General features: G+C 35.6%; 8 protein-coding genes and 1 long non-coding RNA gene across 14 annotated transcripts in view; 6 read left to right on the forward strand and 3 right to left on the reverse strand.

Moving 5' to 3' along the window:
- The window catches only part of LOC120359193, a 6,959-nt gene extending 1,448 nt beyond the window's left edge, over nt 1-5,511 (reverse strand). The window contains exons 1-6 of the mRNA XM_039455918.1: nt 5,381-5,511; nt 5,149-5,232; nt 4,468-4,563; nt 4,258-4,380; nt 3,986-4,126; nt 1-2,979 (exon numbers count right to left, since the gene is read on the reverse strand). The exon at nt 1-2,979 is cut by the window's left edge and continues 1,448 nt beyond it. Of these exons, the coding sequence (XP_039311852.1) occupies nt 760-2,979; nt 3,986-4,126; nt 4,258-4,380; nt 4,468-4,563; nt 5,149-5,232; nt 5,381-5,467 (2,751 nt within the window). The 5' untranslated portion in view covers nt 5,468-5,511 and the 3' untranslated portion in view covers nt 1-759. The remainder of the gene's footprint in view (nt 2,980-3,985; nt 4,127-4,257; nt 4,381-4,467; nt 4,564-5,148; nt 5,233-5,380) is intronic.
- On the forward strand, nt 5,343-6,867 carry LOC120359195. Its single transcript, XR_005576030.1, has 2 exons — nt 5,343-6,339; nt 6,776-6,867. It is a non-coding gene; the product is annotated as an uncharacterized LOC120359195 (long non-coding RNA).
- Nucleotides 6,868-7,499: 632 nt separating this feature from the next.
- Nucleotides 7,500-8,893, forward strand: LOC120359194. The gene is made up of 5 exons (XM_039455919.1): nt 7,500-7,611; nt 7,693-7,831; nt 8,090-8,250; nt 8,361-8,673; nt 8,763-8,893. Exons 1-5 carry the CDS (start codon nt 7,570-7,572, stop codon nt 8,855-8,857), a joined length of 750 nt encoding a protein of 249 aa, XP_039311853.1. The 5' UTR covers nt 7,500-7,569; the 3' UTR covers nt 8,858-8,893.
- Nucleotides 8,894-12,493: 3,600 nt separating this feature from the next.
- Nucleotides 12,494-13,806, reverse strand: LOC120359251. The gene is made up of 2 exons (XM_039456071.1): nt 13,541-13,806; nt 12,494-13,488 (listed from the first exon to the last, which is right to left on the reverse strand). Exons 1-2 carry the CDS (start codon nt 13,799-13,801, stop codon nt 13,357-13,359), a joined length of 393 nt encoding a protein of 130 aa, XP_039312005.1. The 5' UTR covers nt 13,802-13,806; the 3' UTR covers nt 12,494-13,356.
- Nucleotides 13,807-32,120: 18,314 nt separating this feature from the next.
- On the reverse strand, nt 32,121-78,034 carry LOC113004403. Of its 5 annotated transcripts, none has more exons than XM_039456309.1 (5): nt 77,909-78,032; nt 53,781-53,969; nt 33,321-33,528; nt 33,020-33,175; nt 32,121-32,466 (listed from the first exon to the last, which is right to left on the reverse strand). In XM_039456309.1, the coding sequence occupies exons 2-5, from the start codon at nt 53,933-53,935 to the stop codon at nt 32,380-32,382; spliced, it is 606 nt and encodes a 201-aa protein (XP_039312243.1). In that variant the 5' UTR covers nt 53,936-53,969; nt 77,909-78,032; the 3' UTR covers nt 32,121-32,379. The 5 variants fall into 5 exon arrangements, with proteins under 5 accessions (XP_039312243.1, XP_039312242.1, XP_039312241.1 ...); XM_039456308.1 differs by lacking the exon at nt 77,909-78,032 and adding an exon at nt 55,821-56,635; XM_039456307.1 differs by lacking the exons at nt 32,121-32,466; nt 33,020-33,175; nt 33,321-33,528 and adding an exon at nt 55,821-57,047 and having other exon boundaries at nt 53,837-53,969; nt 77,909-78,034.
- LOC113006107 (ABC transporter G family member 23) lies at nt 72,921-81,364 on the forward strand. Its single transcript, XM_039456027.1, has 11 exons — nt 72,921-73,140; nt 74,145-74,389; nt 77,896-78,073; nt 78,147-78,240; nt 78,397-78,594; nt 78,683-78,901; nt 79,440-79,676; nt 80,017-80,158; nt 80,352-80,526; nt 80,698-80,786; nt 80,878-81,364. Exons 1-11 carry the CDS (start codon nt 73,040-73,042, stop codon nt 81,132-81,134), a joined length of 1,935 nt encoding a protein of 644 aa, XP_039311961.1. The 5' UTR covers nt 72,921-73,039; the 3' UTR covers nt 81,135-81,364.
- LOC105204257 (piggyBac transposable element-derived protein 4-like) lies at nt 74,419-77,426 on the forward strand. Its single transcript, XM_011173315.3, has 2 exons — nt 74,419-75,108; nt 75,209-77,426. The coding sequence occupies exon 2, from the start codon at nt 75,220-75,222 to the stop codon at nt 76,948-76,950; it is 1,731 nt and encodes a 576-aa protein (XP_011171617.3). The 5' UTR covers nt 74,419-75,108; nt 75,209-75,219; the 3' UTR covers nt 76,951-77,426.
- Nucleotides 81,365-87,408: 6,044 nt separating the features above from the next.
- Nucleotides 87,409-93,461, forward strand: LOC120359298. Of its 2 annotated transcripts, none has more exons than XM_039456304.1 (2): nt 87,409-89,468; nt 93,162-93,461. In XM_039456304.1, the coding sequence occupies exons 1-2, from the start codon at nt 87,935-87,937 to the stop codon at nt 93,170-93,172; spliced, it is 1,545 nt and encodes a 514-aa protein (XP_039312238.1). In that variant the 5' UTR covers nt 87,409-87,934; the 3' UTR covers nt 93,173-93,461. The 2 variants fall into 2 exon arrangements, with proteins under 2 accessions (XP_039312238.1, XP_039312239.1); XM_039456305.1 differs by having other exon boundaries at nt 87,409-89,313.
- Nucleotides 93,260-94,788, forward strand: LOC120359221 (geranylgeranyl pyrophosphate synthase-like). Its single transcript, XM_039456028.1, has 6 exons — nt 93,260-93,300; nt 93,560-93,701; nt 93,945-94,053; nt 94,145-94,272; nt 94,353-94,458; nt 94,586-94,788. The coding sequence occupies exons 1-6, from the start codon at nt 93,260-93,262 to the stop codon at nt 94,786-94,788; spliced, it is 729 nt and encodes a 242-aa protein (XP_039311962.1).
- Nucleotides 94,789-144,179: the final 49,391 nt, after the last annotated feature.

Genomic DNA, 144,179 nt, shown 5'->3' on the forward strand with positions numbered 1-144,179 from the left:
GCTATTGGTGAATACTGAATATTAGAAACTGGTATTGATCAATACTTAAATATTAGAGATAGACAAGTATTGATGAATACTGCAGATAAATATTGATAGTTACTATTGTTGAATATTGGAAACTGCAGTTATTGATCAATTATTTAAAACTTAAGATTTCAAAGCATTTTTTTATTTTGCACTGAATTAAATTTAAAATGCGGTCCAAATTTAAATCAGTATAAAATAGGACATAATGTAACGTATTGAACGTTTTTATTTTGTCTAGAATTGTATATAAATGTATATTTTCCAAATTTTTCAAATAGGTCGCTTTCTGTTAAAAAAAATATTTAACAGTTTAATTTTTTATTAATAATAATTGATGTTTTTCATAAGAAAAATTGTTTATTAAAGTGTATAATTTTAGCTTTAAAATGACATTTTCTTCATCACTACGATAAGTCGAACCGGACATATCGTATTTTGTAATTAAATACAAATATTCGTTAAAATTAACTCGTATTTCGGTAAATAAATTTTTTTGAACAAACAAAAACACGTCCTCACTTTTTTGCATATATTCGAATTAATAAAATTTTTAATTAATTTAAAAAACGATTGATTTTTTCTTATCTGATTTCAAAAGGAATTAGTCAAATACTTATAAAATGGAATATTTTTTGTATTATAAATAGCACAAAGTATTTTTAATTTTAAAAGTACTATACAATAATAATTACAAAATACCGTGTAATAATACAATACTACATAAATAATTCAGTCAATTTCCATTAGGTTGACAAGCGGCATTACAATATAATGATCGTCACGCATATTATAATTCATTTTAATACATTTCCGTTTAATTGATGTAGGCAAAATACAAATTATTTCATCGCTTTTTCGTACAATACTACTATACAATGTAGAAGTATTATTAACTTGTGAATCTTTTGCCAGTTCTAAATTTAATGGTAATAATTTTAGTCCAAAAATTACATAAATGTCCTCGTTACAATTAATTTTTTGAACCATACAAATGTTTTGTATCATAATATAAGCTCCATTTGTCAATTGAATAACACTGTTTTCTCTTTTCGTAAAACGTTCGTAGTCAACTGAATGATATAAAATATTTTTAAAAATAAAACGCTTATACAATTGAATATTATCGGCGGACACTAATTCTTCCTGCAATAATTGTATAATACATGCCTGCTGTACAATATTTAATGATATATTGGAAGATGGTTGTAATAATCGTAAATGTGGTCCATATTCAACGCAAGAATTTATTTTATGAGGTCCAAACATTTTATTAAAGAGCAATTTCCCACGAACCGTACAATTTTCATCCTTAAAAATCTTATTGCTTATTCTATCTACAGTCTTTAATCTAAAATATGTTTTGCATATTTGCCTTGGTACAGCTTGAGTATTGTGATATAATTTTTTTAGTCTTCCATTATAATGTTCAAAAGGATATGCTGAATGAGCCCACAATGAACCGAAAGCAGATACTGACATTGGAATATGCAATAGCAAATGGACATTAAATTTCATGAACTCTTGTCCATACAAAGTTTCTGTTTGGAAAACAAATTTCTTTAACGATCTTTCGCCTACATAGAATTCATTTTCCGTAATTTTGTCCTTCAGGAAAATATGCATGCTGAAAACTAACAGGGACCAGTGTTTTATGTATGTACGATGCATTAAATTGAACAAGCACGCAGATGAATAATATAAAAGAAAGTTTCTCCATTCGGAAGCCTTCCACAATTGTCTTTCAGTTATCGATCGTGGAACTCTAGTTATTTCACAAGGTGGTTTTATATTGCATAGATTTTTATCGAATTCTATCATTTTATTTCCAATATACCATTCTTTGTCTTTGTTAGCCGGATCGAACCAAATATTGCATACAAACGTTTTCGTTACGCCTAAAAGCACAGTATGCATGTAATCAGGCACAAATGAATTTATAATATTAAAAACCGGTAGCTTCATTAATATAGAGGGTCCTTTCACTCCGCGTACACATGCATTCGTTTCAATTGCCTCTTCGCAATCAGCTTCATGCTGCAACGTAGTACGAGGTACACCTATGTCACCACAGTAGACTCGAGTGTACCCTCTTCCAAATGGTATTCTATCTCCTTTCTTTAAACAAAAAGAGCATCCACTTTCTCCATTAAATTGTTTCAAGTTTTGTAATAGTGGTCTTGCTACCGAATCTACGGATGCAATAAGGGTATGTACTTTTATGTTTATTGTTTCTGGATGTTCCGGTGTGATGCATTTCATACCCTCATTATGAAGAATGATTAATTCGTCTACGAAAGGTTTCATAAAAAGGTCTATAACTGGCTTATCAGTTCCGTACCACAAACCACACAACATTACATTTTGTCTTCTGAGGCGATACGGCAATTCATTTATTACAACCTGAATAGGCCACATCGACATTTTTGAAGAATTAAAAAGCGCTACTCCGTCAGTATTTAACTGCAACGTTATATCGTGTTCACCTATTACTTCTCTATTAACTAATTTACGATACACTCGTCCATTAACAACGTCGCTTTCATTGAATCTATTTTTCGAAAGTTTGTAATAAAGATTACTATTCATTATTCCTCTTAACTGATCAGCTAATGGGATATGTAAAAAAAAATTTCCTGCTTTTTTTAAATCATCTTTCTTAAAATCATTATTGCAATCTTCGCATCGATCGATAAGTCTTCCATCAGCAAATTGTAAGCTATTTTTACATTGAGGACAGTAAAAGTGGAATATAGTCTTCACTGCAGGTGAAAATTTTTTTAAGAACAAGTATTTTGAAATATATTGCGTACGTGGTAAATGACAGTTAATAAGTTTAAGTAAATCGTCGAGTGCATAGTCTGATAGTCCATGTCTAACTGCGAAGCCCATAATAAGTAGTTCACTTTCTTCTTGCGTCAGATTGCAGTCGTTGTACAAAGGAACTCTCTCCTAAAAAAATTTTAAATATATGTTAAATATTATATATTACAAATAGAATTATATATTCGTGATCAATTTTACAAAGTATAGATAAATTTTAGCTCGATGCAGACATAGCTCGATACCATATATACCTATCTGTTGCAGAAAAATAAACGTACGATGTCAGAATATTACATACACATAGATTCAGTCATCAATATTAAATTAGAACAATTGCATTCTAACGCGAAAAGAAAATAAATTACTTATTATGGGTTTCACAGTTAGGCATGGACTGTCAGTATGCACTAGACGATCCATTTGAACTCATTAACTGTCATTTTACCACGTACGCAATATATTTCAAAATAATTAATTGTTAAAATAAATTAATTGGAACGAGAAAATTTATGTAATTTTTGGACTAAAATTATTACCATTACATTTAGAATTTGCAAAAGACTCACAAGTTAATACTTCTACATTGTATAGCAGTATTGTACAAAAAAGCGATGTAATAGTTTGTTTTTTGTCTACATCAATTAAACGGAAATGTATTAAAATGAATTATAATAAACGTGGAAAATATGGATGCACAACTTTTTTTCAACATTATTATGAAACACATTAAAATACGAAAACGGCTGTACCTTATCCTTATCCCGAAAATTGTGAAGAATTTGTTGCGAAAAATATTACCTCAACAAATATTCTTTATAATCTATCTTATTCTTTTGGGAATAAGGGGGAATAATATTGTAGAAATGCTTGTAAGTATCAAATTATTAAGTTGATTAACAATTTAATATTGGTGATATTACAGTTCTCAGTTCTTTTTAAGAAACTGTGATTTAAGTCTGGCAAGTAAACAACGCGCAATTTGAGAGATCTTGTAAATGTTTATAAATTCACATAGAATAATTATTATTAAAAACTAAGATCTGCTTACAACTGGTACAACCGTTTTCGTATTTTAATGTGTTGATATACTTTTAGGTCATATTACGATATAGTTTGTATTATCATGAAACACCTGTGGACCAACAGGATGGGAATTCAGAATTTCTTCATTATCTTCATTGTCTACTATTCTATTCTCATTTTCAATATGTTCATTGTTACTCCAATCGCTGTTGTCATCTTCATCATTTTCACTTGTATTTTCTTGAGCATCCTATAGCATATGTAAGTTTATATTTTATAACTTTATTTCAAAGAGAGAGAGAGAGAGAGAGAGAGAGAGAGAGAGAAAAAGAGAGCCTCAAATTAATATTATAGGTAAAAGTGTATAATGATTTATTATACCTGTGGAATTATTACGTAATCTACTTGATCATCCTGATTGACATTGTCGACAATGTCATTATCATTCTCATCATCTACTCTAGCATTACAAATTGCATGATCCTGTATGTTTTCTTCTATATTCTGTACACAGATGTCCATAATGAAAAAAATTATTTATTTATGTAATGGTACCAAAAGTTTGACAACAGGCATATGTGTGTCCCTTACTTGATAAATTTGACTCCTTCTGTATTGCGTTCTCTGTGGAACTGGAATGTTGCTGTCCTCAACATATAATTTATATTTTCCTCGACCAATTATGATCTGCAGAAAGGATGGTAAAAAATAATAATATCTATATTACATTTCAGATATCTTTGTTTGTCTTTTTCGGTTATGTAAATCTTGAAATATTAATACTTAAATTTTTCTTTTGTCACGTCTGAGCCTTCGTAAATTCTTAAATACACAAAGTAAAAGAAAATGAAATACAATTTGCATAACAATAACAATTACATTACAATTAACAGTTATAAAACGTATATTAATAAATACATAACAAAAACAAAGGTATACGAGCATAAAATAGATACATAAAAACACGCAAGTTTTGATCAATTCATATAATAAAAATTATACTTTAACAAATTAGTTACCGTTGCTCATCTAATTTCTATTATCCGTTATGATAATCACCCAATAAATGTTATGGTTAGCTGCGATAAAATTACCGTTAATGCATTACTATTGAGAAATATATATGAAATTGGTTAGGATTTCTTTTCTTCACATAATGCGATGATTTGAGAAATATGAAATAAGAAACTGTTCGCGTTGTCCCTCTCATGTGTACTTTTCTAATCGTCTTGTACTTTTCTAACAAGTATTATATATAAGTATTCTGATTACTTGATTTTCGTCGTTTGTTGGTTCATTATCGCCTGCACCAATGCCTACATCAACATGACGATGTTCTTCGTTTTCGTCTATATTCTAGATCATAATATAAATCAACTTTAATTTTATGACAATAATATATATAATATATATATATATATATATATATATAATATATAAATGATGCAATCATGCATATATTAATTGTTAAACATCGTTGTACAGTACAGTATAGTATACATACCTCATTTAAACGACGCGGACGTCGCGTTGTTCTTGGAATTAAAATATTTTCATCTTCCAAAAATCGTTTATATGGTCCTCTTTTCATATTTTTAACGTACGCAAAATTAACTTTGAAACAACAATTACACACGGACGACGAGACATAAGGCCTGTTCTTTTTAGCTGAACTGGCTGCACTAATTCAGAGTTTATCTTTCTTCTTTTAACGTGGAGGGAAGAAGATAAACTGTGAACTAGTGCAGTCAGTTCAGCTAAAAAGAACAGGCTTACAATTACAATTTTACAAATGTGAGCGGGAGACAAAGCAATGCAGCTGAGAAAGAAAAATCAAAATATCGCTCGTACACCAGCAAATACAGATGCAAGGATATAATTCGGACCAATGAGCGTTTAGCATTGGACCGCCAATTTGAAAATCGGACCAATCCCAACTAGTGATAGAATTTCGCGCCCGAAAACATATGCAGCACGCATGTAGCACCGGCCACGCCGCACACAACACGCTCGCATGGCGCGCACTGAACCTAACCAAGCGTGTGTCATATATAGATAGAGCATTTCAACGTGCGTACGTGCATGTGTGTGTAGCGTGCTACGTGATTTCGGACTTGTATTCACATCTCGATCCGCGCCTTGCAAGAGATTTCGTGTTAGTTTTACGTTTCTTCGTTCTAGTGAACGACAAACAACGATACAGTAATGACGAATTTGCACATGATAGATGACACACAATGTTTAATTTATGAGTTCACAAACGAGAGTCACAAAATTGCAGTAGGGTTCCGCGAATGGTTGTGTAAGAAAGTGACTGATAGTGAATTGCGAGAAATTATCAATGAAGAAAAACAAGTTACATTGCAATGGCCTGATGTGGATGTCGGACCAGCGGCTACTATAAAAAAAAAATAGATTCATGTTCATGGATGCAAACCACGGCAAAAATTTTAGCTCATGGTGGTAAGTACGTCAAGACGTTTCTTAATTTCGAAACAATATCATGCAGATACAATTTACATTAGAATTTGAAAAATTTTTACTCTGTGCCTTTCGAAAATCCGCATATCACCTGCGTATATTATACAAGTTGCACAGAGTCTAAAGTCATCCTGATATTATAAATTAACTTAAATTAACTTAAATTTTTTTAATTACTCAGGAACCTGCATATCAGGTTACTACATTAAACGAATAAATTATGGGTAATTATTATTATTGAATATTTTGAACATTTCCCTTATTTTTTAATGTATTCATTAAATCGGTTAAATGTAGCATCTTGTAGTGTTTATTGCTAAAATTAATTAACAATTTTATAATTAAAAAAAAGGTTAATGACGCATACCCGATGCCCCAGTATACTTACATTTATTATATAAATTCGATCATATTCCAGAATGGACAGACATGTGCACTCGTCGATCTAATTTGGAAAAATATGGGTTTATGAAGTCTTCTAAAAGTGAGCGAAAAGAAATAAAAAGAAAATGCGTAAGTGACGAAAGCGATGATGAAGATGTAAGTATGTATTGTATATTATACTTCTGGAAATAGGTTGATTGAAAACGTAATTCAATTTAATTTATAATATTATATCCTTGCAGTAAACGTTTTCATGTCTTGAAATCAGTTGTACATTATTAAGGAGATACTATATTTTCGTCATATATACAGAGTGACAAATTATGAGATGTACTTTTAAGTTTCCATATATGAATGGTCAAGTGAATATTTCTTACAAATTTTGAGTTAGTCTAGCACCCTATAAATCATAACTTTTTGATTCGTGTTCTTACTTTCTTTGCGAAAAGTGCTATAATTTGGAGTTGAGTTGTTCATTTGTAATATTTCACTGATATAATATTACCCATAAATAGCATGTTTGTGCAGCAATGTGAAAGCGTGATTCCTTTCAAATGGATAATGAATAATCTCTACCATTCTTCGGCATATATACGGTCTATATAAAGAAAACAAGTTATTAATAATTAGTTAATTATTAAATATTAATAAATTATTAAAAGAGTAGTTGATTTTTTCAAAAATTAACTGTATGTGCTGAATGATGAAGATTAAATATTATTCATTAAAAGCATTTTTTTATTGTAGAAAATTAGATCAAAGAAGAAAGTCTCCAAATCTAAAAAACATACTCAATCCGTTGAGGTAAAAAATAAAAATAAACTGTGGATGCAGTTGAAAAATGACAAGCAGTTCGAAAGAAAGATTACAGTATGCTGTTTAATTTACAAATATAAGTTCTTATAAAAAAATCAGTAAATCAATATTAACTTTCTTGTGGTTTTTATTTAGATTTCGGATGATGAGAACGATGACAATTCGTCAGAAATGACAGCAAAGCTACAAGCTAAAGTCGTCACACTTGAGAAAGAGATCGAAAGACTAAAAAATGACAATAAACGTTTGAGAACTTTAAAAACAATAAACGAAGGTACTATTTTTCACAAATTTGCGTGGTTTACTACAGATATTACTTTATTGTTTCATTTTTTCTAGACCAATTGAAATAATATTTTGAATGTTTTCATTTATAGTTATATGTACTTCTGTTTATGTTTTCAATTGTAATCATTCGTAATTTACAATACATTTCAATTCAATGGAATAAGTCAATGTAACAAATTGAATTCTTTGGCATTATGATCATAAAATTGACATAAGATAACGCAATACTATGTTTCTTTTTCAGATCTGTCAGTAATAGATAGCCAAATAAAAAATATAATGTCAAATCTGACACAAATTTTAAAAAAAACGGCGCACACAAATGAAGATTTCAACGAACAAATTATTCAAAATGAGAGTCAAGAACTTGAGACACCAGCAATTGGTAATAACGTTTCTTCAATTGTAAGTATTACAGCATAAGTTTTATCGAATTTATATAAATGAATATATATATATATATATATATATATATAAATGTTTATGTACTACCAGTTTATCGTTTATTATTACAGGAAGAAGACGTAGTTGAGCGTAAGAAAGAAAACGTGGTAAAGCATGAGAAAGAAAACGTGGTTAAACATGAGGAAGAGAACGTTATGCGTGAGGAACCAATACATTTCCATATAAAGAAAGAAATTCTGGATAAATGCAATCATTCGAGTATTGCTAAATTGACTGGAGATCTCACTTCAGCAATATTTTCTCGAAAAGAACTTGCTACCTCATCGTTAACGGGCAAAGTAGCCAATATTCATAAAAATAAAAATACGTCTGCAGCCAAGGAAAAAGAAAAACTCAGCCCTCGGAGAGTAGATGCCATTATGTGTAAGAAAACAGTACATACTTGAAACTGAAACTAAAATATAAGATAAAGTTATATATATTATATAATTCGTTGTATTTTATTATTTCAGCTTATGTGCAATCGACTTTCACAAGAAGTGAAGACACTGTTAAAGAAATACAAAGAGCCATTCGTCGCAAATGCAATAATACTCGTATGCAGTAATACTCGTATCAGAATATACAAAAATAGTACAAATTATGGCCATTTTGTATTATCCTTATTCTATTTTTAACATTTATTTTTTTAAACATTATATTAAAATATTAAGTTTGTTTAAGCCTTGATTACAAAATTTGAATATTTGACATAAATTATTTTTGTGCAACTAAATAACATTTATGATCAATTTAATGTTTAGTTAATAATTGTATCAGACTAAATATTTTAGTTTTTTTAAACAAATTTTCTTAGTGCAATAAATAAGGAAAATGAGTTTTGTGTACATTTTTTGCATTTTTTATTATCCCCGTCAATACTGACACTGAGTATTCACCAATACTAATACTGTGTATTCACTAATACTAATACTGTGTATTCACCAATACTAACACTGAATATTCACCAATACTACTACTGAGTATTCGCCAATACTGAGTATTGACCAAAAAAGTATTAGCCAATTTAGTATTGCCAATACTGAGTATTGAGATCTCAATACTTATTTTCCGTGAGGGTAGACTTTTTTAGAGTTGATTATTTTGTAGGGTAGATTCGGAACATCAACTGCATGATCTCATACCTTTCTCATAAATTTATTCATTTTTAGAATACAGATTTCACATGTCAAAGCTTGAACATTTTATACAGAACACTTATTAGAAAATGTTAATTTTTTAAATTCCCTCTTTATTTTTTTTAAACGTGCACTATCAATTTTTTGCTCTGGACGCAGAACCTGTCGTCTATTTATGACATCCATTTTTCAAAAGAAATATATTCATTACACAAAATTAAAGAGTAAATGACAAAAGTATCATAAATTAAGTATCAGGCTATACACCATTTATACATTTACAGATATGTACCGTAGAAATCTTACCATTCGAAAGTTCGCGGATCGTATACAGTTACGCTATATACTTGGTACGAGAGATTATTGCATCTCATTACAATAAAAATCATTACGAATTGATTGATTCATAATGATTCATGCTCTTAGATTTCGTAGAATCTAAGAGCACGATTGATACATCAGCACATATGACAAGTGCACGCACACTTTGCGAGGATCCCACCGTGCGCATTACTTAGTAAATTCATACGAATGGCAAATTGAAAACCGAATATGGTGCATAGTCTGATACTGACTACAGTTTTCGCTAAAGATAACATAAAGTAAAATAAGAAAAGTATAAAGAAAGAAACTCATTTATACATAGTTTTTATTTCTATCGATTTTGATGAGTAAATATTTTTATTTTATGAATAAATATTTTCAATACAGATACATTATTATTATTATTACACATGTGTATAACCGACTATTCAAGCATTCTTGAGAAAATGATAAAATACTTTCAGCAGCTATAGTATCAATACGGAAAAGGAATTGTAAACGGACCTCTCTGAGGATGTTTATGATTCTTGACTGTTATGCTGAAGATTTCAGGTTCGATTCCTCGGGACAAGATTTTTTTTTGTAAAGTGTAGTATTAAAAAAAATCAATAAATTCAAAAATGCTTCTCTACAATTATATTAACTTCAATTTCGACACAAAAAATATGTCACAATTTTAATACTTTTTTTTGACGTTCCTCATTGTAAATTTTTATGGCGACTATATCTTTTGTATTCTTGAGAAAATTTAATTGAATTGATAATAAAAGAGCGTTTATAAACTTACTAATATTTTTTAAAAATTGTTATATATATAAGTTGTAAAAATAATTTTTATATCATACTAATTTGACACAATTGTGTCAAAATGACATTAAAATGAATCGTAATTGATTGAAAAGTGACTTTTAATGATCATTATGTAGTCACTTTGATGTCATTTTGATGTCGTGATGACTCCTTGTTCTGCTTGAGTAGTTAATGTTTTTCCACGCATGCAAACTAGTAATTCTTCTTCGTAATGTTACTATAGGTGCTAGAAATATTTTATTATTTTCTCGAGAATGCCTAAATAGCCGGTTCTATGGTTTTGCTGTATGTAGTAAATTTACGAATGAATACTACATAATCATGAAATTTTTGATTAGAGATCGCCGAGTCCCCGCAATATTGAAAAATTTTTGTCCCATAGCCAACAAAAACGAGAATATTTTTTAGTAGAAAAACCCTAATAGGATGTAACAAAGCGCCTAGAACGGCGCTCCGTGCACGCTAACTATCGTCGACCAATACACGTGTACTCGATCGACATCCGTAACGGCGAGGACACCGCGGTTGTCATAAGTCTATGTCACATCATGCTTTCTCTCTCGACCCAGCGTCAAGTAAGAAAGATGCGTGAGGAGTTCTACTGTCTTTTTCTTTCTCAAGCAGTCTATTCTTCTCGACCTATCCTCTTCTGTCTCGAGCGTTCTTGATTTCTCTCATTACAAGCCGGCAACACTGCACAAGCCGGCAACACTGCACAGCTTAGCGAAACGATTTCAGATTTTCTTGTCGCGGATCAGAGTTGCAACGCGCGCGCGCGCGCGCACGCACGCGACGTATTATTCTATATACATTTTTTACTTTTATATATATATATATATATATATATATATATATATAACATATATTACATATATTACATATATTAGTAGGAAAATCTCGATAGGACAACATTTATTATATTATATGACAATAAAATCTTGCATAACAATTTTAATCAGCAATTATGTAGGTACATTTAGAAAAATAGATGTAAAAGTATTGACGTTTTGTAAAGCATTGATAACTGCTGATGTAATTTCAAAATAGTATTTTGACAAAACTATGACAATATATATCAATTTTATATCATGATATATTTACAAAATTAGGAAAAAATTGATAAAAAATATAGCTACGTTATGGATGAAGCACTTATAAATATAATCCATATACATGTTTACAAAAATGCTTAATTCTTTCAAAATTACCATTGTAAGAATAATGCAGTATGAAATATATTACAATTTAGTATTGAAAAAATAAAGAAATTAAAAAATGCTTTATTTGTATTAATTAAATGGAAATTGGACATAGAACATATGTAAAAATTGTAACACTTCTTTTGACGTTCAAACACCCATTGTAAATTTTCATGGCAAATACATCTTTCGTGTTTTTTAAATTTTAATTCGATTGGTAATAGAAGAGCATTTTTAAATTTTCTAATATTTTTTCATAATGACTTACTTAGTGTTAAATAATTAAAAATAGTTTAAAAAATACATGTAACAATTTTAAAAATTCCCACTAACTTTTATATAATTCTACGTACATTATAAATAATTATATGTACGTATGTATAAAGAATAATTTTTTTACAATTTTTACAATATCTGTGATTTCATTTGTCACATTCTTCACTAATTTATATATATATGAATAATTGTAAAAAACATTATTTTTGATACATCCGTAAAAACAACTATTTATAATGTATGTAGAATTATATAAAAGTTAGTAGGATTTTTTAAAATTGTTATGTAACGTATATTTTTTAAACTATTTTTAAATATTTAACACTAAGTACGTAATTAAAAAAAAAATATTAGGAAATTAAAAAATTCTTTTCTATTATCAATCAAATTAAAATTTTTCAAAAACACGAAAAATGTATTTGCCATGAAAATTAACAATGAGTGTTTGAACGTCAGAATAAGTGTTACAATTTTTACATATGTTTTGTGTTCAATTTCAATTTAATTAATAACAGAACAGCATTTTTTAATTTCTTTATCTTTTTCAATACTAGATTTACAAAAAAAAAAAATTGTCCTAAGGGATCAAACTTGGAAACTTTCGGCGTATAAGCCACGCATTTTACTATAGAGCTACATGCCCAACTTGACACGTCTTTTTTCGTAACGGTACTATAGGTGCTAAAAGTATTTTACTATTTTCTCAAGAATGTCTGAATTGTACTACAATTTGTATGAAAATTACAATCCTACTGCCGCAACGCGCGAGCGTGTACTGCCACTCTAGTAGTATGGCATCTGATGGCATCTTTGCGGTGTGCTTCATGCCGTTTGTCGCTGGTAGAGTTCTTTTTACACGTACGTCTGAGTATTCGTGAGTAACCCGCAGTGAAATAAACGTTCAGACAATATAGTTGTTATCGTTGCATGGTACGGATTAAGATAATTTACTCCGCGCGTACTTCTGAGCATCATCTCTTTCTCCTCCCCCCCCTCTCTCTCTCTCTCTCTCTCTGTCTGTCTGTCTCTGTCTCTTTCCTGTCTTTCTTGTTTCTTTCACGTCTCCATCGTGACGCGTTGTCACTCGTGGTCACTCGCATTCACCGTATCGTTCCCGCGCAATAGTTTGAGGTTATAATGTAGAGGCAGTAGTCAGTTCGTACCACAATAGTGGGCGACCACGACAACGGTAGCGGTAGCGTCGTCGTCGTCGTCAGTGATAATAAGAATAGTGGACGACTACGACAACGGTAACGGCAACGTCGTCCTCGTCGCCGTCGTCGTCGTCGTTAGTGCTGGTGATAATAGCTAGTGAACGACTATGACAACAGTAGCGGCAGCGGCAATGGCGACGTCGTCACCGTCGTCATTGTCAGTGATAGTGATAATAGTGGACGACCACGGCAGCGGCGACAGCGACGTCGCCAGTGATAGTGATAATAATGGACGACCACGGCAGCGGCGACGGCGACGTCGCCAGTGATAGTGATAATAATGGACGACCACGGCAGCGGCGACGGCGATGTCGTCATCGTCGTCGTCGTTGTCGTCGTCAGTGATAGTGAGAATAGTGAACGACCACGACAACGGTTGCGGCAGCGTCGCCGCCGTCGCCGTCGCCGTCGTCGTCGTCATCGTCATCGTCACCGCCGTCGCCGTCGCCGTTGCCGTCGTCGTCGTCGTCGTCATCGTCATCGTCGCCGTCGTCGTCGTCATCGCTGCCGCCATTGCCGTTGCCGTCGTTGTCGTCATCGCTGCCGCCATTGCCGTTGCCGTTGTCGTCGTCGTCGTCGTTGTCGTCGTCGTCGTCATCGTTGTTGTTGTCGTCGTCGGTCGCTCCTTGTCGGTCGTCGTCGTTAGTGCTGGTGATAATAGTGAACGACGACGACAACGGTAGCGGCAGCAGCGACGGCGACATCATCGTCGTCGTCGTCGTCGTCGTCGTCGTCGTCGTCATTGATAGTGATAATAGTGATCGACTACGACAACGGTAACGGCAACGTCGTCCTCGTCGTCGTCGCCGTTGTCGTCGTCGTTAGTGCTGGTGATAATAGCTAGTGAATGACTACGACAACGGTAGCGGCAGCGGAGGACAACGGGAAGCCGCCGTATCGTCTGCGAAGACGAACTACGTTATGTAAGAAACCTATAATGAGATATCAAAAGGTTTCTTGCTCCATAGACCGGTAAACCGTTCTAATTATAATTACATTTGTAATTACTGCCAGAGGCGTTTTGTGAGCTGGCTTGTTATAACAAAATGCCACAGCTGTAAATCGTGCTGTGGATAGTTATAAACAATTTTTGATTATTGCCAGAGGCGTTTTGTGAGCTGGCTTGTTATAACAAAATGCCACAGCTGTAAATCGTGCTGTGGATAGTTATAAACAATTTTTGATTATTGCCAGAGGCGTTTTGTGAGCTGGCTTGTTATAACAAAATGCCACAGCTGTAAATCGTGCTGTGGATAGTTATAAACAATTTTTGATTATTGCCAGAGGCGTTTTGTGAGCTGGCTTGTTATAACAAAATGCCACAGCTGTAAATCGTGCTGTGAATAGTTATAACCAAATATCGGAGGCGTTTGAACTATCTAATTATGACACAATACTATAAGTGTTTATCATACGCATATAATTTTTATAAAACGCTGTACTTCATTGTACTACTTCTCTTCTCTTTTTGTTATGTAACAAAAAGAAATAGAGTATCTGTCTAATAGAGCTCATGTGAAAATAGAAGAGAAACAACGCTTATATGATAAATGTCGATAAAAATGTTGGTATTATCGATATTTATCATTTTTAGTTCTGCAGAGATCCACAGATGTCGCATTTAGTTCCACAGAAGGCCGCAGATGTCGCAGGACCATTAGAGTCTAGACCGACCTCGATTGAGTTCGCCGGTCACTTTAGCATCCCCTTAAGTAATGTCTATACCATGATTAGCGCCACGATGTGGCATCGCCCCCGTCAAAGCATGGTCAGCACGGCAAAAGTACACGCCGTGAAATGTTCCTCCCGCTCCCCACCTGATCCTCCTCCCGCTCCCCATCATCTCGGTCAGTACGACAAAGATGCACGCCGTGAAATCCCCTTGCTCCCACACCCTCTCAAATCGTGGCGGCATCGCCCCCCTCCAAGACGCGGTTAACACAGCAAAAGTACACCCCGTGAAATGTTTCCCTCGTTCCCCCCGCGTGAAATCATTTCGGTCAGTACGGCAAAGAGGCGCCGTGAAATCCTCCTTGCCATCGCAGCCACCTCAGATCGGGGCGGCATTACCCCCTCCCTCCAAAACATGGTTAGCACGGCAAAAGTACACGCCGTGAAATTTCTCCCGCTTCCCCCAACGTGACATCGTTTCGGTCAGTACGGCAAAGACGCGTCATGAAATCCCCCCTGCCCCCGCACCGCCTTCAGATCCCTGAGTTAGAATTCACCTTGCTATACTACTCTTACTATCGCCAGTAGCTCTTTTTCCGTACACTGAAAAAAATGTTGATCATATTATCAATGAATGACGTTCATTGACTTGAAATTTATTGATACAATGAACTTTTAACTAATATTATGAATATTACATAGAATGTTTTTCATTAGCCAATATGTGGATTTATTAATATAATAATTCACTGTTTGTTAATATACTGTATCTAAGTGTTTCATAATTTCATGTAACATTTAATTGAACCAATAAAAAAGTACAGTCCTCTAATGAACATGTTAATAGAACCAATAAATTCATTCATTTGATGTGTTCTATAAAATTTTATAGAAGTCATTAAATACATTCAACGTATTAATACATTGTTTCATTAGTTAATAAAGTTTATACATTAGCTCAATAATCGAATTAATTATTTAATGTATTAAAGAAAATTGTTTTAATAACAAAATTTATTAATACAATAAATAAAAAGTATGAATAATAGTATACGTATTATTAAAAAATTTTTTCATTATATAATAAAACTGGACATTGGCTGAATGAAATGTACGTTGACACAATGTAGCCACTTCATTTATACCGATTTTCATATTTTTCGCTTTGCGTGATTGTGGTCGATTTTCATAAGTTGTTCGCGTTCACATGATCACAAGTTATATTATAATCTGTAGGATGCAGTTGTGCTTTGCTGCATACTATTAATTTTTTTAAGTTTTGTGTGAAAAATTGTGAAATTCAACTTCAAAGGCGTTGTGGTAAGTAACATCCATGAGTAACCATGCTACATTTGAGTAACTGTTTAATGAATTAAAATAAACATGTTAATACAGGTCAGGAGTGTGGGAAAGTTTTTGAAACGAATTGAGCTAGAAGTTTCTCTGAGTCAAGGCTGTTTTATATCAAAATACAAATTTAAAGTTGAAAAGACATAATATTATTAATGGTAATTTTAAATACATTTTTTTTTTATATTAAAATGTTATGCTATATTTGTAAAACAGACTTTGAGTCTATACATTTACTGATTTCTCATTTTAAACGCACTCATAATTTGAAAACAAATTCAATATTTAGATGTTGTAAACCCAATTGTTTTCAAATTTATAAGAATTTAAGTAGCTTCAAAAAGCACATGATGCGTAAACATGTTAATGATAACGATACTAAATTTGAAATTCAAAATTGTAATTTCGATATATAAAATAACACGAACTTTAATGCAAGTATTGAGCATCTTTAGTTTCTAATGATCCTGTTTATACATCATACGAAGATATTAATGAAACGCAAACATCAGAAATTAGTGAAATAGGGAACAATGCAATTCCTGAATTTCAAATGGAAGAGTCACTTAAAAATATGGTTAAATCTGTTACGGAATTTGTACTTACTCTTCACAATAATAATAACTTTTCCAGGAAAGATGTTTTTAAAATTCAAAAATATGCGAATAAATGTTTAATTGATCCGTTATTAGATATTATAAAATTATTTGTTAATAATAAACTGCAATCAAATAGTTTGGTACATAACGATTTTAGTAGTCTGATATCAAATTGTAGAAATCCCTTTAAATTTTTAAATACTGAATATTTGTTGTATAAGTAGTTAAAAAGTGAGAATTATATAGAAAATGTACAAGAATTTACAATTGATAACACAATTAGTGCAATTCATCGGAACGGTAGTTTTGTATATGATGTGTTACGTCCAGAATTCTCGAAATAAGTCTCTCGGGTCGGTTGGCAGGTAGAGACTTAGGGAAATAATTCGAGCGACGTAGGAAGGACGGAACAGGCCTAATCTCTCGCACACATGTCTCCGGGCGAGTGCGACGAGTCGAATGCGTCAGGTGAGTCAGAATGTAGGTCAGGTGTCGAGATGACGACCTATGACTCTCATTCAGACTCTTGCATTCGTGTAGTCCTTATTTTGCGTAAACGAATTGAATCGCTTTTACGCGGGATCGGACTAAGTGCAATTTTATCGGAGCGGGAATTAGAGGTGATTGAAATAAAGAGAAATGATTGAAATTAAGAATTACAATTTATTTTAACATAATAAAAGAAATAACCAATTACAATGATAGGTGATGACTAAAATAATAATTATTAATTTACAAATAATATTTTTGTTAGTAGAAAACATGTATAATAAAAAGAAGAAAAATCTTATGATCTTAATAAAAAAATGTAAATATAACTTACATTTTAATTGGTTACATTTGTGCTTAACGAGATATAAATGTGCATGTGTGGGTGTACATTGTGATCAGGTGATTCTTAGCTATACAGGTAGGCTTTGAAGCGAGTCGAAGATTTCTTCCAATTCATTGACTACTCTTCGATTCGTTTCGAAATTTTCGTTTACTATATTCTCTATTTGTTCGGGAGTAAATAATGAGTAGGAATGCGGGTTTTCTTGAGGAGACTCTAACGCGGGGGAGTATGGGTCTTCGAACAGGTGAATCGAGATTACGATGAAAAAAATCGGGGGAAGGTGTAGGAGGAAAGTCGGTGGCAGAAAAGGTTGAATCCCGAGGAGATGCTAAGGGCTCTGCAAAGGGATCGAAGGTAGAAGAAGGTGGCCCTGGTGATTGTTTAGAATCTGTTTCTACAGTAGATCCAGGGGAATAAGAGGGGGAGGGATAACGACAGGGGGAAAGAGACAATGATTCGGGGGACAGATTTGAGACTGGTGGAGATGAATCGGTCGGTTCGTCGGAAGTTCTTAAATTAATTAGAGCGCTAGGCAAAACAGAATTTTCTGCTCGCAGATGGTTCAATTTTCCGTAGAGCGATAACGATGCGCCAAGCTTCCGGAGCTTCTTATTTCGACGACTCCGACAGTTCTTAATAGCTTTTTGCGTTTTCCGCTCAGGGACACGATTACGCACTAGAATGAATTTAAAAATTAAGGCTACGTTCTCTCTTTCTGGTAAAAGGAAATAAAATCTAGATCGTATCTACTCAAAAGAAAGGAAAAGAAAGAGTTTTAATTATGAAAAGAAGAGAATTCTTTGTTCCTGAAGGAAGTGAAGAGAGTTGCGGATTCAATCGAAAGAAAATTCGATTGTATCCTGCGGAAGGAAAAGAGAGTTGCGGATTCAATCGAAAGAGCATTCGATTGTATCCTGCAGGAAGTAAAAGAATTGCGGATTCAATCGAAAGAGAATTTGATTGTATCCTGCGGAAAGTAAAGAATTGCGGATTCAATCGAAAAAGAATTCGACTGTATCCTGCAGGAAGTAAAAGAATTGCGGATTCAATCGAAAGAGAATTTGATTGTATCCTGCGGGAAGAAAAAGAATTGCGGATTCAATCGAAAGAGAATTCGATTGTATCCTGCAGGAAGGAAAGAGAGTTGCGGATTCAATCGAAAGAGAATTCGATTGTATCCTGCAGGAAGTAAAAGAATTGCGGATTCAATCGAAAGAGAATTCGATTGTATCCTGCGGAAAGTAAAGAATTGCGGATTCAATCGAAAAAGAATTCGATTGTATCCTGCGGAAAGTAAAGAATTGCGGATTCAATCGAAAAAGAATTCGATTGTACCCTGCAGGAAGTAAAAGAATTGCGGATTCAATCGAAGGAGAATTCGATTGTATCCTGCGGAAAGTAAAGAATTGCGGATTCAATCGAAAAAGAATTCGATTGTATCCTGCAGGAAGTAAAAGAATTGCGGATTCAATCGAAGGAGAATTCGATTGTATCCTGCAGGAAGTAAAAGAATTGCGGATTCAATCGAAAGAGAATTCGATTGTATCCTGCGGAAAGTAAAGAGAGTGAGAGTAATAGAGGGAGGAAAGGAAGGGTGGTGCAATAATACTGAGTATATGAGTGTTTTGAAAAATATAATAAATATCTTATTAGAGAGAGAAGGTAGTCTTATGAAGAGTAAAAATAAAAATGTAGTAATAATGGACGGCTGAGACTTACTGTTGAGTGAAGTTTTGAAGGTGCGAACGATTTGGTGGTTGGCGAAGCGGATTCAGCTTACAACGGCGGACGGTTGGTCGACGGTTGGCACTCAGAGTGTTCGGATCTCACAATGCCGCGTCAAATTTAAGTACGATAAATACGAATCCGAACGTCACAAACTCGGACATATAATGTCACGGAATGTGCGCCGGATCGAACTAGAGTGAATCGCGAACGAAAAATGAGCGATTGATCAGAATGAAAAAGGTGCGGTATGTGCTCGTAAGTGACTGTAAATGACTGTAAGAAAGTAAGTGCTCGCGAGCTCCGAAGCTCCTTCCTTTTATACCTGATTCTGCCTATGGTTCCTATGGGATTTTAATCCGCAGGTGTACCGTCTCTTATTATTGCCCACGCCCTACCTATTAATTGCGCGACAAGTGTTTCGAGTCGGTGGGGTCAATCATCCGCGTTTCAACGCTTGCTTCCGCCCAAAATCGGCACGTGTCAAGGGTAGACCAACCGTATTGACTCGACCGGACAATTTTAGCGTATCCGCGCGGTTAAGATAGGCCATCTTTTCGCAATTTTTCGGTTGCTTGGTTGCGTCGATTTCGAAAGAAAAGAATTGTTACTCCGCAGGACGTAACAGATGAAAAACATATAAGGGTACTCTTATGCCCTTGAGATTTCAATTCAGAAAAATATTTGAAAAGGAAGGACTTTTAAAGCGTACATTAAATAATATTGACTTTTTACAAAAATGTCCAATATTCACAAATTTTGTGCAAGGCAAGTTATGAAAACAAAAAACTAAAATATATTATAACAAAACAATGGTGCCATATTTCTTGTACTTAGATGATCTTAAAATTAATAATCCTCTTGGATCTCACCCTGCCTGCACCAAACGTAACAAGCACGTCGCTGTGACGTGCTAACTCGTCGCATGTTACGTCTCAGCGACGTCTCAACTGGTGTTCGAAACGTAATTGAGACGTCGCTGAGACGTAACTAACATCCCCATTTCTGGTGACAGCGACGTTGTAATGACGTGTATTTTGTGACTTATGCACTAATTGTGACCTGAAAATTATCGACCAATTTTGAAAAATTGAGATTGGTTTTTACTGCATTATGTACGTAAAATACTTGCTAGATAAAATGTATAATAGTTTTACACTGAGAGAAGAGAATGATTGCAATTACCATAATTCAACTGTAATTTATAGTGGTCTTTGGTGCGATCTATAAATTATAGTAATTCTGAATTATAATATTCTACATTTTATGTATAGTTACATCTATTATGTTTATGTGATTCCAAATATTGGAAGTTTAAAAAGGTTAGTTTTAATCACATAGTAAATTAAAACATCTTCCACTTGATTTCATTTTCAAGGGAATTCATCAGAAAAATTATTCTACTCTAATAGAACATCGGTGAAAAATCTTATAATGCTCCGCCTTTTATACCATTTACGTGTTTTTTTTCTTACGAAAAAACGCCATAACAACCATCTAGTGACGGTTTCGTGTACTACTATACGCAGAGGAAAAAGTATTTGTGACTATAATTGCATGGTTAAGGAAATTATTATGAGAGATGCATCGGATAGTGATTTTTACCGGATAGCCGGATACCGCGATAGTATTTCCCAACATTACTCTACGTAACGTTTTCACAATTACGTATTAAATTTAATTACATTAAATGAAAAACATCATTTTTTAAAAGTGAAATGTTATTTATCTTTAAAATATAAGTCATAATACAAAAGAAAATTCAACAAACAGCTAATTAATTAAAACATTCAAATTATTTAGTTACGTCGCAGCGACGTGCACAAGACGTATCATATTTTCTGCGACTTTGTGATCAAAACAGCACGTCTCTGTTACGTCCGGTGCAGGCAGGGTCACTCCAAGGTTAATTCAATTTGTAATGTTTATTATTCTTTTCCGTGTTTTTCGGTGGAAGAATCTAAATTAGAAAACGTATTCTTTGCTGCGATTATAAAATCTACCGATGTAAAAAATAATAAAAATGAAAAATGTTTTCAATCTCTTATAAATGAATTAAAATATCTAGAAATAAATGGTATAGATATTAAAATCGATGAAAATTATAATTTACGCGTTTATTTTACCTGGTTTGGTACTTGGCGACAACTTGGGACTAAATTCATTTCTAAACTTTAATAAATCGTTTTCAAGTAACTTCTTCTGTTGACTTTGTAAAGTAGAAAAAGTGAATTGTCAAAAACTAATCGCGGAAAATAAGGCATTGATGCAAATAATTACAAATTACGATAATGACTTAAAGTTAAATAATTCACAAAGCACTGGAATTGTAAACAATTCTTTATTAAATGGTATTCCATCATTTCATGTAGTTGAAAATTATTATGTGGCCGTTATGCATGATATTTTTGAGGGAGTCTGCCATTACAATTTATGCTATGTAATTACTTATTTCACGATAAAAATGAAATATTTTGATCTAAAAATTTTAAATTTAAGAAAACAAAATTTTGAATATGGACCAAAAGAAATTGAAAATATTTCAGGAGAAATCAAATCATCTCATTTAGAAAAAAAAACATTTAAAAATGTCAGCTACAAAAATGATGATATTCATTACGCATTTTCTTCTAATGGTTGGAGATTTAGTTCCATCTGATGATGAAGTCTGGCATTTTTTAATTAATTTTATTGAAATTATTGATATTATACTTTACTTTGAAATTGACGAAGCAAACATTATTTTATTAGAAAACAAAATTAAAAAACATCATAATGATTATATTACATTATTTAATGATACGCTGAAGCCCAAATTTCATAATTTAATTCATTATCCAACAATTATTCGTCAATGTAGACCTTTAAGAAAATTCTGGTGTTTTAAATATGAAGCAAAGCATCGTCAATTTAAAATTTACTCTCATTGTATCATTTCTCGAAAAAACATTTGTCTTACATAAAGTAAAAAGTATCAATTACAATTTGCATATCAATTAATGAAAACTGAAAATCTGGCAAGTAAAACTTTTAAATGCAATGACAATTTAAGTATAAAATATCAAGTAATTATCGTTCTATTATTATGAAAAAAATGCAAAATGTTAATGAAACAAACTTCAAATTGTATTCTCGCATTGAGTATAAAAGTGTTGAATACAACATTAAAAACAACTATATAGCAACTTTTGGAACTGAAGTTGAAATATACTTAATATTAGATATTATTTTATTTAAAAACAATGAGGTATTATTTTTTTGTCAAAAGTTACAAAGGTTGCAATATAGGCAACATTTTTTAGCATACAAAATTGATGAAACAATTTTAAGACATTTTTTTATAATATCTCCGAATAATATAATCGGACTTCCACTTACTTTAATAAAAACTGCTAAAGGCAAATCAATGATACGGATAAAGAAATATTATAAATGTGTTACTTAAATTATTTTATCTATTTCTATACAGAACTAAAAGTTGTAAAATTTTATTCAATAATAAGTTGATAATATGTATATTATATAATTTCTGTAGAATTTCTATTTCGCATCAATCATTATTCAGTATTTCATCAGTATTTTCCGTTGACATCTTTTTAAATAAAATTTATTCTCAATATACTACTATAAATATCGGATTATACATGGTGATAGTGCAAAACAGAATGGCATAGCAATGTTAATAAAACATTCAAGTAAAACTATATTTCAGTTAAATATTATAAAATCTTTACGTATCAATATATGAAAGGTTGCCCTAAGATATGTTAATATAATATCAGGTTAAAATAATATACATAAGAAATACACGACAAAGCATGAACATTTATTAGATTTTTATTATGAATAAATTGATATTTTTCCCGTGCTGGCGCTCGGTTGCCATGCACACAGCAAAGTGCCACTTTTACATACGTGTAACACTTCGCTGTGTGCATAGCAACCGAGCGCCAACGCAGGACATCATCTGTGGTTCAAAGTATTTTCATTGCTGGCTAAGTCTAACCGAGTCATTCATTTTTAGTGTAAATTCCTAGATTATAATTCTACATGTTTTTGAGCTCTAAAAATCTAAACAAATATATAACATTATCTAGATTTTCAATGTTTACGAAACTACACTGATAAAAATCGATGAGATTTTACAAAGGAAATTTACTTATTTTTTGGTAAATTCCCAGCAAACACCACATTACATGTAACATAAATGTTAGTTGTAATTTCCCACTCAACAATGTAACTGTTATATAACACACTCGTTATATAACAGTTACATTGTTGAGTGGGAAATTACAACTAACATTTACGTTACATGTAATGTTGTGTTTAGTGGGTTTGTTGACTTTTTGTAGTTTTTTACTTAAAATGTGTATATTTCTCTAATTTCAATAAAAAATACTAAAATATTATGAAACATTAATTACATTTAGTATAATTACAGATTTTTTAATAAATTTACTTCTTGTATTGCTAAGTTACCCATAATATTACATGTACGTCTTTAAAGTTCACTTCTGTATAGTTAATTTACAGTCTGACGTGGGATTTTACTGTCGATATTGTGATATCACGGTATTTTAGTAAAACCTATTTTTGCATGCGGTATCTAAGTGACGACGTCGCGCGTCGTGAAGTGTTTTAGTGCAGAGCGAGAAAGACGTGTGTATGATGTTACCATGTATCTATATTTCATTTAATCTAATGAATTTCGAACCATCCGTTATTCGCGCCACATCTCTTATATCGCGTTGTGCCTCGCGTGCAGCATTGCTACCTCTCGGGTCCAGCGACCCTTTCCGCGATTTTCGTTTTTCATCATCGTCTTGTTGCCAAGCGCGAGGGTGCCTTTTTTCTCATTTCTTGTGTGTCGTCACGGTGCCGGGTGCGTGTTGGTGCGTGTCAGTCAGTGCGTGTCTCTGGACGAAAATTTCGTCACGTCTTGTGCACGAAATAAAGTTATTGTAAAAGGTGAATAACACTGACAATGAGTTTTCTTCCGGCAAGTGCATCGGATCGCTAACGTAGCGGAGGGATACATATCCCTCGGCCACGGTCGTCGAGCGAAATAGCGACGACATTTGTCTAACAAAAGATTATACTTACAGATATCATTGCATAAATATGCGTGTATTTATCGCACTCTACTTGATACCATAGCTGGGCGAAACGTATTAACCCTTTCATCGCGAAAAGAACGTCGCGTAAAAAATAGGACTTGAGCGGGAGAAAAGCCCGGGGGAGAAGCAGAGAGAGAAAGAGTGGCTCAACCATATCGACGCCCTATAAGACCTACGACTCGAATTTTTTCCTCTACGAGTCGACAAATTTAGAAGCCAGTTTAAGAAGAAAAAAAGCGAATAAAAAGGTTAGTGTCATGTAACGCTGGTGGTTTTCGGATGGTTCGGAAGAAACGGGGGGAGAGGCGGTTATGGATAAGGTCGACGGATTGCCGGGTTCGGAGAAATAATCGCACTCGGATTGGTAGAAAAGAAATATAAAAGATTTATTGAAGCTAATGTTGTACATAAGTAGTAAACTGAAAAATGAAAGAAAATAAAATAATACCAAAAGGAAACAAGATGCCTCGGAACGAGTGAACGTAAATAAACAAAAACGGTAGCAATCGCAAGGAACAACTATGAACACTTATCGGTACCGTCTTAAGGTACCTTTTCATACGACGCTGAAACGCTCGACGCTCGTTTTGTTCGTGTTCACTCTATGTAATTTTATCTATGGTTGACGCTAAAATGTTCGTTTCTAACCAACTTTCCAGCGTCGGTAGTAGTTGACGGGGTTATTCATTATTGGAGATCCCTCGATTGATATAAATTTATTTGTGCAATTTTTTAGTTGAAAATTTTTGTTTGCCCTGGTTTCATCATGCAAAGCGAAGAAAGGGAGGTAAATTATTAAACATGAAGTAATACTTTGAATATCTGTATAATACAATATGAGAATACATGTAAAATTTTTTGAGATTGTACATGATTGAATTAATAAATATTAATAATTTTAGAATTTTCTCGTGAAATGTGGGTATTGTAAAGAAACATGTTTAAATAATGAAGCTGCCCAACATTTATGTATCCGAATATTCGATGAATTTTTTGTTGATCCAAATACGTATGAGTTTTGGGCATATGATGGTAAGGTTAGGTTATTTCTTGACGCTAGAAAATGAACGTTTCAGCGTCACATGAAAAGGCACCTTTAACGATGCGCACGTCCAACGAGCGAACGTAAGAAATGAACGAACTTAATCTACGCGTAACAGAGTATCGGTTTATCATCGTTATATTACATTGAAATAAGAGGTACCTGAGATTCGGCTAAATCGCTTCGGTTAGCGATGTCTTCGCGGAGTTTAAGCGGACTTGATGTCCGGTGAGTATCGGGAGCCGCGGAACACGCGGACATCGGTGTAGACGCGGCCGTAAGCGCGGCGGGCGCGGATTGGTCGAAATCACTGCGATGTACAGGCGTTTTCCGCGGTTTACTCGATCTGCCTCGTGCAAGTGAGGCAGTGATTTATCGTCAAGACGCGGATGACCTGGCAATGTCTCGGTTTACTAGTCGGTGTCGAGGAGAGCTTCCCGGATGTAATTTTCTCGAGGATGCAGCGGATTGGTTAGATATGCCTGGCCTAAGGATTCGACGAGGATACTCGTCGTGATTAGTTGCGGCAAAGATGTTCACCGAGGAGAGGCTCTTGGTTTCGCCAAGGATTCTCGGCTGCAGGAAACGACGAGGATTCTCGTCGAGAATGTAGCAGAAGAGGCAAGTATGCTCGTCCTGAAGGAAAAGTCGGGAGCGTCGAGGATGCTCGACTAGACAGGTGCGGTGGACCGAGAAGATCTGATCTCGGCGTTCCCACTGCCGGCTTATATATCCAAGCGCGCGGCTGGACGAACCAATCTGCGCGCTCGGTCGGCTGGCTCGGAGTGAAAACGTTGCAGAACGCCACGGACGGCGCGCGTGCTATTGCGTGATCGTGCGTCGGGGGGTTAGACGGTGCGCGCACGTGGTTCTTGCTACCGCGGTGCTCGGGTGTACGGAGCGGAGTGGCAGTGCGCGCAAAGTGGAGGGGCGTTTTGTTACAGTGTCAATAAAAATAAGGTTAGTATAAATAATAATATATTGTGAATTATACTGTCTAAAAATGTTTATATGTAAAACTTGTCATCTTAACTTCCAAAATATTAAACGATATAATATCCACCAGTACTTTCACCGAAATAAAAAAAAATGTTTCTTTTTAATGTTTGACTGGTGTTTGTAGAATAACTTTTAAAACTTATCGTGCATTTAGACAACACATTTTCCAAAACCATAATAGTAATAAGAGGTTAAAAAGCCAAGTATCTGAAGTACCCCATACAGCAGAGAAAATTCCAGCAACATTGCAGCAATGTTGCAATGTTGCAGATTGCAATGCAATATTACGGAGACATTGCAGAAACATAAATTAACAATATGCCTGCAACATCGCATTGCATATGCCAGTAATATTCCGGAAACATTGCAATATCATAATTTTTTAATAAAGTAGTGGCAATAAAGAGCCAAAGCAAAATATTCGCGTATAATAATATATTAATTTAATTCATCCATAATTATTCATCCGCATTTAGCAAACTAAGGTTGGGCGACATTACTAAATTTTCTGCTGAATCTCTACATTCCTTAACAGTACAACCGTCCATCGACTGTATATCGACAACCGTATATCGACTGCCCACATAGAAATTGACCTCCAGTGGATGTCCATCGCCCTTCCATAGTTCCATGGGACGTCTATCTCCATGGTGGAAGTCAGATGGACGTCCATTAGAAGTCCATGAAACCTCCACAGCTCCATGGAATTTTACTTCCATGGAAGTCAAATAGATCTCCATTAGACATCCATCCAACCTCCATAGCTCCACGGGATTTTATTTTCATCATAGTAGTCAGATGGACATCCATTAGGAGTCCATGAAACCTCCATAGCTCCATGAGATTTTACTTCCATCCTGGAAGTTAGATAGACGTCCATTAGAAGTCCATGAAACCTCCATAGCTCCATGGGATTTTACTTCCATCATGGAAGTCAGATAGATCTCCATTAGACATCCATCCAACCTCCATAGCTCCATGGGATTTTATTTCCATTATAGAAGTCAGATGGACGTCCATTAGAAGTCCATTAAACCTCCATAGCTTCATAAGATTTTACTTCCATCATGGAAGTCAGATGGACGTCCATTAGAAGTCCATAAAATTTCTATAGCTTCATGAGATTTTACTTTTATCATAGAAGTCAGATAGATTCCGTAAAGCGTATAATGCGCATGACGTTATCCTTGTTGATCACCAGAAGTTAAACAAGGATAAAATGTTATATTATGTACATCATGCGCTCTTTTTACGGAATTTGATCATTGTCTCTTTATCAAAACAATTATGCAACTAATTTGTTTATAACAATTATAACAACTATGACAATTAAAAAAGTGTCATATATAAGTTTTTTTAGTAATTTTTCTCGGTGAATCGATTGGCGCAATCAGTTCTCCTCTACAGTCAGTTTTGACAATTTGTTTATAACAATTAATTGCAAAATTAACTTTGGCAACAGGCTTTTTACGTCATTAATTTTTTTTCATGCTTCGATACTATTTCTAATTGTTGTTTTTTGACTGATTTGGCCATAGGCAGAAACAGGTTTTAATTATTTATATAATTTATATTAAAAATATGTAAGGCTAAATAAACAAAAGGTTAATAAGAGTGTTTGAGCGATACCCAAGACGCCAGTTTATTCTTGTTCAAATCAGCTTTACTTCAAATATAACTTTTTATTAACAATCTCACAAGTGTACGTTTAGCTCAGTGTTAAGATACTAGGTTATCGTTCCGAAGATCTTAGGTTCGAATCCCGCCGGCGCCGATGCGTTTCAAAAATTTATAAAATAATACGTAATTGTAATTAGTGAATTAAAATGTTATATGTGAAACAGTGAATAGAGATTGGGCTATAAAAATAATAAAATTTGTTTAAAAAAAATTTTTTTTACCGTCCATTAGACGTCCACTGAAGGTCCGAACCTCCACGGTACACATCCATTAATAATCTAAGTAACGTCTGCTGAGACTCCATAAAGCCTCTACTAATAATCCACGTGACGTCGGTTTGTCATCCACTAAGGCTCTATGAACCCTTTATTAATGATCCACGTAACGTCTAAGGGACATCCGTTGTTAACGTCTAATGGACGTCCAATGGACGTGCACAATGCGGAACTGTGGATGCCTAGTGGCCGTCCATTGGATGTCCATGGGACGTCCACTAGAAGGTCCGAACTTCCACGGCACACGTCCATTAGACGTCCATTGGAGGTTTTAGTTCTATGTGGGTGTAAGTCGACTCATTCAAGTCAAACTTTCAAAGTTGACTGCAAATCGACTTTGCATAGACGTCTACAGACATCCTTCAAATGTTGACTCTAAGACATCTAGAAAAAGGCATGCGGTCCCGTGGTGCTGTTTGCATCATAGTATTATTAAGAAACATAAATATTTATAATGTCATGTCCTTCGGTCTTGTTCTTGCGTTTCGCTGGAGTCGATCGATATGAAGTGATTGACGGAAGAAGAAGATCGTCTCTAGGATAAAAATGTAAATATTTTGACATCTGAGTCCGATTCGGGCGCTTAAATGGTATTGACGTTCGTGCGAGCGATTCCGTTTCCTGTGCGAAATACCGTATACCATATTCTGTTTAACTGTGTTCTTAGTTTTACATTAAAGCTCTTTCTTAAAAATCCGTGTTATTATTACGCGAGTGTCAAGTGAGACGGACATAACAATATCAATAGACGAAATAGGTCCATATATGAAGAAACCTCGATCTACAACCCAATGAACAAACAATATTTTTTAATTGTTTTTTTAATAAAAATTTTTTTATATTTAATTTAATTATTGTATTAAATTAATATATATTTTCTAATTGCATCTTATTTAAACAAATAACAGAAAAGTTATTCCAGATGCTATTCTGCATTTGCAAAATTAGTAAAAAAAACTATAATTTTATATTTGTTTATATAAATATTGTGCTTTAATTATACATATTTCATTTTTTTGATAACGTATATTGACCTGATCTGCAAGTTATATACATATATCAGTATAAAAGTGTTCACAGGTCATCATGAAGGATCAGTTCGCAGCGATCACGGAGATCAAGCAACGTTCACCGGAGTCGCGACTTGGATGGGTGACCGCTTGGAAATTTCCGAAAAAATATTTCCAAAATTTTTTTTTTGCAAAAAATGTTTTTTTAAAATGTTACACAAATATTGTTTTGTTCATTGGAATTATGTGGTGTAATAATATTTATGTAAATATTTTGGAAAAATGGGATGTTTTAATGCAATATTTCAAAAAGCGGACATCTTAATGTTGCTGCAATCTTCCAGCAATGTTGCAGCAATGTTTCGCAATCAAAATGCAATATTACAATGTTTCAATGAAATCATTCTGCAATGTTCCTGCAATCTCTCTGTGCTGTATGGGACCTACAAACTGTGGAATTTGTGCTCTTATTTGTAACAACTCAAAAGCTATAATTAAACACTACAATAACCATATAATTTCTGGAACACCAGTTATATGTCCTTTTTCTAAAATATGTAAATCAATTTTATTGTTTGAAAAAAAGAATACATTAGCTCAGCACTTAACTCAATTTCACAAAAGTCAAAAAGATTTTATATCAAAAGATGATGATGTTTCTATAATTAATAATGAAGTCAAAGAATATTTACAAGAAATACCTTATCACCAGGAAACTAATAAAAATGAAATTTACAATGAAGATTTAAATTCTTTAGGTATGAAGTTGTTAGGTTCTTTATATTTATCGTTAGAAACACAGTATCAATTACCTAACCAATCTTTGCAAATTTTAATTGGCAATATAAATGATTTCCACAAAATAAACGTGCAATATTTGTCAAAACAATTAACTTTAAATAATTTAAATATTGATAAATCACTTAGAAAATGACTTATTTAAAATAGCACATAATTCATAAAATAGGTGCTTTAGATCAAAATTTGCGAGAAACAAATATTATATAAATAATTTCAACTACGTTAAACCCAAGTGTATTATTTTAAGTAACAATAGCAAATATTATTACATTCCAATAAAAAAACTTTAATTAATCTTTCTAAAAATTCCAATTCTTTCAATCAATATTTTGATTTCAAAGAGATTTCTTTAGAGAATATATTTTCTAATATAACAGATGGAAATTTATTTAAAAATAAATATTAGGATTTTTTTAAACAAAATCCTAATGCTTTACAATTTATAATATATTAAGTTGCATACGAAATTTGTAACCCTTTAGGTTTGTCCAGGATAAAACATAAAATTGTTGGGGTTTATTTTACATTGGCAAATATCCCCGCTTGGCAACGTGTTAAAATAAATCAAATTAATTTAGTTGCTTTAATGTATGAAAAAGATCTGAAGAGACTTGGAACGTCAGAGCTTTTTGATATTCTTGTACAAGATTTAAAAGATATTGAACAAACAAGTATAGAAATCAATTATAAAACTTTCTTAAAACCTTGAAACTGTATTATAACTAAATTCCGTACATTCTTTTATGCCCCTTTTAGACTGTCGCTCAGCTCGCGAATATTTAAGCAGCCGGAACCACGTCCTGCAGAGTCTACTTATTGTAAATATATTTCGGGTGTTTTAAATATATGTTTCCGTAAATATAGGTACGTACACGTGAGTGTGTATCGTATTTATAAATTTATTTCGACATTTGACAGGCTTGTATCACGATTTTATAAAAATTAGAATAAAATTTAAAATTATATTTACCTAATAAAGTGCTTTAAAATACTACTTCAAGTAACATTTTAATTTGTTTGATGTGTATTCAATGTTCATATTAATCAATATACCCTTACACTAGCAATGTTGAAACAACTTTGGAAAGTTTCTTCAATGTCGCAGAAAATATGGACAGTCACTGTGATTAAATAGAATAAATTTTATCTCTTTTATGATATATATATATATATATATGTATATATATATATACCATATCTAAGATAAATAGAATATATTTTATTTCTCTCATGATGTATATATCATATAATAAATTCGCGGTTTACAATAAAAAATAAAAATTACAAATTTAAAATTATTTCTTTTGATAATCTTGAACACATGTAATCTAACAAAGAAAGGAACAGAAGTGTCCGCCTCCAATTTTGACGAGTCTTTAATATGTTGTAGTACAAATCAAAATAAGGGATACGTATTTTTTTATGTGGCCTAGTGCACTTTTAAGGACGAAACACCTTTTTCAAAAAAATTGGTTGTTTTCTTTCGAAGCGTATATCGTTGAAACTACCCAGATAACAAAATGCGCGCACAATGACTGCACTGTGCGCGCACACATGCGAGTACTCGCACGCGCGTGACCGTCATAACGCACGCAGATGTGTCCTCATTTGCGACTCATATCGCTCGCACGCATGATTGTCTCACGCGTGCGAGCGATATGAGTCTCAATTCCAGAAGGTACGTGTTCGCACACTGATGTCACAGTGCGTGCACGCGTGCGGGTTACAGCAAAATGAAAATATAAAAAACAGGTTTATAGAAAAATTGAAGTGCAACTAAGAACAAATTATTTATTTTATTTTACATTAAAATGTTCTACAAAAAAAGTTATATACTATAAAAGAAACTTATATACTATAACTTATATACTATAAACAAAGTTATAGCTGTAATTTGTCATTATCAGTCATTTCATATTCGCTCTGGGAGTCTGATGAATCTTCACCCACTTCGTCCTCTTGGTTGAGCTGCTCTTGATGAGGAGACGGCTGGTTTTTTTTTTAATTTTTTTGATACCTCTGTTTTATGACCCGGAAAACTTCCTGTACTTCAACTTTACAAGAAGCCTTGTCCTGTGGGCCATGAAACAAAGTGCATTTTTGTGCTTCCACTGAAAGGAGTAAATGTATGGCAATATTATATGATAACATTTTGACAGAATCTTGAATGACCTCCACAATATTAGATGGAGGTCATCTTGAACATTTTTACATATAAACAACGCTTATTTAACATTATGAAATAATGTTAAATAAGCGTGATTTATATATTAAAATTTTCAAGATGATCTTCATGTAACATTGCGGAAGTAAATTATATCATTATTCTATCATTTACATACATTTTGAGTGTATTTTTTTATAAGGGTTGTATACAAGATCATAAAAGTTATACGTTATATAAAATTATCTTAAATTATATCATTATTTAACATATATTATTAAATATACAACCTTTATAAAAAAGTAATACAATCCTTATAAAAAAATACATTCAAATAGGCGTTGGCGTCTGAAATGACATTCAGACTCAGTGTTGCTCTTATATAAAGAAACTTCCAATTTGAGGATTAACACTCAACTTGTGTATCATTTCGGACCTTCATTAATAAAGTATATATTCTTGTAAAAGAATTCTACATAAAAAAAAGTATATATACTTACGATATATAATATTGTTTTTGTGTTTCCAAATTTCTCTGATTTGCTACTACCGGGCCACGTAAATTTTGAGACCAAACTGTCGGTCATGATTTCTTTTATTGAATTATACAGAAATTCTCGAAATTTAGATCCTCCTAATCTTCGCAAGTGATTGTACTGAAATAAAATAAAGTAAGATAAGTAGAAAATAATTCTGGTACATATTATGTTATCAAATATCCTAGTATGAGATACTTGTTGATAACATAATATTTCAACTCTAGGATAGTCACATGGATAATAGACGTGGAAATAAACTCACTAGTTTCCTTCGAACATCTTTTTTGGCATCGCTTTCTAGCTCTTTGAATTCTTCAATAGTATTCAGTGGAAAACCCTCCAAGCCCTCATAAAATGTATTTCTTAAATTAACGTCAACGTTATAAGCGTCACTATCCATAATCTTTTGGATCATTTCTTTTATAATAACCTGGCCCTCAATTAAAGATTTAACGTCGTCTTGTAGCGCCCTGCAAATGATAAAGTCATGCAAATATGTATTTTTAATAAAATTAAAAAGAATAATATAATTTTAAAAATCAAATCTGTAAAAACATAAATATGAGAAACAAATATGTAATTATCTCAGGACTTTAGAAATTTAACACAATTAGTAATTGGAAATTGGGCTAATGAGAGTCAGCGCGGGTAAAAGTGCGCAATCACAAGTATTATAGTATTGTACAAATAATTATTTATTCATTTAAAATTACAAAAAACAAACGTTTCGATTCACTTTGAAGTCATCCTCAACGTATTAAATAAAGAAATCTTAAAAGTTATCTATCCGCCATCAGTCATTTTATTTAATACGCTGAGGATGACTCCAAAGTGAGTCAAAACGTTCATTTTTTGTAATCTTAAATGAATAGATTGTTACGTCCTGCGGAGTAACGATTCTTTCCTTCGCAACCAGCGGATATTCTAATTAACGGGCGAGCGACGGTGATCTCACCCCAATCCCAAGAATTCGGTGACTCTCACGGCAATAACCGGATGTCGCGAATTAAGTAGTTATAAATTCATCAATTGAGGAGATCTGAGGTGACACCGTTGCTCGGTACCGGAAACACTCAAGATAGTAAAATCAGGGATCTGGAAGACGCACGTGTGCATCCCTTTGAGTTCTGATGCCCGACACCCGCATAGCAACAAATCAAAGAATTTTTTGACATTTAATGCTTCTGAGAGTTCAATTGTCAAACCTGCCGCTTTCTCGGATAACAATTACCGAGGAATATAAAAAAGTCGTAAAAGTAAATATTGCACGTGGGTGTATTAATGAATAAAGTGGTGTACACGGCCCTCGAAGGGACAAAGGGAATCATAGATGAAAAATAGTATAAATAGGTGCGTCTTCCAGCGGAGCGCGCAGTACCCAGTTCGTAGTTCGTAGTACACAGTTCACAGTCCGAATCGCAGTTCCGTGGTATCTTGCATGCCCGAGTTCTGCGACTCTCGGATCCGCGGCCTCTAAGCTCGTGCGGAGCACAAATCTCGATCGGGAAGGTGCTATAGCGAAAACCGGCATATCCGGGATCTGGCGGCCGTTCCCCATCGCACTCGCAATTTTGGCTGACTGGAAAGTGCTATAGTGAGAGCGGCCATATTTGGGATCTGCCAACCATTCTCCATCGCACCTGCTATCCTTTTGGCTGAATTGTTCGTCTCCCGATGAGTCCGGTCCCAGTTTGGAGGTCTGCGGCCCGAGAGTACCACATTTGACAACTCTAATAGTTTAACCAACAAGTAGTAAGTTTCAATTATAAGTTTATCTTTCCTGACGGGCTTTTCTCTCTTACGGGTGATTTATACATATTCACATTACAATTTCCCCTCCAAATCGAATCAAACTCTGTTGGTTCGATTAAATTTTGATTTCCATTCTGGATTAAATCGAGTCTTAGCTCGTTTGATTCAAAGGAAATTATACTCTTATTCTTCTGGATTGAATCAAACTCTGTTTGATTCGATTCAATTTTGATTTCCATTCTGGATTAAATCGAGTCTCGGCTCGTTTGATTCAAAGGAAATTATACCCTTATTCTTCTGGATTGAATCAAACCCTGTTTGATTCGATTCAATTTTGATTTCCATTCTGGATTAAATCGAGTCCCGGATCGTTTGATTCAAAGGAAATTATACCCTTATTCTTCTGGATTGAATCAAACCCTGTTTGATTCGATTCAATTTTGATTTCCATTCTGGATTAAATCGAGTCCCGGCTCGTTTGATTCAAAGGAAATTATACCCTTCATCTTCTGGATTGAATCAAACCCTGTTTGATTTGATTCAATTTTGATTTCCATTCTGGATTAAATCGAGTTTCGGTTCGATTTGATTCAAAGAAATTTAGACTTTCTGGATTCGAATCGCTATCCTCCGATTCGATTCAGACTCACATTATTTTCTAATTCAACTACCTTCCCCTCTTCTCTCTCCAGCTAAAAACCCTTTTTATTTATTTTTTTTCTTTTTCTATTGTTTTTATTTTTTTATTTCCTTTTTTTTTCTTCTCTTCTTTCTCTTTCGTATATTAGAGAGAAAAGCGGGTCAAACATTTTGTTCTAGTGAATAACCATATTCCACCCAAAATACACAAAAATAAGTCTCGCGCCGGAGCCCGCCACCGTCGCAATCGCAGAAACCGGAGAGCAAGAAAGCTTGCTGCGTCGCTCAATCTCCCTTCTGAAGCAACACCGTTTATCGCTAACTTATTGAAATTAGGAACATTACACAACAAACAATTCAACATCTCAATAACTTCCGGTAACACGCCCACCAATTCTTTCTCTGAACCAGTCGCTCTCGACGAAGAGGAACCGTCGACCCCCTCTGAACACATAAATTTACTCGCTGAACCCTCTTACTCTCCAGTCGCTCTCGACGAAGAGGAACCGTCAACCCCCTCCGAACAAGCAAACTCCCCCGCCTCTATTTCGAGTCAACTCACGTATAGGATCTTCCCCGATTCTTCTATCTCCCTGTCTCCACCTCCAAACCCCGAGGTTCCGGACATCGGGGAGGACGGATTTCTGCGAAGATCTCCGAGCCCCGGGTTCCTCGATCTCGAAGAGGAGGAAGAACCTCCCTTAGAGGCTCCGATCTTCGGATCCCACGATCTCGAGGATGGGCCTCCTCCCCCTTCTCCTGTCCCCAGCGTGGAATATCTAGACGACCTTCCACCACTTCCACCTCGTTCGTTTTTCGCTCCTGGCCCCCTCCAGTCTTTAAACGCCATCCTGTCTGTCCTCCCTTTGTGTTCCAATCCCCTCCCTCCTGGCGCATTTTCAGTCGGGCCCGACCAGTTCGACTTGGAAACCGTTCGCGCCTACCTTCCCCACCTCTCTCCTGACGGAGCTATTCCCGTTTTTTTTCCCCACACGTACCCAAGTTATTATCTAGTCCCGAAATTAATGTTCCTTAATCATTTTCGCCCCAATTTCGCTACGGTAAGCGAAATTACCGAGTAATATTTCCAGAGAAATATGGACACGATTACACATACACACGTCCGAATACTCTGTTCGTTACACTAATATAGGATATTATAAATGTAAACACACACACATATATATATATATATATATATATATATGTGTATATATAAATGTGTATTGTTGACCTCGGGCTTTCTATCGCGAGTCTGCGGATTTTTTGTATTATCAAATTATGTTCCTTAACAGCTCTAATCTGTAATAAATTACTTTTACATAGAGTTAATCCTTTTTTTTTATATACATAATTATCTTTCACATTTTCTTTCAATAAATCAATGACCGATTATAAGGAGTTTAATTAATTTCTCCACCTCACTCATCATCCCTTGCTCTATTAAGCCAAGCACTAGGTCCGATCCCGAGGTAAAGCAATTAAATTTGCTGCCTCAAAACAGGACCGGGGGACGCAAGACACCCTGAGTGTTTGTCATTGGGCCCCCCCGCTGTGGACCCATTGACCCATATATTCTGGGTTGTCGACGCGGCCCTGCCTATGCCTCGTGGGCACATTCTCAAGCTGTTACGTCTCTCCTTTCTCCCTCCATGTTTTACCTATCCTACTTCAACTCTGGACGTAACATATGAGAATTTTTGGGGGCTCGTCCGGGATGACAAGTGCAATCTTAAAGAGCAGGGATGAATACGAGGTTCGGATCGAATAAAGAAGAAGTTGAAAGTACTTACAAAGGTGCTATCGAGAATCAGGGTATTCCTGGACGTTCAAAGAACACGATAATACACACATCAACCCCTGTCCTACCCCCTCGAATCATTCCTAAATCAATTAATTTTACTTATTACGATTCAGAAGCTTCATTAAAAGATAACGACAGGACTCTTGTACCTGGTTCCGGTGATTCCGACGATTCTGGCGATTCCGACGGTTCCGGCGATTCCGGAGACAATACCGTGAAAGAGCGCGACGCCGAACTTACCCTTAAGCGTAAACTAAAGCGTAAAAAAATGACACATCCTCTAACTTTAAATACTTTAAAATACGCTGTAGAAGCCGTCCCGTTTTTCGATGGGCAAAACATCCCGCTATCATATTTTATTGAAGGATGCGAAGAAGCAAAATCTATGTTACCCGGCGAGGCCGAATCTCAATTCGCGCGTATTATAAGAACGCGAATTGTAGGCGAAGCTCGTCGGACGATTCAAGACCAAAATTTTGATAGCATTGCTCAATTAACCGCGTTTTTGAAACAAGTTTACGGCCCATATGAAACTTTATACCAGTTGTAAGGAGAATTAGGTTGCATATATCAAAAAAAATGAAGAAGATGTAGTTACTTACGCGAATAGAGTGAAATTATTGGGCAAACAGATATTGGAAGCGTATAAGTCTTGGGGAAATGCTCCCCCCGATCAAAATATTAAAGCGTCATTAGAGAGGGATATGAGCAAATGCTTTATTAGAGGATTAAAACCCGAAATTGAACAAAGAATCGCGAGAAATTTAAGTGTTCACGAGACAGTATCCGACGCGTTACGAATAGAAAGAGAATTGCGTTCTATAACCGAACTACGACAGGGTAAAAATAACACCCCAGGGCAACTATCAATTATCAATCAATCACGTGAGACCTGTCAAATCTGCTACAAAGAAGAACATTCTGCTTCTAAGTGTAGGAAGTTGACTCAAACTGTTCAGAACCTTGATAAAATTAATTTAGGAACAGAAATTTTAATCTGCCAAATTTGCAAAAAACGCGGACATTCTGCTGACAAATGTCGATTCCGCGATCCTCAGAATCGACAATCCGTCAAATTAATACAACAAACTAATATTATTTGCCAGCTGTGTTCCAAACCCGGTCATAATGCTAAATCCTGTCGAACTAATAGGACTAGTAGTCAAAATAAGCCCTCGGTAATTTGTCAATGGTGCGATAGACTAGGGCATATGGCTAATAACTGTTGGAAAAAGCAGAATGAACAACGTAACACGGAAAATAAGCCTAGGCCCACCTGTCAAAATTGCAATAATTTTGGGCATACCGCGAGAGATTGTCGATCTAATTCAAGGGCAAATGTGGCGCCTAAAGATACAGTAACGTGCCGTTATTGCAAAGAGCAGGGGCATCTTCTTGAGAATTGCGAACTGCGAATTGCAAGTAATAATCGAAGGAAAGCTAACGGTTCGGGAAATGCGAGCGGGCCCTCGACGTCGGGTGTGCAGCAGGGGTCCGGAAGGATCTCACACCCTCCGGGAGCCCAAGAGACCAAGTGAGTAACCATGCATTTACCGCCCGTCAAGTAACTATAAATCTCGACAAGCATAGTCGTGTACCTACCATTCAGGTAAAACTTTGTGAGTCAATTCCGCAAACTACCTTTTTATTAGACACAGGCAGTGGACCCAATATAATTAAAGAACGCTTTGTACCCGAAAATAAAATTATCAATTATAACAATATTTTGAAATTAAGCGGAATAAATGAGTATCCTGTTTATACTATCGGAGAAATTATTCTGCCCCTTTTTGGGAAGGAGATAACATTCCACATTGTGTCAAGTAGTTTTCCGATATCACAGTCCGGTATTTTAGGCAACGATTTCTTTAAACAAACCTTTTCAAAAATAGACTATGCTAAAGGCTATTTAAATGTATCAGGCACTAATGTTCCTTTCTTTTCTCCAGAAATTATTACCGCAGCTCCCCGGTCTGAGTCACTGTTTTATGTAAGAATAGGAAACCCTGAAGTAAAAATCGGGTATATCCCTAAACAAAAAATCGCTCACGGAATTTATTCGAGAGAGACCATAGCAGAAAATATCGACGGCAAAGCATACCTTAGCATTATAAGTACTTTGGACGAAGAGGTAGACGTTCAGGTACCTACATTGCATCTTAAACCCTTGAATGATATATTCGACGATTATAAGTTAGAAGATGAGAACAAACCAGAAAAAACTGTCGACTTAAAGGATGAAATTAATAAAGGAGAAGCAGAAGAGAAAACTAATGACGGAAGAAGAAATAATACGCATTACGGAGATATAAAATTGATTGATGATAAAAGTGAAATCTCAAAAATAAAAACGAGAGAGCATGGTAAAAATAAAAATAAAGAAATAAAAAATAAAGATAATCAATCTAAAAACGAGACAAAAATTAAAAGGAAAAATGAACATAAGATTCAAAGGGAGAACAAAACATTAAGTGAGAATTCTAATTCTCGAAATTATGGAGAGGGAAGTTTCCAAACCTCTTCCAAAATACCTTTCGATCCAAAAATTCATGAGGAGGGAAGTTACCAAACCTCCCTTGAATTGTCCAAGGATCTTAAATTTATTAGAGGGGAAAATTTCCAAACCCCTCCCCCAATGTTCCCCACTCCTGCCGATCGTGAAAAGGGAAGTTACCAAACCTCGAGCGATGCGGTTTCTATTCCAGAGAGCCAGAAGAAAAGAGCTCTTTTATTCTCCCTGAAAAAATAAATGTTCTAAAAAGGGAAATGCTTATAGGAAGTGATGACCTCTCTCGTTCTATCATCAAGAAACCAGCAAAAGAATTAAATAGTTTATGCTGTTCTGAAGAAACCGAATCATCCTCGGAAAATATGGCTTCATTTCAACAAATAATTGGAAAATCCGAGGATAAACAAATTTCAACAAGCACAGAGAAGCAAAAGATGCAATAGGAAATATCTCACGAATGCTTAAAAATCTCCAAAACAAATGAACAAACCAGACTCGCAGAAATTATAGAATTATTGCGATTAGAGCACTTAAATACGCAAGAAAGAAATAGCGTAACGAATCTTATATCTTATAGTCAAGATAGATTTCACATTCCCGGAGAAAATTTAACGGCAACTCATGTGTTGCAACATCAGATACCGACAACAGATGATCGACCCATTAATACTAGGCAGTATCGGTTCCCACAAATCCATAAAGAAGAAATAAACAGATAGGTCCAAGAATTATTAGAAGGAGGCATAGTAAAATTATCTCAGTCACCTTACAACACACCCATATGGATAGTACCCAAGAAGGAAGACTCAAAGGGAAATAAGCGTTGGAGAATGGTTTTAGATTTCCGAACTTTGAATGAAAAAACCTTTGGCGACGCTTACACATTACCCAACATTGTTGATATCATTGACCAGTTAGGTGGAGCACAATACTTTTCAGTGTGCGATTTAGCCTCCGGATTTCACCAGATAAAATGGATCCGGTTGATAGTCACAAAACTGCATTTACGACACCTTTTGGTCACTACGAATTTGAACGAATGCCCTTCGGTTTAAAAAACGCTCCAGCCACCTTTCAACGCCTCATGGATTTAGTATTATCTGGATTACAAAGAATTGTTTGTTTATATGGACGACATTGTTATTTACGCTACCTCATTAGAGGAACACGAAAGAAAATACAATCTGTTGATGGATCGACTCCGAAAGGCTAACTTAAAATTGCAACCCGATAAATGCGAATTTTTAAAAACACAGGTAACTTATCTAGGGCGTATAATAAGCCGAGATGGGATTAGGCCCGATCCCAAGAAATTAGAAGCCGTCCGACGATTTCCCAGACCCAAGACACCGAAAAATATCAAACAATTTCTAGGATTGGCAGGGTATTATAGGCGATTCATACCAAATTTTTCAAAATTGGCCAAGCCTTTAACAAATCTCTTAAAGAACGATGTCCGCTTCGAATGGACATCGGATCAAGAAAACTCTTTCGAAACATTAAAAGAGAATTTATGCAAAGAACCGGTGCTTCAATATCCCGACTTCTCCAAACCATTTATTTTAACTACCGACGCATCCGGTATAGCAGTAGGAGGTATCTTATCTCAAGGTGAAGTGAATAAAGACCGACCGATAGCGTACGCTTCGAGAACCCTAACAGATAACGAAATTAAATATGACACTTACGAAAAGGAAGCTTTAGCTATTGTATATTGTGTAAAACATTTCCGACCTTATTTATACGGACGAAAATTTACATTAGTAACCGATCATAAACCTCTGCTTTGGTTTAAAAATGCTCAAGATGCAAATATGAGGATACTTCGCTGGAGATTAAAGTTATCGGAATACGAATACGACGTTGTATATAAAGCAGGAAAAACCAACGTAAACGCGGATGCCTTGTCTCGAAACCCCGTAAATATGGAAGAAGTCGACTGCAATGTTATCACTCGGAGAAAAATTTTTAACCCCGATGATCCAGAAGATGCGAAAATCATTTCTAAAATATTAGAAGAGTCCGAAGATGAAGAAGGAGAAGAAGATGACGATTTCAAACTTTACCTTTCGGACAATGAGGAAATTGAAGACCTAATACCCGACGAGAATTTACCTGAAGAAAACTCCGATCTGACACCTTCCATGTGCAAGGAACAAAATGAATCGCAGCAATTACAAACCACAGAGGAGGTATTAATACATGAACCACCTCGCTCTACTGGAATGCAAACTCGAAACGGGACCAAAAATAAAAATATCCAACAAAAAATATCACTTCAAGATTCGCATGAACATATAGATGAAATAGAGCAAATAGAAGAAAGAAACGATCCACCGGACAAAGGTAACAACGACGGGAATGACGAAGAGGAGAGCCAAGAAGAAGGAAGAGAGGAGGAAGCAAGGAGAAAGAAACATAAATCAAAACCCATTATTATTGAACATCGAATAATTAAGGCTAACATAATCGATTCTCGCGAATTATTATTTTTACGAAAAGATAATATTGCATATTTTGTCAACATTGATGAAAGCCCACTAGATTCGGGCTCGCAAAAATTATTTGAGCGAAATGAAATGCCAAATTTAGGAGCTCTAATCCTGGGTGAAGCTAAGGCAGTAAAATATAAGAAACATTATCATATAGCTTTGCCTATTAGCGAGAGACAGCGTGAAGGACCAACTATGACTTTAATTCAAATCACAACAGTCATCAGAGACCTACGCAATATTATTGAAAATTTAAAACTGGAAACAGTAAGCATCGCAAAATCAGACTTTGTGAACAACGTCCCATGGAGTAGCATTAAGCCTTTACTACAATCAACCTTTATAAACTCAACTTCAAAATTAATAATATATAATGGGTTAATTAAATATCCCCCCAAAGATATTCGGCCAATTATAATCGGAGAGATACATTGCTCACCCACAGGCGGACACCGTGGAGTTACGAAAACGTATAATAGAATAAAACACCATTATTATTGGGAAAATTTGAAGTCCGATATCCAACAATACATACAACAATGCTTACAATGTCAATTAAAAAAGTTGGTACGAGTCAAAACTAAACAACCCATGATAATTACTGACACGCCTGGTTCCTCTTTCGATAAAGTAGCTATGGATATTGTAGGACCTTTGCCAAAAACTAAAAGAGGAAGTGAATACATTTTAACATTGCAAGATCAATTAACTAAGTTTTGCATGGGAATACCCCTTCCAGATCAAACATCTGAAACAATCGCAGAAGCCTTTGTTGATAGATTTATTTGTGTGTTGGGAGCACCTAAGGCGATACTAACAGATCAAGGAAGAAATTTTATTAGCGAACTAATGAAAAAGATCGCAAAACTGTTCAGAATTCGTAAGTTTCGGACAACTGCCTTTCACCCGCAATCCAACGGATCTCTAGAAAGATCACATCACGCGTTAGGTGAATATTTGAAGCAGTATGCCAATAATCAAAAAGAATGGGATCGATGGATCGGATTGGCAATGTTCAATTATAATACTGGTGTCCATGAAGCCACCAAGCATACACCATATGAGTTAGTCTTTGGTAAAATAGCAAGAATTCCCTCAGGCGAATTATTCGGGCCTGAGGATAAACTAACAAGCTATGACGATTACTTAATAAACTTAGCCACTCAGCTCCATGCTATCCAAACTAATGCCCGAGAAAATGTAGTTGAGGCAAAAATTAAATCCAAAAAACATTATGATAAAAAAATCAATCCGCAAACATTTAGGCCTGGGGATCAAGTGTTCTTATTAAAAGGGCCTAAACCCGGTAAATTTGGGGATCATTACACTGGGCCACATGAAGTCTTAGAAATACTGAACAAAAATAATGTAAAAATTAAAATAAAGGAAAATAGCCGAATTGTGCATCCAAACCGATTGAGAATTTCCTATATAAAACCTGCCTCTAACAATTTAAATAAATAGTAACAACAATAATCCAAATTTCAGATGGATTCCCGGCTTATTGCTATAATGTTGATAATAGCATGGACGCGCAAAACGAATGGAATAATAGGCTACGATTGTGGATCACCAATGGCTAATATAACTACAATGTCTCTACTCAATACCGAAGAATGCGATATACCCCCTCAACGCGTGAATCAAACCAAAACCTACATACAACTCATACAGATTAATGAATTTAAAACCGTAAGAGTCAGGCAATGCAAGGTCGAGATCGATAGAATAGTGAAAACATGCGGAATGTTTTCCCATACCAGCGATGTACTTAATGGCAAATATTCGTACATAGAGGAAACATCTCGTGAATCCTGTATGCGAATGCAATAGATCGGAGTCTATCGACATGGAAACACTGTTATATCCGAATTAAAGGCTAATCAATCAATCTCCCGGCCGTTGATTTTAGCAGGACACATAGATGAAGGAGGGTGCCACGGAGGTAGTTATTCCGATACTTTCGGGAGTTGGCCTAACGTGATCGTGCTCGCCACTGTTAAAATCACACTTCAAGATTACGAAGCAACAGTCCAACTAAACTCTAATCGCTTAATGCTCCGTTCAGGAGTGACTTGCGATTTCAAGGCTACTCATTGTATAGATTTAGAAGGAGGAAACACATTCTGGGACCCGCTTCCTGCGGATCAATGTGCACTCTCTAATTACGCATCCCTCTATGACGGATTCGCAGACGTGTTAATAGATGATACCGGGAAGGAATCCCAGGTAGTCTACACAGTAAAATCTCACGAAACAATTTTCGCATTGACAATGAGGGGAAAGTACACACATTGTGGGTATACACTCATAAGAACCGAACATCCGAAACTATTGATTTACGAAACAACCTTCGGAAATTCGATATTTGGTAAACAATACCGCCCACAAAACCTCGATATTTTTACCTATATAAACTCTAAATTTTTGTACGTAGAAAAACATGTGCGCACCCAAGTAAACCAGTTATATCGAGATGTTCTCCAGCAACAATGTATTCTCGAACAGAAAGTATTAAAGAATGCATTGGCTCTCGCCACTCTCGCCCCAGACGCTTTCGCTTATCACATAATGCAAGGGCCAGGATATATGGCCCTGCTAGCTGGAGAAGTGATACACATAGTGAAATGCGTACCCGTTGAAGTAAAGATCGCTCGTATTGAGAAATGTTACGATCAACTGCCGGTATTACGAAATAATGAAAGCCTGTTTTTAACTCCGCAAACTCACATTTTGTTACGCCAAGGAACAGAAGTTACGTGCAACTCACTTGCACTTGCCATGTACCTTCTCGAAGATTCATGGTATAAGTTTACACCTAGACCAGTCGAATCACTTCCTCCAATAATTATGAAACCCATGACCAAATCGACATGGAAGTATATTAGTCCCGGCTCACTCGCCACGAGCGGAATATATACAGATAATGACCTCGAAACACTTCGAGATCACATAATGTTTCCTGCGGAACGACCCGCGTTACTCAATACGGTGGCTCGAGGAATGATGGGCCAATCAAGCTCTATAAATGGGGGATCTATTTCTAACCTCTTGGACGAAGTCTCCATACAAAAAATAGCCGCGACAGCATGGGAAAATTTTTGGAATCGATTCTTAATTTTTGGAAATGTCAGCGCCGGCATAATTGGAATCTATATTTCGGCAAGAGTCGTTAAACTAATAATAGATACCTTTGTACACGGGTACGCCTTACATACCGTGTACGGATGGTCAGTATATTTAGTGGGAGCAATATGGGATTCTATCACCCAACTCCTGCTACATTTAGGAAAGGAAAAATGCAAATTAAAAAAATCATCGCCCTCAGCTCCTGCTGAGTCCGAACTACAAGAAGTAAAACTTTCTGAACTACAAGACGATCCTACGCAAGAAAGACATACCTATCCCTTGCTTCCCCCGCGGGAAGCCACTACCTACCCCCTTGAATTAAAAAACTAAACCAATCCTTTACTTCCCAGTTCCCATTCTATTGTTATAGATGACTATGGATATTGGCCACACGAACATAAGACTTCTGACAAGGAGCCCATTAAGAGTGAAAATAATAAAAGCAGACGCGCCCACTCTAATCTGGGTACATCTGCAAAACTCTGCTGACGACTTCGAAGAGCTACTAGAGGAACTCCAACGCAGAATGGCACGGCGAAGCCGATTTTTGCACTACCCACCCGAAGATATTAAACCGGACGAAATTGTTGCTGTCCATGATAGGCACAGATGGCAGCGCGGAATTATCCTTGACACCCACGAAGATGGGACAGCCACTATTCTTCTCAGGGATTGGGCTCGCGTCGTCGAACGGCTCTTCTGCGACATTTGCCAGCTTGAGGACAGATTTCGCGACTTTGAATGGCGGGCAATTCCTTGAGCAATAGCTCACGTAGGGCCCTGTCCAATAAAAAGGATATGGCCCCGACGAGCCAGAGAGCTCTTAAAGTTCCTAGTTGAACAAAGAGAAGGTTGGATCAGCATCATGGGCGATGTGGAAGAAGAAGCAGCGCTTGTAAAACTAGAAACAAGAAACGACTGTGGGAGCGAAATGCTCGACGTCAAAGACATTCTTTTAAAATTAGGGCATGCTCGGGACACCGAGAATATTTTGGAAAACGTATACCCCTCGATCTAAAGCATAGATGTAGTAATAATAAAGTTGGTTAGGTAGAAAACCAATAATCTAATAATAATCAAGCAACTATCTTATAAAATACTCACCAATATTTACTCACATAATAAAAATATATACACGTATATACATATCTCGCAATTAATATGTGCATTCTTAAGGCTAAAAAGTCTGCAACCATTCTCTTATATGCAAATCGAACGCACTAACCCAAGACTGCTGACTGAGAACCCACAAGCGGTCGAAGTGGTAAAAGTAGACTCACCCACTCGATTCTGAATACATCTGAAGGACATGCGGAAGGATTTTAAGAAAATGCAAAGGGATTTAAATAAAAAGGCGAGCCGAAAGGCACAATTGTTACAACCTATAATTGATTACGCAATAAGCGGAGAACCAGTAGTTACACGAGAAGGACAAAAATGGAAAAGAGGAATCATTACAGATGGAATCGAAGAAAATGATAAAGTAACTGTAGCCCTGTTAGATTGGGGACGCATCGTCCGAAGACGACCCACAGAAATCTACACGTTAGAAAATAGATTCAAACCCTACCATGACAAGGAGTACCTTGCGGACTGGCTTACCTAAAATCAACCTCGGGAGGACCATGGTCACCAAGAGCAAAAAGGGCAATCAAAGCAATAATCGAAAAGCAAGAAGGATGGATCAATATATTAGGAACCCTAAGGGATGAAGTAGCCCTTGTTGAATTACGATTAAGGAGTGAAAACAAAGGTGAAATCAAAATAAAAGAAATAATGATATTGCTAGGACATGGTGAACATTGCGACGATATTCGATCCGTCCCAGCGGTCGAAGTACCAATGAGTCGCGAGGATCCATGGATCACCACGTGGAGCCAGACCGTAAGCCACGATTCACGAAATAATCAATACCTGAGAGAGGAACTTCGATGCATCACCCTGTTAGAAGGACGACCAATCTATATGAGCCTCGACAACCTACAACTGTTCTGCAGCGACCTGTTATCAGAATATGGCGGCTGATCAAAAATCAAAATATACACCGCTATTCCCGCACAACTTGGTCCATAGGAAATCAGTAGAACACAGAGACAAATGCACAATTTGCAAAGGAAGGATGATAAATATCAGACCAACAAGTAGCTGTAAGGGATGTACTACGGGATATCAACGTGCCTTTAAAAAACGCTTAGACCAAGGATGAGGAATAGCCATCGCAATCACACCTGAGGACTACAACAATCATCGAGAGAACTCCAGCAACCATCGAGAGGGCGAGACATCTACAAATTTTTAATACCGCGTTAACATTATAAGCAACTACATATTTCTTTATACCATCAGGAACAGTAGCAAAAAATTAATGTCCATCAACTATGTCAAAGATAGCACAAGAGTACAGAACTAAGTACTCAAGGAGGGGGAAGAACCTCCCAATTAAGGAAATTCATCGAATACCTTATCCCCGAATAATAATAATAATAATAATAAAAAAAAATATATATATATATATATATGTATATATATATATATATATATATATATATATATATATGTAGTAGTAGTTAAATATATAACTCAATCGATGAATTTTCAATTACAGCATGTAACATGCGGGAGTCCTTCAGCCTCCACTGGGCCGAGTTGTTCTGGGAAGACTATCTATATCTGAGCGATCTCCGGTGTGTTACCAGCTTAGGAAATTTGAGAGTATTTCAACAACTTGATGATTATTCAAAAATTTGCAGCAAATGTTACGTAGTTCTGACACCCGTCGTGAAACTCAGATATACTCGTATATTTAGGCACCATCTAGTCCATGTAAACGCCGTGCGCCAAACCCATTGCGCTATATGTCACGAAATAATGGTAATGATTAGAATGGCCAAATCTTGTCAGGATTGCCTAGAACGTTTCGACCACGCCGACAGAACACTCCTAAATGCCGGCCACGGCATACCTGTAGCCGTTCCCCCAAGGGAAACTTAAGATTACACAAGCGTAGTGTTACGTATAATACTAAGGGAAAATAAGATTGCATTAGGATAAAAAAAGAATAACAATTTCTCAAAATTTACTGAACTGATCGTCACTTGTATTTGAGCATAAGGTAAAACGAGGAAAATCTTCCTTTGTTCCTTTTATATGTATACATCTATTCACTACTTGATCGATTACAGCACACGTATACGCAAAAGATGTCTGCAATTCGCAACTTCTGCTGGGGAAAAAAGGGACGAGAAGAAGAAGAAAAATTTTCATCACGTTGTCTGAGCACTGTCATACTCATGGGAAAACTCCGATGCGTCACTACATTGAGAGGACGCCCGATATATCAACGATTTATCAGTTATAAAAAAATATGTGAAGGTTGCTACCTGGCAATGACATTCGACCAACAAAGAAAATACGCGGCTGTTTCAGCACACCTCCTGGCCCACATGGATTTTCTCCACAACCAGGACAAGTGCACCTGCTGTCTGCAGGTAATGCTGAGATATAGGGATATTGAAGAATGCCAGGAGTGCCTCAATACATTCGAATACGCAGACATCGTGGGCCTGAAAATGGGATGGGGGTACCCCTCTATTGGTCAACAAAGGTATCATAGACCCGGTTAGACCAGATGAATGATTCTCCCCTGCTGTTAACCGCGATCAAGTAGTGTTCCACATATCAGTACAGGAAAGAAAGAGAGAAATAGGTAAACCTTGTGCCAAAGATAACTATAAATGTATATTTTACCAAAGATAACATAACACCTAGCACCGCAAGCGTAACCTCGGTAGTTTAGGTAATTAATAGGGGACAAATAAGCAATCAGAAGCATAGATGAAAAAAAAATAATAAAAATTTACCTTTTCTTCCATGTCTTTACAATTAGGAATAAAGAGAAGAATATATGCATAATTATAAACATACATATTCATAAACGATTATATATATATATATATATATATATATATATAAAAAATCGTTTTAATATATATATTCTACTCAAAATAACGTAAGGACCTTAATTCTGTATAAGCATCTTAAATACTAAGCTAACTAACAATAAACAATTAAGCAGCTAGCGATAGACCAATAAGTATTCGATAGACCAATAAGTATTCGATAGACCAATAGGTATATCACACGAAGAAAAGAAAAGAGATTTAAATTTGCCTTTTCTTTCCGTCATTACTCACACGTAGGATACGGATACGTATATATAAATATACATATATATAATTATACTCATATGATAGAATAAAAGTGAAAAAATGGAGAAGAAAATTATGTGAGAAAGGTATATATATATATATATATATATATATATATATATATATATATATATATATTTCTATCAACAAATTATATAAATTAATAACGACAATAATAAAAAAAAAAAAAAAAAAAATTTTATTGATTTATCTTTACAGAGTGTGTAATTGTAAAACACATATTTATATATATATCTTCCGTTGAAATAATATAGAACTCTAACCTTGTGTAAGTACCTTAAACGTTTAGATAATTAAACGAGTGCTAATAAATAAATAAGTGTTTGGGAACACGAAGGAAATAGAAAAGATTCTTTGTCCTTCCTGTTTTCACCCACATATATAGAGAAGAATAAAGGGATAAATATATAAGTATGTAAGAAATGCAAAAAAAAAAAAAATCCTTATAAAAAATATTATTATTATTAAAAAAAAAGGAGGGGAAACCTTTATTATATATTATGCAAATATTTTTATAAGAATATATATATTTATGCCTTGCAGCTATCAGGGAATTATGTAAAACCTTACCAAAAATAAGAATTTTTATATTATAAACGCGGCGCTGGTAGTTAAGTAAATAACACTAAACAAATAAATAACCAGGAATACAAAAAAAAAAAAAGGGAAGGGGATCTGGAGGTCTCCCTTTTCTTTCCTATTTCTATATAACTCACAACGCACACCTGAGCGCATTTAGATATAGATCTTCCCCCTTCGATATAAGAATTAATAGTTGTCGAAGGAAAGGAATCAAATCTCTTTGCAAATGTTGTACATCCCCAACATTTGTCTAAGCCGGGGGGTGTTACGTCCTGCGGAGTAACGATTCTTTCCTTCGCAACCAGCGGATATTCTAATTAACGGGCGAGCGACGGTGATCTCACCCCAATCCCAAGAATTCGGTGACTCTCACGGCAATAACCGGATGTCGCGAATTAAGTAGTTATAAATTCATCAATTGAGGAGATCTGAGGTGACACCGTTGCTCGGTACCGGAAACACTCAAGATAGTAAAATCAGGGATCTGGAAGACGCACGTGTGCATCCCTTTGAGTTCTGATGCCCGACACCCGCATAGCAACAAATCAAAGAATTTTTTGACATTTAATGCTTCTGAGAGTTCAATTGTCAAACCTGCCGCTTTCTCGGATAACAATTACCGAGGAATATAAAAAAGTCGTAAAAGTAAATATTGTACGTGGGTGTATTAATGAATAAAGTGGTGTACACGGCCCTCGAAGGGACAAAGGGAATCATAGATGAAAAATAGTATAAATAGGTGCGTCTTCCAGCGGAGCGCGCAGTACCCAGTTCGTAGTTCGTAGTACACAGTTCACAGTCCGAATCGCAGTTCCGTGGTATCTTGCATGCCCGAGTTCTGCGACTCTCGGATCCGCGGCCTCTAAGCTCGTGCGGAGCACAAATCTCGATCAGGAAGGTGCTATAGCGAAAACCGGCATATCCGGGATCTGGCGGCCGTTCCCCATCGCACTCGCAATTTTGGCTGACTGGAAAGTGCTATAGTGAGAGCGGGCATATTTGGGATCTGCCAACCATTCTCCATCGCACCTGCTATCCTTTTGGCTGAATTGTTCGTCTCCCGCTGAGTCCGGTCCCAGTTTGGAGGTCTGCGGCCCGAGAGTACCACATTTGACAACTCTAATAGTTCAACCAACAAGTAGTAAGTTTCAATTATAAGTTTATTTTTCCTGACGGGCTTTTCTCTCTTACGGGTGATTTATACATATTCACATTACAATTTCCCCTCCAAATCGAATCAAACTCTGTTGGTTCGATTAAATTTTGATTTCCATTCTGGATTAAATCGAGTCTTAGCTCGTTTGATTCAAAGGAAATTATACTCTTATTTTTCTGGATTGAATCAAACTCTGTTTGATTCGATTCAATTTTGATTTCCATTCTGGATTAAATCGAGTCTCGGCTCGTTTGATTCAAAGGAAATTATACCCTTATTCTTCTGGATTGAATCAAACCCTGTTTGATTCGATTCAATTTTGATTTCCATTCTGGATTAAATCGAGTCCCGGCTCGTTTGATTCAAAGGAAATTATACCCTTATTCTTCTGGATTGAATCAAACCCTGTTTGATTCGATTCAATTTTGATTTCCATTCTGGATTAAATCGAGTCCCGGCTCGTTTGATTTAAAGGAAATTATACCCTTATTCTTCTGGATTGAATCAAACCCTGTTTGATTTGATTCAATTTTGATTTCCATTCTGGATTAAATCGAGTTTCGGTTCGATTTGATTCAAAGAAATTTAGACTTTCTGGATTCGAATCGCTATCCTCTGATTCGATTCAGACTCACATTATTTTCTAATTCAACTACCTTCCCCTCTCCTCTCTCCAGCTAAAAACCCTTTTTATTTATTTTTTTTCTTTTTCTATTGTTTTTATTTATTTATTTCCTTTTTTTTCTTCTCTTCTTTCTCTTTCGTATATTAGAGAGAAAAGCGGGTCAAACATTTTGTTATTTTCGTTCTAGTGAATAACCATATTCCACCCAAAATACACAAAAATAAGTCTCGCGCCGGAGCCCGCCACCGTCGCAATCGCAGAAACCGGAGAGCAAGAAAGCTTGCTGCGTCGCTCAATCTCCCTTCTGAAGCAACACCGTTTATCGCTAACTTATTGAAATTAGGAACATTACACAACAAACAATTCAACATCTCAATAACTTCCGGTAACACGCCCACCAATTCTTTCTCTGAACCAGTCGCTCTCGACGAAGAGGAACCGTCGACCCCCTCTGAACACATAAATTTACTCGCTGAACCCTCTTACTCTCCAGTCGCTCTCGACGAAGAGGAACCGTCAACCCCTCCGAACAAGCAAACTCCCCCGCCTCTATTTCGAGTCAACTCACGTATAGGATCTTCCCCGATTCTCCTATCTCCCTGTCTCCACCTCCAAACCCCGAGGTTCCGGACTTCGGGGAGGACGGATTTCTGCGAAGATCTCCGAGCCCCGGGTTCCTCGATCTCGAGGAGGAGGAAGAACCTCCCTTAGAGGCTCCGATCTTCGGATCCCACGATCTCGAGGATGGGCCTCTTCCCCCTTCTCCTGTCCCCAGCGTGGAATATCTAGACGACCTTCCACCACTTCCACCTCGTTCGTTTTTCGCTCCTGGCCCCCTCCAGTCTTTAAACGCCATCCTGTCTGTCCTCCCTTTGTGTTCCAATCCCCTCCCTCCTGGCGCATTTTCAGTCGGGCCCGACCAGTTCGATTTGGAAACCGTTCGCGCCTACCTTCCCCACCTCTCTCCTGACGGAGCTATTCCCGTTTTTTTTCCCCACACGTACCCAAGTTATTGTCTAGTCCCGAAATTAATGTTCCTTAATCATTTTCGCCCCAATTTCGCTACGGTAAGCGAAATTACCGAGTAATATTTCCAGAGAAATATGGACACGATTACACATACACACGTCCGAATACTCTGTTCGTTACACTAATATAGGATATTATAAATGTAAACACATATATATATATATATATGTGTATATATATATATGTGTATTGTTAACCTCGAGCTTTCTATCGCGAGTCTGCGGATTTTTTGTATTATCAAATTATGTTCCTTAACAGCTCTAATCTGTAATAAATTACTTTAACATAGAGTTAATCCTTTTTTTTTATATACATAATTATCTTTCACATTTTCTTTCAATAAATCAATGACCGATTATAAGGAGTTTAATTAATTTCTCCACCTCACTCATAATCTCTTGCTCTATTAAGCCAAGCACTAGGTCCGATCCCGAGGTAAAGCAATTAAATTTGCTGCCACAAAACAGGACCGGGGGACGCAAGACACCCTGAGTGTTTGTCATTGGGCCCCCCGCTGTGGACCCATTGACCCATATATTCTGGGTTGTCGACGCGGCCCTGCCTGTGCCTCGTGGGCACATTCTCAAGCTGTTACGTCTCTCCTTTCTCCCTCCATGTTTTACCTATCCTACTTCAACTCTGGACGTAACAAGATAATTTGTATAATACTAATACTTGTGTACATGTTTCCCTCACAGTCAGTTCCGTACGTTAACAGGTCTGGTCTACAATTATAAAATTCTAAAATATTTGAACATGAATTTGAATATACTCACATTAATTTATCTTCAATGATTTGATTATTATTGTATGTGCAAGTCTCTTGCATGTTTGTTGCATCGAGTGCGTGATTACGAATAGAATGCATATTTTCCGATATTTCCTTTATAAAACTATCAATAGATCGACTGTAATCACCTGTGTGCTTCATTGGTTCGGGAACAACGTTTAAATTTCTTTGTTGTCTGAAAGAAATATAACAATTATGAACAATATTATGTACTGTGATCACAAATAATTTTGTGCATTTAAAATTGATATTACAATGTGGTTATTAAAGTATAAATCAGGTTGGCTTTATACATTCATGCAATGATTTTTACACGGTTAATATAATTTTGTCGAATGAAGATTATAATCGTGATACTACTAAAATTTATTTACGAATCTTTCATAGTTGAATTTAAAGCTGTATCAATTGATTTGCTTGTGTTAGTTGCATCGGTATAAGGAATAAAGGTGTCATTTTTTGACATATTTTGTACAAGTGCTCCAAGTTTGTTTAACTCCGTTTGCATTGAATATTGCTGGCTGTTCTTTTTTTCTGCTTTCTACGTTCTTCTTCCGAAGATGTAGTCATTATATTCTTTGGCGTTTTAATTACTCGTCCACTTATACTTGATTTTCTATAATATCTATTTTTTATCATTCTTTTCTTGCTATCCTCCATATTTGTTTGCTTTAATGGATAAAAAAGTTTGCGTTGGAATGTAAGTTACACTGCTTGTATAATATTTTGAAATGGTTGAGTGATTACTATGAGTGAAAAATTACTGATATTTCTCATTGACATTATATGATCTATGTGTAAGTTTGTACATATTAAAATGTATTATTTTTGAATTGCATACTATGTGGAATTTTACTGAAATGTATACTTGCAGTATATATTTGTTTTAATTATTGACAGAAATAGTATGTATACAAGTTTATTATTAGTTACTATTTTATAAAATTTATTTAATATTGAATTTATGAATTATTTAATAGTCAGGTTGTATCAAGGGTGTAATGAGCGACACACAGATCCATTCATTTCTAATAATGCGCTCTTCTTGACCTTCTCTACCGCTCCACTTCGGCATCCTGTACATCTTGCCTTTAACATCTCTTAAATTGATTGTTTCAAATGCAGTTGACAAGTTTGAACAGTGATATCCTCCTATCACATCAGATGTTATACCAACATTGTATGGATGAATCTGTATTCAAAATTTTCTAACGATAAACAGCGTGTTCCTTTCTGAATGCATTATATTCTCTATAACGCAGATTTCTCCATTATTTATGATGCAACAACTATCACGAAGAGCGGTAGAGAACGTTATATTTCCAACTTGCATTTTTCGATATTGCCGGTAATGATAGGCAGGCTCAATGAGAGGTCCGTGTGGATTTTTGAAAAACGAATGTGGATTCCCTTGTCGACGGGAATTAAAACAAGACCATTTAATTCATAAATTCTTCTGTAAAACTGTTGTAGAGGCAAGTGCGGTTTTCGTATAAATTTCCTGAATTCACGCATATTGTTTTCATAACAAAACGCACTATACGAATCTATAACGGGCCTAATCGCATAACATCATCGACTACGTGCAGAAGACCATGGATATTATATGAGAGAAACTGTTCTCCATACAGTTCCTCGCACATGATGACGTAGATCATGTGCTGTAATGATACTTGGCAGTACAAGTACATTTCAAAACATTTTCCAAACTAAGGAGACTCAGTACATAGTGTAAGAGAAGAAAATGTTTGTAATGATCTTTGTCTAAAATATTTTCTAGGACAGCTGGAGCTGTATATAGCAAGAGTTGCCTAAATTCTGTGCCTTTAAACTGATGAAACATGGAGATTTTATTTGGACGACGATTAAATTCCGTGGGGCAGTAGATTTGAAGTTCCGTCATTCTTGAATCCAAAACATCTAACTTTCTTTTAGTAAATTTTTCATGTCTATATTTTCCATAAACATGACTGGCCAACACTTTCTTCACATTCCCGATATATAAAAGAGTTCAAAAGGAACTTACGTTACTAGTCCTAATACTTGATTTAAGGGACTTGGCCCTTTGTGATGATCTTCATCCACCATTTCGCTATATTCTTCATCATTCTTAGCGGGTGACAAGTCCCGGGAAAAATCGTCGTTTCCCGAAATAATGACGTCACTGCAGAACGACGTCCTTCAATTTTGCATTTCGAACATGCGTTAGATGATATATGCCCATAGTGATTTAATGCAAAAGCTCTCGCTGGTGCATCTGCAATAAAGCATCGAATTTGAATTGGATACCACCGATCGTTTATGAGGATACCACTTTCTTCACGAATTTCTACGAGTTCTTGAACAAAATATTCAAAAAATTGAAAACAATTTGATGGTTTTTGTGTTCCTTTAAAGACATCCGCTACAATTGGTCTTTTATCAATACAATTATAAATCCGATATTGAAAAGACCAAAATTGGTTCGTGCCACTCTTATGAATTTGAGCGCCGTCTGTGTTAAAATCAATTTGTATTGTTTCAGGCAAGGTATTTTCGGGAAAGGTTTTCAATTTTTTTATAAGGGTACTTTTGAAACCCAAGTAAAGATATTCTCCTCCATTGATATATTGAACGAGCCGCGAGGCCACATCAGTAGGAGTTTTAAGTAACGTTCTCGTGTGTTTCGGCAAAAAAGTGAGATTAAATGGGAACTCACGCAATGTGTTCAGCAGTATGTTGCCTTGCTTATGGTTTAAATTAGTCAATAAAAATGATTGTCTCAGTGCTTTTAACTTCAGGTCATTCAGATTTTGATGCATATTATTATTTTCGGAAGAGTTTGACATATTTTCATTACTATGAACATCTGCATTGTCCTCGCTTCCTTCGTCATCTGCATTGTTCTCGCTTTCTTCGTCTTCTTCATTAGTTTCGTCAGTGTTTATTTCTTGCTCCTGCATTTCTTCTTCTGTTGTGCCTTCACTATCATTAATATCTTCATTTCCATCAGAAGTATCAAAAGTATGAATGTCAGTAGTCGATTCGTCATTACGGAGAGCGTCACCTGTAGATGTAGATGGAGCACGATGCGATGCCGAAATTTGCACCGATTCATTGTCAGACGACATATTGCCCGATTCGTTATTTGCGAACTGACAGACGTTTGGATAATTTTTTCTTGCGTCTAATCGTCTTCTCTTTTGTTTCATATTAAGGTTGAGAAAGTGCTTATATTTTTTTGACATGCCTCGTTCAATTTTGCCTACTGCTGCTATAAACAGGGCCAAGCAAATAATTTTAAAGATAGAAGATTTAAAAGATGTCATAATTACAACTTTTGTAACAAATTGAACAGTGCAGTGCGTATATAGGCGTTCGGTCGAGAAATAGTTTTTGGGTAAAATTCTGTGTAGTCAAAATCACCATTGCATGCATAGAAAGCAGTTATATTTAAATTGTAGTAGAGTTTTTAGAGTGTAAGAAATTGTAGATTTATATGTGTATTTATACATATTGTAAAATTTAGTAAATTTTGAAAGTCATATTAGTGGCTCTTAATATGTAAGGAATATAGATATGTATATTTGTGTGTATTGTAAAAATTATTAAAAAGACTTTAAATATTTTATGCAACATTTTGGACAAGAAAAAAACTTTTTTTCCTCAAGAAATGTTTATTGACGTTTAAAAATATATTTATGAAAATATTGCCAACGTTTAAAACTACGCGTCTGTGTAGTTACACTTTTTTGTCAAAATAATTGAAATGAATTGAAAACGGAACATTTGAATACATTATGCAATAGAAAATTGTACATACAATACATGCTCCAAGTATATTACAATTAAGTATGAAATGACAATTAATTTTGTGTACATAAAAATGGAGTGTATACACAAAAGTTCACCATTTAGTGTGAAATGTATATGCTTACATACACAAATACATGCAATTTTATTAATAGTACACATTATTTATTTACTCATAAATCAATTCACATTTTATAATATTCATCGGACATGCAAAATCTAAAAATTTACTATAATATTTGTCACAGTAAAAAATTAACAATTTTAAAATGCAGTAAACGAAATTTTAAAACTCTCTGATGTACTCTGTATTCCCTACTCTTATTAGGGGATTTGCTGAGGTGGCTCCAACTTAATAAAACTCGGGATTTAGACTTTTTACATGATAAAATCTTTTTTATCTCTTTTTTAAGAAAATTTTAAAAATTGTTTAATTTTGCTTTAATTTTTATCTTTTTTCAAATATTAATTAATTAAAAACTCTATTTTTTATAGCAAATTTATTTAAAAATTGTAGTATACGTAACAAATTTTTTAAAACCTCATACATACAAGATAGCAGAATTTTTAGTAAAAAAATAAATTTAATAAAAATTAATTGGATCTAAAGACTCGATCTGACATACAATGTCCCTTATATAAATATATGTACATCTATTAGATTAATTAATAAATTAAATGAATAAATAACTAGATAAATAAATTAAATCGATAAATTAATAAGTCGATCAAATTAAATTCAGAATCATGTTAGAATTCATATTAGAATTATCAATTGAAGCAAATTTTATTAATTATTAGTAGTTAATAAAAAAATAAGAACTCATAAAACTCGAAAAAATTCAATAAAACCCCAAAAAACCCAATAAAATCCGAAAAAACCCTACTGGGTTAGGTTTTTTTAAAAAAAAAACCAAGATTTTTTCAAATCCTGCTTATTAGTAAATTAAAAATTTTGTTTCATAGAGTATAAACATAATCTATCAATAAAACATATAATATATGAAAACGACATACATTTTCTGTTACTTTTTTTACAGACAGTAATTATATTTCAGTCTTTTTAAAATGGAATTAAAATGTAAACCATGAAGGTTAAAAGGAAATTTTTATTTAACTTATACTGCAGATATATAGTGATACATATAAGAAAATATTTGGTGTACTGAAGGTGATTCACCATCATAGATTGTTAATGTAAATATCATGAAATTTTTATGATTTTTATATCATGAAAACTAACATGTCTTTCTAGACATAATGTGATTAACAATATTTGATAGAGAATCAGTTTCACCTTCAATACGACACTAATTATTTTCTTATATAGCCCTATTCTTATATTTTCTTATATACCCAAATAGCACAGAGAATTCAAAAAGTTAAAAAGAGAATTCAGGTTTATATCACCAATACTGGGTTCATTTTGAAATGCCAAAAGAATTCTTTTTCTGAAAAAAAAAGAAAAAGTCAAGAAAGAATTCTTTTTGCCTTTCAAAATGAACTCAGTATTGGTAATATAAACCTGAATTCTTTTTGAATGCTGTGTGTTATATGGCTATCCATTATAATTATGTATGTCTGCAGTCCAAGTTAAATGAAAATTTTCTTTTATCGATAAGTAATGCAATTAATGTAAATTATTATTAAATTGAAAATATAAAACATGATAGAAAAAATGAAATTAATAGTAATATTGATAAAAAAAATCAATAAAAGTTTCTTAGGTTTACAAAACAATAATTATATAATGCACAAGTAAAATCATGAATAAAAAACATGAAAATTCATGAATAGAAATACAGCGATATATATATATATAACATGCATAAAATTAATTAGTATATTAAATTGATGATATTAAATTATAATAATTTGTCTTTTTGCATCAACAAATAATATAACAGTTAATGAGTGTATATAATATTCGAGAGAGACATAATCAAAATAATCGAATTTATATTAAATAATAGAAATATATAATATATTTAAACAAAGAGTATAATATTAGAACGGTCAAATTAACGAGCACAATTAAATAAGCAATTTTGATTACAATTTGAATTACAATAATATAATTAATTAAGTAATACAAATAATTAGGGACGACGTTTCGGCTTTACTTAGCCTTCATCAGCCTATAAAGTACATATATGTAGTAATTAAAAGTTCATTTTGTTTAAATTATCTGAAGATAACAGTTTTCCCTAAATTCTCTTTCTTTATAAAAAACATATCGTGTATCGTATACCGTCTGTGATTCTTTAGATGGCGAACGGGCAATCGTGCATCCGATGTTGTGTATGCGTGTGTGTATGTGTGTGTTTGTGTATGTTTGGCCCAGTGTTGAATCCTTTCAGTAGCACTGACTTTTTCTCCTCCCTTTGCATGATGGGAACTCACGACATGATGAAAACTCACTCGCGGCTCCATATGCAAGTTATTTTTCAAATGTAGTATTTGCCGCGTTTGTTTTCTATATGACGATGGAGTTTATTGTTTTATATGAATCGAAAATTTTCCCGTAGATAAATTAAAGCAACTTACTTGGAAAAGTACTTTGACGGTAATTGTATAAACGTTCGCTATCGTCGATGGTCCTGTTGTTGAGACAGACGGAGCACAAGTGAAGCAGAACCGTTAAAGCAGGAGTCAGTAACGTATCTTTGTATTTAAGCGAGTCGAGTAAACAAAAATAAGAATCATGAAGGAGATCTGTGTTATTCTGTGAGTTTAGTCCGTTTGTTTGTTTTATATGTATCATTTCGGAAATTAATCTCTTTTGGTCATTTTCTTCGGTGTCAAGAATTTTTATTTCCTTCTAATTGAAGGAGTGGTCAAAAAATATTCTATGGTTTGTTATGACTGAGTGTTTTGAAGGATCAAGTTTTATATTATTAATATGCTCTTTTGTTCTAGTCCTCAGTTGCCTCTTCGTCTGCCCCATATATGTGGCATCGCAGTCATTACAGAAAATCTTATAAACATTGCAGTCCCCCTCCATTTTGTCTTTATGTACTTTTATGAAATTGTTGATTTTATTTATGCATCTGTAGCCAACTGTAAATGTATTTTTGTCTAACAGAGATGTTGTTCTTTCAGAAATATTTCAAGTCTCGAATATTCGATCTGTCGTAAAAGATTTCCCCCCTCTTCGATAGAAAGTTTGGGAACATAAGCCTAATCCTCCGCGGTTTGCGCCAAAATCCGTTATTTCGTTGGGAGCTGCTGAGCAAGATCGACGCTCTTTAATTAGGACTCATCATCAAAGTCAAACGTTATTCCGAGGCGGGAGTAAGATAGCCAAAGTTTGCCATTTCCGCTGCATCACACAAAGCCATCGAGATTTCGAGCGTCGATCGAATTGCAACCGTGATCTAGGCATTGCGACGATTTCTGTTTGTAACATAAAATCGTGTAAAAGCGCTTAGACGCGGATCGCGTTCAATCGCTCGCGCGACGATCGTGTCGTATTTTTCTGCACCTATAGTGTTGTCGATCCCCGGAATTGTGGATTCGGCTCGCATAGCACGCAAGCGTCCGTTTTTCTCGTTTTTGCTTGCGCTTCGCTCTCTTCGCACGAAGAATTCCAGTCGCCGTTCCGTCTCGTCCTGCTGAAAATTATTTCAAGCTGTCGCGGATCAAAATTGGCCCATCGGTAACTACAATGAACATTCTTTATTTCAGAGGACAGTTCTTTATTTCAAGTAACTGTTTTTTAAATTTATTTATTTCCCTGAAACTTAATTTTTTTTCTATATTTTAACATTCTGTCCTTTATTTGTCTTTCATTTAACGGAATTTTTTTCAATTAACGTTCAATGTTTAAGATGATACTAAGGAATAAATTCTTATAAAATTAGTTGATAAATTTAATTTTATGCAAAGGCGGTATTAGTTATTTAGCGCTATCAAAGAGACCTACTGTTACCTGCTGTAAATCATATGTCACGTCCGCGACGTTGCGAGTATAAATTTTTTCGACACCGGTATAAAACAGACGGGCAAGCCGGCATTCGCTAACAAATCTAACTGTCAGGTCGCATCCTGTTCTTAACATTTTCCAGCGCCGGATAGTCGCGGCAGAGCGATCTGCACGCACGGCCAGTAAGTCGTAAAATCATATTTAACATTTTCCAGTGACGGAAGGTTGCTAGAAGAAAACTGCGCCTACGACACTCGAAAAGTAATAAAATCTCAATTTAACATTTCTCAGCGCCGGATAGTCGCGGCAGAGCGATCTGCACGCACGGCCAGTAAGTCGTAAAATCATATTTAACATTTTCCAGTGACGGAAGGTTGCTAGAAGGAAACTGCGCCTACGACACTCGAAAAGTAATAAAATCTCAATCCAACATTTTCCAGCGCCGGATGGTCGCGGCGGAGAAGTCCGCTCGCACGGCACTTGAAAGACACCGCGACAGAGAAATCTGTCGCACGACCGTTAAAGTCATAAAATCGTGAACTGACATTTCCCTGACATTTCTCAGTGCCGGATGGTCGCGGCGGAGAAGTCCGCTCGCACGGCACTTGAACTTGAGTTTTCTCATTTTAAGAAATCTGAGTGGTGGTTGCATCAGCAGCAACCCCCACTAAGAGCACCGACTTGCCGCGCTTTTTCAGAGCTTTGTCTCAAAATCATATAAATAGGGATGCAGCCCGCGACTCCGGGCAGTTCGAACTCGAGAGTAGAGATCAGGGCTAGTGTAGCCAGGACGGTTCCGTGTCGCAATTGTAGCGACCGAGTTCCCCTGAGCTACTAGTTCGCGCTAATCCAAACGAATCACTCCAATTCCAATCTCAATTCTAATTCGAATTCAAACTCTAACTCAAATCCTAAATCGAGACACATCCAAATTCCAATTCTAATTCTAATTCTAAGTCTAACTCTAAATCCATCGTTATTTTTACTGTAAGCTTAAATTCAATGTAATCGTAGTGCTTTATATCGTAGTAATAAAAGCGTAGTTTATTCACAAATGCTTTTTTGCTTAAATTACCACGCTTAACCTCCCCCGCTTCCATGCATGCAACACCGCGACGCGAGTGTAGTGCCTAAACAGAAGTATCACGATCGAGGCCCGAGGACGACCGGACAGCCGAGAAGGACGAAGACGATCATCACCTGACCAGAGCGGCTACCAAGGCAACAGTTTCAACAGCAACCGCCATACTAAAGCTAAGTCGCAACGTCCAACAAAGCATGTCACATAACGCGTATCCAGGCCCCTGGAACGATTCTGACGCCACCATACTCGCGCTCTCGCGGCACCCCTTCTGAAGTTATAAAACTCCCCTCACTAGGCCATCGGTCGCGGAAAATCGGGCCCGTCCGCTGGTAAATCCGGCCACGCGATCCGCTCCTGGGCTGTGGAGTCCCCGAAGCTTAGGCTTCGAAACAGCCAGTTTCGCCGAAACGCGCGTATTCCGCTCAACGGCGACCGCGCTCGGTCGGGACGTAACATAATTCTGGTGACAGCGGTGGGATCGATCGCTCCGATAATGGAAACCCGGAACTCCGCGAAGACCATGGCCAAAACGGCCCTTACCGAAGAAGAATTAGGTGCAGTACGGTTAGCACAAGATAAACATGAAAAACGATTAAGAGACGAAGCCGCCGCGATAGACCGCGAGAGAATGCAACTGGAAAAGGAACGTAGAGCACTCGAACGCAATAAAGAAGCAGATTCGACTCTTGCATCCGACGTAAGAAATATGTTCGCGGCGCTAAAGAATGAGATAATGCGCGAGATTAATTCACTCAGGCACGAGGTCGAAAATAGACGTCCGGAAGCGCACAGTCCGAGCTTACCTCCAGGACAGCCATTTTTTGATTCCAACGATCGGCACTCCTCATTTAACGAACCCGCATCCGACGCGCATGCAACGCACATGCCCAAGATATCTCTTCGCGAAGCGACCGAGGGTGTAACACATTTTGACGGTTACAACGTCCCTCTTTCACAATTCGCGCGCGCATGCCGACGTGCCCGCGATATTGTGCCGTCAAATTACGAAAAATCACTAACGAGATTGTTAATAAACAAACTTCGTGGTCGTGCATATTCCGCGGTAGAAGACGAACCCTGCGATACAGTAACTCAGTTAATCGATCTTTTAAACGGAGCGTTCGGGTCCGCTAATACTATAGCCCAGTATCGCGGAGAACTCAGTACGGTTTATCTTAAAGCCAACGAACACATCTTAGATTATATTAGTCGCGTAAAAGAGCTTAGGGCAGCCATCCTCGATTCGGAGCGTCGAGCTCACGGTATACTGAGTCCTCAGGTCATTGCAGAAATCGACGAGCTAACAGCTAGATCTTTCTGCGCGGGGCTACCATTACGATTCCGTTTGCAACTCGAACCCGAAAAACAGCTCCGTCCTTTCGAAGCATTTGCCGCTGTTAAAACAATTGCAAAACGAGATGAATTAGAAATGCAAAGATATGAGAGTTCACGTAGGCTGGAGCGCGGTACAGAAAGGCGTCCCACCCTCGACCTAGCACCGTACGTCCGTATAGTCGCGATTATCCGCCGGGCAAGCAACCGAGCAGCCCGCCACGAGACAACTGGCGACCGGAAAGCGCCCGGTACTACGATCCGCGCCGTAACGAGACATACGATTTTCGCCGCCGCGATACCCATGACTCAAGTCGTAACGACAGTTATCGATATAATAGAGGGGCTCGAGCAGCCGGCGACAATAACGCCTCTAGAAATTACAACAGTTCGCCCGGAAAATGGTGTCGATATTGTAAATACTCCGGGCACGAAATCGAAGAATGCCGAAAACGAGAGTATAATAACTCTCAGGCGAGGCAGGGAAACGAGAACAGCCCCTCGAGGCGGGCGGACGCTCCTCGAGACGGGCCTCCCCACCCTCGCTCGCGTCCAGTCAATCCTATCGAAGCGACAGCGGTCGAAACGCCCGAGTCGCAGTCCTAAATTCCTCAGACTTTTCTCATGCCCCCACCATCGCTGTGAAAGCGGTCGGCCTACTACAAGAGACAAATTTCATGGTCGACACCGGGGCCGCACCAAATCTCGTAAAAGAAAGAAGCATTCATCCCGAGACACCCGTGTGTCGGAGTGACACGTTACGCCTTAGCGGCATAACCGACGGGCAGGTAGAAACACTCGGGTCCACTTACATAAATTTCATGGGTTACCCCGTGTACATTCACGTAGTTCCAAATAATTTCCCGATCGTACAGGAAGGTATCCTAGGATCGGATTTCCTCCGTGACTTCGCGAGTATAGATTTTGTTAAACGAGTCGTCCAATGGCGAGGAACCGAGATTCCTTTCGCTCATCGTGAAACGGTTGTTATACCGAGCCGATCTAGAGCTACCTTTTATCTTAGGATAAAGAACCCAGAGGTAGCCGTCGGATACGTACCGCGACTTAGTGTCTGTGAGGGCGTATATCTCGGTGACGCCGTCGTTACAAATAGAGACGGGAAAGCTTACATCCAAGTAGTGAATTCGAGCGATACAGATCGCGAATTAATTGTGCCTACAATCGAATTACAAGAACTTGATCTCTCAAAGTCCCCCCGTTAGCGGCGCGGGAAATGTCATAAGTCAAGTCGATTCTAGTTCTCGAAATCCCCCCGTTAGCGGCGCGGGAAAAGTTCTAGAATCGTTCGTTTCTAGTTCTCAAAACTCCATTAGTGACACGAAAAACATTCTAAATCAAATCAATTCTAGTTCTCGAAATCCCCCCGTTAGCGGCGCGGGAAGTATTCTAAATCCAATCAAAGTAAAAGATAATCCTGCCCCAGGGCATCGTGTAGCTTCTATATCAACGGTAGACGCCTCCGACGGCGACCGTATTGAAAAAATTAAAAAATTACTTCGACTCGAGCATCTAAATCATGAAGAATCGGAACACGTGAATGAAATTATAGAGAAGCATAGCGACCTATTCCAACTCCCGGAAGACAAGCTCGGTTGTACGAGCGTAACATCTCATAAAATCACCACCTCCGACGAAATTCCAATCCATACGAAGCAATATCGCTTTCCCCCCATCCATAAGGAGGAGATAAACACACAAGTTCAAACCCTCCTAGAGAACGGAGTTATTTCCCCCTCCGATTCGCCTTACAACTCTCCTTTGTGGGTTGTGCCGAAAAAGGCCGACTCTCAAGGAAATAAAAGATGGCGCATGGTAATAGACTACCGCGCTCTAAACGAAAAAACGGTCGGTGACGCATACCCCCTGCCGAACATCACGGAAATTTTAGACCAGTTAGGCAGCGCGAAATACCTCAGCGTATTCGATTTAGTGTCAGGTTTTCATCAAATACCAATGTATGAAGCAGACGCGCAGAAGACGGCTTTCTCCACGCCTTACGGGCACTATCAGTTTAATCGCATGCCGTTCGGGCTGAAAAACGCCCCTGCGACGTTTCAACGCCTCATGGATCAGGTGTTATCGGGCCTACAAGGCACGGAGTTATTTGTATACCTCGACGATATAGTTTTATATGCCAGCTCATTGCGTGAGCATATTATTAAGTTTAGCAAGTTAGCCGACAGACTCAGGAAAGCAAATCTGAAACTCCAACCAGACAAGTGCGAGTTTCTGAAAAAGGAAGTCGTATACTTAGGTCATGTAATAAGCGCGGACGGAGTAAAACCTGACCCACAAAAGGTCCAGGCCGTAGAGAAATTTCCCCGCCCTACAAGCGCTAAAAACATCAAACAATTCTTAGGGCTCGCGGGATATTATCGCCGGTTCATACCGGATTTTTCAAAGACCGCAAAGCCGTTGACAACCCTATTAAAGAAAGATAAAGCATTTGTTTGGTCAGGAGCGCAGGAGGAGGCCTTCACGCAATTACGTCAAGCATTATGTTCGAAACCGATACTACAGTATCCGGATTTCACGCAACCTTTTGTTGTGACAACCGACGCTTCGGGTTACGCTATTGGCGGCGTGCTGAGTCAAGGCACTATAGGGAAAGATTTACCGATCGCGTACACATCACGTCTATTGAACACCGAAAGTAATTATTCTACAATAGAAAAAGAACTTTTGGCTATCGTTTATTGTGTCAATTACTTTAGACCATATCTCTATGGGCGAAAGTTTACCCTTGTCACCGACCATAAACCTCTCGTTTGGTTACATTCAGTAAAGGATCCCACATCACGACTCGTTCGATGGCGTTTAAAATTAGCCGAGTATGATTACGAAGTTGTATACAAAGCTGGAAAAGCAAATGCAAACGCAGACGCTCTATCTAGAAACCCTGTTTCCCACGGAATCTTCCCCTTATCCCGAGATAAACGAAACACAACACCGCTTCGTCGGTCCGAACGCATTAAAAACCGACAGCCGGCTGCAATAAAACCGTCACAAAACTTAAACACTGACCTGACGCACCCACTTGAGCCAAATGCGACCGAGAAATCGCGCCCTCAAAAAGTCGTAAAATTTGATCTTCCCTCAGACATAGAATCACTATCCGACAGCGAAAGTGACTCCGAATCAGACGAACCCCTCTCAGACCCTGCAAACGAACTGCCACTTCCAAACGAAGCTCAAATAATTGACGTACGCGACAATCTACAGACTCGTAACGATAATATCGTGATCTTTACAACGCTAAATGGCGAACCGTGCGATATCGGAGCGCGCATCCTACGGGAATCAAATCAATTACCGCGGATAGAAGGAACTATGGTGGGCCGCGCAAAGGTCATTAATTTAGGGAAGAAAAATTTAATCGCACTCATAATTGAAGAACGCGTCTCTGCCACTTTACAGTTAGAGACATTAAAAGAAGTGATAGGCTCACTTCGTGATGTAGTCAACGAGCTCCAGCTCAAGACAGTATCACTGGCTAGAGGTCCAGTTATCGACATCACCCGGAATACAGTTCGCACCCTCCTGGCGCGAGAATTTAGAGACTCTCCGGTCAAAATCATAATTTGTTCTAACGAGATAAAGATTCCTTCGGAACAAGACCGCGCGGACATCATCAAAGAAAATCATTGCTCCGCGATAGGTGGCCATAAAGGAGTCACTAAAACTCTAAATAGAATTAAATACAAATACCATTGGTCTAAAATAAAAGAGGATGTACAAAACTTTATTCGCAACTGTCGCGATTGTCAATTAAAGAAATTAGTACGTTTAAAAACCAGACAACCAATGACTCTAACAGACACTCCCAACAGCGCGTTCGAGAAAATATCTATGGATATTATGGGTCCTCTATCCATGACCGAAGATGGGTACAGTTATATCCTCACCATTCAAGACCTTTTGTCCAAATATTCCCTCGCTATTCCATTAAGGCGTACTACCGCCTCAGACATAGCCGAAGGGTTTGTAAATGAATTTATTTGTACGTTTGGCGCTCCTAAAGCGGTTTTCACTGATCAAGGTAGAAACTTTGTAAGCAGCCTCATGAAAAATATGGCACGAAAATTTAAAATCAAACAATGCAGAACCACTGCATATAGGCCGCAATCGAACGGCTCTGTGGAAAGATCCCACCATGTTTTGTGTGAATATTTGAAACAATTTGTCGAAAAGGATAATTGGAATGAGTATTTCAGGCTAGCGTGTTTTTCTTATAATACCACCGTGCACGAGGGTACCTGGTACACGCCACATGAGCTCGTTTTCGGGAAAGTCGCCGAAACTCCGTCAAGCGACCCTCCACTAGACATGGAAAAAATTGAAACTTATTCCCAATACCTAAGCGATCTATTCAATAAAATTCGCGACGTTCAGAATATAGCAAGCGAAAATTTAATTAATTCTAAATTAAAATCCAAACGCTACTATGACCGAAAAATGCGACCGCAAAACTTTAATATAGGTGACTTCGTGTACATGCTGAGGGAACCCTTGAAAAATAAGCTATCTAGCCAATATACGGGACCTTATAAAATAATTGAAGTATTAGAAAACAAAAACGTTAAGTTAGAAATAAAAAGAGATAAAACGCGTACGGTTCACACCGATAAACTTAAGTTAGCCGTAGGAAACATCCCCACTCCTCCTTAGGTATAGCGACGCCACGCCAGATGTTCCCGCCGGACCCGATCCTCGGACCCGACTCAGGCAAAGGATCGTCGGCAGTAAAGAAACGACCAGCGTACACAAAGACGCAGCATGGATCCACATCTCATCCTTATTCTTTCGACATTACCGTTAATTGCAAACGGACTCATCGGATACGATTGCAGCGGGGAAGGACTCAACATCACAACCCTTTCATTACTGGACATCGGAGCATGTGAGGTGGATGATCTCGAACCTGTTAACACGGAAGTGTACATGCAGTTACTCCAGTTGTCCGACTTCGATCGAATCTCTGTGACTCAGTGCCTAGTCAAAATAGATCGAACGGTGTACCATTGCGGGATGCATTCCCATGTATCCGTCATTAAAGATGGACGCAAGGAATACCTACGAGAATTAGGAGCCGACGGATGCCGCCGCCTTCACGAGACAGGCTCTTTAACTCTCGGCTCAGCTGTCATTGACCGGCTGCAACCAAACACCACACACTGGCGCAGTGTCATGCTGGCTGGACGAGCTGGTACGGATGCAACTTGCGAGGGCGCACCATATTCCGATGGCTATGGAGAATGGGAGCGGGTAATCGTCCAAGCATCTGTGAAAATCGTCCTCCGTACTTTCGAAGCGTCCGTTAAGAAATCCTCGAAGGAGATCATATTACCCTCTGGCACGCGATGTTCTACAGCCAGCCGGATGTGCAAGGACACCGACGGATCGGAGACGTACTGGAGCATTGCCGCCACAGACAGCTGCCGATTCGATCATTATGACGTCATCTATGAAGGTTTGGCAAATAGGCTCTCCCCGAAGCCGAATCAAACGTCACCAATAATTTACACCGTCACCACACGTGAGACGACCTTCGCACTAACCAAGCTGGAAGGAAGGGAAATCAATGTATGCGGTTATAAATTGTACCCAACGGAACATCCCAGGCTGTTGATCTTGGAAACACAAAAGGGCCGCACTTTCAAAACCCGATCGAAAATAGCGTTAAACGATCTGGACATATTTGCCTACGTAAATTCAAAGTTCCTTTACGTAGAGAAGCATATGAAGACACAACTCACACAATTATACCGCGACATCATGGAGCAGAAATGTGCATTAGAAACACAAGTCGTTCGGAACGCACTCTCATTGGCTAGCATTGCACCGGACGAAATGGCCTTTCGCATTATGAAGACTCCAGGCTATACGGCAATCACCAGTGGGGAAGTCATTCATCTAATCAAGTGCGTCCCCGTCGAATGCAAAATAAGGCACACGGAAAACTGTTTCAACGAACTTCCGGTTACTTACCGAAATACCTCTTATTTCGTGATACCCCGTTCCCGAATTCTAACAAGGAAGGGAACACAGCGGGATTGCAACAACCTTATTCCAAGTATGTATAAGATACAGGATACATGGTATCGCATAGACAATAGGCCGACCGAAATACTGGCACCACCCATCATTCAACCATTGACAAAGCCAAAGTGGAAATATATCAGCCCGGACTACCTAGCTACGAGCGGTATATACACACCAGAAGACCTCGACCGCTTAAAGGATCACATTATGTTTCCTGTCGAACGACCGTACACTCTGAATATCATCGCACGAGGCGCAATGGGCCAGTCTATTGAACACGGGAGCATTTCAATGATGGGATTGCTCGACGAACAAGCCCTGAACCACATTGCAGAGAATACAGGCAAACGGATATGGAGTGGATTCATAACTTTTGGTTCAGCAAGTGCAGGAGTGCTTGCTATCTTCGTTATCGCCCGCCTAGCAAAACTAGTAATTGATACAATGATACACGGATATGCCTTGCATTCTGTCTACGGATGGAGTATACATCTGTTAGGCGCAATTTGGAGCTCGGTCACCAACCTCCTATTACATCTTGGCAACCCGAGATCAAAGCCTCCGACGCAGGAATATATCTTTGTCAACGCAAAGTCAGCAGCTGCACTTCAAGGAACCAACCTCCCTGGATCGACTAATTCTCCTACTGCACCAGCCCCTGAGACACGCCAAAATCAAGAGAACAAAGACGTCAACAACGAGACATCATATGGCGAATTGCATAAATACCTCAACAGAGTAAAAAATTCTCCTTGAAAGAAAGTTGTATTAATCATCCCAAAATTGTTTGTAATTAAGTTAATTTCTATCTCTAAATCCTTTCTAACATTTTGATCCTAAGAATGAGCGTCCCTCAGCATAATAAATTTTCTTTAATTGTTATTCGAACACTTAGCGTTAGTTCTAGTAATTTGTAAGAAAAATGTTGAACTATCACTCAACATTTTTCTTTCCCCAAGAGGGGGGGTGTCACGTCCGCGACGTTGCGAGTATAAATTTCTTTCGACACCGGTATAAAACAGACGGGCAAGCCGGCATTCGCTAACAAATCTAACTGTCAGGTCGCATCCTGTTCTTAACATTTTCCAGCGCCGGATAGTCGCGGCAGAATGATCTGCACGCACGGCCAGTAAGTCGTAAAAATCATAGACTAATGTCTATTTAACATTTCCCAGCGCCGGATAGTCGCGGCAGAGCGATCTGCAGGCACGGCCAGTAAGTCGTAAAATCATATTTAACATTTTCCAGTGACGGAAGGTTGCTAGAGGAAAACTGCGCCTACGACACTCGAAAAGTAATAAAATCTCAATCCAACATTTTCCAGCGCCGGATGGTCGCGGCGGAGAAGTCCGCTCGCACGGCACGTGAAAGACACCGCGACAGAGAAATCTGTTGCGCGACCGTTAAAGTCATAAAATCGTGAACTGACATTTCCTTGACATTTCTCAGTGCCGGATGGTCGCGGCGGAGAAGTCCGCTCGCACGGCACTTGAACTTGAGTTTTCTCATTTAAGAAATCTAAGTGGTGGTTGCATCAGCAGCAACCCCCACTAAGGGTACCGACTTGCCGCGCTTTTTTCAGAGCTTTGTCTCAAAAATCGTATAAATAGAGATGCAGCCCGCGACGCAGGGCAGTTCGAACTCGACAGTAGAGATCAGGGCTAGTGTAGCCAGGACGGTTCCGTGTCGCAATTGTAGCGACCGAGTTCCCCCTGAGCTACTAGTTCGCGTTAATCCAAGCGAGTCACTCTAATTCTAATCTTAATTCTAATTTGAAAATCCACTCTAATTCAAACTCTAACTCAAATCCTAAATCAAGATACATTCTAATTCCAATTCTAATTCTAATTCTAAACCTAATCCTAAATCCACCGTTATTTCAAATTTTACTGTAAGTTTAATTTTAATGTAATCGTAGTTTAAATTGTGCTTTTGTAACTCACTTCTTTTACCCTTTATATCGTAGTAATAAAAGGGTAGTTTATACACAAATGCTTTTCGCTTAATTTCCACTCTTAACCTCCCCCGCTTCCATGCATCCCCGCTTCCATGCATGCAACACCGCGACGTGAGTGTAGTGCATAAACAGAAGTATCACGATCGAGGCCCGAGGACAACCGGACAGCCGGGAAGGACGAGGACGATCATCACCTGACCAGAGCGGCTACCAAGGCATAGGCAACAGTTTCAACAGCAACCGCCATACTAAAGCTAAGTCGCAACGTCCAACAAAGCATGTCACATAACGGGTATTTTTCAACTCAAGCCCCATATTTCAATTGGCTTAACTCCGCGTTGTGTAGCCTGGCCACCTTCCACCAGCACCAAATTAATCACACCATCATTTGCGACAGGTGCCAAAATAACCTCCCTCTTCGCGACCGCATATTTTACAACTCAGTCACGCGTCATTATTTAATTGTCGGCGGGGACGAAGAAGCCATACGCTGCTCGTCCTGCAATCGTTTAATCTCATTTCCGGAGACCGCGATGGACTGCATCGAGTGCTACGAAGCACTGAACGACCTCGTGCGTCATTTGTACGACTCGGAAAACAAGCCATACCTTAACACCGAGCCTACTATAATAGAGATCGAAGAGACGTACACATGTTTATGCCCTGAAGAGTAATAAGTAAACGGTAAATTAGAAGCTCCCCTCACTAGGCCATCGGTCGCGGAAAATCGGGCCCGTCCGCCGGTAAATCCGGCCACGCGATCCGCTCCTGGGCTGTGGAACCCCCGAAGCTTAGGCTTCGAAACAGCCAGTTTCGCCGAAACGCGCGTATTCCGCTCAACGGCGACCGCGCTCGGTCGGAACGTAACACATGTAATAATAATGTAATAATAAGCGCTTAGACGTCCAATAACCTTGATCAAATTTCGTGGAATCTTTCGACGAAGTTATGATACTGCACATGAGCTATCGAGTTCTTCTGGTTACAAATTAACATTAAAAATAAATAGAATGTTAGTAAATCCTTATCTTATAAGTTTTTGTTTTATTTACAGTTTAGTCACTGATTGAACACTCATCACCATTTCGCAAAATGATGCAGAAAGAGGCAGTGGTCGTAAGGAAAGCCATAAAGCATTATGGGAAAAAGCAAGTGCTCAACGGTCTGAATATGACAATTTCTAGGGGTACCATGTAAGAAATTTACATATATGTATACATATAATAAATCATTATCGTATGGTAATTCATTATTCAATAATTTATTATTAAATAATAATTTATTAATTAGACATATGTACAGGGTCCCAAAAGTAATGTCCCAAAAGTAATGAGTCTCATTTTTTTGCCACGCGACTGTACAGCGCATACCTGCGCGACCGGTTGGAAGTGATGGGGTACTGGGGGAAAGTGGGGGAACTGGTTCAGTTGCGTTCGATCTCTCGGAGCGGTGGTACATCATTTTTAGTGAACCTCCGCGCAGAGCCTTGTCGTGGTTAGGATGGAGAGAACTTTGAAGCAACGCTATGCGATAAAATTTTGCGTCAAACTCCAAAAGACGGCGAAGGAAACGTTTGATTTGCTCACTCAGGCCTTCAAGGATGATTGCTTGTCGTACTCGCAGGTCAAAAAGTGGCACAAGTCATTCAAGGAAAGCCGGTAAGAAGTGGCCGATGAGGCCCGTTCTGGGCGTCCATCAACGAACGACTTGTGCCACTTTTTGACCTGCGAGTACGACAATCAATCATCCTTGAAGGCCTGAGTGAGCATATCAAACGTTTCCTTCGCCGTCTTTTGAAGTTTGACGTAAAATTTTATCGCATGGCGTTACTCCAAAGTTCTCTCCATCCTAACGACGAGGCTCTGCGCTGAGGTTTATTAAAAATGACATCTCACCGCTCCGAGAGCTCGTACGCAACTGAACTGGACGTCGCTGGTAAGCTTAGAGTCCCCCGCCTCTCACCACTTCTAACCGGTCGCGCAGGTGTGCGCTGTACAGTCGCGTGACAAAAAAATGAGGCTCATTATTTTTGGGACAAACCCTGTATATGAAGAAGAAGAGGGTATTATAGCTATTGTGGACACAACTACCCCAATTATCTCTATTATTAGGGTCTGTAGTCGAATTCTAACAAATTGTTCACGGAAATACTCAATTTAAAGATGAGGAATGTAAGCGAAATCTTTCCTTTATCCAGATACGGACTATTGGGGGCCAGCGGACGTGGAAAAACCACTATGTTGTCCTGCATCGTCGGAATTCGATATTTCGACAGCGGAGAGTTATGGGTTTTGGGAGGAACTCCGGGCAACAAGGACTCTGGCATCCCCGGGCCTCGAGTGGGTTACATGCCGCAAGATATCGGTTTGGTTAAAGAGTTCTCTGTGAGCAATGCCTTCTATTACTTTGGCAGGATCAATGGGCTCGATGATAAGGAAATCGGTACAGTACAGATTAGATGAATAGGGAAAGACCATTAGAGCCAGTTTCACAACCTTCGGTTAATTTAATCGGCTGATTTTTCTATAGAAATTGATCAATTGGATTTGTCGTTAAGTAGAATTGACCATAAATAACCAATCACTGTTGATACTTAACCGGTCAGTTCAGTTAATCGGTGTGAAACAGACCCTAAGTAGTTGTTCTCGCGTGTACACTGAGAAGTTTCAAATTGATCGCGTATTGTGTCGCATAAGAATCGACACGCGAATGAGAAGGCCGGTGCCACTTGGGGGGGAGGGGGGGAGGAGAGAGAGAATGCGAAGTACGCAGATTGGAGCGAGACATGTGTTTTAAAAAGCGATAGCACCATTAGAGTGTAAGCAAAAAAGAGATAAAATGCAAGAGCAACAAAAATCGAGCAAACAAGCTAAGCAGTTGATCGTCAAATTGGGTATGAACAAAAGTAAGAAAAGCTTGGTCGAGTGATTGAATTGTGCATAGATTTGGATGAGTAACCAAATCATCTTTAACCCGGCGTCATTGTTGCCGGGTATCTAATACCCGACGCATTTTAAAACGGTCATAACTTTAAAACAAAATGCGCGCGTAAATTGTCCGTTACAGTAGCTGCGGTCGTTGACCTCTTTTCGCGTATTCACTTGTGTATTTAGTGTTGCTGCGGCGACGACGGAGTTTACACGTGTATAAAGAGCGCGCGGGTAAGTTATGCCCGGCCACAATGGCTACGTAACATTTATATAGACAGTTTGTTTGTTGTTTTTTATTGTTTATTGATAAATTGCATATCGTTTTTCACAGTTTTATGAACCATGTCTTATGAAAAGGAACAAAGTCGAATCCTAGCCTTGTTTGAAGAAGCTAGCGCTAGTGACAATGAACAGTGCAGCTCAGACGACGAGGGTGAAATCGACCATCTTTCAGAGCGAAGTCAAGGCAGTGATACGGAACAAGAATGCAGTGATGATGAGCAAGAAGCAATTGTTTCAACAAGTAATCAGCAGTTTTATATTGGTAAAGACAATTGCACCAAATGGTCTTCGCAACCACCTCGGACCAACGTTCGCACAAGGTCAGAAAACATAATATTACAAAAACCTGGGGTAAAGCTTATTGCGCAAAATGATAAGACTGAAATAGAGTGTTGGAGACGCTTTATAACTAATAATATGCTGGAACAAATACTTTGTCATACTAATGCTAAGATAAAACAGAGACAATTGTCTAACAATAAACAATCGCTTCAGTATTTATTGAAAGAGACAACTATAGACGAACTATTAGCTTTGTTTGGCTTGTTATACTTAGCCGGACTAAATCGTTCTAATCGCCAAAACTTGAGTGACTTGTGGAGAACCGATGGTACTGGTGTGGAAATTTTTAGTACTACTATGTCTTTGCAGCGTTTTTACTCTTTACAAAGCTGTTTGCGTTTTGATGATGCAACAACACGCCAAGAGCGGAAGCGACTGGACAATCTGGCTCCAATTAGATCTATTTTTGACGAGTTTGTCTCAAACTGTAAAAATACTTATACTCCCAATGAGTATCTTACAATCGACGAAAAGCTGGAAGCATTTCGCGGCAGGTATTCATTTCGTCAATATATCCCGAATAAACCTGCGAAATATGGCATTAAAATTTATGCTTTGGTTGATGCAAAAAACTTTTATACTGTCAACCTTGAAATTTATCCCGGTAAGCAGCCTGATGGGCCATTTTTGCAAAGCAATAAAGCTTTCGATGTTGTAGACAGATTAGTGCAGCCTATCTCTAAAAGTAATAGAAATATTACATTTGACAACTGGTTCACAAACGTTCCACAGATAACACATTTGCAACAAAATCATAAACTAACATCTACAGGTACATTACGTAAAAACAAAAAAGAAATCCCACCAAACTTTATAACCACGCAAAGAAAAGAAGTATACAGCACTCAGTTTGCATTCCAAAAAGATATGACGCTTATTTCCTACGTGCCTAAACGGTCTAAAGTGGTGCTGGTATTGTCTTCCCTTCATCATGACCAAAACATTGATCCTGCTAGTGGTGAAAAAAGGAAACCAGAGATAATCACATTCTATAATTCTACGAAAGCTGGCGTCGATGTAGTTGATGAGCTCTGTCCTACCTATGATGTATCTCGAAACTCAAAACGCTGGCCAATGACAGTATTTTATGCGGTCATGAATGTAGCTGCAATAAATAGTGTGATTATTTTTCGTGAAAATAATAACTCGAAAACAAACCGACGTGATTTCCTTAGAAAACTCGGTCTATCAATGCTTGAAGGTCATCTTCGCGTGAGAAAAAATATGGAGAACTTACCGAGAGGCTTACGTAAACGTATTCACGAACAAGTTGGTGAAGTTATGACCTACCCTCCGAATAAAAGTTCAAAAACATACACGAGATGCAAAGACTGTCCTTCTGCCAAAGACAAAAAAACTAGGCATAACTGCAATAAGTGTAACAAGCCTATTTGTATGCAACACATTATTCCATTATGCCAAAGTTGCGTTGATCTCGATATCGAATAAGTCGGTATGTTAGTAATAAATAAGCTTTGTTATATATAGTTCCTGATTTCATGTTTATGTACTAAAGAAAATTTTATGTACTGCTTCTAAATGTTAATTATTTTTTGTTTTTGAATATATTTTTAAGTTACGTTCTAAAAAAATGATCTCAGAATAAGAAGATCTAATTTGATGATAATTTGTTCATTTTATGATAAATAAATGTTTAATTTTTATAAATAATGTTTATAATTACCTATTTCCCTAATATAGAAAACTGATATTGTCATAAGCTTGATTCAGTGTACAATAATGCACATGGGTACAACTTACCCGGCCACAACGGCTAAGTTCTCTTTAGTAGCCACAATGACGCCGGGTTAATATCATAGCATTTAAGTCTGATTTTTAAATGTTTGTTTCATCAATTTACAAGGTAACGTTTGTCACTCGGCGAGTGATCTCTGTTATTCTCTGAATATTTATTAATGTGAACAAATGAGACGTCTTATCGAACTGACAAATATTTTGGAGGAATCGCATTCGCCGACTTTCTCTTCTCCGTAAACGAAATAAAAATAAATGCTTGTAAGATTAACGAGATTTTGGTTTGAAACTTGCTCGTTTTGAAGGTTCTCTTACTGAACGCGTGAAATTGACGAAATGAAACTATTACTCGAATTAGCGAATACTGAACAAAATTTAATAACAATAACAGAATTGAATTAAAGAGTACATTTTAGAATTTTTGGTTACGATTTCGCGATTGACATAAGGTTAAATGGACTGAAGTGGTTATTACTTATCGTGGTAAGATAAGTAATAACAATTTTAGTCTTGAACACAATTTTACAAAATATTTTTAAAAAAATGTATTTCAAACGGTTCCAGTTTATGTTTTGAATTATTCGTTAGCAATATTTCATGAAGTTTCAACTCTCAATAACTTTTTCATTTTATTTTAAGAGGCAAAACTCACCTTTTTCTCAAAATTACTTCAATTACCCCCGTTGAATCACCTGGTGAAAAACATGAGTGGTGGTGAGCAAAGACGGGTCTCTTTTGCCAGCGCGTTTATACATAATCCTGAACTTCTAATTCTGGATGAACCCACTGTGGGTTTAGATCCAAATTTAAGGGAGGAGTGAGTTTTCTTTTTAAACGCTATAAACAGAAAGAGTGATTGAAAAATATATGAATATACTTTTTTTTCACAGTATTTGGACTTACCTGAAGAAGCTCACGCAGGAAAAAGATGTCACTGTGTTAATAACTACACATTATATCCATGAAACTACAAAGGCTAATAAAGTGAGTCTCGGTTTTACTAATTTACTTAAATTAATCCTGAAAATATCCGTATAAAGAGATTGCAAGAAAACATCCCGAACGTTAAAAAATAACTTTTTATATTAATGGCGAAAATTTGGTCGTGTAAATTAATTGTGTAACTTCAATGATCCGCAGATAGGTTTAATGAGACATGGTAAATTGCTGGCGGAATCGGCACCGCGTGATTTGCTGACGCAATTTCAATGCGAGTCTTTAGAGAACGTTTTCTTGAAATTGTGCAAAGAACAGAACACAGCGAATGAAAGGTATCGGAGATTATCGGAGGTCACCAGTAACAACGTGTTGTATCAAGATAGATACAGGCCAACAGAAGTATGAAAATAATATATGCTGTAATCATTTTTTTCTAAATTATGTAAACTTGTATTATTTTATAACAAAAATGAATCAAATTGTTAAGGGAATTTCGGAGTGCAAACTAAATTCAAAACGTTATGTTTCGCGATTAAAGAGGTTCAAAGCATTACTATCCAAAAATGGCATTCAATTTTGCGTGATTACCCATAAGTATTTATTAGTCATTAATTTCTATACAGCAGAAACATTTTCACAAAATCTCAATTGTTTCAATATTTCGAATTATGCCATACTTTCCATTTTATTCCTTAATGAATCATATGTATGAAATATCATATTTTAAAAAATTCACATTTACACATTAATCGCTACACATTTCATAGTAATGATACATAATATTGATTTAAAGCTGCGAATTGTGTACTACAAATTAGATATAAGGCAACAACGAGTATACAATTCTTGAATCTACATGATTTTACACATCACTCTTTAAAGACGTTCTCTGAATAACACTCGTTGTAAAGAATATTACCAAGTGCCTCGGTGGTCGAACTAACTAAAACACCCTTCCCGAATAATTGGGGGGCATTCAGGTTCAAACTCCAAGGCAAAGATGATTTTTTTCACACAAAGAAATGTTCACTTCCTTTGGTGTGGGAGGATTTTATAAATGCAAGTTAGCAGTATTATTTAAATTGATTTTCATTTTAATTATATTTCATTTTCAAGAGTTGTGTTTGAAACCAAAAGTAACGGCGCGCAGTTTGAAATAAATAGGAACATTTGAAATATTTCATCCCAAAGATCTTGCTATGACCATCTTGGTTTATTTTCTATTTAACTTATTGTAAATAATGTATTCTTCCAGAGGCTTAATCCTCGCAATTTGGATTTCTATATTTCAAACCATCATATATGTTATGGTATTTGGTGAGGACCCTAAAGGCATCAATATTGGGATTGTCAACAAAGAAGCTGGCAACTGCGAATTTAACAGCAATTTTAGCAAAGCTTGGAATGACGGAAAGACTTGCCATTTTGTTAACCTCAGCTGCAGATTTGTACATAGTTTTGATGATTCCATAGCGAAAAAGGTTACTTAAAGATTAATGTAATCGGCATGTATATAATTAAAACAAATTTTTATTTTCTTAGTGTTTCTTTCACGAATTTATCCCTATATAAAACTGAGACAATTGATTTTAATATAAATCAACACTAGAGTGTACAATACATATTTTTCTGTGCTGAACCAGTACTACTATTCTGTACTAATATACATAATAGGCTAGTACAATAACATTAACTTTTTAATGTTTTTCTGGTACAAGACCTGTACTAAAATGTGAATCTCATTTTTTGGTACAGAATCGCTATCTCGCCAGTATTCAATACTGATTCAATGTATTATATTCCTACTTGGGTTGCTTTCAGGAATATGTTGACTTTTCTAAAGCAAAACTTGATATGAAGAATAGAAAACTCTACGGTGCAATATATTTTAATCAAAACTTTTCCGAAAGTCTGCAAAAGCGATTGGAAGAGGGTTTTTTTGCGAGCGATTCCGTCCTTTATGGTAGTCAAATTCAAGTTTCCCTCGATATGAGTGATACGTTATTTATACATATATGTAGAACATTTATCCGTAACAAATTTGTGTATGTGTGTGTGTGTGTGTGTGTGTGCGTGCGTGCGCGCGCGGGCGCATGTAGGAAAAAATCAATTGTATTTAAATTATATTTTTAAATTTTAAATATTTTTTGTTACAGATGGTGTAATTGGGCCTATTATACAAAAAAAGTTACTCGACCATTTTACGAAGTTTTTTGAAGACGTTATGAGAGATTGTGGATATTCGACAAAATTGGCAAATCTGCCCATTATAGTTTTTATTATTATTATTATTTTGTATTATAATTTATATATCTATAGTGTAGAATTAAAATAAGAATCTAAAATTCTAATCATTTTTAGTTTGAAGATCCTGTATATGGTAGGAATGACACCAATTATAAAGATTTCACGATACCGTCATTTATATTATCGTAAGCAAAAATCAGGCCAAAATAATAACTAAAATTAATTACTCTTCTTAAATTACATTCACTTTTGCAGATTTTCCTTCTTTCTGGCTATCGCAGTATCTAGCAATTTGATAAACTCAGATCGATTGGAAGGTATATGGGATCGAAGCATAGCCCAAGGTAATTTAGTTTCTAATCTAAAATTAGTTTTTTAATTACTTTTTATCTATTTATTTTTTATTGTCATAATGCAAATGTAAATATGTATTAGGTGTTAGGACAGAAGAAATTCTACTATCTCACATTCTTATCCAGAGTTTCATCGTAGTTATTCACACCATTCTATTAATGCTCATATTTTTTGGATGGCGTGTAGATTGTAAGGGATCAATATTCGTCGTAATCCTCCTTGCATTTCTCAACGGTTTTTGCGGATTGATGTGCGGTGAGTACCTTATCACAGAACATTACAACAACATTGCAGCAATGTTGCAAATTGCAAATTGCAATATTGCAGAGATATTGTAGAAACATTCCATACAGCATAGAATGTTCAAACAACATTACTGAGATATGTTAAATGTTAAAGTGGAAATGGTTTTCGATATTGAATCTGTGTTGATTTTTCTCCATTGATTGTTAATATTGTGAATCAACATCTCACAAGGAAACACAGGGAAGTGTCCGCTTCAGATTAAAACGAGTTTTTAATATATTGTAGTACAGATAAAAATAAGGGACACGTATTTTTTTATACGTGCCCATACGCACTTTAAGGGGGTGAAACACCCCTTTGAAGAAAATCGGTTTTTTTCTTTTGAAGCGTATGCCGTCGAAACTATAAGAGATAGAAAAAAATGTTTCAAATGAAAGTTGAATGGCTCAAAGAGTAATTCATAACAGAAGAAAAAAAAATTTTTTAAACATTTTTTTTAATACTTTCCCCCACTACTTACCTATTTTTTTTCAAAATTTTTATTTTTTTTATAAGCAAAATAAAGCTTATTTTATTACGAATTCAACGGTATATGATAAAGTTACGATACAACATTCCCATTTTCCAAAAATAATTAAAACCTATCTATACGCACGGTACGCGCACCCGTCCGCGCGTTCGTGCGCTACGGAAGTGACTCCCTCCGATTTCGACGTGCCTTTAATATGTTGTACAGATTAAAATAAGGGACACGTATTTTTTACACGTGTTCTAATACACTTTTAAAGTTGAAAAACCCCTTTGAAGAAAATCGGGTTTTTTTTCTTTCGAAGCGTGTAGCGTCGAAACTATAAGAGATAAAGAAAAATGTTTTCAATGAAAGTTGAATGCATGTTTTTCTCGCATAAGATGACAAAAACATTTCGATGACAGTCTGTGTCTAACATAAAAACGCAGACATTGAGAAAAACATTTACTACAAAATAAAACGACACTACACTAAAGAATAACAACAATTACGGTGTTGTAAGACATTAATTTCTTGTTTAGAAAATAATATGTAATTAATATAAGTTAAACATTTATTTACTGGTCTACATGATTCGACTAGAATATTTGTTCTCTTCAACATTTTATAAATAAGGAGACTTGGATTACAAAAAATTATTACTCACACATTCCATATCTTCACTATCTAACGCCAGCTCATCAACTAACAACAAGAGAACTAACATAAAACTAATTAAAAAATTAGTTAGAAATTTCATCTTTTATACTGCATTTATACAATTCAATTAAAGTGTTTATTAAATTTCATTAGTGTAGAAATATGCATAACCATGCTACTGGTGCGTGCACTTTGGGTCATTTCTTATCTTGAAATAGAATGTTTACGTCTCGGCAGTATTGATATGTATAGATTCAAGAGTTACGTATGTAAGGAAAAGTTGCACTGATCCAAAGTGCACGCGCCAGTAGCGTGGTTATGCATATTTCTACACTAATCGAATTTAATAAACACATTAATTGAATTGTATAAATGCAGTGTAAAAGATGAAATTTCTAACTAATTTTTTAATTAGTTTTATGTTACTTCTCTTGTTGTTAGTTGATGAGCGTTAGATAGTGAAGGTATGGAATGTGTGAGTAATAATTTTTTGTAATCCAAGTCTCCTTATTTATAAAATGTTGAAGAGAACAAATATTCTAGTCAAATCATGTAGACTAGTAAATAAATGTTTAACTTATATTAATTACATATTATTTTTTCAACAAGAAATTAATGTCTTACAACACCGTAATTGTTGTTATTCTTTAGTGTAGTTGTTATTCTGTAGTGTCGTTTTATTTTGTAGTAAATGTTTTTCTCAATGTCTGCGTTTTCATGTTAGACACAGACTGTCCTCGAAATGTTTTTGTCATCTTATGCGAGAAAAATATGCATTCCACTTTCATTGAGAACATTTTTCTTTATCTCTTATAGTTTCGACGATACACACTTCGAAAGAAAAAACCCGATTTTCTTCAAAGGGGTGTTTCACCCTTAGAAGTGTATTAGGACACGTGTAAAAAATACGTGTCCCTTATTTTAATCTGTACAACATATTAAAGGCACGTCGAAATCAGAGGGAGTCACTTCCGTAGCGCACGAACGCGCGGACGGGTGCGCGTACCGTGCGTATAGAGAGGTTTTTAATTATTTTTGGAAAATGGGAATGTTGTATCGTAACTTTATCATATACCGTTAAATTCGTAATAAAATAAGCTTTATTTTGCTTATAAAAAAATAAAAATCTTGAATAAAATAGGTAAATGGTGGGGGAAAATATTTAAAAAAATTATTTTTTTATTTTTTTCCGCTGTTATAAATTACTCTTCGAGCCATTCAACTTTCATTTGAAACATTTTTTTCTATCTCTTATAGTTTCGACGGCATACGCTTCGAAAAAAAAAACCGATTTTCTTCAAAGGGGTGTTTCACCCCTTAGAAGTGTATTAGGACACGTGTAAAAAATACGTGTCCCTTATTTTTATCTGTACTACAACATATTAAAAACTCGTTTTAATCTGAGGCGGATATATACAGTCCCAATAATCTTACAAGGAAACACTTCCCTGTGTTTCCTTGTAAGATTATAGGGACTGTATATATTTTTTCAGGAAGGTGTTTTAATTTGTAACAAAAATCTAAGAAAATGTTCACAAACATACGTTAAACAAGAAATAAATCGATTGTACGTATTTACGTGTTGCAGATTGTACTGGATACAATCGAACGAACACCAACCCCCTTCACCCACTCTCTTAATCTCGTCGGCACTTACATACAGAATTGCCCCTGATAATCCTCCCTCCTTGCTTCCCAGTCCTTCATACACGCCAATTCCAAACAGCCCCACTTCCCCAGCGAATTCTACCGCTAGCGTGGAATTCTTGAATGAAGTTATTTTTCTTTGTTCTCCTTCCTCCTCCCCCATTCCCAGTAGAGTAATACTAGAAGAAATCCCATACAAACCTCCCCCTCCTCGATTTTACTTTACTCTCAGTTCTCAACGGACCTTGGAGTCACTAATTCCATCGTACCCTGTTGCTCCATCTCCTCTCCCCAAAGGCACGAATGTCCTCGGCCCTCACGATTGTGTCTTTAAAGAGCTTTGCTCCGTTCTTCGAAGTTTTCTCCCTGAGGCCACGATTCCAGTTTCTCTTTCCTCCACCTATTCTAATTTTCACCTTGTCCCGAAGAACGCCATTTTTTCCCCCAAGCTTCGCAGTCATCGATGAGATACCAAAATATCAAACTTTTCTTGATATGTTGCTTTCTATCCCCTGTTAACATACACACGCATACAACCTTTTTTCTTCCTTGTTTCTTTTATAACGCACGAGAGAAAGAGAGAGAAAAATCACTCATCCATCCATACCTCTACACTCATTCTTTGGACCTCCGTTTCCGCCGCTTTCTTCCACACGTTCCTCTCTTCCTTCCACACTCTCATTCATACCCAGCCACCCTCCTCCCTCTCGCATATCCTCCAGTTTTTTCATCCAAACTTCTCCCTCCCCCCTCTCGCCTAAAATCTCTCCTACAATCTCCTGCCATCCCTTTTCCGTCCCCCAATCTGTGCATTCCTCCCATATATCCCCCACGTTTCCTCTCCCCATCAACATATCCTACACTTTCTTTTCTCTTTCTCTTCCCAGTATCTACCTCCTCTCATACCATCTCCTAACTTAAACCTCGCAATCCTTTTCCATCTTTCCTCTTTCCAATCCCTCTTCAAGTACTCCGGCACTCCCTTTCCCTTCACTCTGTTATATCATCTGTTGAACTTCAAGTTCCTAATTTTTTCCCACCTTTTTTCTTCCTGCCGCCTCCTCTCTCTTGCTACCACCTCTTCCCCCCTTAAACCTCCCTCTTCTCTCAACTTTTCTATCTCCTTAATATTCCAGCTCTTTTCTTCATAGAAACTTCTTCTTTCTTCCTCCCATTTTCCCATCACCTTTCCCTCCTTCGCTCTACCTCTTATCTCCTCCCAAAACAACCTTGCCAACTCCCCCCCACTCCTCCTTCTCATTGTTTCTTATCATAACTCCATGACCTCATTCCTGCCCTTCCCCTTAATTTTTCTCTCTGCATCTCCTCCCTTACCATGTACCCCGGTGTGTACCTTCCCACCCCTTTTACCCATTTCAAATACCTGTCCTGTATCATCTCTACCTTTTCCCTTTCTTTCCACCCCCAAATTTCTGCCACATAGCTAACCACCGTCCATACCAACCTATCAAATAACCACATCCTTCTAGCCCAGTTCTTTCCGAATTTCCTCTTTCCTATTCCCCATACTTCTCTCATCACTACCGCTCCTTTTTTGACTCTCTCCTCTATATGTTCTTTCTGTCCCCCATTTGTCATCATCATGTAGCCCAGATATTTATACCTTTTCACTTCCTCTATTTCATTTTCTTTCCATTTCCATATTATCTTTTTCTGTCTCCCACCCCCTCTTCTACACCTCATCATTTTGTCTTCTCCACATTTACTTCTAATCTTTTCTGTTCTACGTATCCTTCTCATGTTTTTATTAACCCTTTCATCCCTGCTTCATCCTCTGCCACCACCGCCACATCATCCGCATACGCCAGGGAATAAATTCTTCTTCCCTTTACTTTTACACGCTCCCATCCCCCCTTCTCCAATTCCTCATCCAAATCCGCTAGCAGTTGTGTGAACATGCATGGGCTCAACGGACATCCCTGTCTTACTCCTCTATTTGTCCAAAAGTTGTCCCCTTCCCTTTCCCCCACCCTTACTCTCCTTATTGTCTCTTCCAAAACTTCCTCACACCTCACCACCAGACTCTCTCTCACTCCCTTCCTCCTCATTGTCTGTACCAGTATCTCCCTATCCATCGAGTCAAACGCTGCTTTCATATCCACAAACATAACTACTACTTTGCCTTTTGCTTCGGCTATTTTCTTATTTATTAAATAATTTAACACGTATATGTGGTCTATCGTTCCTACCCCTCTCCTAAACCCCGTTTGACTCGGTGGTAATATCCCTTTATTTTCCACTTCTTCCCTCAATCTCTCCGCCAAAACCGCCGCGTACACTTTATACGCCGTTTGCGTATGCGTAACCCTCCTATAGTCTTCTGCCTTTTCCCCCTCGCCCTTTTTCACTATCGGTACCACTATCCCTTCTCTCCAATCTTCCGGCCTCTCCCTTCCACACTCTATTACATATCTCCCACAGCCATTCCTTTTATATAATACCTTAGTATATAATTATGTATAACTATATATAATTATGTATGATAAAATTTTTATTTAATTGTACGTGAAAGAACATGAGTGATTGCAGAAATTGCCTATTGCATTATTAGTTTTTTTAAATAAACGGAATAAAAGAATTAAAGAACGGTTTTGGCTATATTTATAAAAAAAATAAATATTACTAATAGATTAGTTAGAAATTATAAACTTGACAAAAAAAATTGCACAAAAAAGTTTTGGTAAAGAAATATATTTTATACATACAACACTTTTACGGTCTGCTTATTTTCTCTCTTTCTATTTAATCTTATTCTTTTCTTTCGTATTTACTTTTAAACATATACAAATACAATTCTAGAAAAGGTTAATTAACCTTATTATTGAGAGCAGAGCTTTGAACGAGCGATGCGCTCCCGCCATTAGAGATGGCAGCTGCGATGGCATGTGTGCCGAGCGCCTTTCGTGCGTATCTCTCGATACGCTTGAACGTGAGCAACCGTCTTGTGTGCATTCCTTCTGAGATCGCGTCTTGAGCGGAGATCAAATAATTCTTGTGTTCATTAAATAAAGAGCTTTTCATACCAAAAGGTGTGTGTACTGTTCATTCGGCGTATTGCATCCTACTCCCGGCGAAGATATTACTTCAGGTTATGGGCCCAGTGCACGTGTCCATTGCGCAAGAGGAAAGATACACGTGGATATCTCAACCGGAGGTTTTGTGAGACGCCGGTGAAGGGCAGTGAGAGATTAGAGCGATTAGAAGATTAGAGGGTAAGTAAATGACATTTCTCGATGCTGACGAGCAAAACGAGAAAAATTTCAGCTAATAAGAACGTTCGATATATACCGCTAGAAGAGGATAGAAGAAGGTTCTACCTTTGAGAGATAGAGATAGAGTATAACATAGAAGTAGAGTTTTCCGGCTAATAAGAACGTTCGAGAAACACTGTTAGAAGTTAGAAGGAGACAAACTTCTTCGTCTTTTTGATGGAAGTAGAGAAAGATGAAATTGAAAGAGAGTGTGTACAATAGAGAGATGCCGCTTGAGAACGAGCAGGCGAAGTGTGTGTGCAAGTCCGAGCGTGTACGGCGAGAGCCTTTTGTTTTTTTTTTACGCGCGAATCTTGTTGCTGGGCGCGCACAATCATATAACCGATTTCGACTAACAATACGACACCGGTGTTAGATGAATAGATGACTAGAGAACGATATATGTGTAAACATGATATGCGTATGTATAGAGTTCTGCATGAATATGCGAGAGCTTTATTTTATTGTTTTTGAAATCGGTGTGTATCGGGTCGGTGATCGAGCAGACTTGCTGTGCGGTGTAGCTTGATTACTGTTCAGGGAGGCCGTGTAAATTGGTAAGGGCCCCGTGCGTGTGCGTGATCAACCCGAGTTCCCATAGATCTTTTCAGCAGTGCTGGGGATCGCAACGGACAGTGGTGTGCGCGCGCGGCACATGGTTTTCCCGCTTTGAGATTATTGTGAATTGCAGTGCGTTCTATATGATCTTACAAGCATACAATCTTTTTTGTAATTTAGAGACTAGATAATAGTATTGTAAATTAATATACTAATGATATATCAACAGCTAAATCCCGATTAGAGAATGGACGACAAGGTAGAAAATATCTCGTTAGAGGATGAGATTCCGGAAGCGCTGGTCAACTACGACAGCGATAGCCGCATGACTACCGTGAACGAGAACGACAGCGCAGACGGCGAGAAGAGGGAGAAAGAGAAAAAGACGGAAAGTACAGGAGCGATTCCGAAAAAGAAGCTGCCTGTCGTCACCGAGAACATCGAGGTGACTAAAGCGTGGGTGGAAAACCTTCCGATGCTGCCGATCGGAAGTAGAATGATATACGAGAAGCAGGAGAAATTAGTCACCAAAATGGAAAATTCCATGAAGCTGATGGACAAAATCATGTCGAAAGCCACCGATATGATGGAAAACATGGTGGAAGTTACCCGACTCAATCTAGAGAGAGAAAGGGTAAAACTTAGAAGCTTAGAGGTAAACAATAAAAATGTGCATGGTTCAATGAATAACAGCATAACAACGGTTAGAGAATCAGAAGTAGAATCTAAAAAGAAAAAGTTAGATGAAATAAAAGTCTGTTCCGCCGAAAAAGATAAAAGTTTAGAGACATTTAAAAACACGATAGAGCTAGAATTAAATAAACAAAGACTGCATATTAAAAGAGAATACAAGCTGACGCAAAAGTACAATTTTGATCTTTGGATGGATTATTTAAAATCTGAATTAACGAATAACGATTTATTAGATGTAATAGATTTGAGTGTTACAAGTCCTGAAAATCTTTCCGAATCAAAAATCATTAAAAGAATAGCTTTAGTCAGAGATATTATTATAAATCATTTGGATGAAAGCTATCATAAGAGAATTTTATATGAAAAAGAGCCGATAGAGATATTAAAGAAATTAAGAGGATATAAAAAGAGCGAAATAAATGTAACTCATACATCTGTAAGAGCTAAGCTTTATCAAATTAAAATGAGAAAAGATGAAAAAGTAAGTGATTTTTGCGAACGTTTTGATTCGATAATTAGAGAATATGAGTCATGCGAGGATGCAGTGCCTCTCGCAGAACAAGAAATCAGATCCGCATTATATCAGGCCGTGTCAATCAATGTACCGGAACTGAGAAATGTGGATTTGATTAGAAGACAATCAAGTCTTAAAGAAATGAATGTAGACGAAATAAAATCTTTTATGATGCAGTTAGAGGCAGAAAAGAAAAACGAGAAAGTAGAGAAGATAGACAAACCAGAGATCAGAGCACAGAGAGCAACCATAGAGGAAACAAAATGCTTCAGATGCAACAAGCTGGGCCACATGGCAAAGGATTGCCCGCTAGCAGAACATGGGGCATGGTTCTGCTATTATTGCCAGGAAGTACGAGGTCATAAAGGGGATAGCTGCCCCAATTCCGGAAAAGAGGCGAACAGATTTAGAGGAAAAAGGTATGCAGATAAAGTTGTTAATAAAAATATAAAGAAAAAGGGTAAATTTGAACCTAGAGGCACTAAAAGAGTTAACGACAAAGGGAAGATAACTAAGCTGCAAAACTTCAAGAAAACTTCAACGAAGACAGCAACAGAAGATAAATCAAAAGAAGGTAAAAATAGGTGTGGTTAGATTAATAAAAGATAGAAATAGTGCAAAAGAGTTGGTTAATTTTATTGCAGACTCGGGCGCAACAGATCATATTGTGAATAAAAGTATGATTTTGTCAAATTTTGAAAAATGTAATGATAGAGTTATTAAATGCGCGAATAAAAATGAGCTTGCAGACATTTCAATAGATGGTAAAGGAGATCTTCTATTAATATCGAATACCAAAGAAAATAAAGTCATTAAATTAACAAATGTTATGGCAACGAAAGAAGTATCTGAAAATCTATTGTCTTTAAGAAAACTGGCTGATGCAGGGTTCAGTATTTATTTAGATGATAAATTGCTTAAAGTTTACAATAAATTAACAAATAAAACAGTTTTCGAAGGAAAATATGAGAAGCCAAATTGGATTATTCAATTCGAAGTCAAAAACAAATATATAGAGGACAAAGATAATGTTGAGTGTGCTGTGTATAAATGTAGAGCAGCAATTGTTCCACATTGTGAGTTTCCTGAACAATCGCGAGCAAACATTCAAAATAATGAGATATCAATTTCGGAGGGAGAATTAGATGAGAGAAATAATGTTGACTCTGCGATTGGGAGGGAGAATGAAGGAGAGCTCACAAATGTGAACAACAGCAATACTGAATCTGAGCAAGCCATTAAGTTAGAGGACATACAAACAATAGAAAATATAGAAGAAATGTTTGAAAGCTCTGTAACCGAAGAAGTAAAGAAATTAGAGAAAATAAATGAGGCAATGTTATGGCATGTTAGACTAGGTCACGCATCGCTAAACTATTTAAAACAATTACAAAAGGTAGAAAAGAGATTAGAGAATGTCAAGTTTGATAATTCCATATTAGAGTGTGAAGTCTGTATAATGGCAAAGATGACAAAACTGCCGTTTAAAGAGAATAGAAGTAGAGCTCAGAGACCATTACAGGAAATACATACGGACATCATGGGACCAATGAAACCTACATCCTATCCAGGACAAAAGAGATTTATAATAACTTTTATAGACGACTATTCCAGATTGGCGAAAGCTTACTCTTTGAAGACGAAAGATGAATCAGGAGAAGCTCTAGAGAAATATCTAATATCCGCCAGAAATCTATTAGGAAAAGAAGAAAAACTGTGTTACGTGAAGTCAGATCAAGGCAAGGAATTCACGGGAGGTACATTTAGAGAAGTGCTGAAAAGAGAAAAGATAGAAGCTATATTTGCACCACCGTACACTCCGGAACACAATGGAGTTGCAGAGAGATTTAACAGAACATTATAAGAGAAAGTAAGAACATATATGTTCGACTCGGGATTACCAAAGAGTATGTGGGAGTTGGCGGTTGACGCTGCTGTGCATGCGTACAACAGATCTCCACACAAAACTATAGAGTATGAAATCCCGTTGAAGAAGTTTTCACCGGAAACGAATTGTCACTTTGAGCAAGTGAAGAGATTCGGATGTATTGGATATGCAAGAGTACCAAAGTCCACGTCGAAATTCGACAAGAGAGCTATTAGAGGTGTGTTGGTGGGCTACACTGACACTGGATATGTACTTTGGCATCCAAGCTCAAGAAAATTCATAGAGTCCCGACATATTCGGTTTAATGAAAAGGTGACATACAAAAATGTATATCAAAACAGTCAAACGGAAAAAGAAAAAGATTCTGATTGGATGAAAGAATTTGTAGAAGATGAAGAAGAGGGAAAACAAAAATTAGAGATTCCTGAGAAAAGGAAAAGAGGAAGACCAAGAAAACAAATAACTCAGTTAGAGGAACAGAAACAGAAGGTCGAACAAAATAAGAGCGAAACTCCAATAACTAGAAGTAAGAGCAAAAGAAAATTAGAGGATAAGGAAGACACTAATGTGCGGAAACTAATAGAAGATATTAGTTTCACTAAGCATATTACTGTAAAGAATACTGGACAGAATATAGAAATTGAAGATGAGATGAGTCGATGTCTTTTGGCATCCTTACATAGAGAACCCCCGACATATGAAGAGGCGATGATGAGCAGCGAAAGAGAAAATTGGAAAAATGCTGTAATAGAAGAACTTGAATCTATGCAAATCAATCAAGTATGGAGGCTTGTTGATAGACCAAGAGAGACGATGGACGGTAAACGAGCCAATATTATAGATTCAAGATGGGTATTTAAGAGAAAACTAGAAGCAGATGGATAAACCAGATATAAAGCGAGACTGGTGATAAGAGGATGTAAAGACAAGAATGTGTATGACTTGAAAGAGACATATGCACCGGTTTCAAGATTGTCTTTGGTCAGATCCATATTGGCAATAATAAACAAGCATAATCTATATACCCTCCAACTAGATGTGAAAACTGCATTCCTGAATGGAACTATAGAAGAAGAAATATATATGGAAATTCCAGACGGATTAGAAGTGAATAAAAACACCGAGAAGACGAAGGTGTGTAAATTGAATAGAGCCTTGTACGGATTAAAGATAAGTCCGAAAAGATGGAATAAGAGGTTTTCAGAGGAAGCCAAGAAACTTGGATTAGAGAATGATCTACACGATCCATGCCTGTTCACATGGAGGAAAGAAGGCATAATGGTGATCATATTACTTTATGTAGATGACATGCTAGTTGCAAGCAACGACCAGAAGAAATTAGAGGAAATTACAGAAAAATTGAGTGAAACCTTTGAGACGAAGAATCTTGGAGAACCCAAGACTTTTCTGGGAATAACAATAGAGCGAAACAAAGAAGAAAGATATAGCATTCATCAGACGCAATATACTGAGAGAGTACTTGAAAAGTTTCATATGAATGAATGCAAGCCTCAGAGTACTCCTATGGTCACTAGAAGGCTGAGCAACAAAAAGAGTAAATTAGAAGAAAAGAATTCTGAAAAAGAAGTTACAAGAGTACCCTATAGAGAAGCGATAGGAAGTTTAATGTATCTGGCTAATGCTACACGACCTGACATAGCTTTTGCAGTAAATTATTTGGCGAGAAAACAGTTAGAGCCTACAGAAGAAGACTGGCAAGATGTGAAAAGAGTCTTCAGGTATCTTAGAGGAACTGCAAATCGAGGATTAACATTTAGAGGTAAAACAGACGAGTTAGAGTCATTAACAGACGCCAGTTTCAGAGATTGCGTTGACTCTACATCCACTAGAGGATATATAATCAGACTATATGGAGATGTAATAGCATGGAAAAGTTACAAACAGAATTATGTTACACTTTCTACTTGTCAAGCAGAATACCTAGCAATGAGTGAGGCCTGTCAAGAAGTAATTTCGTTAGACAAGTCACTCAGATATGTTGTTGGAAGAACATTCTTGCCTGCAACAATCTGGTGCGACAATAGAGCAGCAGGAAACTGCACTAAGCAGGATGGAAGTCATAAACTTAAAACGTTTGATGACAACTTAGAGGAAATAAAGAGAAATTTAATAGAGAGAGAAGAAACTGGAAACAGAAAACATATGGCCAACACTCATGGAGATTTTGTCAAACAGTGTGTAGATCAAGGAAAGGTGAAAGTCGAATGGGTCGAGACCAAAGAGAATTTGGCAGACATCATGACAAAACCTTTGCCCTTAGAAGCATTAGCGTATCTAAGAGATAAGATAATGAGTATAGAGTCTGAACAAAATTAGAGATCTATACTTATTTATAAACTGATTTTTGTTATGTTTCAGATAGAGACTAGAGGCAGAGAAGTGCCGCGGATCGCTCGCACAAAGGGAGGGAGTATTGAGAGCAGAGCTTTGAACGAGCGATGCGCTCCCGCCTAGAGATGGCAGCTGCGATGGCATGTGTGCCGAGCGCCTCTCGTGCGTATCTCTCGATACGCTTGAACGTGAGCAACCGTCTTGTGTGCATTCCTTCTGAGATCGCGTCTTGAGCGGAGATCAAGTGATTCTTGTGTTCATTAAATAAAGAGCTTTCATACCAAAAGGTGTGTGTACTGTTCATTCGACGTATTGCATCCTACTCCCGGCGAAGATATTACTTCACTTATAATTGAAACGATTAATTGAAAAGATTTATTTGAACATATCTTTATAAAATAATAAAACTTTTTTGTTTCCTTTAGATTAGACGATATTCAAGATAAGGCCACTTACCGAGGAGATTTTCCCGTAGCCAATTCCATTTATGGAATTGGTAATACTATAAACGCTGCCAATTACGCACAAATGAATGCGTTAGAAAAAATGGGCACCATCCATCCTGAAGTAAATAATTGCACCTTATACTTGTAAAAAAGAGGTAAAGGATTTTCAAATCTATAAAAGTAATACACCCTGAAAGTAATCGTATAGTTATTGTACTTAATCGATAAAAGGATGACTTAATGATCTATTTAAACACATTTATAAAAGCTTATATATTAAAATCGGACGTATAATGTATTATCTATAAATAAATAAAACGTAAACTAAGTTATCTAGTTTTTAATAATTTAACATGCAATTAAGATAACAATAGAAGGATTGCAAGAATTTTATAGAGGTCAAGGATTGGACATGTATTGGAAAGAAAATTATATTTGTCCAACCGAAGAGGAATATAAAATGGTGGCAAGCAGTAAATATTCATTTTTTTTTACATATTACTACACTATCCGAAGATAATGCTTTTCTTCTCTATAAAATTCAAACATTAATTAATTTTGTAGAATGTGGTTGGTTTCCAAGGTTGGCATATAAGTTAATGAAATTATTTTCTTTGTACGAAGATTTATCACCGTTAATATATATCGCATTATATTATCAGATATATGACAATTATTGCAATTTGTGTCAGGTAAGCAATATTTGTTTAATTTAATTAAATGAATTTAATTAAATGAATTTGTACTGTGACTAAATTTATTGTTATTATAGGAAACTGATGATGATCACAATTATTTTTCGGATTTATCTGAAGGAAAATTTAGCTTTCCTGTAATTCACGAAATTACAAGAAATCCCAAGGATAAACAAATATTAAGTATCCTTTATTAAACATTATATTTAATATCAAATAATGTAATTAATATATAAGAAATTAATTAATAATAAATGTGTATAATTTCTATAATTTTTATAAATATAACTCCTTAATGTAATGTATAAAGATATTTTAAAACAACGGACAACCGACAGAAAGATGAAACGGTACGGCGTAAATTTACTAGAAAATTTAGGTTCTCTCAAAGTCACGAATGATGTACTTGAGAAATTAAAGAAGGAAATAGAAATAGAAATTAAACGTTTAGGGGAACATTCACGTTTCCTAAGTTACTTACCTTTGAAGAATTGGAAAAGTACTATACCATAAAATAAGAAAGCACTTACATTATTTTTTGGTATTAAGATAATGCATTCATCTATTAGTTTTTCTGGTCTTATCAGCATTCCGACTATATATATATATATATATATATATATATATATATATATATATATCTTACTAGATGAAATGAATTTAGATACCTTGTAAAAAAACACTCTACAGATGTTCGATCAAAACACGTGGTGTGGTATCCAGGCTTTACGTTTACAATAAACAGATTTATTCACGCCATTAGGGCAACATTACATTTTTTGCATGCTTTTATCTTAGATTTGATATTAAGAGCCCGAGGCCACAACCCCATGTAAGTATTCCTTCGAATAAATCATAAAAGAATTTTATTTCTAATAATAGATACATTTTTTTCTAGAATGTTGAAGTTAACCAAAAGAATCGACCGCTCCGCCAAAACGGGAAAATATTTTTCCACTCATGAGTGGATGTGGCGTGTAGAGAATATAATTGCTTTAATTGAATTTGCAAGCGCGCACGCAAGCTGTAGAAATATTAACGTCAATATACAAGATATGGATTGGGACAGGTACTTACGTCAGTACTTATTAAAAATCCGAATATATATCTTGAAAGACAATTTCGACACTTTGCCTTAAGCTTGGAATCGATTGAACATTAATTATTCTAATTTCATAAAATAAGAAAATTTTCTCTAAGATCATAGGAATTGTATATATTTTTTAAGGAAAGTGTTTTAATTTGTAAAAAAAATCTAAGAAAATGTTCACAAATATACGTTAAACAAGAAATAAATTGATTGTATTTACGTCTTGCAGATTGTACTGGATACATCAATGCATAAAAATTTTCAGCATAGCAGCGTTGTTAGGAATTATCAAATACGCATAATGGTGATATTATCGTGTCTGAATCGCGATTCGCACGATCCATGAAACCACAGTTATACCATGAAAAAAAAATTAAGAGAAAAAGACGTAAAATTTAATCTTCAAAGATTAAAACCTGGAAACCTAGTCAAGTACCTGCAAGCGCCGGAATTTTCATCCATAACCTCTCACATCAAGTTTCAGACCCAGCAGACACCAACAATGGGCGCAAGCACCGGCTTGACGAAAAACGAACAACTGGTAAAACTCAAAAAAACAAAAAGATGCGAGCGACGATGAAAGACCAAGAACGCCGGAAAAGACGATCACGTCGAGAGTTGCGACGGTCGTGATAACACATGCGGTGGCCCTCACGAACAACGAGGAGGACGAGAAGGCCGAGCAACCGCTCACGCAAAGACCGACAAACCAACAGGACGGCGAGTAGAAATATTATATTGTAACATTTTGCACAGAGACACGGCTAGCATGTATTGTGTAAAAGATAATTGTATTCTATTATATGATCTACCTTAATTTCACAATTTTTTTGCTGAATCCAAAATGAAAATCTGATAACCAGATTCAAAGTAGGAAATATTTTTAAACATTAATTTAAAATATAGGACAATTTCAAATATTTACGTGGTGCAGTAAATTTTTATTTTAAAAATGCCATTTAGCTCATATTGGCAACTGTTGTAAGATTCTTTAATGTAATTGATTATACACTTAAATTCAATGAAAAGCTAAGGGCAAGATTAACGAATCATATATCAGTTGTAAACGTGCTTTTCCTGTTAAACACAGTTGTTATTAATGTTGATGAATTTCAAATAATTTATCCATTATTTCAGTATTTTCTGAATAGAATATTCTACAAATATTAACAAAATATTTTATATTATAACGTTTCGAAGATACGAACATTGTCTCTTAAAAATATTCGTAGAATATTCTATTCTATATATGTATGAAATACACTGTATTTCTTTTTCATAACAAGAAAGTTCAATAATAGACTTCTTGGTTTTTTTAAAGAAACAAAAACTTAACTAATTTAGCTCTAATTTTTTTTCTATTGTCCTTTTTTTATATTTTTTTCTTTTTTGTTCTTTTTTATTTTTTTCTATTTTTATACTTTTTTATTTTTTTTCTTCTCTATTATTTTTTCTTTTTTTATATACTTTTTTTCAATACTTTTTCTTTTTTCTTTTTTCTTTTCTTTTTTTATACTTGTTTTTCTTTAACTTCTTCTTTATTTTGTTCTTATTATGCCTATAAAGAAAATTTTACAACGCAAAAATTCAAATATATTATTTATAATGTACATTAATATAAGAAAAAAAAATTATATTGGATTGGAATAACGTTTGTAACGACATATATGATACAAACATCTAAACATTTTCTTTGAATTTTACTTATAAAAAACGCTACAAATTTTTATTCCAATAATATCTTTAATATATCAGCCGCCTTAGAAGCTTTGAAAACTAAATCTAAAATAACTAGTTATACATATTGCAATTATTACGTATATATGTAATACAAGCTCAATAATTAGTCCAAGATAAAGTTTATTAGAAACTTCTCTAAGCAATCCCTTTGAAATTTTGATAGTGGCTGTTCCAACGATTCCATCGCTACCAGGAAACTTCTCAGATTTGTCGGATAAGTCAATAGTAGAAGCGTATTGAATCCTCGCAAAAAGATTAAGCCTCTTTGTTAATTATAGAATTGCCCTGTTTATTGTGTCATTTATAACATTTCATTGTGATTCTTCTCTCATACTGATTCTTCTCTCATACTTTGTTCTTTACGTTTCACAAAATTTATATTTTTACGTAACCACTGTAAATTGTTTTTGTGATACATTAAAGTCATCCTAAAAAGAACGATTTCAGAAAGAAGTGATCGGTTTACCTTGATTTTTGTACAACTCTTTAATTGTCGAAGCATCACGGTAAACCACTAACTCTAATTGACTGTTACATTTGCCTAAGATGATGTCTAAGATGATGAGAATTTCTCTCGATCAAAGTCTTAGAATAGAAATGAGCTGAAGTGAAACTTTTGCCTGTAGGTTGGCGAAAATATGACACTGATGTACAATATGTGAAAACTGCTGAGTCGACAAGTGACTCAGTTCTCAATGCGTTCAAATGAATGGCTCATGCGTCCTCATTGTGTCCTGAAAAAGACAATTCCAAGATTCCCCCAGTGCGTTCTTTTAAGGACAAGTTGCCAAGGAAATATTTCTTGAGCAACTTTATTCTATAGTAGTTTTAGCGATTGTTTTCCTACTGTTGTAGGTTCACTAATTTCGGTTGCTGTTATAGAGTCTCAGGTTGACTCCAATTAGGTTTTTTGTGAGGGAGCCCTGAAAAGGGCCGTTTGGTTTCTTGAAGCTCCGATTACGCCTGGTCAACAGTTTAGGGATTCAAGGAGGCCACGTTTCTTGGTTCGTTGCTTCTTTCTCCTGGGCCGATGATTCTCTTGGTTGCTGTGTTTCCTTGATCGGTCCCACTCTGCCGGAGTTTGGCAAACCTGAGTAGTGTAACGAACGTCGGTCTACGTGGCCCTGTCGAGTGTCGGCTCGTGGACGAGACTCGCTGGAGGTGAAGCCGGTGGTGAGGCAGCCAGTGGTGACAAAGGCCACCCTGGGAAATCTAAGCACCAGGAGGGCAAGACAGGCCGTGCGTGCCTAGGGTCGTCGTCTTTTAAGAAGAGCGAGGGAAGCCGGTTCCGTCTTGCTGGAGGCAGCTGGAGCGGAATCAGTTTCCACTTAGGGTCCCTTGTGGAGCCGAGCTCAACACAGTCGTTCTTGCCTTTAGCCTCGTCGACGGAGCCGGGCTCGACGTCGGTCCCAAAAGACCTTCTCACAGAGCTAGGCTCGATGCGAGGGAGAGTAGGTATATTCCGAGAATTGAGCTCTGTCGGAACGCTCACAGAGCAGAGCTCGATGTGAGGCTTTTGATGCCTGTTCCGAGAGCTGGGCTCGATCGGGGTGTTGATTACTTCGGGACCCTTGCTTGGCCGTCGACACTGGGTTGGAGGTCGTGCCGAGCGACAAGGTCTTCGCCGATATGCGTCTTCAGAGATCAACGGTGCGTTGTCTCGTAGACAGACTCGCCGTTGATAGACGAGCGAAGGCTGGTTTCTCGAGGCTCGCGGAGCCCCTTATATCCTGGTTTTGTTCGCGCTTGACTCCCGAGTTAGGACGCCGCGTAGCGGTATCGCCGCGTACTAGGCGGGTGCGCGCGCGCGCGTCCGGTGACGGTCGGACGGGCACACCGGCGGACTTTGAGTTTGAACGCCGCATAGTGGTGGCGCCGTATAAATATTTAAGCGCGTGGGTGTATTATAGTGGCATTTGGATGGACGCCACAGTAGTTAATCGTGCGCTTTGAATAGCTGTTACTTGGCGAGGCTTGAGAAATCGCCTAGATCAGTGACAATAACACTTAAACTCTTAGATTCGTACTGAGTTAAGGACTACTTAAATCCTTCTTGAGCTCGCGTGTATACCAGTGATTTTTTGAGGCTGAGGCGATATTCCGACCTGTACGTCGGCGAGGTAAGCTGTTGTATGTGAAGGTCTATGTTATCGAAGAAAAGTTGTAAGCACGTTATGATTTCATATAGATCAGCTTCCTCATTGTGATGCTTTGAATGTGCTGGGTCTCGTAAGCGTACTATTGCCGAGTATCGAAAACGTAGGATTGTTAGGTTCCACAACAACCATCCGATTCCACAAAATGATTTTAGCGATAGATTTCTTGTTTTCGTGATCCTGAGAATCTTCTAGTGATTGTTTTAGTAAACGTGTCGTTCAACGGGACAGTCTGTTCAGTGCAGCTAAGACATTTTCTCGTAATCAACGAGTGATCTTTTCGATGCGTCTTAAAGAAGGACGCTACAGGTTACAGGATTTCTCGTCTTGAAAAGAATGATTGCAGAATTTTTCGAGGCGTCCTGATAAGGATGAGTTTGTTGATGTTTTTCGAGCCGTATTATTTTTATGAGCGCTCCGGCAGAATTGTAAGCATCGCCCGGTTTTAAAAGTCCGTCGTTGATGATCAGATTAGAGCCAGTATCAAGGTCTTCCATAGTGTTGGTTACAGTCAATTCATATTATTTCTTAATTATTTGAAAGTGTAATCGCGACACTTTATTGACAAAAATTCGAAGTTTCCTCGTACGTGGATGAAGTTCCGCTGCTACTGTACTACGCAACGGTTATTATCGTATACACAATTAATTGTAGATATTTCGCTTAAAATTGAATTAAATTAAGATTACGTTAAACCGTTTAAGGCTCCTAAAGCTTCAGTCGAGAACACTGCGTTGACGGTAGTGACGTTTCGTCGCAGACATAATTAAAACTAATAGGTGTAAAACGTGACAAATTGACGATGAAATGTTGACGTGCAAGTCATTTTGTTATTATGTGTTTTATTGGGAAAATATGACTTGTTTCGTATCTACAAATTTGTAAAAATGGACTGCAAATAAAGTTTCTTTGAATTTTATACATAAGAGCATATTTTTCACTACTTTCAGTAACTATTCGTGTGTTTTCCTGTCTGAATAGGCTTTACTTTACATGCTTTTTACGACTATTAGACGGAGTAAAGCTAGACTTTACCCATTTTTACAAGTGTTTTAAAGTCATCTGATTACTCAGTTTTATCCAAATTGTCTTTATTTGCAAACGGTACGTCAAACAACATTACGTGTCATTTCACGTTTATCACGTCATAACTTCAATATAGCCGCGGCGAGTAGACAAGAGCCTTAACCCTTAAACACATAAGTAGGTCTGAAAGACTCCATATGAAGCTTCGAACGCTTGCTATGTGAAGACGGAATAAGATAGAAGGTTCGGACCAGGACATAAAGAAAGTTTGAAATCTTCTCTTTCAATTGATATGGTTGATGAACTTTTTTTGATCAACTAGAATTCGGACGGCACGATAGCAAAGTTTTGTTAGGGTCAATGGGACTCATAAAGTGTGTGAGTGAAACTTTCTTGTGAGTAATCTTATGTAAAAGAACTGGACAAAACACGTTCAAACAGATCCGTACGCGTATGTTACTCTGTCTAAAGTTAAAATACTATAGTGCCATAAAAAAGTGGATTTTTGTATAGGGTCCGAAATATATTATCAACACATCAATTTTCAACTTTAGACACCTCGAGTTAATCAAAAATACCTCATATTCACCTTATTACGTAAGTACATTTCTCAATAGAAATGGCAGCAACATAACTTTTTTTGAAAGTATGATTCTTTACGTTTAATACGCCGTATTGTAAAGTTTTTAAAAGTTTTTTGTTGCAAAAATATGATTTAAAAAAAAGTGGATTTTTAGACACTCAAAAATATCTCATATTCTCTTTGTTATATAATTATACCTTTTAAAAGAAATGACAATATCATAATTTCTTTTAAGTATGACTCTTTAGCTTTAAAATGCCGTATTTGAAAGTTCTTAAAAGTTTTTTTATGTGGCTTGAAAAAAACTTGTTCTATTCTAATTAAAATGCTATATTTGTACGACAATCTGCGCTTCGTATCGCGCGTTACATACATAAACACACAAACACACACAAGAGAGTACATACTACTGTGTTCAAAAAGTAAGGTGAATTTTGTTATAAAATGAAAAATCTTTATTTATTCATCCAAATCAATTTCATCCCCTTCGAAGTATTCCCCCTTCGATACAATGCACTTATGCCAACGTTTTTTCCATTCCTCGAAGCATGCCAAAAAGGCGTTTCCCGGTATAGCCTTCAAAGCGCACAGCGATTCACGTTGAATCTCTTCAATAGATTCAAAGCGGTGTCCTCGGAGCGGTCTTTGAGTTTGGGAAATAGCCAAAAGTCACACGGAGCTAAGTCAGGTGAATAAGGCGATTGCGAAACGATATGAGTGGAATTTCTGGCGATAAACTCACGAAGAATCAATGCCGTGTGAGACGGCGCATTATCGTGATGCAAAAACCAGGAGTTGTCTTTCCATAAATCCGGCCTCTTCTTGCGAATAGCTTCACGCAAACGACGCATAACACTCAAATAATATTCTTTGTTGACAGTTTGGCCCGGCGGAAGGAACTCATAATGCATAATACCGCGATAGTCGAAAAAAACTGTCAACATAACCTTGATTTTTGAGCGACTTTGGCGTGATTTTTTTGGTCTTGCCTCGCCTTTAGCACGATATTCACTCGATTGGTCGGTTGTTTCCGGATCATAAGCATAGATCCAAGTCTCATCTCTCGTAATAATACGTTCGTAGACGTCCTGATAGTCAGAAATCATCTCTTCACAAACTTTAACGCGACGCTCTTTTTCGAAGAAATTGAGTGTTTTTGGCACCAAACGAGATTTGACTTTTCTAAGGCCCAAATGATCCTTCAAAATTGTTTGAACTGATCCAATTGAAATGCTAACCATATCGATAAGGTCTCTAATTGTCAATCGACGATTTTCGAGCACCAATTCCTTAATTTTCTTTACGTGTTGCTCATCAGTTGACGTTGATGGTCGTCCGGAGCGTTCCAAGTCATCAGCACGTTCTCTGCCTTCTTTGAAGTCTTTGTATCACTTATAAACATTTTTCTGCGATATAATCGATTCACCGAAGGCCCTCTGCAACATTCTGCACGTTTCCGCAGCCGAAGGTTCATTCCGCAAACAAAATTTAATGGCACTTCTTTGCTCTGCAAAATCAGACATTGTAAAAATCGCCAAAATCACTTTTAGTCTTTTAGAAAACACAAGCGTAACTATATGACTAATGATAACATTCACATGAAATTTGGAACAGATGTCACTAACAGTAGTACCAACATAAAAATAAAACAGTTTGCTCGAATCGATTAGCGCGGGAAGTTTAAATTAAAAATTCACTTTACTTTTTGAACACAGTAGTACATACTAGGCCGACGAACGGCGCTCGTTCGCTAACAATAGAGGCTGTGTTGCGTTTTTACTGGCAGTGCAGTAAATGTGACGTCATGACAGTACACTGTTCCAACTGTTCCAATATTACTGCATTACTGCCAGCACTGCTATAGCATCGTATTTAGGAACAGCATTGCAGTAGCCATATTGCACTGTAGCTACCTCACCTTGGAAGCTGCAGTAGTCACAGTGGCAATATGGCTACCATTCACGATGTCATTGAAGTTACTAGATGCTGTCGCAGTGCGCTGCGTACCAATAACGGAACGGATTTTTCACCACTGCCAGTACTGGCAGTTATATCGGAACACAGCCAGAGTTGGTACAAAGAGAGTTGCGACAATTACCCGGAAATCGCCATTAAGGGGGAAAATATATAGCTACACAGCGGCAATTTCAAAATATGAGCAAGCAATACTGTGTAACACAATGTTTATACAATTCAATGCTTTCTAATTTTGACACAATCATACAGAGTCGTTTTTTCATATACAGCAAACATACTTAACCTTAATTTTTGCACAATTTTGAAAACCATGTCAAATGATCGATATTATTTATTCATGAGAGGTCGAATACATCTAGCTTTGATAGAAGCAGTGTTTTACGAGTTGATACTGTGTAATACTGTGTCACACAGTGTATGACTATGTTTTGTTGCTGGAAAGCTCTCAATAACAATGAAATAAAATTTTAACTTTAAATAATCATTACTTTTTTTAAATATATATAAGTTTTTTACATTTTGAGTTCTACGACTTACAATTAGAATTATATAATTTAAAAAGATTATTTTAAGGAGATTTTTATTTTATGTAGCAGAAAGATTATGCTAAGAAAAAATTAGTTTTATAAATATACCAGGATCAAATACTTAACTCAATCATCTTAAATTCCTCGTAAATTGTTATATAAAAAAAATGTTTAAAAGAAAAATTATATGTTAATAAAAAAATAATTATTACATTAAAGTGTTTTGACATCCTTCTGCTGCACAATGTACCATCTCACTAAACAATGTGTACAGAAAGACTATTTAACATATTTTCTTTAATATTATTCATTAGTCTACATATAAAATGACAATAATATTTGTAATAATAAATAGAATGTTAACAATAAAAAATAAAAAAATAAAAAAATTTTTAAAACAATTTGAGATTATATTTGTATATCAATATTTTTATTATTTATTAAGAAATAGTTAACTTCTTGGCTTTAAAAAAAATTGACAAAAATTACACTTATGTAATTATTATTCTTTTCAGTATTAATATTCTTTCTAGAGTTTGCAAAAAGGCTGCAAAAGAGTTTGTATCAACTGACACACGTAAACACACTCTTCAACCAAAGATGATTAGGCTGCGTTCGGGCATACACACCAAGTTCTTCCGAGTATCATTTTATCCTTGTTTAGCATTCAGTGAACAACAAAGATAAAACGACAGTCCAAGGCACTCGGTGTGTACAGCTCTATTTAATCTACCTAACCTAACTGATAGTTAATCGGAAATTTCCCCCTTAATGGCGAAGCCAATCAGCAATAAGCACGTATATTGTCGCAACTCTCTTTATACCAACTCTAGCTAACAACAGCGCCGCGCAATCGTGGACCCCCGCGCGGGCCCGTAAAATCGCACGCCATTCAAACGCCAGGCTCCAACATTTTTTGTTGAGGAGATATGTTTTTTTTATAGAAAAAGTGGATTTTTGAACACAATTTCTAATTTTTGCTTAATGGTTTTTCTTTTACAACTTAACAACAAATTACTTTTGGCAAAGTCGCTTATGCAGTCACACTCCTGAGATTCTAAACTTTCACGTGAAAAAAATGTTGTTGAAAAATGTTGATTAGAATCAAAGTTATAACTTTTCAAAATTGAAAAAGTCTTCCAGACCCGAAAATGTGTTTACATATTTTACGAGATGTGTTTAAGGGTTAAGAAACGAACAAATTCTGAAAACCAATAACAATATTCGACTATAATCAAAGTTCATTTAACTTTAGTCTTATATAATAATAATAATAATAATAACATAGTTATAAGATTTAATACAAATCATTATCTCGACCACAATCTCGGCTGTTGAGCGCGAATGTTGCTTATTTGGCAACAACAAACTCGCAACATTACATTCAGATATGACAGGTAAAATATGTTAGAATAAAGTGTAAAATATCTTGTAAACTACTGAATATTCAATAAATTTATCTTAATATGTAGAATATTTAAAAGAATCAAGTTATATAAAGAAAAGCAAATAATTTTTATGAAGAAATATAATAACAATATTTATATCTTTTGGCACCTCCTTCTGAAAAAACTAACGTGACCAAAATACATTCTACTATGAATCATTCTACTTTCATCCAACATATTTTTTGTATCGCAATAAGTTCAAAAAAGATTGAATTGATTAAAATAATCTAACATGTACATGTGTGTATATCACTTGCTGTGTTTAGCAGAAAAAAATCGTTCTACAACTGTTGTAAGATTCTGTAACATAATTCTTCGATTATACATTAAAATTGAGTGGAGAATTGACACGAATCGATCGTAATAACGAATCTTACATCAGATGTTTTTCAGATGTTGGTCATATATTTATTTATTTTTTTATTTTTTTATTTTTTTTTTAACACAACCATTGTTAATATTAATTAATTTAAAATTATTCAAATATATTTTCTGAATAGAATATTCTATATATACTTAGAATATTTTCTCTGGATGTTTTGTTGTTTTATTATTCAATTCCATAATATTTCCATTGATTCAAAGAATCTATTTTTGTATGTGTGCAAAATACACTTTTTTTTATAACAAGGAATTTTGTCTCATTATGTTAAAAAATAATGTTTATTATTTTGTTTAACAATGGCGGACACCCTGCCTCTTCTTTTAAGGCTCTTGTACAATGCGAGGGAATAGTAATAGTGATAGAAGTAACATAGGCAATAAGCATAACGATAAGAATAAAGAAATCTAACATACGGGAATGCACGTGTCAATGCAGATTGGAACACGGAATAGGCAATAGCGACAAAATTTCCAACGAGTTAGAATTGTCTGTGTTTATTGCCTTATGTGTGTTTATAACTTACCAATCACAGCGTTCGGATTTTTCCTCGGTGTTGATATTGTTTTCGCGAGACACGTACGATTCCACCAAATTTCACGTTTCAAGACTATTTGTCAATTAATTTAATTAAACTATAAGATGGATCATTTCGATTATTGCAATAAAAATGTTTTTTTTTTTAACAATGAATAATTGTCTAATACACAAAATACGTGATAGCAATCAAGTAAGTGATAATGAAAAATTTGGTAATGAGCTTCTAATTGACCTTGTACAAAGTCGTCCTTATCTATATGATAAAAGCATGAAAGAATATAAGAACATAAATTTGAAAGATAATGCGTGGAAAAAGAGAGTCGAAATTTTAAATATTCTAAATAATTTTTAATTAATTCAATAAGTAAATTAATACAATATATATTATTTATTTACTGGTCGGCATTATTTGACAACTTCATTTAACAGTGCTTTATGTGCTTGTTACATAATTAAATAATATATTTATGATACATAGTAGCAATTATCGACAAACATCAAAATTCGTCCTTTTAACAATTTTAGGTTACGTTTTACTTGAGGTATAGATGCGAGAGACTACAGTCTATACGCGATTTGATTAATTGATCTTTATTTCTTTTGCAGCATTGTGTAACAGGAGGCGACAATTATATATCGCTTTTTCTATATTATTCCTATCGCTGTTCTTATAGCTATTCCCTCGCATTAGGCAAGGGTCTTTACAGAAACGAAAACGTAATTAACTTGTATTATATTTAAGAAAACCAAATATAAAGACGCTTCTATTACAATCTTACAACGCAAAAATTTAAACACTTATGATTTAAACTGACACAAAAAAATAATTGTAACATCTTTAAGCAACCATCCCATTGTGAAAATATTAAAAAAGTTCTTTTTTATTTTTGTAATGTTTAGAGTTTTAAAAATATGGTCCTAAAATATTATATTGAACTTCCATTCAAAAATATAGTAAATATAATTTAATAGCTATAAATGTGTTATCTTCGAAACTACATTTTCGTAGTTGAATGCTAACATATTTCAGCTAATTTTTATCAGAATGTCTTGATTTTTGGACAGAACATTTATAACAAAATTGTTTTTAGTTAAGCGTAGGCTTTTTAAATTAGATTATTAGTTAAAAAAAAAACAACTTAAAAAGTGACAATTTTTTTCGTGATAAAAGAAAATTAATATATCTGATTTAATGGAGTAGTTGATAATTACTATGGTTGCTTGAGTTTCTGCAACCTTTGTTGGGGACGATTCAACTAAAAATTGTGCAACATTTATTATTTATTGAGTATGTTGCGTCCTGCGGAGTAACAATTCTTTTCCTTTGTGAAACATTCGATATATTAAAAACAAAAGAGGGCCGAGCAACGATGTTAAGATCAGTGTGATTCAGTGACACAGAGAACAGATGGCTAAAGCAAGTGAGAACGTCATCCTCCTACAAGCGGCCAACCTGACCCTCATAAATTTAAAATAGAAATGTCGCGTCAATTACTCTACCGCGGATAGCTATACTACCCTGGTTAATAAACCCATTGGAACAAATTAATTTATGAGGGCGCCTAAGATAACACCGTTGCTCGACACCGGAAAGAACAAAGTTCCGTCAGCAGACATAAAAGTCCAGAAGCTGAAAGACGTGGGAACGCAGCTCCGTTAGTTCCTGAAAACTCAGTAGTAAATCACTCAATAATTACCGGAAAATATGGAAATGACATGACGAGACTCGTCATGCAGAGAGCATAATCGTTGGACACGTGTTCAATGAGCAAAGGGTTAAAGACAAAAAAAGTTGTAAAATTAAACGCCTACGCCTCACGCGTAGGCGTAGGTAATAAAAATTGGTGCACACAACCCTCCTTAGAACAAGGGAAAGCGATGAAAAGGGGTATAAATAAGGAGATTTCCTAGCGGAGCGCGCAGTTTTTATTCTAATACAATCCGGTACACAGTCCGTGACATCTCGTATGTCCAAGTCCGGTGACTCTCGGATCCGCGGTCTCTAAGCTTGTCCGCACTCTAAAAATCCCTACAAGTGTTAGACGATTCTCTAAGACGCGTCTCATAAATTGTGCATTGCGCCCCTCAGCTGTATTCGACCGAGCTACCCGCTTCCGCTGTGCACAGGCCAGATTGGAGACCTGCGGCTCCGAGCGTTTCACACAGCACGAATACTACTACTATCAAATAGTAAGTTCACATTTAATTTTCTTCCTCCGTTTCCTGCCTGAATATCTACCTTTTTCTCTCTCGAGTAAGGTTGTTTTACATATTCATCTCTATAAAAGTTACTGCTATTCTCATTTTGATATTCCTTCCCCCCCTTTTCTCTCTTTTTTCTCTCCCTCTAGTCTATTCTTCTTTCTGCTCTACTTTTGCAAAATTGATCGAGCAAGTCTCGAATAGATTCGAAATTCTTATTCTTCACTTCATTTGATAATTTAATAGAGTTTATCGATTAGATTCAATTTCACTTTTTTTTCTAATTCACTCTCAAGAATTCATTTGAACTTGTTCCAACAAGATTTAACTTACTCGGTTTTCCATTCATTTCCTCATTGCATTTCTCCTTTTAGGAAGATATTTTTGTTTTAATTATTTTTTTCTTTTGTGTTATTTATTTATAACGATTTCCAAACTGCAGAGAGAAATAGGTTCTTATTGTTAACATTAATTCTAGTGGATAAAGTTCCCCAACGACCCACTCACAAGTGGAAATCGCGAGCAGCCGTGGCTCATTGGCGGAATCGCCGCAACCGTCGCATCCGAAAATTCGAATGCACAAGTTCTTCGCGGAAAGATGCGAAATCCTCGCCGCGGAATTTAACGATGCCATATTAACTGCTGACATTCCACATCCTGCTCCCCTACCCGGAAGCTCTAACAATTTAGTAAATCTTCCCCCCGAATCAGGCTCTCACTATCCCCTTGATTTTTCTGTTAACCAACCCTCTCATTCTCCCGTTCCCCCCTCTGAGGAAATGCCCTTATCCCTCCGAACACTCCTCAGACTCCCTTGAACCACCCACTCAATCCCCTCCCGATTTCTTTCTTGAACCCTCTTACTCACCGGTCGAACGATCCTCGTCCTTCCCTGAACACCATCCTGACTCCCCGACTCATCCTCCAGTGCTCTCACGTACAGGATTTTCCCCGATACCCCTACTTTTCTTCCACCGTCTCCCCCTGAATTCCAAATTCTTGATCTTGCAGGTGAATACGAATTCCCTCAGTAGATACGAACACATACACACATACCTAAACATTATTTGTCATACAACTATAACTAAGGATCAAAAATTACAAAATATAACAAATGAAAATATATAAAGATAAATATATGAGCATAATTATTAATCCTCACCGTTTTATCACAAGTTTTTGCGAACTTCTCTAAACCTTTCTTATTATTAATTAATTACTAATTTTCATCTGTAATAATCTATTATGTTCTTACATTTTCATCTTAAGTTACCCAAATTATAATAGAAATACATATGTAGATAGGTATAAATATAATTATCAATTACCAATCATTGTCAAAGTTATTGAACTTACCTTATTAATTAAATAATTATTAGTATTAAGGCTTCCGTTCCCTATGTTTTACATTAACATAGATAAATATTTATTATAATCTCTTACTCGACAATCCTAAACAAGCAACTTGTAACAAACTACTTTAGAATATTATTATTCTTAATATATTCTTTTTTAATAAACCAATGATTTAAATATAAGAGAATTTGATTGATTTCGCGAGCTAATTTACCATCTCCCGCTCTAATAAGCTAAGCACTAGGTCCGATCCCGAGGTAAAACAATTAAATTTCTTGTCTCAAAACAGGACCGAGGGACATTCGTTGTTGGGCCCGCATCTGTGGGCCACTGACCCATATATCTCGGGTTGTCGACGCGCTCCGTTCGTGCCACAGCTGCACGTTCTAAAGTTGTTACATCCCTCCATTCTCTCTTCACATATTATTTCTTCTCAAGCCTGGACATAATAAGTAACTATAACTAAGCAAGTGTTGATGTCATTTGAAAATTAATTTGATTACTGATTATTGCTTTGTTCATAATTTATTGTAATATTAATTTTATTGAATTCTGTATGCGACGCTCGTTGCCTTTTAATACATTTGATTGGATATGTTGCTAGCATCCTTCACATTTTATAATACGTTTTCAATTATCGGATTTCTTATTTATTATGACTTTGAAGTGAATTTATTCAGTCAAAATTATTTAGCGGCTTATATTAGGGATAATATAATAGTAATTCGTCATTAATTTAAATTTGTAACAATAAGAGACACTGAAGATGACTTTAAGGTAAAAAGTCCGTCATTGTGTGCGTGTGTGCGCGCGCGCACGCGTGTGCTTGTTCGCTCCCGCGGCATGGAAGTGTAGGGTGGACCTTGCTTTGTGTGGCCATTTACTACAAGTGTGTATATACTTATTTTAAAACAGTTTTTCTACTATAACAACTTAAGTATTGAAATTAGGTAAAATATGTATATGACCTTTCTTGTAGAGCTTATCACGAGCTTAATTTCTTGTTTAACCCTTTTCTTTGTAAAATGAATATTTTCTAGAATAATTAAGAAAAATTGTTTTTTTTTTCTCTAAATACATGTATATTTCAAAAACTGTACAAGACCGCCGATTAATTTATAAGACAAAGTTATTCAGTATTTATGCCTCTGTAACACATGTAAAGGTCAAGGTCATCAAGAGTGATTTAGCTCTTTCGAAGTTTTATCCAGATAAGTTTTACGAAACGTTTTTATTTGTGGTTGTAAAAATTATCATTATAAAAATTGATACTTTGTGTTCTATATACTTTATTTTCAGATAGCAGTTCCGTTTAACATTTATTATAGTATTGTTATTGTTACGTTCAGCGGACTCCACGATTTCCCCTTTCGCCGATAATAAAATTCCCCGCCGTGTCGTAAAGAAAATCGGCGACGCAGGATATTTGTTTCGAGAGATATAACTCTTAAAAATACGACCAAAATGACAAAGCAAAAACATAAAAAAAAATCATATATCAGGAGCAAATGTGCTCACTCTGGCGCAAAGTGAAGATGAACAGGATCTGAAGCAACTATCTAAAGACAAGGGACCGATGGGAGACACACTTGAACCAAATACCGAACGGAAAGTGTCGAAATTACCCACATAGAAAATGACCTCCAGTGGATGTCCATCGCCCTTCCATAGCTCCATAGGAGGTCTATTTCCATGATGGAAGTCAGATGGACGAACATTAGAAGCCTCTATAGTTCCATGGGATTTTACTTCCATCATGGAAGTCAGATAGATTTCCATTAGACATCCATGTAATTTCCATAGCTCCATGGGATTTTACTTCCATCAAAGAAGACAGATGGACGTCCATTAAACATCCATCTAATCTTCATAGCTCCATGAAATTTTATTTTCATCATGGAAGTCAGATGGACGTGCATTAGAAGTCCATGAGACCTCCATAGCTTTATGAGATTTTACTTCCATCATGGAAGTCAGATAGACGTCCATTAGAAATCCATGAAACCTCCATAGCTCCATTTTACTTTTATCATGGAATTTTACTTTTATCGTGGAAATCAGACAGACCTCCATTAGAAGTCCATGAAACCTCTATAGTTTCATGGAATCTTACTTCCATCATAGAAGTCAAATGGACGTCCATTAAAAATCCATAGAACCTCCATAGCTCCATAGGATTTTACTTCCGCCATGGAAGCCAGATAGATCTCTATTAGAACTGTATCCCAACTCTATTACAAATATATTCTATCAATACATTATAAACGTCCATTGAATGTTATATGTTAATATACGTAGAATAATGGAAAATTATATGTTAAGATATTTACATGTAGTTTCGTCTTACATTTATGTCTCCTTCCCATTGGACGCGGAAACGCTTGCCGCGCGGCAAGCGTTTCCGCGTCCAGTGTGCAGGAACCATTATATCGTCTTATAAGTACATATACAATTTTTTATTTTATGTCAAATGGCCGTATTAGCCTCTTAAGATTGTGCTTAAAATGATTTTAAATTTAGAACAGATATATAATTTACAACCCTGGCTTACCTGTTCAAACGCACGAGTCCCGACGCAATCGGGAACAATAGTCGTATCATAAAAACGGGAAAAACCAGGATTCAAAAAAGGATACTCAAGTTTATCTTAACCTGGCGTCGACTAAAAGATAGCGCAGAGTCGGAACGTCGATCAAGGAAAATGGCAAACTATAAATTAAAATTGATGAAGATGGTCCTGTTCGCTCCCGTGGACGTCGCGACACAAACCACTCATATTAACGATATAACAACAAACCTTAAAAACAATAAATGACACGAGATACCGCGATTGTAAACCCTCAAAAAAGGGAAACTACCGATAAGAAAGCCCTCGAACAATTGGGCGATCCCACAACTCGCTCCCCTTAGAATTGAAGAAACTTGGGAGAAGATGGAGAACTTATCAATGATAGATCATCCTGGGTGCTGATTACCAATGTTCGTTAGCAAACTAGCCAACAACAAGTCGAGTCTAAAGATAAACCATATAAAGTTTATAACAATCCTAAATCTCCTACCACTAAAATCTCCAGTCCACCCGCTCGACTCGTCACGCCCTTCTTTTCAAGTCCTATTAAATGTCCAACTTCCTAACACTCATCATCATTTGGTTCCTTGAAGTTAGAGTCGAAGCTGTGCAAGATATTTTAAAACCGACTTAAGCTCGAGTTATCTAGAATCTGTGCTAGAAACATCTACGTGCATATCTTCAGCCGCACCACCGCTACCAATTGGCAGCCTAACGCTTACGAGCTACACTTAAGAGCCAGTCCAAGGATTTCTCGCCGTCTCTTGTTTTTCCTCTTTCATCAACAATCAACAATTAAATTATTTATTTCTTAACACCTTGCCAGATTTCTCTAACTTAGTAATCGTTATTATCAGTAGACAAGGTGTACATTCCGAGGAAGTCGCGACCCGGTCACCACCGCGGGGATCGCCTCTTAAACTACGCCGTACGCCAAGTCAGACTCCTCGAGTTACTTGGAGCAATCTTGCAGGGGGGGCGCGAAAACCGGAATAAAGAACCGCTTCCGGGATGGGCGCTCTTTTTAGAGACGCCCCCATTTGATTTTTCTGCGCCCTCCCCTCTAATTCCCGAAGAACGCGACTCCTCCGCGAAGAACCTCCTCCTCCGCCACCCTCTCCGGCCCATCCAATTTCTTCCCAGCTAACGTACCGGATTTATCCCGAAACCCCTCCGTCTTCCCCTCAAGTATTCCTTATTCCCCGATTCCGTTAGATTTCAAGGACCCTCGAGTTCTACGTCCAGCGTGGAACTCGTAGAGGAAATCTGCTCCCCTCCTTCCCCCACAAATTCTACGTCTAGCGTAGAATTCTTGGAGGAAGCCTTCGCCTTTTTCACCCGCGAATTCCACGTCCAGCGAGGAATTTTTAGAAGAAGTAAACATTCCTTTTGACCATGATCATGACCGCTCCTCTCCCGCATTGCACACACTCTTTTACAATTATTTCCACAAACATCAATAGGTATACTCAAATAAATTTGATGTAATTTTTCAACGGCATTTTTAAAATAAATCAGTTCCATCTTCTCTTGCGATATTAATTACATTAACTATTTGTATTAGTTAATGATAATGTACACTAATTTCTAGTTAAGTATTTATAATTTTTTTTTATATTATTTCCCGAAAAAACGTTCAAGTTTTTAATAATAATAACTAATAAAGTAATGTATCCATTTCCAAATAATTACAAGAATATATATTAACTTTTAATTTTAAAGGAACTTTGATTTCTTAAACCCATCTCTTTCCCTTTCCTCCTGGCTAAAAAGATCACCCAAGGCCCGATCCCGAGTTAAAGAGACTCAACTCTCTGACTCAAAACAGGGCCGACGATTGCACGACTTCTAAAGAGGTGTTAAAGCGTGTCTTGACACGTTGACCCATTTCTGAGTCAATAAAGTGCGTTCGCCCTTGTGCAGTACGTCCGATCAGTACGGTTACGAGTTTAAGCATTTGTTGCGTCCTTCCCGCCTTACTCGTACCTCAGGTAGCCTACCTTTCCCTTGAAGCTGGACGTAAGAGTTATTAAAATGCTCTTTTGTGTACAAATATTATTATTAAGGGGATGCTAAAGTGAACGACGAACTCAATCGAGGTCGGTCTAGACTCTAATGGTCCAGCAACATCTGCGGCCTTCTGTGGAACTAAATGCAACATCTGCAGACCTTAGCAGAACTAAAAATGGTAAATGTCGATAATACCAACATTAGGGTTAGGGTACTAAAATAGGGTTAGGTTAGGTTAGAAAAAATAAAGGGAGGAAGTGCAGGGGGAGGGGCGGAACCCCTCTCCCGCCTACGCGTTCTCTGTATCATTTTTATGTGTATATATGAGTATATGTGAATATATGTCAGTATATGTGTAGTTATCGCTTTTAATTTTCATAAACTTTTTATGATTATAACTTTTTAACGAAGGGCGAGCGACGGCTAAAACTTGTTAGACGTTACTCAGGGTCATGACCTTGACAACATATGTACATTCTCCGGCGGAAAGCAGCCGTAGAGCTATTCCTGTCCTTTCTCTCTCCTTCTCAATCTATCCTCTTCTGTCTCGAGCGTTCTCTTTCTTTCTTATAACAGGCATAGCTTTGCTTTCAGCTACGAATTCCGATTTTCGTGTCGCAGAGCCGAGTTTGCGACGCGCGCGCGCACGACGTATCACTATATATACGTTTCCTACTTATATATGTATATTTATATATATATATATATATATATTGTGACGTGACATCCCGTTTGGCTGTCCGTCACAGGGATCGTAAGATCCGGACGAGAAGCGCACGCTGCGGCTTTACGTCCTCTCGGCTCGGAGTCGGACGTGTCGGCGAGTGCGCTTACAGTTTCGCGTCTTTGTTTTGTGTGCGTGTGTCCGTCCGTTAATTTTAGCGACGTTTTGCGGATCGGCGGCTAGCGGATATTCAATTTTTGTATCAACGAAATCTCACCCGGCGAGCAGACTACAAGAAGGAGGACCTCCCGCCACTTGAGACCTTCCGGACCGTGCGCAGGGGCGCAGTAGCGCGCGCGACAGGTGATCTCTCTTCATTTAATTACGTTATCTCTTACCGTCACGCCTGTACGCAACAGTAAGGCCGCTGAAGTTGCAGGACGCAAAGAGGGAAGGTCCGGAGTAAGGGATGTCGACACTCCACGCGGATCATCGCGTAGGAGACTACGAACGAGGAGCTGCGAGAGAAAGTTTCTGACGTGGTCCCGAGCGCGGGGGCACCGGACGTCGAAGAGTCCGTAAGGATAGCCGTCCGGCCTCGGGAAAACCACGGGAAGAGTCGCGAGCTGCCCGAAGACACCGACCTACCTCGAATTGCGCGCCGCGGCGCAACAGCCTGATTAGAGGGTCGCGAGGACCGCGTTATAAGGCGGAACCAATAGCGCGGCGCGACAAACCCCCGTGCGTGGGGTGAGAGATCCTGCGTGCCGCCTGCCAAAATTCCTCGCGCTATCGATCACTTCGCTATGGATCGTCGCCGGGATCGGACCCTTAGCCGAGACGACGGGAGCCGCCATCACCCAGGGACGAGTCGTACCCCTGTTCTGACAAGGGGAGACTACAACGTGATACCAATCGATTTTGTCGAAACTCCGTGTATCGATAGAGTATCATGTCAAGTGTTTCAGGGTAAACGGATAAGACGCACTTCTCAAGCGTTCGCGAGAATATCGAGATTAAAGAACCCCAAGCGCTATATTAACACGTGGTGTAGAGCATAAAATCGAAGAGCGCGTAGCTCAGCGGTTAAGTACTAGACTCGTAACGCCAACGTTGCTGGTTCGAGTCTCGATATTCTTTTTTTTTTTTTACATGGAAATGTAATTATTAACATATTATTAATATATTATTATTAATACATACACAGAAAATAAATGTAAATACATTTTATTTATTCATTGCATATTAAAAAAGCACATTTTTCTACATATTACGAAGGAAAAAATTAAATAAATGTAATTATTGATTGTTTTTAAACAACGGATAAATTAGTGCTATATACAAGTAAATGTTAAACGTGTTTTGTGAAGCAGTTAAAAGCCGTTACACAGAAAGAAGGAGAAGGGAGAACGTTATGTTACCAAGGACCCTTTGCAAGGGTCCAGATGAAAAAGAAGTTTTCATGAATGTCAACGAAGTATGTTTTCCGTTAGACATTTTAAAAAAGTCATGCGATTGTACAAATGTAGCTTTTATACGATGCGCACATTGTCGTGCGAATTGTTTCGCTTGTTTTTATGATAAATATCATCCTTCAACATGTACTGTTCCATCTACTTCCCCCGATGAATAAAATATGTTTCACATTAATTTTTTATGATTATTTATTTGCATAGCACTGACCATTTACTATTACTTTACATTTACATTTATTTAATTTTTTCCTTCGTAATATGTAGAAAAATGTGCTTTTTTAATATGCAATGAATGAATAAAATGTATTTACATTTATTTTCTGTGTATGTATTAATAATAATATATTAATAATATGTTAATAATTACATTTCCTTGTAAAAAAAAAAAAAAAATATCGAGACTCGAACCAGCAACGTTGCCGTTACGAGTCTAGTACTTAACCGCTGAGCTACGCGCTTTTCGATTTTATGCTCTACACCATGTGTTAATATAGCGCTTGGGGTTCTTTAATCTCGTTATTCTCGCGAACGCTTGAGAAATGCGTCTTATCCGTTTACCCTGAAACACTTGACATGATACTCTATCGATACACGGAGTTTCGACAAAATCGATTGGTATCACGTTGTAGTCTCCCCTTGTGAGACGAGCTCGAGACAAGCCAGCGTTGTGGTGAGACGAACGAGACCTGTGTAAAGCCACCGATTTCGCCGATCGGATGAGTCGCGCGTGCGATAGCTGCATTTAGAGTTATCGTTCGCCGTAAAATCTCCCGCCGGGAACACGCCGGTGATCGCGTGCTGTCCGCGTGCTCAGCCGCCGTGCGTCTCATCCGATCAAGTCCCGTCTGGATTCTTTCGGTTCCGTTTATTGAGAGCGTCGCCGACACCACAGCCAAGTCGCGTTAATTGTGTCACATTCTTGTGTGTCGTCCGTAGTAGCGTGTGTATGCCTTTCTGTTTGGCGATTTCCGTTTTGCTCCGCGTATTTCCGAACTTGGTTCGTACCGAATCGCCATATAATTTCGCGTGAAATGAGAGTGCGTGTGCAAAGTGGCGAGTGTGCACGGTGTATGTTGTCCGCCGCTAATTAGAAGGGAATTTTGACTCTCTCCGTTTGGTGAGCTCGTACCGACGACCGCGTAGTATTCTCCGACCGCGCCCGGGTCGCGAGGCATCGTCGCCGAACCCTGGGAGTAGTGTTAGATCGTGGAAATACATTGTCAATTTCTTTATCAAATTGAAGTGTTTTCTTTAAGTTCCCTCGCTCTCCTCCACCACCCCGCCCGCCGCGAACCACCCCCTCTGCCAATCCCGTGGCTGAGCTACCGGTTAACAGAGCCCGTTATTGCCCGTGACGAGGTAGAGAGCCTTCGCGTTTCCTTTTCCGGCATGAACCGAGAGATCGGTCACGTTCCGATCTAAGAGTGGCACGCTCGCTCGTGCCTGGCGCCCAATCGTACCGGCTAACTTCACGCATTTGATGTGAGCGACTTCGCGGTTACCGCGGCTGTCTAACTAGCGTCACGTGCAGTTAACGTAGTTGCACCACGCTCGTGAGTGCGGTCGCAATATATATATATATGTGTAAGCTATGATATACCTTATGTGGAAACATCCCCACCCCATATAAACACGCGCTAGCCGCGGACACAGCGCCGTTCTGTTAGGAGTTTGATTCGTAGCACGCCGCGAGTGAGTGACGCGAGGAATATTGATATGTGCCCGGTGATCGAGTATAGTTAATCCGCGTTTCATAGTGCAATTTCTTTGTAATTAAAACCATTCATTTTGGTAAGATTATTCCGGCGTCATTGGAACCCTGAAACGAGCCCTTACCTGTTGAATAACGACATCTTTTTCTTCGGCTTCTCCAGGTGAGGACTCGACCACGTGTTCATTACAGTATTGGAATTATTAATGTTTAATTGTTAATTCGGACATATTTGTATCTTCTCATAAAATATATTACTCCAGATTTTTGGAAGGAACAAGTTGCACGTTATTCTACAGTGATTGAACCACACCTTTACAAGCCGAAGAAGTTAGGATGAATTTAAAACTTCGATTCTACATCACGATGATGGCCGGCCCGGATCCGAAAATTGGTGTTGCGGTAATTCGAACGGTGACTCTGGCCGAGCAGAACCGGACTTTCATTTTTCCGGAATATTACCAAACAACACCTCATCATAAGGAGATAATGGGACTACCGGCGGCGAAAGCAGCGATAAAAGGGAGCATTCCGTAATATTACAATATCACTAGAACCAGAACTCTCAAAACTGTACAAGGATTTGAATCCGATCTTCAAAGGTATAATGCTCGAAGAGGAAATGTTAGAGCCATCCGTTAATCAAACACCAAAGGATTCATCGGTACCGGAATCACGCGATATTTTAGACAAAATCACAAAACGTTTTGTAATTACCCGTTATAATAATATTAATCAAAACGCATCTCTGTGGATAACTACATTTGAAGCAGAATGTGAAAGATTCAAGTTACCTATTGGACGTAGAGTAGAAGCATTACGTTTATTTCTGGATGATACAGCTGCGGATTGGTACTCTAGCTTACTAATAAACAATTCCGTAGAAAGCGAATGAAAATTTTGGCGAGACAAGTTTCTCGCTGCATTCACTAAGCGCGGGTGGGAGCACGTCGCTTACGCGTTCGATTATCAATATCTATCAGGGACATTAACGGATTTTCTAATAAAGAAAAACAAATTACTACTGGAAACCGATCCGCAATCCCCTGAAAGACAACGAGTAAACCTAATTGTTTGTATTATAACTTCCCTAAACATGTGCGAGAAAAATTAGATCGAGAAACGACAAATTCAGTTAGAAAATTGTTAGAATCTGTTAAAAACTATGAAACATTAGTAACGACTCGGAAACAAAAAAGTCCAAAAATAGAGAAGAAGTTCAACACTTCAAAATTAGGAAACCAACGTATGTTTCCCCATCTAATACTGCTGGTTCAAAATCTTGATCTCCGACCCGTCGTTCGCCTTGCCCTCACTGTTTAAAACTTGGTTCTAATAGATATCATCCAGAAACCGTTTGCTAGTATAGAAACACTGATAATCAAGATAAAAACAGAAAAGTCAACCAAATCGAATTAGAACTAGATAAAAAAATCAATTTAGCTCAGGAGGCTTGAAAAAACGAGAAGTGACTCCGTTAATTAAGGTGGAGGTGCTAGTTGACAACAATTGGAAAACAAACGCCATATACGATTCGGGTGCAAACATTTCGATAATAAGCTATAAATTCTTAAAAAAAATCAAACGAAATGAAAAATTTTCCAAGAGCACTTTCCGCACGGTTAATGGAGTCACTTATGTTGACGGAACAACCGAAATCACTTTGAAAATTTTTGATGTTGAAAAAAAAGTCAACGTTTATGTTACGAAAAGTATAAATTTCAAGTACGACCTCCTCATTGGTTCAGATGTAATATCAGGATTTGGACTACGACAAAATGAAAAATTACAAATTGATCAAAAATTTTCAGAAAAACAAAACGACGAAAAAGAAAACCAAATTATAAACCTCTTAGAGTATCAGTACCATACAGATAGACATATTAATAATAAGTTACATAATATGCTATCTAGTAAAAAAAATATTTTCGCTAGAAATAAGTACGATATAGGTTCGGTCAAGGGCTACGAAGCCCATATTAGATTAACAGAGAACCGCTATGTTGCAAAAAGACCATACCGGTGTTCGATTCCAGAATGAGATTGATGACCAAGTCAAAAACCCATTAGAAGCAAACCTTATAGAAACTTCCAGCTCACCTTTTGCGGCGTCAGTAACATTAGCTTATATACGTGAAGAAGGAAAAAATCGAGACTATGTATGGACTTCAGAGAACTCAACAAAATAGTGGTCCCCGAACCACAACCGTTTCCTCTCGTCGAAGACATTTTAGTAAAAACTTCCGGGTGTTCCTTGTTTTCGACTCTGGATATCAATTCTGCATTCTGGTCCATACCTCTTTATGAAAAAGATCGGTATAAAACGGCATTTGTAACACAGAACAGGCACTACCAATGGAAATGTCTCCCATTTGGCTTAAAGACATCCCCGGCAATATTCCAAAGAATACTCTCGAACATTTTTTTCAAAAAAAATTTACATCACTTCTGTTCGGTTTATATCGATGACATCATTATATTCTCAGAATCTCTGGAAGAGCATATGCATCATCTGGAATCGGTCCTAGTCGCGGTGGCGGGCGAGAGATTTCGTTTTAAATTTGAAAAATGTCACTTCGCACAGAAGTCAATCAAATATCTGGGACATATCCTGGAAGAGAATTTAGTAAGACCCCTACGTGACAACTTAATTGCAATTCGCGATTTCCCAGTTCCACAGAACAAAAAAAATATCAGACAATTTTTGGGAAAGGCTAATTTCTATCATAAATACATACCGAGTTCCACTCGGCTTCTGAAGCCGCTACATGCATTACTGCGAAAGGGAGTAGAATTCGAGTGGTCCGCTGATTGCGAACGAGCCTTCCAAGAAATTAAGAATCATCTTTGCTCAGAGCCGATTCTCGCGATTTACAATCCGAAATTAGATGTTATTATTCAAACAGACACGAGCCTCGAAGATGTGGGTGCAATATTGAAACAGAAACAGCAAAATGGAGGTGTGAAACCGGTGGCGTACTTTTCAAAAAAACTAAATAACGCACAAAAAAAGAAAAAAGCATTATATTTAGAGTGTTTGGCGGTCAGGGAAGCCATCCGCTATTGGCAACACTGGTTGATTGGAAGGAGGTTTACAGTCTTCACCGACCATAAACCCTTTGAAAATCTGAATATAAAAACCAGAACGGATGAGAAACTTGGGGACTTGACTCTCTATTTATCACAATTTGATTTCAACATAAAATACACCCCGGGATCACAAAACCAAGAAACTGATTGTCTCGAAATCCAGTCCTAGAAGCAAATAGTGAAAATGAAAAAGAAATAAAAACAATGAACCTTAATAACTATCGAGGAACTACGTAAAGATCAGAATAGTATCAAAAAAGAAAATCCCGACAATTATGAATTAATATCGGAGTCGGGAATAAAAATGCTAAAAATCAAAAACAAAAAGAAAATATTAATCTCTTCTACACTAGCGAAAAAATTAATAAGAATATGCCATATAAATTACGGTCATATAAATAAAAATCAAATTAGGAACATGTTAGGAAAATATTACTATATTACAAAATTAGATCAAATGATTGAGAATCTGATTTCAGAATGTAAAATATGCATAGAGAACAAAACGAGAAAAGGGGCAAAACTGGGACTTTTTTCACAGTTAGTCCCAGCAAAAAAACCCTTAGAAATAATATCCTTAGATACGATTGGAGGATTCGTTGATAACAATTCCACAAAAAAATATCCCCATCTTTTGGTTGATCACTTCACTCGTTTTGCTTTCATTGTAACATCCACAACTCAAAAACCAAAAGATTTTATACAACTGGTAAACAAAGTTGCGTGTTTTGGAAAGATTGATGAAATCCTAGCAGATCAATACAGCGGGATAAATTCAGAAGAATTCAAAAAGCTACTCCGAAAATTAAATACAAAATTAACTTTCACAGCAGTAAATTGTCCATTCTCGAACGGATTAAATGAAAGGCTCAATCAAACTTTGGTTAATCGCATCCGATGTAAACAAAACTCAGAACTGAATAGACCATGGTCAATGCTGGCGGAGGAGGCAGTGGAAGAGTATAACAACACTGTCCACTCCTCAACAGGTTTCTCGCCAACGTACCTGCTCCTAGGTAAAAAGCCGGAATTAATACCGCAAAAAGTTCGAAAAATATCGAATTTTTAATCCGATTGAGAAATAGCGTTCCAAAATTCACAAAGATCACGAGATAAAAATTTCAGGAGAATTAATAAGAACAGAAAACACTATAACTTTAAAGTAGGCGATCTTGTGTTTGTGAGCGTCGGTAACAAATTGAACAGAGGAAAACTTAATAAAGTACGAAAGGGACCTTATAAAATTCTAAAAAAAGTTTCAAATACAATATACGAAGTAGATACAGAAAAAAAAACAGCGGAATCGAATCGTCATCACATATCCAAATTGATTCCGGTCAGTGCGTCTGCTGTTGCAGAGATTCTTTCCCTGGACCGATCGTCAGTCTCGCCGTTGGGTGGAGGGGGATGGGGTGGATGGGCGGGTGGGGGGATGGGGGGATGGGGGGATGTAAGATATGATATACCTTATGTGGAAACATCCCCACTCCATATAAATACGCGCTAGCCGCAGACACAGCGCCGTTCCGTTAGGAGTTTGATTCGTAGCACGCCGCGAGTGAGTAACGCGAGGAATATTGATATGTGCCCGTGACGATTGTTCCCACGGTGATCGAGTATGGTTAATCCTCGTTTTATAGTGCAACTTCTTTGTAATTAAATTCCATTCATTTGTAACCATTCATTTTGGTAAGATTATTCCGGGGTCATTGGAACCCTGAAACGAGCCCTTACCTGTTGAATAACTACATCTTTTTCTTCGGCTTCTCCAGGTGAGGACTCGACCACGTGTTCATTATAGTATTGGAATTATTAATGGTTAATTGTTAATTCGGACATATTTGTATCTTGTCATAAAATATATTACTCCAGATTTTTGGAAGAAACACCGAAATTGCACGTTATTCTACAGTGATGTTGAACCACACCCTTACACACATATATATATATATATATATATATATATATATATATTATACGTACAATTATTTATACATATAAGTTAGTAGGAAAATCTCAATAAGACAACATTTATTAAATTGTATGACGATAAAATCTTGCATAAAAATTTTAATCAGCAATTATGCACATTTAGAAAAATAGATGTAGAAGTATTGACCTGTTGTAAAACATTGATAACTGCCGATGACATTTCAAAATAGTTATGTAATATTTCTACATTATAATTTAGAAATAATTATGCATTTTTGTAAATATTTATTTGGATTAATTCTTTTATAAATGTTTTACGTATAGCATAGCTGAAAGTATCTTTCCTAATTATCTCTTTCCAAATTTAATTTTGCAAATACATCACTAAGATGACTCACATATCATTATAGTTTTACGAAATACCATTTCGAAATTAATTGAACACACAATTATCAATATTTTATAAGACGTCAATATTAGTTTCTACATCATTTTTCTAGATGTATCTACATAATTGCTGATTACAATTTTTATGCAAGATTTTGTCACATAATTTAATAAATGTTGTCCTATCAGAGAATGCCGCATATTGCATCGCCAATTCGATAACTCCGGATCTGAAATCTAGCTGTTATTGTTGTTGTAACATGATTTCGAATTTTGAAATTTTTCAGACGAATTCTGGCGATCACAATATTCGGTAACTTGATAAAGCCATTGAAACATGTTAATATTTAAGTCCACTATTAGCCATTATGCGTGTTTTTTTTATTTCAAAACTATGTGTTATGTATGTTACAAAAAATTATGCTTAGTTTATTAAATGCTTCAGTTTTTTAATATTTATTTTTGTTAGAACATTGCTCAAAAGAACGAGTGTGTGAATATTCAATAATGTAACTAATTAAATATTACTTTCAAAATAAATTTTTTACATTTTCCTTGGTGTGTGTGTGTGTGTGTGTGTGTGTGTGTGTGTATATGTTTTACGTGTTTAAATTGACACGTTTTTCACACGCTTTCTTTTCGAACAATGTTCTTACAAAAAAAATATTAAAAACTGAAGCATTTAAAAAACTGAGCATAATTTTTTGTAACGTACATAACACATATCTTTTAATTTAAAAAAAAAAAACGCGCATGATGGCTAATAATGGACTTAAATATTAACATGTTTCAATTGCTATATTAAGTTACCGAATATTGTGATCGCCATCAAATTCGTCTAAAAAATTTCGAAATTCAAAATCATGTTACAGCAACAATAACAGCTATATGTGATTTCAGATCTAGAGTTGTCGAATTGGCGATGCGCGACGTGCGACATTTCTTGATAGGACAACATTTATTAAATTATATCGAAATCTTGCATAAAAATTGTAATCAGCAATTATGTAGATACATCTAGAAAAAAGATGTAAAAACTAGTATTGCCCTCTTATAAAATATTGATAATTGTTCAATTAATTTCGAAATAGTATTTCGTAAAACTATAACGATATGCAAATCATCTTAGTGATGTATTTGCAAAATTAAATTTGGAAAGAAATAATTAGGCAAGATACTTTTAGTTGTGCTATACGTAAAACATTTATAAAAAAATTAATCCAAATAAATATTTACCAAAATATGCAACTATTTCTAAATTATGATGTAGAAGTGTTGCTGTATGAAATATTACATATTCAGCATGGTAACATTGTAAATAAAGAATCAAACGATTTTTTAAATAATTGTGAAACATTTATATCTCAATTTTAGGCTTATCTCATTTTTGACAAATATTCCTTAGAGATTTTATTTTGACTTAACTGCTTCGTTCTAATTGTAATAATTTATCCTAATGCAATTATTCGAAATTTTCGTCAATTTGTGATGCTATTATTGTACAATATTATTCACGCAATATGCCTATCGAAGTTATTAATTACCCAAGGAATTGACGAAAATTTTACAATATTGCCCTATGATAAAGCGTCAAAACGCAAGAATTTTAGAAATAAAATTTCTAAATAATATTTGTCAAAAATTAAATCTCTGTTTGAGCTGCAAACATTTTAAAATTATTTCAATACCGTTTGGTTCCTTTTATTAAAAATATCACTATACTGAATATGTGTAATATATTTCATACTCCAATATTTCTACATTGTAATTTAGAAAGAATTAAGCATTTTTGTAAACATGTATATGGATTATTTTTTAAAGTGTTTTATCCGTGCATGCAGCTATATTTTTTTCAATTTCTTTCTAATTTTGTAAATATACCATGATAAAAAATCGATATATATCGTTATAGTTTTGCCGAAATACTAATTTTGGTAAATTACATCGGCAGTTATCAATGTTTTATAAAAGGTCAATACCTCTACATCTATTTTTCTAAATGCACCTAATTGCTGATTAAAATTGTTATACAAGATTTTATCGTCATATAATTTAATAAATGTTGTCCTATCAAAATTTTCCTACTAACTTATATATATAATATATATATAAAAGTGGGAAACGTATATAGAATAATACATCGCTTGCGCGCGCGCGCGAAGCAATTCTGATCCGCGATACAAAAATCTGAAATCGTTTCGCTAAGCTGTGCAGTGTTGTCCGCTTGTGCAGTGTTGCCGGTTTGTAATGAGAAAAAGCGAGAACGCTCGAAGTAGAAGAGGATAGGTCGAGAAGAATAGACCGCTTGTGAAAGAAAAAGACAGTAGAGCTCCCTACGCATCTTTCTTACTTGATGCTGGGTCGAGAGAGAAAGCATGATGTGACGTATACTTACGGACAACTGTGGTGTCCTTACCGTTACGGATGTCGATCGAGTACACGTGTATCCCATACAGCACAAAAGCTTGCAGCAATATTGCTGCAACGTTGCAACATTGCATATTGCAGTGCAATATTGTAGAAACATTATTAAAATATAGATATGCAACATAACTTAATAATGTTGCAGCAATATTTAAAAAAAATGTAGAAAAATCAAAGATGTTAAACATTTTGTAAAACTCTTATAAAAGATCAGAGGTATCAAAAAAATTCCTACAGGTTTATTATTGTCAGATAATCTTATATTATTTTGATATGTTTATGTATACCTTTATTTTGTTTATTATTTTTGAACTAGTAATTATTAATTTTTAAATTATTAATTACTAGTAATTATATATGTATACATACAGGGAATATTATTATTATATATTTAATATATAAGCAATTAATTTACACACACACACACACACACACACACACACACACACACACATATATACAGGGTGTTCGTTAATGGTTGTCCAGCCTTTTACCGTACGTAGATGCCGTACCGACTGAGCTTGCTAATTTGAATAAACGTTTCCTAGATGACAGCTGCTTCGGTTGAGGGCGCAAACGCGATCTCGCAGGACCGAGTGACACGTACATGCCCCTGGTGAAAATTTTTCTCATATTTTTTTCGTATAATTTTTCCGAACATCTGTATAATTTTTTATGAAACGTTATAAAATGTAAAAAAGTTAAAAGTATTTTTTTAAAACTGTGAGATGAGAAATCTCAGAATACTTCAGAATGTACGTGTATGAAAGGTCCTAGGCCCTAGGCGAAGGTCCACTTCAAAAAACCTAACGCGCCAATCGTGGAACCTCAAAGGTGGTGTGGAAGTCCACGTTTCCATTTAGCTTTCATTACTTGATATCACATTACAATATTATTTCTGAAGTTCTTTAAATTAAAAGTACTTCAAAGATAATATTTAAATTCAAAAGATTACAAGTATTAAAAATTTGTGATAAAAATTGTGTGGATATATTATTAAATGTATTCAGTATTCTACGTTTCTATTTACTACTTTATTTATTAATTTGATTAATAAATAGAAATAGTAATCTTAGTAACAAATGTAATATAACAAAGTATGCACAGCTTTCCCCGGTAAAAACTATTCTAATAATTTTTTATAAAATTTCTCGTTTATAGAATTTAACATTCCTGGTTACAGTTTTTCTCATAATTTTTATACGAATAGGAACATTTTTCAGAAATACGTAGAAATAATACTTAGAAAGTCTACATCTCTTATTGTTAGAACTTTTCATACACGTATATTCTGAAGTATTCTGAGATTTCTCATCTCACAGTTTTAAAAAAATACTTTTAACTTTTTTACATTTTATAACGTTTCATAAAAAATTATACAGATGTTCGGAAAAATTATACGAAAAAAATATGAGAAAAATTTTCACCAGGGGCCTGTACGTGTCACTCGGTCCTGCGAGATCGCGTTCGCGCCCTCAACCGAAGCAGCTGTCATCTAGGAAACGTTTAGCAAATTAGCAAGCTCAGTCGGTACGGCATCTACGTACGGTAAAAGGCTGGACAACCATTAACGAACACCCTGATATATATATATATATATATATATATATATATATATATAATATACAGGGTGTCAGGTAACTACCGCCCGTGGTTTCGTGGATTGATAGATCAAGTAAGACTGAGCAGAAAAGTCTTTTACCATTTTTTAATATTTGCCATAGTTAACGAAAAAAAAATTAATAAAGTCTGCGAATAAGCACCTATTACCGCGCGCCGGGTCGTAGGCAGCTGGGACAGCCTTCTCCCCCCTTGCCGCGCCGCTCGCAGGCCACAGCTACTGCTGCTTTTCCCTCCTCACCGCGCCAAGCCTACAGCCGCGGCTGCCTACATCTCGGCAACCGGCTGGCGGTCCTTGCGCGCGGTGATACGCGCTTATTCGCAGACTTTATTAATTTTTTTTTCGTTAACTATGGCAAATATTAAAAAGTGGTAAAGGACTTTTTTGCTTAGTTTTACTTGATCTATCAATCCACGAAAGCACGGGCGGTAGTTACCTGACACCCTGTATATATATATATATATATACATACATATATATATATATATATATATATATATATATATATATATACACATATATATACACTCACTAAACATATAATGTATAAGGGATGTTACATTTCGGCAATAATACTGCAAATTTGAAACGTTACATAAAAATGTTTATGAAATATTTCCTCAACGTTTAAAAATAACGTTTTAATTGTAACATTCACACGTTGTTCCAAAAATATTACATTTTAGCCGTTATTTTGATAATTTGGGATGTTAGAAAAGAAATGTTTAGCAACATTCAACAAATGTTTCATTTGGGATGCTTAGGTTGTAACGCTAAGAGACATTACAGCAATGTAACAATAATGACGTTCATAAAACGTGTATTGTAAAACATTCCATAAACGCTTTACTTGGAATATTTTATTTTTAATGTGTGTGGTTAAAGACAATTACAGCAATGTCACATTTGCGACATTCATAAAACATTAAGACATTCCTTAAATGTTTTATTTGGGATGTTTGCTTCTCTGTGTTTGCCTCTCTTATCGCGTTAATTTTGCGAGGCTATAATATTCCGAATTTCGCAAATACTTAAATACTGGTAATAAGCGCGTATCGGTTCAATAACTCATTCAGATTCACGATTTGTGACGATATATGCGCATTTTTTTCTGCTTTCATTTGTCTATTTGCGACGATCCATGTCTGATGTACGCTTTATACGCCTTCATCAGTTCTTGATCGTTCTTGATCGCGCAAAATTCTGTGTTTATGGGTACTTATTAGGCTTTATTGGAGTTCTTTTATAATGGAAGCAATGAATACAGTTGGTGACGTTCGAGATTCGTGCCACGTAAGTATATACGATATATGCATATATACGTATTAATTATTTTACTAACACAAGATAACTTTGCAATTAAAAACTACAGCTGTGTTCCAAATTTACTGCCAGCGCTGAAAATTTGCAGTTTACATTACGTGCACTATTGTTTTTCAGTAATAACAGTCAATTTTTTAAAACACAGCTCACATATTAATCACAAAATGTCATAATTTAACCTCAAAAACCACATACGTGTTGCGTCTCGTGTAAATAATTGTAATTTTTGTCGAAGTGTGGTAAAGAAATTGTTAGTGTTTTCGCGTAGTCAAATCAGTGTTTTTTTTATCAAGTCAATATATTATATAGCAATATTGACATCAAATTAAAACAATAATGGCTAAAATAAAAAAGTGTTTTGTTACAAAACGCCATATGAGACGAATAGTAAAAGAAGAATTAATACACATCTTGCAAATGAATCGACAATTAATACAGACGAATAACTTGCCTAATAGCATACAAACAATTATTAATACAAATGATGTAGATACTGCAAATACAGACAATGAGAAACAAGAATAATTTAAAAATCATGATTCCTGAATGATATGTGAATGATATGTGATTCCTGAAATAATTCCTGAAGAAATTGAGATTGAACCATTGAAATATATCGATATAATTAAGGAAATTAACTGCTCAGATAATTCTTTATTATTTGAAGGTCCTATTGTAAACGATTTCATAGTTAACGCTGTAAAACAATGGTTTTTAAAATATAGAAATTTGCTTAGTCAATCTGCCATGAATGAATTGTTAAGTATTCTACGAGTGATATTTCCACAATTTCCAAAAAATTCGCGATCTTTTTTACAAACACCAAATTCATGTCCATATGAACTTAAAAGTGTTCCTCCAGGTTTCTATTGTCACATTCGTATAGAGAATGGACGATAATCAATAAGAGTTCCAGTATGCAAAAATATTTGAGCCAAAATGTAGAAATAGTATTACCTCTTAACATAAACATTGATGGTTTACCGATATCGAAATCTTCAAAAAGTCAACTCTGGCCAATTCTTACCTCTATAGATCTAGATAGAGTTGATAAAAATATAAAAAAACCTTTTATTGCTGGAATATACCACGGACACACGAAACCAACCCATGTAGATCAATTTTTAAGTGATTTTATAACAGAGTTCAAACATTTAGAACAAAATGGTTTTAATGTAAATAAAAAAATTATAAAAATAAAGGTTGGTATACTTCTTTGTGATGCTCCTGCAAAGTCATACATTTTATGTATTAAAGGTCATACGAGCTATAGTGCCTGCACAAAATACATACAAGAAGAGACTTATATTAATGGAAGAGTGGCTTTTTTGCAAACAAATGCACAATTGCGAACTGATTTCAGTATTAAGAATAAATTAGATGAATATTTTCATAAGAGTACAAGTCCTTTCGAAAAGTTGAATATTGATTTCGTATCTCAAGTTCCTCTCGATGGCATGCATCTTGTATTTCTAGGCGTAGTTAAAAGATTAATTATGTTGTGGAGGGGAAAAAAAATCATCGTTTACCTGAAATTGATAAAAATGATATTAATATTCAATTATTGTTTATGAAAAACTACATGCCGAAAGATTTTGTACGCTTGCCAAGAAGTTTAGAGGACTTTGAATACTTTTGAATACTATAAAGCCACTGAATTAAGACAGTTTTTATTATACAGTGGACAGTTGTTTTAAAAAAGATTACTATCAATAATATATACACACATTCCATGACCTTATCCTGCGCTATTCGGATTTTATGCAGTCCTGCATTATACGAAATTTATAAGAATTACGCATTGAAACTGCTTGAATACTTTGTTCAAAAATTTGCAATACTTTATGGAAAAGAATATATTTCTCATAACATTCAAGGCCTAATACATTTGCCCACAGATTGCTTGCAACATGGTCCACTTGACACTTTTAGTTGCTTTAAATACGAGAATTATTTATTTGAGATCAAGAAAACAATTCAAGCTTCTAGAAATCCTTTACAACAAATTTTTAATAGGTTAAAAGAACAAGAATATGTGCAAAGTAATGATAATGATAAAATGTATCCAATTTTACGTCACCTATGTACTAATCAAGGAGATTTAATATTTTATAAAACCGTCACCATTGAAAAGTTTAAACTAAGCACAAATGATAAAGATAGTTGCGTTATGTTAGAAGACAATAGTGTATATTGTATCAAAAATATTTATAAAGAAATCAGAACTTCAAAAATCTTTCTAACGGGAAGAAAGTTCATTGAATCAAAACCATTTTTCAATTCACCTTGTTCCTTAAAATTATTTAATATTCAGCAAACACAACATTTATCACATGATTTGTGTACAGTTAATATTCACGACATTAAAGAGAAATGTGTGAAATTTCCTTACAATGATGGTTTTATCATTATGCCATTGATTCATATGCAAGAATGATATAAAATATCATAATGTAATTGTAAATAATAATTTAGGTATTTTTTCGTTAATACAAGTATATCATATTATAACATTATAGTAATATTTTTATTAAAAATTAAATCGTTTATATGTTTTGCAGATCTGGTCAGTAATTGAATTTATCGATACAAATAACGATTCAAATTCTGTAGACGTTGTACCAACCTCATGGCTGATATTTACAAGTGGTAAAACAATGTGCAAATGGCCAAAAAAATGCTAGGAAATATATATTACGAGAAGAACCCCCAAAAGACAATTGGCAAAAATACACAGTACAACTAATTGCAAAGTGGTAAGTATTGTCATAAATGTTAATAACATAATAAGAAAATAACATCTTAGTTAAATACGTTTTAAATGAGAATGACTTTCGTATTTAATATATCAAATCATTACTTCCCAAAATTTATGAGTATGGCTACGGAAAAGACATACAAACTATCTAAAATACAAATGTTTCTATAGAAAATTAAAATAAAAAAGAATAAATAAAATAAAATAATAAAATAATTTGTAATTACAGATTTATACAAAGAAGCTGTACATGTTGTACAAAAAAAAAACTCGAACCGATACATCAGAATCGCAATCATCTTCGCAATTAGGCCGAGGGAAAAGGAAAAAAAAATAAATCCCACCCAGTTACAGTAAATAATTTAGATGATAACGATTCAGATTCGCGAATGACACCACCTCCGTCAATAACTGATGTCATAGATTTGCCTTTAGAAACTATGCAGCCGTTAAATGGTATGATAATAAATGAATATAATTTTTATAAATCTTTAACCTCATTTTTTTACTTATAAATAAAGTAATGTTTTAGTAATGTAATTTTTTATACATTTAGATTTAATTAGTGATGGAAACCAACATTTGGACAAAGATTTCAAAAATATGGCTGAAACGGCAATAAATGTGAGTCAAAACGAACCGGATACTGCCTCGGAAGAGCATATAATTATTGAAGGTATGATTTAATAATCCTTGGTACAATTAAATCACTAAACAATATAAGTCGATTTTAAGTAATCTCACTTAATAGTGTCTTAATAATAATAATAAAATTTTATTTATTATATAGATCCGAAAGCTATTGATCCAGTAAATAATATAATAGCAACCAATGTTATTTTTGAAGATTTGCCATCTGGTAATCATTCATATTTATTGTTCTTTCGTTTATAGTAACATATAATTTGTAAATTTATATTTCAGATAGTCAGAATATTGTATCAATCCTGCAAAATACGATTGTGATTAAACAATTATTGCAACAACAGAACCCATTTTTAGCGCAATTAAACAATACAAATAATCCAGTTCTATTGCTCTCAACATCTGGTTCAAGTTGTATTTCATCTATTATACCTAAAAAACCATTCAAGAAATTTCAAAAATTACTCGATTATGACATGACATTAAAGAAAAATGAGGAAGGACAAAAACAAATGGTAAAAATAATCTACGTTTTTCATTTCTTGCTTTTTGAATACCTGCGATGAAAAATTCGTAAGGTTTGAACTGATAAAATAATGTAAATGGATAGAAAGAAAAGCTTTCAAAAGCAATTTTATTACTCAAACTGGATTGAACTAAGACTATTTTATAACATTTATTAATTTCATTATACTATGTTAAATATGCCAATGCTACTGAAATATATACATTACAAAAATGTATTAGATATGTGTGTGTGTGTGTGTGTGTGTGTGTGTGTGTGTGTGTGTGTGTGTGTGTGTGTATATATATATAGACCTTTTTCTTTCTAACTAACCTTAATTGAAATTAAAATACTAAAATAGACATTGAAATAGACATCAATTTTTTACCAAGGAGGGCCCGAACAATTGTATATTTATCTGTATGTATATTTTTCTTCGTAGGAAACAATTTTCTATTTATTAGGAGGCACTACTCCCCAAGACCAAATAAAATCTGGATTACATAAAATATTTACTAATAAATTGGGTACAAAATGTTCTTGAATGGGTCGCAAAGGCAACAAAGAAATAAAAACATTAATAATCATGGACATTTTAAAACGTATATAATAGAAATTTAAAAATAGACCAGCTTAATTATAACACCGGTATTACATATTAGTTTTTTTTTATTTGTAGGATCGACTAGAAAACACTTTCCATTTTTAACTGAAAAACAATTTCAGGACTATGTGTCAGTTTGGTTAAGGCATGCCAAAACTCGCTACGACAGAGAACTAGTAATTAATTTTTATGTTTTATTTGTGTTTTATTGTTTTCGAAGTAACAAAAATATTTTTTAACATTTTTATTATTTTGTAGACAAAGCAGCAACCACGGCAATAAGACTTGTTTATGATATATATTGTATTATTACAAATTTTTTATTTTTATGTTAAAATTTTCTTTTTATTGTTAGAGAAATTAATTAGTATATTGATTATTAAGATTATTTTTTATTTTTATGAAAGAAAAATTAATACTTTTATTTAAAAACAATTGTTATTTACGTTAAAATATGTAATTAATTTAGCATGTAAAATATATCTGTAATACATACTTATTATAACATAACATATGTTGTGTATTGTACAATTTTACAGATATATATAATTAACAAATAAATATAAATTATGAACATGAATTAACAGCATTGCTTTTCTTTATTCCAAGTCAGCAGAACAAAATTTTAAATTTGTCAAAAAATAAATTTTAATTGTACATAATTAATAAATAAATGGACATTATTCTTGTTGTACAAATAAGGTCAATATTTGTAATGTTCATGGAAGACACAACAGAACGTGTATTTATTAATAAGTATTAATTGTATTTAACCAATATTCATTAATAAATACACTTCTGTTGATCTTCCATGAATGTTATAAATATTTCATAATGTTTTTAATTATATAAAATGTAACATTATAAATTTGTCACATTGACGTTACAAAAACAATGTTATACTTAAAATGTTACTGCGTTACATACAGCACTCCGCGACGGCTGGTTGCGAGCGCGAGAGAGAGCACGAGAGTTGCACTCGCTCGGCGACGTAGATGCGAGCGAGCGCGCGATGTTTTACGCACTCCGCGACGGCTGGTTGCGAGCGCGAGAGAGAGCATGAGAGTTGCACTCGCTCGGCGACGTAGGTGCGAGCGAGCGCGCGATGTGTTTTACGCACTCCGCGCGGGCTGGTTGCGAGCGCGAGAGAGAGCATGAGAGTTGCACTCGCTCGGCGACGTAGGTGCGAGCCAGCGCGCGATGTGTTTTACGCACTCCGCGACAGCTGGTTGCGAGCGCGAGAGAGAGCACGAAACTTGCACTCGCTCGGCGACGCAGGTGCGAGCGAGCACGCGATGTCTTTTACGCACTCCGCGCGGGCTGGTTGCGAGCGCGAGAGAGAGCACAAGAATTGTACTCGCTCGGCGACGTAGGTGCAAGCGAGTGCAAGCGTCTTACGTACTCCGCGGGAACGCGATGCCACCAACAAATTGTCTTGAGTGCACTCTTCAGATAATAAATTCGGGCGTACGCGATATATGGCCGCACCGGAGAATTTTCTTAGTCGGACTGACTCACTTCAGAGTTCCGAGCGCGCACAGGAATGCGAGAAAATCGGGGGGACCAATCGGAGCAAGTTGCTCCGATCTGGTGATCTCACTTGTTTACGCATTCCTGCGTGCCACGAAATTTGATGGCCGAAAACGGTTATACTCTACTACTCTATGTTAGCTGGATAGAATTTGCAAAATTTTCCGGTATTCAATTTTCGCGGATGTTCTCAGCATTACATCTCACGTTTATTGTTTTCAGCTCTCGTTATTTAATTATCGCTCAATCCTGAACAACTTTAATTATTATTTACAAAATTTTTTAAATAATGATTAAATCAATTTTCAATACTGGCATAGGTTGGAAATATAGTCCTAATAATGACATTAATATTTAACAAAATTAATCCAAATTGCGATAAAAATGATGTTATAAAATACAGTATGCTAAAAAATAAAGAATTAGAAAAATTGTTAGGTAAGATTAACATAAAGATAAGCTTGTTGAGTGTACCGAATAGGTTACTTTAAATTTTTACAGAATTTATTATTAAATTTAATACTAATCAAATAATGTAATTTTAAAATTTTGTAATTTATTATAGCATTACAAAAGATAATAGAAAAGTACTTACTAATTTCTAAGTAATTATTATTATGGAAACTTACCCATACAGCACAGAGAGATTTCAGGAACATTGTAGAATGATTTCATTAAAACATTGTAATATTGCATTTTGATTGCGAAACATTGCTGCAACATTGCTGGAAGATTGCAGCAACATTAAGATGTCCGCTTTTTGAAATATTGCATTGAAACATCCCATTTTTTCAAAATATTTACATAAATATTATTGTAGGAGAATAGATATCGGACAAGGATCGAGGGATCGAAGATCGATTGTTATCGGTCGACAATCGTAATGTTGTCGGAATTTGGAAAAGCGCGAGCGAGCGGGAGTCCGCTGTGAGTCGCGAGCCGAGACAGTGCTCCGTGTCAGAGACAGAGTGTATAAGGACAGAGTAAGAGATAAACAGAGACAGAGTGCGGAAATTCAGAGTTAGCCACGAGATCGTTTTTTCCTTTTACGTGAACTTTTGCAAGAAACGATTGATATTATTAATTCGACTGAAGCGACAAGATTCGCTCTATATATGTAACTATTTAAATCGCGTATTTGATTAAATTGCGACATTATTAATAACAACTACCTTTAATCATTATATTTATTTCTATTTTATCCTTCTTAAAATCATATATTCCTACATTATTACACCACATAATTCCAATGAACAAAACAATATTTGTGTAACATTTTAAAAAACATGTTTTGCAAAAAAAAAATTTGGAGAATATTTTTTCGGAAATTTCCAAGCGGTCACCCATCCAAGTCGCGACTCCGGTGAACGTTGCTTGACCTCCGTGATCGCTGCGAACTGATCCCTCATGATGACCTGTGAACACCTTTATGCTGATATATGTATATATACTTGTAGATCAGGTTAATATACGTTTTCGAAAAAATGAAATATGTATAAATAAAGCAAAATATTTATATAAACAAATATAAAATTATAGTTTTTTTTACTAATTTTGCAAATGCAGAATAGCATCTGGAATAATTTTTCTGTTATTTGTTTAAATAAGATGCAATTAGAAAATATATATCAATATAATACAATAATTAAATTAAATATAAAAAAAATTTTATTAAAAAAACAATTAAAAAATATTGTTTGTTCATTGGGCTGTAGATAGAGGTTTCTTCATATATGAACCTATTTTGTCTATTGATATAAATATTTATGTTTCTTAACAATACTATGATACACACAGCACCACGGGACCGCATGCCTCTTTCTAGACGTCTTAGAGTCAACATTTGAAGGATGTCTGTAGACGTCTATGCAAAGTCGATTTGCAGTCAACTTTGAAAGCTTGACTCAGATGAGTCGACTTACAGTCGATATACAGTTGTCGATATACAGTCGATGGACGGTTGTACTGTTAGGAAATGTAGAGATTCAGCGGAAAATTGAGTAATGTCGCCCGACCTTAGTTTGCTAAATGCGGATGAATAATTATGGATGAATTAAATTCATATATTATTATACGCAAATATTTTGTTTTGGCTCTTTATTGCCACTACTTTATTAAAAAATTATGATATTGCAATGTTTCCGGAATATTACTGGCATATGCAATGTGATGTTGCAGGCATATTGTTAATTTATGTTTCTGCAATGTCTCCGTAATATTGAATTGCAATCTGCAACATTGCAACATTGCTGCTATGTTGCTGAAATTTTCTGTGCTGTATGGGTATAAATAGGTAAATAGAATATTTTGAGATTCGTCAGTGATTTACCTAAAAGTATGAACAATAGAAGTGCTGTAAAAATTATGTAGAAAAAACGGGCGCGCCAAGTACGCTGCTGCTAGAGATTTGCCCATCTTTGATTTTATTTGTCACATAATTTGCTGCTTATCAGTACGGGAGTGACCCGTTTGACCACGTTGCGATTGATCACAGTCATTTAAGCGGCTAGTGCCTACAGTTTTTCCACTGTTTAATACAGTAAGTAGCTGGTGGTCAATTGTAACGTGGTCATAAGACTCTTACCCCATCGGTAATAAATATACTTGGAATATTTTTGATTTCACTTCTTTTTGATGATATTATATATTTGGTTTCATTCATTGCAGTTTTGGTTTGGTTTAGTTTGATTTGATTTGGTTTTATATTGTAACAAAAATATACTTGGCGCTTTGTTTTTACATTTTTAATGTTTTTTAGGCGAATTTCATGAATTTTTGCTAAGTATTTTATTATATTAATAATATATATTTTATTTACTGTCTAATTTTGTTTTGTACTTTTATTTAAAGACATAATTTGTTGCAGTAATAATATATTATAGTTTTATCCATAACTGTTTTAGTTTAGTTTTATTTTATAAAATTGCACAAAATGTTACTCATCTTACGTTTTATGTCACATATAATTATAAAAATTATCATTAATATTTTAAATTTGATATTGAATACATTTCAATACTCGTATTAAGTAATTTAAGTGATAAATATAAAGTTATCTATATTACATAAATAGTCACAGATTTAGAATAAGAGCGTCACATTATTAATAAATAGTAATTAAGAAGAAGGCAATATTTATAATCCTCATTATATGATATTTAGGGTACAAGAATATTGTACTCACTACATTTTCATTTTTTGAAACCTTTTGTGAGGTCAAATCACAAAGACTCGTCTCAGTACTATATTTAGAATATTAACTTCGAGTACATGCTTAATACAATTATCTTTCATATTCAGAACAATAAAATTATATACGGATTGATTTATAAAGCTCACAAGAAAATTCAAATAATTTATGAAACAAATAAAGTTAATACTGTTGAATGTAAGTACAAGATTCTGATGTAAAAGCTACAGAATCGGTATAAAAGAATTTTGAGTAAGTATTTAAGTAATTATAATTGTTTCTAACTTTAGAAACCAAAAGAATATTTTTTTATAATTTTTTATGGCCTTGAATGTGTCGTTTATACATCACATTTCTCAAGCAAAGTATCGGTCTTACAATTAGCCAAAAAATGAAATTTCGATACAGCAACAAGAAACCAATTATGAAAATAGTTTCAATATCTATTCGGTACTAGAAATATAATATCTAAATATTATTCACATATCTCTAACTCTTTAAAAGTTATAAGCACTTAAATTTTGGAAAAAGAGGATTTTTGCAGTGAGCGAAAGATGAGACATAGATGATACATTTAAAACTGTAAAAAATTATAAAATATATTCATGTAATTTTAAATGTTAGAAACAGTTAAAATTATTTAAATACTTGCTCAAAATTTTTTTATATTGATTCTGTGGCCTTTATATTAAAATCTTGTGCTTGTACCAAAGAGTGTTACATTTATTCGTTTTGCAAGCTATTTGAACTCTTTTGTGAGACAAGAGTTTTGTGAAACCACATAGTTGGTTGCTCTAAGCACCAAAACTCGTGTCACCGCCTTGAGATGGGATGTTATATCTCGGTGAGAATAGATACGAATAATGATTCGTATCTATTCTAAGTAATTTTATCTAATCTATGTAATTTTATTGCTATTTATGTGATTATTATATAACTTTTTTTATTTTTTAGGTATAACTTTATAATAATTAAAGTAAAATATTTATTGTCATAAGTTATAAATGGGAATTGTTACTCACATGTTGCTATCATGTTGTTCACTGATTGTTATAAATAATTTTCGAAATATACTAGTAATGGCAAGCTCTAAACATCTTACGTCAATACACTTATCACAAATTGACTTTAATGATTTTGCTACATTTGTTTAACAATAAAACTCAACATATTGATACTGATTCAAAGATAAATTTCTTTTTAATAATTTTTCTGATTAAAAAAATTAATTTAAAAAATTTCTTTTTTGCTAGTTACTATTATTACGTTTATTATGAGATTTTTAATTTATAAAAATGGTTTTATATTTATAATGCAACTTGCTCGTCATGACCATTTTCATTACAGGATGTGACTTTAGATACCAAATTTATACATATTTTACAGTACATGTTAGATTTAATTACATTATTTAAAAGCCATATTTAAGGTCTTTAAGTTAGATCAAAAATTAAAAAATTAATATTTAACATACCTCTCAAATTTACATATAGAATATATTATGTATATCTGTAAAAATCATTACTACCTCTAAAAATAAAATTTAACTTTTATAAAAACTATATATAAACATTAATGACTAGTAATTATCCTATAATAGTGTCTTCTGTAGACATAGTATCTTTAGTATACATCTTTAGTATACATCTTTAGTATACATGATTTTGTAAGCATAGTATTATGTGTAGATGTATTATTTTTTACAAGCGTGTTTTGTGCAGACATAATATTTTTCAGAGACACAGTGTCTTTCGTAGACATAATGTCTTTACTATACACATTTTTCATAAATATGGTGTCTTTTGTAGACATGGTATTTTGTGTAAATATAATATTTTTTACAGGTATAGTGTCTTGTGCAGATATAGTATCTTTAGCAGACAAGGTGTTTTGTATAGATGTAATATTTTTCATAGATACAGTATCTTTTTTTAAATATATTATTAGCAGATGTAATACTTTTTATAAATATGTTTTTCACTGGTATAGTGTCTAACAGACATTTATAATATTACTCTTTTTTGTTTTATTATATATTTTTGTTTTTCAAGACGAACTTAATATTGTTTTTTGTTTCATATCTTTGTGCATTTTTTTTATATGCACATTTTCTTCTACTTTTTATTATGGCTAAAGATAGAACCTGTTTAAGAAAATCACAAGTGGAATCTTGTGAAAAATATTTAATAATATTTGCCTCTAATATTTTAATTAAATTTTGTCTTATTATGGAATGTTCATATTTTATTGTGTTTGGTTTTAAACCAAATAATTATACATTAGAAAATTTAATTGCGTTTTTATTAAACGTTAATAATGGACATAATTTTTTCAAATATATTTCATGATAAACATGTAATTGTTTAAAGAATCATAAATATATATTGTTTTATTATTCTAATAATTGCATATCCAATAACCATATGCTGACGTGTTGCTATATAAAATTTATGTGTTTTGTATGTACTTTTTTACTCATATAATTATATTTTTTTTATTATTAATTTTAATCTGGCTATGTCAATAATTTAATTTTTAGCTTTACTACATGTTAATTTAGAAGTTTCTTTGATATAATATGTTTCTATCTGTATAAATAAAAATTCACTTAAAATTATATTGCTCTAAAAAGAATATATACGCATCTTTACTCCCAATCAGCACACAATATTCTTTAAATGTTTATTTAATGTTTATTTAATATTCATTTTTTTTACAATTTATTATAACAAAAATATTTATTAAACATTTATTAAATACTTATTTAACATTAATTAAACATTTAAAATAATGATTTGCAGAAAATATTTATTTAACGTTTATTTATTGTAATATTTATTTCACATTAATTTTCATTTAAAAATCATTTTTTAAAAACATTAATTTAACATTTATTTAACGTTTATTTAATATTTATTTTACATTGATTTTCCATTTGAAAAAACATTTTTTAAAAACATTAATTTAACATTTACTTAATTTTAAGTTAATTATTATTTTACATTAATTTTTCATTTAAAAAAACATTTTTTAAAAACATTTACGTTAATTTAACATTAATTTAATATTTATGTAATATTTATTTTATTTTTTTAAATAAACGTTTTTTAAACGTTTATTTGATATTGTTTAAGTATTTATTTTTCATGAATTAATTAAAAAAATGATTTTAGTCATCATTTTTTTAATGTTTATTTAATATTTATTTAATGTTTATTTAATATTAATTGTTTTACTTATTTTTTATCTCTATAACATTATGTTTATTTAATATTATTTTTTTAACATTTAAGCTTTTTATTTTTCAATTATTGATTTTAAAATTTGTTTAAAAACGTTTCAATAACATTTATGAAAATCAATAAAAAAGTAACTTAATTATATGTATTTACATAAATAATATACTTTAATTATATACATATCTCTTCTTTTCGAGAAGACATATATTGACCTAATCTATCAGTGATGTACATCAGCACAAAGTGTTTACAGATCGTCACGAGGGATCAGTTTGCAGCGATCATAGAAGTCAAGCAATGTTCACCGGAGTCGCAACTTGGATGGGGTGAACGCGTAGAAATTTCCGAAAAAAATTCTTAAGAAAAAACTTCTTAAGAAAAAAATATTAAAAAAAAATTTGTTTAATGTAAAAAAGGACATAAATCCACTAATTTTAACGTTTTTAAAAAATGGTTTTATTGCAAAAGTTTTTGAAATGTTTTTTTTTATTGTTTTGCTCATTTATGCTTCGTTAAAAAAAACGTTTTTTTAATGTTTAATAAACGTTTTTTCAAATGTTTAAAAAACGTTTTTATAATATTTCAAAAACATTTTTTAACGTTAAAATAAATATTTCTTTAATGAAGAAAGGGCATTTAACCCATTATTTTTAACGTTTCTATAAATGTTTTTAAAAATATTTTTCAAATGTGTTTAAAAACATTTTTTAAATATTGTGTGCTGCTTGGGCTTCCACGTGGCTATTGCTTACGTAAAATTATTTCATCACTGATATAAATCTAATCTAATTTACTTTTTTTCCGACTCTTAACATATTTGTATAATGACCTGATTGTACATTATTTCCGTGATGAAATATAGCACGGCATATTCTATATAATTCTTCTCCACTAGATATTTTAGCAGAAGGTACGCTTTTAATATTGTACTTGTAATTTTTGAAATATTTTTGTTATTACATGAAAATAGCATTAATTGTAATATAATTATTCGCTTAGCAAACTGGAAATTATGTTTAAGTTTAATTGAGTACTTGCATTACAATTCTCACAAAATCCTTCAACGGATGACCAATGTGAAAAATTAATTTTTATTAAATTTTTCAAATCTATACTTTGTGATGAAAATGTAGGAATTGTAAGTGTTTCTATTAAATATTGTTCTAGTTTTGTTTTTGAATAATTACATTTTACGCAATAAATAGTACAGAGATCGTGTCCTATAATATTTTTGAGGATTGTAATTTTTTCACAAAATATTGTTAAAAATTCTGCAACATCTTGTTGCATATTAACTGAAAATGGTTCTACAAGAAAGTGTCTAATATTGGTAGAATTTAAAATATTTTTGCTATTGATATCATCATTAATTAAATATTTTTATTGTATTTTTATCATCATATTTTAGTAATAGTTTTCTAATAATATAATTATGTAATAAACACTAAAACTGCGTTTGCATAACAAGACACATTGTCTATGTTTGAAAAACCTTTTATCGGTAATGATGTAAATTCAGCAGATTCTGATTCCTCTTGGATCTGATTAATAAGAGATGTAACTGATAATGCCCATAACTGACCTTTAATTTTATTATATTGATTTTTTTGTATATTAATATTTTCTGTGTTTGGACAGTATAATTTTCTTAAGCGATATTCTACAATTGCTAATTCATTAGCTTTAATAGATGCTGGATCAAAATTTATCAAATGTAATCCTTCAATGGATGTAAGACGTGATAAAGCCACATACGTTTGACCACAACTAAATATAGAATTTCCTATGTCAATAACAGCTGATTTTAAACTTAAGCCTTGACTTTTATGAATAGTTATTCTATAACTACGTGTTATAGAGAATTGTTATCGTATGACATATGCTTCATCCATTATATGAAACTTTATATTAGTATGTTTTATGTCATGTTGTTTTCCGTTTGGTAAAGTAATTGTTAATGTTTTTATATTATTATTAGTATCACGTGAAATTCCAGTAATTGTAGCGATAGTTCCATTTACAAGCCCTAATGTAATATCAATATTTCTTTGAAGCATAATTTTTGTTCCTATTTTAACAATTATTTCTTTTGCAACTCCACCAGTTTTTGTATTATCTTCGTTATCCATATCAACAGCTTTCAGAACCTTTTTTTTAAATACAATGGACAATTGGCAACGTCTTGTACTATGAGTGAAAAATTTTCAGAAGGAATACGTTCCAACCATGGAGGACCTGGAGAAAGCATTAGACGATCGAGCGTTAATCGCGATGGCCTATAAACCGGAAGCAAAATTCTGGGCGGAAAATTTTGAAATGGTTGTTTATGGAGATAGGCGTTCTGTCGAACACAGTTTGCCTTACAATTACAAAGGGTCAAATAATAAAACTAACAATGTTAATTTATCTAATTTAATCAAGACAAAAGAAAATTTATTAAATAAATCAGAAAAACATTGATTTAAATGTAACTATGAAATATAGAACCTAACGTTTTACATAAATATTAAAAAAGAATCTAAAAACAACATTTTTGAAGCATTGTTAATTTTATTTATTTACATGTGAAAAGTTATAGATGTATTTTTGGATTTCGATTTTGACCGATTACAAATTTTACAACTACCGATTTTTTTAAACACAGTATACAAGAAATCACAATAATCAGTATAATCACAGTATATCAATTTGAATTTGCTGGATTGGTATCAGTCATGTGTCAAGTGTAAACATGAATGTCAATGAGGTAGCCATGGAGATGGAGGTAGCCATATCAGTTTTTTCGCCCGACGGTAGCACACCATGTGTTAAACCTGTGCGAAAAATGGCCTATATTTCGTCATATCCGTTACACTGTCAGCATTATACCTCTATGCCTAATGCTCTCTCCAGGTCCTCCATGGTTCCAACATTACACCCATACCGTACAGAAAATTGCAGCAACATTGCAGCAATGTTGCAATGTTGAAGATTGCAATGTAATATTACGGAGACATTTCAGAAACATAAATTAACAATATGCCTGCAACATTGCATGCCATATGCCGGTAATATTCTGGAAACATTACAATATCATAATTTTTTAATAAAGTAGTAGCAATAAAAAGCCAAAGCAGAATATTCGCATATAACAATATATTAATTTAACTCAGCCATAATTATTCATCCTCATTTAGCAAACTAAAGTCGGGCGATGTTAC

Source organism: Solenopsis invicta, chromosome 12 (genome assembly GCF_016802725.1).
Source record: "Solenopsis invicta isolate M01_SB chromosome 12, UNIL_Sinv_3.0, whole genome shotgun sequence".
Lineage (NCBI taxonomy): Eukaryota > Metazoa > Arthropoda > Insecta > Hymenoptera > Formicidae > Solenopsis > Solenopsis invicta.

Excerpts from the sequence above, each read along its gene's own strand:
- LOC120359298 (XM_039456304.1), top strand. The coding sequence starts at position 87,935 with ATGGACGACAAGGTAGAAAATATCTCGTTAGAGGATGAGATTCCGGAA.
- LOC113006107 (XM_039456027.1), top strand. The coding sequence starts at position 73,040 with ATGATGCAGAAAGAGGCAGTGGTCGTAAGGAAAGCCATAAAGCATTAT. Across the intron at positions 78,595-78,682 it reads ATAGATACAGGCCAACAGAA|GGAATTTCGGAGTGCAAACT; the intron begins GTATGAAAATAA and ends CAAATTGTTAAG. Across the intron at positions 80,159-80,351 it reads GAGCGATTCCGTCCTTTATG|ATGGTGTAATTGGGCCTATT; the intron begins GTAGTCAAATTC and ends TTTTTGTTACAG.
- LOC120359194 (XM_039455919.1), top strand. The coding sequence starts at position 7,570 with ATGCAGTTGAAAAATGACAAGCAGTTCGAAAGAAAGATTACA. Across the intron at positions 7,832-8,089 it reads TTTAAAAACAATAAACGAAG|ATCTGTCAGTAATAGATAGC; the intron begins GTACTATTTTTC and ends TTTCTTTTTCAG. Across the intron at positions 8,251-8,360 it reads GTAATAACGTTTCTTCAATT|GAAGAAGACGTAGTTGAGCG; the intron begins GTAAGTATTACA and ends TTATTATTACAG.
- LOC120359221 (XM_039456028.1), top strand. The coding sequence starts at position 93,260 with ATGGCAGCTGCGATGGCATGTGTGCCGAGCGCCTCTCGTGC. Across the intron at positions 94,273-94,352 it reads ATTATTGCAATTTGTGTCAG|GAAACTGATGATGATCACAA; the intron begins GTAAGCAATATT and ends TTGTTATTATAG. Across the intron at positions 94,459-94,585 it reads CAAGGATAAACAAATATTAA|ATATTTTAAAACAACGGACA; the intron begins GTATCCTTTATT and ends TAATGTATAAAG.
- LOC113004403 (XM_039456306.1), bottom strand. The coding sequence starts at position 57,102 with ATGACATCTTTTAAATCTTCTATCTTTAAAATTATTTGCTTGGCCCTG.
- LOC120359251 (XM_039456071.1), bottom strand. The coding sequence starts at position 13,801 with ATGGCGGCAGCGATGACGACAACGACGGCAACGGCAATGGCGGCAGCG. Across the intron at positions 13,489-13,540 it reads TCGCCGTCGCCGCTGCCGTG|GTCGTCCATTATTATCACTA; the intron begins GTCGTCCATTAT and ends GCCGCTGCCGTG.
- LOC105204257 (XM_011173315.3), top strand. The coding sequence starts at position 75,220 with ATGTCTTATGAAAAGGAACAAAGTCGAATCCTAGCCTTGTTTGAAGAA.